The sequence below is a fragment of the Natator depressus genome, chromosome 13, assembly GCF_965152275.1.
Source record: "Natator depressus isolate rNatDep1 chromosome 13, rNatDep2.hap1, whole genome shotgun sequence".
Lineage (NCBI taxonomy): Eukaryota > Metazoa > Chordata > Testudines > Cheloniidae > Natator > Natator depressus.
In genome coordinates, this window is record NC_134246.1 from 15,831,550 (window position 1) to 15,935,239 (window position 103,690).

Here is a 103,690-nt window from a genome sequence, read left to right on the forward strand (position 1 = left end):
GTATATATATGTTCCATTCTATGCATCCGATGAAGTGAGCTGTAGCTCACGAAAGCTTATGCTCTAATAAATTTGTTAGTCTCTAAGGTGCCACAAGTACTCTTGTTCTTTTTACCATCAATATGAAATTTATCCTTGCCAAACTCAGTGACTCAGTCTTTCAGGATGATTTTTAAAGTTTTCAGCATCTTTTCATAACTTTATTTATTCACATATGGAGGCTGAAGTGAAATTTGAGATGCATTTACACACAAACCCCTATATACCGTTAAGTAACCTCTGTACGCCAGAAAGAGTTTATTGGAGTATGTTTAGCTATGTAAATTTAAAGCACATTCAGAAATCAACCCAAGAGGGATAGATTGCGCACATTGAAAAAATGACACTGGTACTTTCATTAAAATTTAGTTACTTGTTAGTATATATTTTCATTTTTGCACAAAATGTAAAAACTAAAATGCTCTATAAAAACAGAGAGCTCTCTGGAGTGGCAGACTTGGGGATTTCTGAGCAAGGAAACTGCTTGATGCTGTTTGTTTCTATTGTGTTCAGAGAACAAGGACTTTTATACACTTTTGTAAATAAAACAAGATTACACTGAGGATATATCTGACTTATCATTTCTCATCCAAATGGAAACATCCCTGCCAGGTCCCGAATTCTGGTGAACTGTTTTGACCAAAGGAGCAATACCTGTTTAGCTGCTTCCGATCACTCCTGAGCAAAAAAATAAATAAATAAATCTGTTTCTCTGTAAATTGATAAATGTTTTAATCACACGGTAATACTTTAGCTTTTAACTTTCTCAGATAAATTGTATGTTGCTTGAGAAACGGCTACCTCCTGTTGCACTATATATAGTTTATATATGTTTAGGTGTGCCCTCCAGAAGAGGCTCCCCCCACACAAAAAAATTTGCACACACAAAAACTCACTCAGTCCCCTGAGCACCTGAAATTTGGATATTCTGGGCCACACTTGTTTTAGGGACCATCTTACACTTCTTCATTGACAAGATATTTTAATAATTGCATAGTAGAGTGAATGTATGCATTTAAGTAGTTAGGCCCAGATCCTAAAAACACTTATTATACATGTGCTTAAGTTTAACCATGTGAGTAGTTCCAGGGGACAAAAGTTAAGCAAGTGCACAAGTGTTTATAGCATCAGGATCTCACTGCCGTAAATGAACTGAGAAACTGAACAATTCCACCATACAAACAAAACTATATCCTGTGCACTGAATGCTTATTGTTTTGGGAAGTGTGTTTGGAAATGTAGTCAACATAAACTGAAATATAGACATTATAGGTTCTAAACTGACCTACAGATGTAAATAATTAAACAATTAACATAACTGAAAAAGACCACAAATGCAGCCTATATAGCTAGACACCGCAAAAATCCATTGCAAAACTCATTATTAATATCACCAAAAACCAAGGTAGAGCATTAAAATAAGTGAAGAAGGAAGCAAAAATGGCACTGTCATAAGTATAGGATCCCTGAAGTCAATTTGAATGGTTATAGTGGTACACATATACTGGCAGAGAAATGTCATGCAGCTACAGAACAGTCTGAGCCAGACGCAAAATAAACTAAAACACTGTAAGAGGAAAAATGAAAACAGGACTTTTCATCCTGATTAGCCCAGCTTTGTATAAAGCAGGCTTAGGTCAAGCACTTTATTCATTCTGAAGGTGCACCTGTGAAGTGGCAGATTTCAAAGGGGGCGGAGGGGAAGGCCTGCCGATGCCTTCGGAGCTGAGAGCCCTGTCAGCAACAGCATTCAATAAATCTCAAAGTGCAGCAGGGGGAAAATGCATGGGTTTTGAGGAAGGAATTAACAAATTTGTAACACAGCTTTTTGTGTATGAGACCCCTTCTCTTTGTGAGGGACACATGAATCTCAACCACTTGTGGAGCTGATCCAATGACAGGCTTCAACAATCTCTTAACCTTTCCAAACAGGTAAAGTATCCAAAACTTCCCTGTCATAAACCTCAATAAATTACCTTCTTGAAAGCAAGGCACCCCCTACTGGGCTAATCCATAAATCAGCAATTTAGAGGAAACCTTTATTGTGTTCTCTTCAATGAGAACCAAAGCACTGAGGGTTGGCTGCTTTGTCAGGGAAGAAGGTCAGAAAACAAACATACAAGAAGCCATGCTGAAAACAACATTCTGGCCTCAATTTTTCAGAAAAGTTTGGCACACAATAGCACGCACAAAATGTGCACTCAATTGATTGAGCCAGTTGTGGTAATCGCATATGCAAATTTGTTGTGTAATTGTGAAAACTTGGGCCAGTGGGGCACATTTTCAATGGATTCCCCCAAAACACCCACAATATTTGTGGATATGTCTAGTTGCACACAGAAATCCTACATTTGCTTTATGTAGTGTGTGCCATGCACCCACAGTGATATCTCCATCACTCCATTCTGCAGGAGTATTTTTGTCGGCCTGTTGAAAATGTGACCCTCTGAATCGTTAGTAGGAGTACAGAAATTCAGAGTTTAGAGAGGCATCCTGGATGAGATTTTCAAAAGGGCTGCGCTTAGCGTGGCCTTAGCTTTGTTCCCTCTGATATCAATAGTCAAATCCACTCTGATCTCAGGTGGAGCAGAGTTAGGCCCAATAAGGAGCAATGGGTAAAATCTCACCCTCTTTTTTATTTGTGTCTAAGATTTTCCAGGCTTGGGGAAGTTGTTAATAGTTGATTTATGATTTAAGTGGCCCGATTGTTTTGGTGTTGTACAAACATGGATTAAAAACAGTCCCTACCCCTCCCCCCAGAGCTGATAATCACAAGACACAACAGATAAATGGGACAAAAACAGGTGGGACTGAGGGGAAAAAAGAAAAAGGTAACAATTAATAAGAGCATTTTTCCTATAGACTAGCTGGGCACACATTGCTGCTTTGCCACCTGCCTAATCGATAGGTATTACCCTGTAGGCATCGCATCGGAAGTGAGATCTGGAGGAGGAGAAGGGAGCAGATTAATGAATTTTGGGGGTAAAGTGGAAGTTTGTGGGTGATGCGAGCAGCACTTGCACACATATGCAGTGAGGTATACAGGTTCAGGGTGCCCATATGCCACCAATATTTAGGAATGTGGGCCCGGTTCCATCAATGTTTGCGCTTACCGCGCTTTGGGGGTCCCTGTGCTTCAGGAAGACGCAGAGTCCAGGGCAGCCTGGGGGGTTAGTGAGCGACCCGGCCCCAGCACGCCCGCTCTGCCCCACCAGCTCCCCATGTTGCTCGGGGAAGAGGGTGGAAGCTGGAAAGAGGTGGGGCGGGCGATTGGGGGAAGAGGTGGAATGGGGGCAGGGAGGGGGCAGAGCAGGGGCGGACTGGGTTGCTCGCTGCTGTCAGTGCCAGGCCTCCCGCTAACCCCCCAGGCCATCCTGGACCCCGCGTCCCCCTGAAGCACAGGGATCCCCAAAGTGCGGGGCCCAGGGCTGTTGCCCCAGTCCGTCCTATGGACAGGACGGCTCTGGGTCCAGGGAAGTCTGAGGGATTAGTGGAGGGCCTGGCGCTGGCAGCAGCAAGCGACCCGGCCCCAGCCTGCCCCTGCTCCGCCCCCTCCCCACCGCCATTCCACCCCTTCTCCCAGTCCCCTGCCCCTGCCTCTTTCTAGCTTCCACCACCTCCCCCAAGCGATGCCGGGATCTAGTGGGACACAGCAGGGTGGGCTGGGGCCGGGTCACTCACTGCTACCAGCGCCAGGCCCCCTGCTAACCTCCCAGGCCACCCTGGACCCCGCATCCCCTGAAGCACAGGGCGGTTGCCCTGTTCCATCCTATGGACAGGATGGCTCTGCTTGGACCCGTTTTGGGCTCCACCAAAAATTATACAAACCTGGCGCCCATGCTTGCACAAGGCCATTGCAACATCAGTACAGAGGTATGTTGTCAGCCTCTTCCTATTACTGACACCTTCAGAGAGGAAAAAAAAGGAAAATAAAAAACTGTCACGCAAACAAAAATTCCTGGAGCTCTAGAATAGCACATCCAGTGACACAGCAATAGCTTCTCCAGAACTGCTGTGTGTAAATACAAAGGTATGAGTTGCTTGTGAACAAAAAGCATCTTCCTCTGATGCCGTATCACGTCCACCACTCCTGTAGAACCGGTCTGTATCAATGGAACCATTACTACGGTTGGAGTGAATCTAGTGATTCTAGAACTAGGAGGCACAACTTTTGGGTTCTAGTCCCAATATCAACCCTCCTGTGTTGTGTGACACTGTCCTCTTCATAGCTTAGCCCTCTGGCTAAGTCATATTAAAGTTCTCCCCCCTTCCAGGGCATCACAAGTCCTTTGAGACAAACTGTCGCAGACAGGCCACTCCCCCAGTGGCCAGTAGGGAACCTGGGCTCACACTGTATACCAGGTTCCAGTCCCAGGACCCCTCAACCCAGAAGCTCTTGGCTTTTTCTCTCCCTGCCCCTTCCCTGGGCAGCTTCCTGCTCTTCCTCCTTGTATCAGGGAGTGCAACTGCAGGTTTTCCTCCCTTATTACAGCCTACCAACTTCCTCTCTTTATAGACCCTGCCCAGCTCCTCCCCCGGCTGGACTTCATCTGCAATTAGGCCCTACCACTCCCTAGGTACAGCCTAAGGTTAATTGGCCTAATTTGCCCATTCAGGTCTTGTGTGGGGCTGACACCCCCTTACAGGTAATATTTTTCTTCCCAGGGATGTTGTGATGCTGCTTCAGTCAATGTTTACATTTTGAGATCCTGGAGTGAAAAGTGCAAAGCATTATTATTCCCATCAACGCCCACCTGTTGCAAAAGATTCCCACGAATAGCATAAATATTTCTCATGCAATATGATTGATCTCTAAAAGTCTGGGACACAGAGGCTGCAGCAACAGAAGCTAGGGAAAAGAGGTAAAAGGAGGGGGCTTGTGATAAGAGACAAGAGGAGACACAATAAGGAAGGGCAGAGTTTTGAAGGGCCTGCAAGGTGAAGATGTGAAGTTTGAACTTGATGTGATGAAGCAAGGGGTGTAGGGATTCAAAGAGGAGGTGATGGGATCAGAGTGACCAGGAAGAAAGTCCATCCTAGTAGCTATACTGTATGGACTGGAGGGGGCTATGTTGGAGAGGAGGAGCTTGTCACAATAAACAGGGCAGGAGATGGTATGGGCTTGGTGAGCTTTGACTGTATGACCAGAAAGAAAATGTCAAAAGTTTAGAAATATTATGAAGGAAGAAGTGCCAAGCTTTGGATATAGCCTGGATCTGCAGAGAAAGGGAGTCGAAAATGAGCCCTAGGTTTAAGGCCTGAGTGACAAGGAGAATGGTGGTGTGATCAACAGTGACAGAGAAAAGCAGAGAGAAGGTGAGGAGCTCAGTTCTAAGAGTCAGTGACGCGGGGCAGCAGGGCAGAGAGGCCCGCATACGTGCTTGAATTGGGCCTGATTATTATTACATCTTTGGTCACCCACAGATTCAGTAACAGAATTGTAGTCTAGATCAGATGGCTCCAAAAATATATTTGAAACCTATAATACACAGCGTACATCTTTGGGAGTGCTTCCTGTACATTCATCTTACACCTGAAAAACTACCCATGATGCCATCATATGTTACCTTAAGTATGTTTGTGTTTGTATGAGAAAAAAATTAAATCCATTATTGTCCTTTAAAAAGTTAAAACCCTTATCTGCCTTACAGAGAACGAACCATTCCTTAGCTGGTGGGGGCAAATACTTTTATCACAAGATCTGGGCTTCTGTTCAGTATTCATGGGCAGGTGAATTCCCCTTTGTGTAAGAGAATTAATTTCCTAGTTAAAGATGGGAGATGAGCCAATTTAAATTTGGAAATAATCTTTCTTCCCAAGAAGAGAGTCAGTCTCCTAGCAACGGCAGGAACACCTTGTGAATAAAACAACAGTGATTTGTACAGAAGGGCTTCATGCCAGGGGCAGGGAGAGCCACAAGAATGTTCAATTGTCAGTTTCTTCCTTCGGTGATCCATTATGAATGATTCTGTCAGCAAAATCTGTTGCAGATACACACCTCAGGGCCGCACTGAAATAAGGAAGGAAGGGATCTATCTCTAAGTACCTACATGGCCTCTATCACCACAGTATCTGAGCACCTCCCATGCAGTTATAGACAGTCAGTAACAACTCTCCCTTCCTTCCTTCCTAGCCTGTAGGAAAAATAGTTTGATTAGTTTGGGGGGCAGAGGGGTTGTGGGGAAGGGAGTATGTATTTTTATAAGTGTATTGTGTTTGTGAATTTATCAAGGGAAAAATAAGTTGAAGAAATTAGTTTTGTATTTTGTTCCAAGGACATACTTGTCTCTTGCAGGAGTGAGTGCCATAGACTAGGTCCAACTCCTTAGCAAATTCTGTCCCCAGAACTCATAATGAGCCTCCCCTATACTACCTAATAGTTTCATTGTTCCAGAGGAAGGCAGCCACCATGGGAGTAATGGTCATGCAAGGAGATGTGATCTCTCTACTACAGTAGATCCCACAAAAGGCTCTGCATCGCACATGTTGGTTTGGAGACTTTGAGCAGGATTCCTTACTTAGTGGGGAGTGTATGGGATCTGAGACTGGGAAGGCCAAAACCAAACTCATAAATTTAAAAAATAAATAAATGCAAGCCCCTTTAAGAAGGCCTCCAAACCAACATGGCTGCAGAGCTCCCAGTGCCCTTATTGTTCTAGGAAGCTGGCAGATTTTCTCCCTTTCCCTTAGACAGCAGGTCAGGGAAGAAGCAGCTTAATGAAGTTCATGAAGCCCTTAACTCACAGCCTTGAACCAGAGCAACCAAACATAGGGCTTGTATACATGGTGCACTATTCTGTGCATTTGTGCACTCACTGGCCTGCATGGACCCTGCTGGCGCACACTAAAAGTTCCCTAATGCACATTAATGTTGTAGTCTCATGTAGCATACTACATGACTAATACGTTACATTACACACTAGGGAATTTTTAGTACACACCAGCAGGTCCACATGTATCTGTTACTGTACAAAAACTAGTGTGCACTAGAATTTACTCCCCTGTAGTGCAGACTACACATTATGTAGACAAGCCCTTAAAGTCAGAAAACAAAAGTCTATAGGCCCTAGGCTAGTGTCCTAGTGCTTGAGCAGGCCTGCAACCTGTAGCCATCAGCGTGACTTCTGGTCCATCCCACGCCCATCACACACACACCCTTTCCTTGCTCAACTTCCTTTTCCTGTTTATATAGCCCTGGCCCAAGGACAGGGCAGGATGCTTCTGGACTGTGCCCAGACTGTCTTGGCTGTAAACTCTAGATTGATTCTTAAAGGGGCGGAACACCCCACCACAGGGAGCAAGTTTAGAGATCAGAACACTAGGGTGAATACCAAATGTTACAGGTGAGAATGGAAGAGATATTCCAGAGAAAACTCCTAGGACATCCTGCACTACTGACAGCAAGCACCACAGATGGAATGAATTTTGTTTAGAAAGAAAATAATTTCTTTCTATGCTTTAGGGAAAACATATGTGCTTTCTCTCTTTGTTGACAGAGATAAAGAATCAAAGGGGTAGATCTAGTGTATTAATTGAACACATGCGCATACAAAAGGAAAGTGCAACTGGATGCATAATTTGCACATGTTGTTACAGCATCACAGTTGCTTTTATTGCAATTATTCACTCAGCTCTAAGGCTGACCATATCCGTAACAGCCAATAGGCATAGTACCAGGGGTCATTTATACGAATTCACTTTTCTGACCATAAACCTATTTAAGTATATGGGAACTGCAGAGATAATTCTGCAAAGTCTCATAGGATGCACAGTGTGTCTAATCTACCTAACTAATTTAAGAAATTATAATGCACCCACCATCGCAGTATCTTGAATCCACAAGCTACCCAAGGAACCTACCTTGGTGAGATTTTCAAAAGCACTCAGTGCTGGCCTATCTGCTCCCATTGAATTCTGTTCCTACTGAAGTCCAAGTTTTACTACTGACTCCAAAGAGAGCAGAGTAAAACCTATGATGAGAGTTCATAAAATCCTACCTTAAAAGTATAACAGCTCTTCTTTTACACAACCCATAATGTTGGAATTTTATTAAACTACTTCACCAAGAGAAAGTGGTTAATTTCAAGTGTAGCTTTCCTTTCCAGCACTTACAGAGTCTGTATTTTGTGAAAGGGAAGGGGGAAAGATATTCCTTGACTTGGATTAATCTGTAAGATTGTGAAATGAAAGCATTAGGACGGACGTCACAATTTGTAATGTGGCTGACAAAATCCAACTTCGCTAGTTTGGACACCTACAGAGGATGAATGAAGGGGACCTGGTGAAGGGAAGATGGCAGGAGAGGGTAGTAGGAAAGGGACCCCAAAGAAAGCATAGGAAGCAATGGATGTATTGCATCAAAAAAGATGGTAAGCAGATAGACGTTAGTACTGCCTCAGACAGATGAAGATGGTGGATGCTTGCATGATGACCCAACCCCAGAGATGCAGGGTGGGGAAGGAGAAGGAGGAGTAGGAGAGGAAAGGAGTGTGCAGTAGTCTCACTTTGAGAGATATGACTGAGATATTTAAAATTGGACTGGACAGAGGATAGAGAACTGGAGAATTCTCTGTATGGAGCAATCTTGGGCCCCAGGGCAAGGCTTGGATGATCTGATAGGTCCTTTCCATATCTTGCTTTTGTGATTCTATAGATTTAGCTATGGCTTGTGTCTAGACTTAATTAGGTACTTTAATTTTAAGCAAGCTTGTTAAGACATAAAAATAGCCTCACTGTTGGCTTGAAACCTTATATTGAAATAGCCAGCATTTAGAGAAATGCAAATACTTATAATCTAAAACACTAAAAAGGGAATAGGCTAAATTTACACCATTTGCCCTTTCTTATTAAATTCATAGGACAGATATAGACTTTGACACTGAGTTATTTTTCTGTTCTTCACTGCAATCTTTGGCATGAGAATGAAATATTAGAATTGCAAATGCTTTACAATAAAAATAGAGAGAACCAAGAGGTCAGAGCAGCACCATGACATGGACAGATTTCAGTGGGTTTTAACAATCAGCTGAACCAAATCACATGAAAAACACTGTAAAGAAAATTAATCCACCGGATGATAAAGGATCTTGAAAATGATGCAAACAAAATCCATTCTTCTTCCTGACTTCAGGACTGGAATGTAAGGCACTCCCTTCTGTTGCTGTACAGACAAGAAGAGCACACAAATGTGCGACTAGATTTACTGACTGTATAATAAAAGGATATAATACAGCTGTACTAGAAGTCACCAACAACTTATCTCTGTTTCCAACAGAGTCACAGCAATATCCCATCATCTGACCCCAGCATGCAGTATGTGAATCATATTACATGTTCAAGTTCTAAGAGCTGTTCCAGAATAACACTTATAATCAGGCTTTTCTGGGGTCCCATCACTCTAGTATCTGACCACCACACAGGCACTGATGAATGTATCTTTACAACATAATAGATAGAGGAGATAAGTGAACTGCCCCAGGTTACATGGGAAGTCTGTGCCACAGCTTAAGAGAACCCAGATCTCTTTTGTCTCAGTCTATTTCCTTAACCGCAAAACTATCCTTCCTTTATGCAACTCTGCTTTACTTATAGCAGGAAGCTATGGAAATCTCTTCCCACACTTTAGGAGAGATGTGGACAAGTTGGAGAGAGCCCAGAGGAGAGCAACAAAAATGATAAAAGGTTTAGGAAACTTGATCTATGAGAAACAGTTAACAAATCTGGGCATGTTTAGACTTGAGAAAAGAAGACTGAAGGGGGAACTGATAACAGTCTTCAAATATTTTAAGGGCTGTTATAAAGAGGATAGTGATCAATTGTTCTCCATATCCACAGATGGTAGGACAAGAAGTAAGAGTTTAATCTGCAGCAAGGGAGATTTAGGTTACATAGTAGGAAAAGTTCCTAACTATAAGGGTAGATAAACTCTTTAATAGGCTTCCAAGGGAGGTTATGGAATTCCCATAATTGGAGGTTTTTAAGAACAGGTTGGACAAACACCTGTCAGGGATGGTCTAGATTTATTGGCCATGCCTCAGTGCAGGGGGCTGGACTTGATGACTTCTTGAGGTCACTTCTTGCCCATTTTTATGAGACTATGATATTTATTTCCCACCACAAAGTTTTCAAAGCTATAGCCTGAGGTAAACAGTGTGGCCTGATATATTTAATTAATGCTAATGAAAAACACAGAAGGTTTATACCACAAACCACAGAGTATATATAACTTTTCTGCGGTTTACATTAGCACCCGATAAATATGTTCCAAATTCTACCAGCCTTACTCATATTGGGCAGTACTTTGCTCTGATGGTCATCCCGGGACTGCTCAACTGGACGGATCATCCCCACCTGGTGGGAAATGGAGGAGGAAACTTATGCGGACACATCATCCCACTGAAAGGTGAGGAAAGAAGCTAAGGGGGATGAGCCTGGCCAACACAAGAAAGGCCCTAAATCCGGCCTTGCTATTTATCTCTGTCCACAGCTTCAAGGCTTTTGCGTGGCTTCCCTTCCTCTAAAGGCCTCATTAACCATGGGAGATTAGCCATGTTCATGCCTCTGCTGAGTTTGTCATAGTTACTGCACCCAAAATATATCTAACAGGCCTTATATAGGCAAAACTCCCATTGTGTCAGGGGGGAGTTATGATTGCGGGATTGTGTCCTCCAAACTCAATTTTGCTTGAAAGCCCACACAGCCGTGGAACAGAGAGGATGAATCTGCATTCTCCATTTTTGCTTTTCACAAAGCCATCACTCTGTACCTGACCTACCAATCCTTATCCTCAAAGGAAATCTGCACAACACTTTCAAAAGATGAACGTGGGAGCTTAAATTCATAATTTTGCTAGACACTAAAAATCATGGACTGACTAGAGACACTGGATTTATGGCTTATTACAACAATCTATAACCCACTAACAATGCCCCCAGCTGCCTTCCTCCCTCTTCTTTCCCCCCCCATGACTGGAGGGATGTGAATGAGCCACTTCATCTTGAATGGGCCCTTGAAATATGTGTTAACTACTTATGCTAAACAATCTGTTTCACCTTGTATTTAGCTGTGACACTCAGTATATTTACCAGATGTGAAGAGCTCTATGTAAGCTTGAAAGCTTGTCTCTCTCACCAACCGAAGTTGGTCCCAGAATAAAGATATTACCTCACCCACCTTGCCTCTCTAATATCCTGGAACTAGCGAGGCTACAACAAGCTGCATATAATACAATCTTGACAGGTAAATTTTCTGTCCTGCAATTTACTGACTAGGATTTGTGAATGAAAGGATGATGGTACTGGATTATCCCCCTATTAGTCTCTTCTCATTCAGAGGGAGCATTTCTCAGATGATCTTAGATAAATGTGACCTGCTTAGGTTAAACCATTTGCCTTCTTCCACAGCAAACAGCTGCCACATTTCATTAGCATTGAGTGATCACAGAGGAGCAAAAGACAGATGCTTTCAGTTTCACAGGGTGTAATCTTTGATTTAGATATTGCCATTAATATGTTTCGATGCAAAATTTAAAAATAATATAAGCCCAAGGTTCGGTCCTTGATTCGGTTACAGGTAATTTATTTAATTTGGTCAAAGAACCTTGAGTGCCACAATGAGTTTTTGGAGGGGGTGTGTGGGGGGGGGGTGAGAAAACCTGGATTAGTGCTGGAAATGACCCACCTTGATTATCATGCGCATTATAAAGAGAGGTTTCAAAGAGGGATGGGCTATTACCAGCAGGAGAGTGAGTTTGTATGTGTGTCTGTGTGTGTGGGGGGGGGGGGGGGGGAAGAGTGAGAAAACCTTGATTTGTGCTGGAAATGGCCTTCCTTGATGATCACTTGATGATCACTTTAGATAAGCTGTTAGCAGCAGGACAGTGGGGTGGGAGGAAGTTTTGTTTCATGGTCTCTGTGTGTATATAATGTCTTCTGCAGTTTCCACGATATGCTATGCATCCGATGAAGTGAGCTGTAGCTCACGAAAGCTCATGCTCAAATAAACTGGTTAGTCTCTAAGGTGCCACAAGTACTCCTTTTCTTTTTTCTTTTTACGAATACAGACTAACACGGCTGTTACTCTGAAACAATGAGTGATGAAATTCAGAATTTTATTATATGATAAAACTAAAGCAAGCATGCATAAAAGAATTACAGCATAACAATTTAATGCTACATTTATACTCATATTTCTAAAATGAAATAACACCAAGGGGTAGTCAGTTCCTCGATGAAAAAATGGGTGTAGGGTCCTTCCTTTAAGCTGTGGATGATGGTGTATGGAGTGCCTCATAATTTGGGAGCAACCCTATTTATAGTAAATTATAATAAGCTAATTAACAATAAATCCCCCTTTGTATCATATTTATTCATCCATTACAATATTTACTCTTCCATACTCCAAAATCCAAATATTTTCTACTTCCTTACTGGCTATTAATATCAAGCATCATTCTAATTATCATTTGCATCAATGCAAATCCTTCAGTTACCAATATTCCAAAACATCCAACAATTCCCCAACAACACTGGTTAAAAACATTTAAAACAAAAGCATGTTTACTCCATGACCACAGGATATGCCTTGAGTCACTTCTATTAATAACTCTTATTCACTTATGCTAACAGCTTAACTTTAGCTAATATGCAGCCTAAACTTTAGGCCTAAAGTCCTGCTCCCTACTTGCATTTCAACACACTTCAATTAGCATACACAAACATTATCTTCATAGTCTACAGTGGAAAGGAATTCCTGGCCTGAGTGTATACCTATTGCAGCATCAGGCAACTGCTAACCTCATTATAGGTCTGAGCCGATGTTCCTTCAAATCAATGAGAATATTTCCACTGACTTCAGTGGGCAGTGCCTGCAAGTCAAGCACTCCCAGAAACCTTATTGACTTCAATGGTCTTGCAGAACTGGGCATTATAAGAGTATTATCAGGACCCATGTTAGCTATAAATGCATATATGATATGCTAGCTATAAATGCTGTTAAAGCTGAATTAGAATAGTCATAGCTTTGTAATAACTACGCTTTTATAAATGAATACCCATCTGTTATCAATACGAATTTTAATTGAATCGTCTAAAGATTTATTTCAGAGTAGCAGCCGTGCCACAAGTACTCCTTTTCTTTTTAAAGATTTATTGACACCTCACAGAACACTCTGGAACACTTTCCATTTAGAACTAACTCCTTTTTGATATCATGTAGTACTGCATTCTTACTCACAAAGGACATTTGTATGAAACAGAATCTTTACTCTGTGTTAACACTACAAGTGTTCCAGTGGCACAGCTGAAGCAGAGCAGCTACTTCACTGGAGAATAGACACTTGCTACAGCAACAGCAAGGTTTTTTCCACTTCTGTAGTAAATCCACCCCATCAGAAGGTGGTAGGAATGGAGGAATAGTTTCATAGTTTCATAGATACTAAGGTCAGAAGGGACCTTATGATCATCTAGTCCGACCTCCTGCACAACGCAGGCCACAGAATTTCACCCATCCACTGCTGCGGAAAACCTCTCACCTATGTCTGAGCTATTGAAGTCCTCAAATCGTGGTTTAAAGACTTCAAGGAGCAGAGAATCCTCCAGCAAGTGACCCGAGCCCCATGTTACAGAGGAAGGCGAAAAACCTCCAGGGCCTCTTCCAATCTGCCCTTTAGGAAAATTCCTTCCTGACCCCAACTAGGGCGATGAGCTAAACCCTGAGCATATGGGCAAGATTCACCAGCCAGCTACTACAGAATAATAATTCTTCTGTTGACCTAGCAGTGTCTATTCCAGGGCACAGATTGTTTTAACTATGACTCTCAGGGATGTGAATTTTTCACACCCCCTAAAGCAATCTACGATAGACCTAAGTTGTAGTTGTAGATCAGGGCTACTATAGAGTTCATGGGCTCCTGTCGCTTGTTCCCCTCCCCTCCCCCCCGTCACAATTCCACCCAGGCATAAGATGAGACATGTTAAATTTCATAGGGATCTGTTTCTCATGGAGGAGGAGTTCTGAAAATCAGGAAGCTAGTTTCAAGCTTAACTACGGAATGACATCCACTGTTCCATAATATTTTTACACAGACCTACTGGCACAGTACACATCTCCTCACAGTTGTTCAAAGTCCTTAGAAACATTTTACAGTCTGTGAGACAGGCAATTATATCATTTTTTCAAATGGAGAAACTATATCAAGCATATGTCAAGTGACTTGCCCATGCCAAGTTCACCTCTTTAACCTCTAGAGCAGTCTGCACAGGTTATCTGAACCCAGCTGGTAACTTTATGAAAGCATTGTTGCATCCCTGCTACTCTACATGCTCTCAGATTTCTCAGTTCTGTTTAAAAGCTATTGAAACAGTTAGTCTCAGAGACATTTATAAACCAGATGTCACCAGTGAAGTTCTAGCTGAGTTTGTAATGACTCAACTTTTTGTAAAATACAGAGTAATAAGTGAACCTATCATCTTTAGTGATAGAATAATTCAGTTTCAGGAACAAAAAGCTGAGTCACCTAAAACAAGATTTAAGCATATGTGCAGTTTGAGCAGTTTCATGATAGTCTATTGTTGGAAGTAGCATATATAGGTGACATCTTTTTCATTTCTGTAGTCAGTGACATCTGGAATCCAGTTACAACTGTTTTGCTTCAGTGTAACTGCAATGGAGTTCTGATTTATACCCGGGTAAGCAAGAAGTGAGTCAGGCTCTACCTCCAGTGTAATGTGAATGTTTAATCACAGCATTAATAGTGTATCCAAAGCTTGGAAAGGTAGCCATCCATTAACCTAACGGTCTGAACAGATGTAAAGATTTTAAAAATATTGTCAAAGGATTGTCATTAAATTTGTATTTAATAAATAATAATAATGTACTAAAATAATGACCAACTTTCCTCTTAATGACATTTTGGACAGTTGAAAATGAAATCAATATTGCTGTCCTTTCCCTGTTGCTTCATTGCATATGCAGAGTGGCTTGTTATTCTAGCGTTTCCATGGAGTGCTGGACTGAGCACACTGCTTTATTGCAGTTTCTTGAGAATTCTGCGCTGATGTATTGTTATCAAGTTGCTCGTGATTTCTAGACTGAGCACCCTGGTTTGCTTCTGTAGAGTTTTTCCTCAGTACCTGTCTGAGCACAGAGGTCTGTTATTTTTAGGTTGCATGTCAATGTTGGGGGAATCAAAAACTACCTTGTTACTGTAGGATTGCTCATGAATTTTGGGCTGTGATACTGGTTTGTAGGGTTACTTACATACATTGGGCTGTTGCTAGTTTTGTGTTTTGCTTCTGTTGTGTTTGGTGGGGCAGGTTCAGTGATATCCATTTTTGAGGGTTTTTTAATTTAAAAAACAAATATGGCATGACGGCTACAATAAATATTTCAGTTCCAGGTGTACAAAAGCGAGGAACACAAAAAGAAAATCTTCTTGCATTTCCAAAAGGATAGAAAACTGTCTTAACCAGGGCTGAAAATCCTGAACTCTCAGTAGCTCGTTAGATAAATATTTCCTTATGCTTTCCATTTATGAGAAGCAGATTATCACTCAAGTAGGAAAACTGTAATTTTTAAGAAACTGTTCCTGTAATGCTTTAAAAAACTACAATGCCAATTCTGGATTATTTTAACACACAAATTAGTGCTGACCTAACACAATTAAAGCTGAAAACAATCCTTGCATGTGTTAAAAATCTGCTGGTAGTGTTGCTCAGCAGAATTAAGGCCTAAAATTTCTAAAGGTAAAATTGTGCTAGTAATTCCAATAAACTCTCCTTTATAGGATTTTCTAACTTGACTACAAAATTTCCTGAGAGATTAAGTTTACCACACAAAGTCTCAGGTTAGGTATCTAAAACAAACGTAGTGCTTTTTAAAATTGGTGGTTTTCATTGTATTTTCTTGGACTGTTGCATTTAATGTCAAACTGCAGCATTGCATTTTAAGTTCTCTCAACACATTTTTTTCAAAAATGTGACCAGAACTATTTTTTACAAGGAACCAGATTAATCTAATCCCTTGTTGAGCTCTGCTAAATTGTAATCCCTATAAAAGAATGGTTTATTAACCTATAGTGCCACCTAGCAAAAACAAACATCCATTTTTAAAGGGGGCAGCCTACAATGGTATACTAAATAAAAAGAGAGAATGAAAATATTGCAAGCATGTATTCTAAGCACCCGGTGCAAGATTTATTTTTAAAATCAGCTTTGATGAGACATTACATTGATGAGTGGAATAATAAAGTTCTCAGAGAGATTCTGAAATTCTAGCATTCACGTTTTGAAAGCGCTAGGCCAAATTCTCCACTGACTTGTATGCAGCATAACATCATTAAATTCAATGAAATTGTATTGTATGGATAAAACCAAGGCAGAATTTATCCCATTATTGTAATTTTATGATATAAACCCCCAAACCAAGGAAATTCTTAATTGATTAAACCTACACTATCAAGGCACAATAGCATTAGTACCTTACCTGAAGACAATAGAAAGATTCCTTTGACTTGCCATGGCAATAAAATACCTAATAAACTTGTTTTGTCTTTGCAACATAGGAATTTTGCTTCTAGGCCCATGTGTGATTTGGGAAGCTCAGCATTCCATGGATTTTCATGTGGTGAATATTCCGACATAATAGTGAAGAGGATGCAAGTCAAACTTCATAGTGGATGCTGTTATAATAACCTTTTTCTACATGCAATCGCCTGGATAATTCACATAAATCCTGTTCCTGTATGGAGAATTTGCAAGAGCACCTTAAATAACTGCAGTTGAAAAATTTGACCTTTGCAGTATATTTTCTTCTATTTTTTGTAAGTTATAGTCCCATAAGTCCTTGTCTAGTTTACTTGGCAATATTGCTTAGTTCCCTCACTCTTTACCTATAACAAAGGTCTGGCTTTGCTTATGTCAAATTCTTCTTAGATTACTGGAAAATATTGTAAAGTTCAAACAGACACATGAAACTTGAGAGAGTGCCATTCACTTTTTGGAGACTGAAAATGTATTTGTGTTATCCTAAGCATTCACTTAGGCCATAATTCAGAAAACCAGTTAAGTATGGCTGTAATTTTAAGCATATGAGTTGTTTCATTGAATTCAGCTGGGACTACTAGGGCTTGAAGTTGCACGTCTTTAAGTGTTTTGTTAAATCAGCTCTTGGTTGGCAGTCTAGAAAATATCAGCATTCTAATAGTCAATAAAATGCTTCAAAAAAGCTCAGACTGTTCTTGGTATAAAATTTGGATTGTACACTCATCAGAGCAAGGAACTGTATCTTTTTTGTGTGTCTAAAAAGTGCCTACATTTTCAGATCATCTTCAGCAGTTGCTTCTTTAATCACTGCTGCCTGACTGAAGCTGGAGTCACACCTCACACTTAAGAGGATGAAATATCATCCAAGAGCAGAATACAGAATTCAGATAATCCCATGAAAAACTGGAGGTCAGTGGGCTGATATGATAGATTGATTGGCCTTTCAGAAGATATGGAGTATGTTCCCCCCATTAAGGGAAAAAGCTACATGGAGTAGGCTACAACATCTTGAAGACTTGAAGCCTTCCTATAATGAGAGATCACTTGCTAATCTACATACTTATTTGTTTTTAATTTTTGTATTGTGGAATAAAGGATTCTTTTGATTCAAGATTCTTCAGTTAAAGCTACACAAAATCAAGGGGAATTCAGGGGCCCTTGAATGAGTCTTTGGGAGCAAAGATTCCCACTTTTCATGATGTATCTTACAATATTTCCCATTTGGCCGATTTGATGCATTAAGTTTTTGGATAGTTCCAATATTTTTTGGTTGGCTCTTACGCATCTGAAGCCTTGCTTTTTCACGTGGAGCCCTTCAGGCCTTGGCACACAAGTAGAATATTGTTTGCTATAAAACAGGATGAATGTTTACATTTTGTTTCCTATTTGCTGATTTGATGCAAAGACTCTGGTTACAGAGATCTCCTGTATCAAATTGGGTAGGCTTTATTTGGTTGATTTTGCCTTGTATTTCTTTCAGTTTATGTATAATTTCTGCTAGCAATGGCAGATTGAAGTAAAAATGTAATAAAACGCTTTATAATGGTGATCCTTATTCCCATGCACTGGAATTAATATACCACCAGATTTAGGATCAGAGAGGAATTTTCCACAAAAGAATAGCAGTGAGAACCTTGTGAGTAGTGGATTTTCATTGCCTTTGGATAACTGAAGAGCAATTGTTTGCTCACATCAAGTAGGCATCCAGACACACGATCAATTGCTTGGTATGCAGAGGGACCTTGGGTACTGATGAAGCTCTATCCTCCTCTTCTACATTTGTGTTTGGATTAGGTTTTCCTTCTTGCTACTACAGTGACTAATAATTTTAGGTTTCTCTGTTTTCAGATTCCCAACAATTGACACCCCAGGGAGGCCTGATTTTCAGGAATCCATCCAGCCTCTGAAAAATTAAACCCCATTAATATATCTCATGACGGGAACCTAAAACTCACTAATCCAGTTGAAAATCTTGGCCTTAGATGTTTTCATTGTACTTTAAATTGAAAGAGGTTTAGCCCTGTATTTATACATTCATTACACCGTTTCCTTCACAACAGAGTATATAGATTTGTAGTGCTAGGACCTATGGCATCTTATAATAAAGTAGATAGGGTATGGGTATACTACAATTTGTGCTATTAAATTATGCCTTTTCAACTATAATATTGGTAATACTCCTTTTCTTTCCCTTTGTGCAGTGGAAAGATTAGTCACCACAGATAGGCTTTTTTCTCCCCAGAATGAAAAAGAAATCCATACCTTAATTAAAATCTTTAAAAGATAATTTCTATGTGCAAGGGAAGAGGGTTCATCCTGCTTCCCTATTAGAGTTGGTTATTTCTTTCTCCCTGTCAGACAGGAATAGCTATTCAGACGCAAATATCTGTCCATGCAATTAAAGTTTTTCAGCACTCTGGGGAACATACAACCTACTGTTACAGCTAACAGATCATTGAGATTTTCAATGTTAATAAATTTGAGGCTCTAGGACTTGGAAAAGGTGTTTTATGTCTTATCTTCTCTATACCCTACACTATCAATTTCTGAAAGCGCTGCCCAGCCTTCACTACGGTCTTTTCCTTACATCTTCTACCAAGCTCTTTGTTGTGCACCCTTTCTGAACTAGAGCTTTTGGTCTTTTCAATGCTTACCCTTCATAACACTCCATTCATCTTCCCTGCCCAGAGAAACAAGACCAGTGCTGCCCAAGGGAGTTTCAAGGTATACCCCCAGCTGCAAATTCATATAGAGGCAACAACATCCATCATCAGATGTATGAATGAAATCTGAATACAGTAAAGAACTCCATATAAATTAAACTGACCAAAACCCCCAATATGTAGCACTTTTATAGTGCTTAATATTTTTAGATCAGTGTACAAACTATTTTATATTTTTACACTTCCTTTACACAAATTTTCAAAACTACTACTATTTAATTATATTATTAAATTTAATTGCAAATTTGTTTATTTTTTTAAAGCTGCTTCTAGAGCAGTCTACAAAGGTTCTTGTATAGTTGGTACTATAGAAATGTCATGAGACCTGGAGTTTAGCTTTATACTTGGCTGCATTCCAGGAACAGTCGCTGAACAAGGAAGTGATCCTCTGTGATTTTGTTACTGTGAGTGTGGTAGCTCTACTGTCCTTGTCCTGGTGCAATGATAATTTGTCTTTCATAACACTCAACACTTACATCACACTTTTCACTCTCAGACAGCACTAGAAAGAGCAGCAGCTGTGAAGCAATATTATAGACATGAAAAGTAAAAATAAAATAAAAAATTAAGTGACTTGTCAAAAGTGGCCTTCATATAACCACAGAAATGTAGTGCTAGAAGGGACATCAAGACATCATCTAGTACATCCCCCCTACACTGAGGCAGGATTAAGTATACTTAGACCATCCCCGACAGCTGTTTTGGCTAACCTTGTTCTTAAAAATCTCCAAGGACATGGATTCCACAGTCTCCCTAGGTAACCTGTTCCAGTGCTTAACTAGCCTTATAGAAAGTTTCTCTCAATATCCAACATAAATCCTCCTTGTTGCAAACTAAGCCTATTACTTCTTATCCTATTCTAAGTGGACACTGAGATCAACTGATCACCATCCTCTTCACAACTATCTTTTACATGTTTGAAGACTTATGTTCCCCCTCAGCCTTCTCTGCTCTAGGCTAACCATGCCCAGTTCTTTCAAACTTTCTTCAGATGTAATGGTTTCTAAACATCTTATTGTTGTTGTGCTCCTCTGGACTCTCTCCAATGTGTCCATTGTTCTTAGAAGTTTGGCACCCCAAACTGGACACTATACTCTCGCTGAGCCTTCACCACTAAAGAGCACAGCAGAACAGTTATGTCCCATGTTTTACATACGACATTCCTTTTGATACATCCCAGAATGACAACTGATTTTTTTGAAACAGCATCACACTGTTGACTCATTTAATTTGTGATCCACTATGAACCCAGATCTTTTTCTGCTGCCTAGCCAGTTATTTCCCCTTTTGTACAAGTACATTTGATTTTTCCTTCTTAAGTGTAGTACTTTCAACTTGTCTTTATTGAATTTCATTTTCTTGTTTCAGACCAATTCTCCAGTTTATCAAGATCATTTTGAATTCTAGTTCTGTTCTCTGAAGTGCTTGCAACCCTTTCAGCTTGGTATCATCCCACTGGTCTAACACTGATGCATCAACCCTGAATGTTATCAATGGTGGAAGTGCTAGTGCAATTTTTACCGCTGCACCCTTAAAGCTTTCTCCATCGTTAGTATCAAGGGAGCTGAAATGGTGCTAGCCTAGCAATAGGTAAATTGGTAAAGATTTTCAAAGGAGGTGCAACAAGTGAGTCACTGTCAGGACCAGAATTGCTACTCGGTAGTTCCCACATCCACGTTCAATTCATTGCACCAAACATCCACAATTCAAACACAAAAAAACCCTAGTGTATTATTTCTTTTATACAAACATGTAGAATCATTAACATTGAAATTTGTTAACAATTTCAAACATATACAGATTTTTTAGAAGTGAACATGGAAAGCACTTAATACATAACTTTGTGGTATCTTCTCCCCATTTTGTACATGCACCATAGTACTTACTCAACAGAGTAGGTGTGACACTAGACCATTTAGCAGTAGAAATTTATTGTAATATCTATTCTAATATTTAGAATGTTAGTACTGGGGAAATGATGGATCGATTTTGCTAGCCCAAGCCATAAGCCCCCCCCTGATATCCTTAGCCAATATCGAGCCAAGTCCTTTGTCAGGCAACTCCTGTAAAACTCGCACAGCTTTCTGGGAGTCATTTCCTAGTTTGCAAACAACATACACTGGGAAAGCTGTTTTGCCATTAGTTCTTTGCTTTTCTTCACATATTCTCTTTTCTAAAAATTTCAAACATTCTTCATTTTTTCCCTCTAATTTACTTAAAGGAATATGGACAGAGTGTACAAGACAACAGATGTCCACTTCTACCTGTGGACGAACATCTACCAGTATATGAGGGACTTGCTCATCTAGTAACTTTTTGTACTCCTCTACAGATATCCTTTCTTCACCGGGCAGTAGGCATAAAGTTCTACACTTGTCTGTTGCTGATGAACCACAAAATGCTTCATAATCCTGTAGGCTGGTCATAGTTGGCTTGTCACCACAAGTGGCACAGTCTGGTTTCTTGGGTCTTAACTTGATGTTGCGAAATCTGCCTTCAAGGGCATCGAACATCAGCATGAACTGGTTGAAGGTAGAACCTATTCCTGAAGCTATCTTCAGCACCTCCAAGGCCTGGATGCACCCCATGATGCCTGGCACAATGCCCAGGACTCCCCCATCTGCACAGTTGGTCACGGTCTCTGGTGGAGGAGGCTTTGGGAAGAGACAGCGGTAGCAGGGTCCCCCTTGGTAGTTGTACACAACCAGCTGCCCCTCCAGCCGGAGGGCACTGGCTGATACAAGCGGCTTCCCAGCGAGGACACAAGCATCACTGACCAGGTACCTGGTGGGGACGTTGTCTGAGCAGTCGGCCACCACGTCGTACTGCCGGACCAGCTCCAGGGCAGTGCTGGGGCTCAGGGCTAGGTGGTAGGGCACATACTGCACCGTGGAGTTCAGCTGCCGCAGGGTGGCCGCTGCAGATAGGGCCTTAGGCAGCCCCTCCCTAGCCTCCCCGTGCAGGACCTGCCGGTGCAGGTTGCTCATCTCCACCACATCGTGATCCAGCAGCCCCAAGCGGCCGATGCCGGCGGCCGCCAAATACTGGGCCAGGGGGCAGCCCAGCCCGCCGCAGCCAACCACCAGCACGGCGCAGCGGGACAGGCGCAGCTGCCCTCGCACGCCCAGCTCGGGAAGCACCAACTGCCGGCTGTAGCGCAGGATCTCCGCCGGGCTGAGCGCGGCCCGAGCCCCCAAGGGGGGCAGCTCCGGCCCCGCCGCCGGCTCCTCAGCGGCCTCTCTCACCAGGACGCCGGCCAGCTGCCCCTGCAGGGCGCGCAGCTCCTGCTCCTTCCGGTCTATCTCGGCCCGCAGCCGGGCCGCCTCGCTGAGCGCCATGACCGGAGAGAAGGCCCAAGCAACCCGCGCCTAACCCGGCCCGCAAAGCGCCACGAGGTGAGGGACACTTCCGCTTCCGGCCCAACGCCTTAACCGGTCCGGCGACCGCGGGGCTGCTGAGCCCCACCCGTTCCGCACACGTCGGTGCCACGCGCCGGGCTCGCTGGGCCTTGGCTGCCTCCTTCCCCGAGCGTAGTAACCGCTCCCCTAGTTCCGGGTGCTTTCTGGCCCCGCCATGGCCGCGGCCGGCCTGACCCGAGCTCGGGATAAGTACTCGGTGCTGCTGCCCACGTACAACGAGCGCGAGAACCTGCCGCTCATCGTCTGGCTGCTGGTGCGGAGCTTCCACGAGAGGTACCCGGGGCCCGGCTTCCCCCGCCCACCCGTGCCTGACTCCGCGCCCCCTCCCGGGGCCTGCCGGGCCGCGCCGCCGCCCCCCCTCCCCAGCACGGTGCTGCGTGCTCGCCGCGCAGCCCCGCGGACCCGGAGCCTCTGTGCGGGGATCCCTGCGGGGGCTGAACGTGCGCTGGCAGAGCGCGGCCGCCGGCGGGGACGGGCCCGGCCAGCCGAGTTGCGGAGCCCGGCTTGGCCGCGGGTCGGCTGCCGTGGTAGCTCGCCAGGCTCCGGCCGTCGGGACAGCTGCTGCCGTGTGAGCGCTCCGCATTAGTAACCTCTCCAGCGTCACAGCAGCGGAGGCCAGGTTTTAGCGTGGCTGTTCGGGTTGTGGTAGCGCCTAAGCCAGGCCCCCATTGTGTCAGGGGTCACACCTGTAGAACAACGGCGGTGCCTGCCCCAGGAAGCTTACAATTAAGTGTTCTTCACTTCTCCTGGGCCCGCTTTTTGGAGCTCTTTGGCTTTTCGCACAGTTACACGCACACACACACAAACACATTTTTGAAAATCTGAGCATAAATATTCATATAACTAGCTGGTCTCTGTCCATAAGAATTTATAAAGTACTAGCAATAGCCTAGAGGGATGATAAAGTCATTCCTGGTGTGAAAACGTCTGCATTCTTTCTGTTAGCAGTGGAAAGTGCATCTAACAGTGAAGAGTTCCTTTTTTCCCCACTGATTATTTAGGGAAACAAAATTACTGTAAACAGAGTACAAATCTGGCATTTGTAATCAGCCCTGCACTGCTATGAGGAAAAATTACTAGATCAAGGGATCAGTGATCCTTTTAATATCCAGAGTCTCACAGGCTTGGGACTATAAATGAGTCTTGTAGTAAGATGATGAACAGGCTGGTACTGTTTCAATTTGCTGTGAAGCAACTGTATCTTAAGATGCAAGTAAAACAGGAGTACATTAAAATATGTCTCTAAAAGCTGCAACTTTTTGTATTTTTGCTGCTAGTGGACCAATCTGCATTTTTTTCCCTCTGTTTCAAGCCTTTTGAAACAACATAGCTGCTGAAATTGGCTTCCCACGTATTCATTTCAAAATAATTGTCATTTCAGTGGAAGCAACTTTGAAATTATAGTCATAGATGATGGAAGCCCAGATGGGACATGGGAAGTTGCTGAACAGTTGGAAAAGATATATGGTTCAGATAAAATTGTGAGTGGTATGGTTTTTTTTTCTTTGCTTTTCTTTTTTGTTGGATAGAGAAGTATTTAAAGTGGTTAGAATGGGGGTTAGAGTTGGGGCTTCTGGGTGCAAGACCTGGCTTTCTTTACATCCCTGGGCAATCTGTTTTAATTTTTGTGACCCAGTTTACCCTACAATAAAATCATAGACTCATAGAAGTGTTTTACTAAAAGAGCTCTTAAGAGGCCATGATGATAAATGATGAGGATAGTAATAATAGTAGCCTCACAGGGAATATTGTGAAGCCCCATGAATTAATGTTTACAAAATGTTTTCAGTACTTTGTGCACATGCACCCGGTCAAAGAAATTATGATGATTGTACTTTGCCTGGGCATATTTAAAAGGGAAGATAAGGAGTAGATAAAGCTGAATTTTACTTTCTTTGGCTGCGGGTGTGAGTAACTAGGCAGATGTATGTTAGTCTATTCTTCATAATTTACTTCTAAGTAAATATACTAATTAATATGAAGAACCTTCTAACAGGATTGTTAAGGGTTTCTGTTCTCTGTACTACTCCAGAACAATAGCTTGGAATAAAGTGAAGTATATATGATGGGGTAAATATCACTTTAATTCATTCAGACTTTGAGTATTTACAGATGCTTCCTTTCAGTGATAAAAGCACATAACCATAATATGGTCTGAGAACTAAAATTTCAATTTCATAGTGTTCTGAGCAACAAAAAATGTAATATGTTTTATCTCCCTCTTTCCCCCACCTCCTGGGTCCATTAATTGACAGTTGTAAAGTTTCATTTTCTGGGACTGAAGTTTAAGATTGTGTTTGTGAATTAAAATAATATTTTTAAAGATTGTGTAAGGATAAGTGTGTATATGGAGTTTGGAGTTTTTTGTTGTATTTTCTATTGCTACTTTGTATAAAACAGTTATACCGAATGCAGATCACTACAGTACTTGTCTCTAAGGCCCCCGATCTTGCAGTTGGATCACATGAGCTGACCCTTGATATTGCGTGGAGTCCCATATAATTCAGTGGAACTCCATGCAGGCATAGACATCTGCTTACCCTGATCTAATGCCACGAAAATAAGAGAGCATCAGTAAAAATCAATTATGATTTCTTTGTAGTCCAGTTTTCTTTGCTTCCTGAAATTAATTGTAGGTAGTGAGCAAAATCAGTTCTGACTGATGCACAAAGGTCTATATTTAAAAAATTTGATGGTGCTTCCTGTTTACTCGGTAGTAACTGTATCCTGGTCTGAGGAAACTCCATTACTGAAGGTCAAGAAGTTTACTTTTGATTTTCTAAAATTTTCTGAGAAACAGAGGAATTGAGATTCCTACACAGAGTCGTACAAAGATTTTTGGGAAAAAGAAAAGAGGATAAAATAACCACTCTACAGAAGTTCTAATGGCAACTGACTTTTACAGGAGGTCTATCCTTGTTCTCCTTTGGTTTTCACACTAATGTTTATAATCTCACAGGCACTTATAATGGATCAAAAGAAGCCAAGATTTTCAAATCAAGGAGTCTAAAGTTAGCCCATAGTCCATATTTGGTTCACCCTATTCAGTGAGCACCCACCAACTCTTATTAATGTCAGTGGGAATTTTGAGGGGCTCAGCATTCTTGAAAATCAGACGGGAATCTAAATATGGACTTGAATGTCTAATGTTAGACTCTTTTTTAAAACAAAAAACCTTGGCCTAGGAACCTAGACCTATGAGGTGCTGAGCTCCCTCTGATGACTTACTGATGATTTTCAGTAAGGTAACCGACTATTAAGCTGAATTACACTTGTGTGTAAAAGTGTATATTCAGTACTGACTATTTTAAGTCACTCCAAGAGTTTGCTCAGATATTACCTCTTAATGTTTGTCGCCCCACAGAATTGGTGGGGGGGAAATTGTGTGTTCAGCTTTGTAAGAGGGTATTTCAAAAAGTGGGTATTGTGGGAGGAGAGGCTTAAGAAAACAGCCAGAATGTTACATAGAAGTTCTTCAGTAAAATTTAAAATAGATTGGCTTTTAATCTAGTTTATATATCCAGTTAATATGTTTCTGTTGAACCTGTCTTTCCTTAGGTGAATTTGATTCTGTGTAGTATCTAGATATTTAAAGGAAAAGAATCACTCTTTCAATATTGGTTCAGCATCTTGAGCTATGTAATGGTGGGATGTCACTGAAAGTGTGAGAAACTGTAGTCTCAGCTAATAGAACTTTATTAATTTATGACCTAATTTCCCCAAATATCTTGCAGCTTCTAAGGCCCAGAGCAAAAAAGCTGGGATTGGGTAAGTACTCATTAAGCTTCTGGTTTAGAGTAAAACTTCCTGCAATCTGTTTTGTTTGGTTTTTAGTTTTAACATTCCATAGGAGGAGTCATAGTGAAACCCTCAGACAGAAATAAACGTTTTCATCAAGTAATTATAAGCAAACAAATGTGCAGTGATTAAAAAACCACACACGTTATATTATAGTGAACTTACAGCAAGTTCCCCACAACCTCAAACCTTCAAATTGTGGTCTTGGCCAGTCTACATAGTAGCAGGAAAACAGTTACTATGCTTGTCCTCCTTCCCCTGCTTCACCTACTTGTTACGCGGTCAGGTCCTAAATTTAAACAAGTTGCCACTTGTAGATGGGCAGACTGCTGTGCCCACATGGTACCCCATTGACTCAGTGAAGTCACTAGGGTTCTGCGCAAGTGTAACAGTCTACTCATGTGCAGCAAATTGCAGAACTGGGATCTTAATTTGTTAAGGTCTTCAGAGCAGGAACTCTTTCCTACTGTGTGTTTGTACAGTGCTCATTGTGGCTTGAATCAATTTATTGGGACATGCTGGTACTACTGTAATTCAAATCATACATTTCCCTGAATGGTCCAGTCATGCAAGGGAGCACTATCCTCCCCTATTAAGTTCAGTGTGAATTTGAAGTCTTTTAGGCACATTACAAGAGTTCCTTATCACATACCAGGATGTAGTCCTAATTTTGAGGCCAATCCTGAACCACTGTAATCAATTCTAAGATTGCTGTGAATTTAAATGATCAAGATTGGATCTTCTGTAGCTCCACCATTGCCTCATTACTACTACTCAAGGAATATGCAGACCATGTCTGTTTTTCACTGTTTTTTTTTAAAAGGCAAAAATTAAGCGTTTGATAATTTTCTTACTCAAATGAAAACATACTGGGGGAAGGTTAGTCATGCCAGATTTCTTCACCTCCAGTAATTGAAATGGAAAAAGCAATGGAACACAACTTACCTACTTGACTTAATGAAAATCAGTATTTGTCTCTTACTGAATCTCTTGACACCTCCCTCTCCCACAAGCTGGTGAAGTATTTCCAGTGCCCTGTTTATTGAATATTGTGCAGTTAATCTACTTGTCCCACAGGAAATGTTTAACTATGGCATGTGCCAATACCCAAAAGGAGAACAAAGTTCTAAATCTTGATACTGAATTGTCTGTATTTAAATTCACCTTTTATATCAGATTGCATTTCTCATTTAGATATGAGCCCTTAAAAAGCCTAAGTATCTTTTATTTTCTGCCTAATATTTATCTTTACCTTGGTTGTAATCCTCTGTTCCGTGTTTCAAAGAACAAAATCCTATATTTATTTATATTTATTAAAATTGGCTTGGTTCTGGGTTTTTAATGCACCCTGTCTTTCCTGTAATAAATATATTTACCAATTATATACACTGCATGGATCAGCTACATTCCTGGCTTGTAATTTTGCAAACATCATGAGAAGGAAACAAGAGATGAGCTGTTCATTAACTAGAAGTAGAATTCCCTGTGTAAATGCTTGATATGGGCACCAAGGTCCACGTCTGGATGCATGCTTTTTAAAAACTGACATCTACCTTTTGGAAAATTTCTAGGAGGACGGCAAAGTTAATCTGAGGTAATGAAGAGCGGGTGCCAGATTTTGATTTCAGTTATGCCATTGTAGCTTTATTAGAAAAAATGTGGACTTAAAACAGCATCACTGAGATCAGAAAGTGGCCTGCTTGAGGAAAAACTTGGATACCTTAGCTTGTTCTGTCTCTTATTGATATAGATGAACTGATTCACATAATGTGGTTAAAACAAAAAAAATGTAAATTGAGGAAGGAAAGATTTTAAGCTTAGGCATCAGATGGAGCATTTTCGTAAATGTTGACTGACTGAACAAAGTAGAAGTTAATAAGAAGTATGTTTAAGGTCAATGGTAAAATTTTCAAAAGCATGTGAGTTAGTTAGGTGAGTAAGTCTATTTTCAAGTAGTTTAGGCACTGTGGAAAATCTTACCTGTATTGGCTATCCATTTACCAAGTCATGTTTTTCTGGTTATTTCTACTACAGTGAAGTTTGTCCTGCAAAGTTTTAGGCTTTTGGAATCTAGTACTGAAATTATTGGAGAAACGGCAATCTTCAAACATTAAGATGATTTTTATATCCTATTTTTTAAAACAAAAAACCTCAGGGGTATTTACTTAATCCACATTTGTAATATAATTTTGAGACTTTGTAGAAAGATTGAATTTGGTTAGAGGCCTGTGTGCATGTTAAGATAGTGATGAAATTATTTCTATGATGTCTTTATCAGGCACTGCTTATATTCATGGAATGCAGCATGCCACAGGGAATTTCATTATTATTATGGATGCGGACCTCTCCCACCATGTAAGTTTTTATATCTTGTGTGGTCTTTTTTTTGTAAGTGTTTTTAATTAATTGTTACTGACTGTTTTTTCTTTTTCTTCTTTTCCCACCCATCTGCCTGTTTTCAGCCAAAATTCATTCCAGAGTTCATCAGGTGGGTACCATTTTTAATATTTGGAGTATAACTTTTAAGCTGTTGAAGTTACATGTTAGTATTTGAATACCTTCCATTACTGTATGGCTACCTCCATTTGAATACCTTCCATTACTGTATGGCTATTGCATCAGAAAAACTGTTTCAAGGCTTAGCACCAACTGCAACAAGAAATGTAGTCAGGGCAAGGATTTGGGTGGCTCTGATAAGATCCAAATATTTCTAAAGTACCAGTACCACCGACATAAACTCCAGCAAAATTCCCATAGACTTCAATGGAAGTTTTATTTGCTTAAGGACTACAAGAACATGTCTTTAAAGGAAGAAAGAATGTGTTACTAAGCACTTATTTTTCTTTTTAACTGGTTTTACTTTGAAAAGTAACTTAGTAAAAATGGTATCTTCTTACTCTACAGTTCTGCTTCAAGTGTGCAGTTAGCATTAAAGATGCTGAGTTGAATGACTAAATAAAGTTTTTTACTCCTGTTGTCCTTGCAGGGGCTAGGATAGTGGAGAGAGAGAGAGCTGGATTCTAGTCCTGCTAGTGCATCATCAGTAGATGTGTTTAATAAGTTACACCTTTGCAAACTAGTTAAAGGCGATGGGGTTGCACAGGTGTAATTGAGGTGGAATTTAGTTTACAAGTGATGATGCACAAGAAGGAGAGATCCTAGCTTAATTTTTGCAGGGCTTCCAGTTCAAAGAAAAAATATCTTTTGTACTTGCACACTGAGGATATTTGATACTAAGTCACTGATAAACAATAACCATGAAACTCCGCAATGGAATTATTAATTTTCAGAGTAGAACCAGACTTTAAATTTTGTGAGATAGCTAGATAGAACAGTTACAACTATTATTTATCATTTTGAGAGTAGAGGTATATGTGAAGTTAAAAGATCAGTCAAAAAAATTTAAAGACTAAAACTAGATTTTATTTTACAAGAACAGTCCCTGAACAAAAGTTTTGTTTTCCACAATGAGTCAGTGATCTGTTAAAAGTTGCAGTACCCAGTTACAAAATAGAGTTAACTCTCACTAATTATGGAAGATTTTTTTTCCTTAACATTAAAAGTTGTATCAAAAATAATCGAGAGCAAGTACCTTCAAAGTTAAGGGTGTCACTCTGTTTATAATTTTCCTCTTTCTGGGATGTAATGCAGAAGATCTCAAACAAAGGATTCTATATAATATTCTGAAGAGCTATATACAGTGAGGGACGCAGGATGATGTCAGACTTATCTTTTAATTTCCTTGTTACTGTCGGTTTGTGGTGGTGGTGGTTAAATATTTTAATATGTTGTTTTTTTTAAATCTCCATTTTACATTGGAGTCTAATTTTTCTTTTTCCTTTTTAAAATAAGTAGGTCTAGATAAATTATTCATGAAGCAGTCTTTGAAGTTCTATGAGATGTTCTGAAATAGTCCTGCTTTTTAAGAATGTAAAGAGAGTAGTTTAAAAAGGTATATAAATGTAACCAACATAATTATCGCCTTCATGCCAATTTCTATCCTACCTTGTTTGAAGGTCTATACAATATAAATTTGCTTTAAACTAATACAGTGACTTTTCATGTTTGAAATAAATTGTATTTCCTGAAGAAAGCAAAAAGAAGGTAACTTTGACATTGTGTCTGGAACTCGGTATAAAGGAAATGGAGGTGTGCACGGCTGGGATTTGAAAAGAAAAATAATCAGGTTAGTATTTTTACCTATATATTTGCGGATAAGAAAATTACTGCTCAAATTTTTTTCAAGAATTTCAAAGAAAAGCACACTCAACCGATAAATCATCATGCCTTTCATCTCTGGGACTCCCCCTTCCTGGGAGTTCAAATTGCAGTTCTGCGTGAACTGGATTACATCTCAAATGACTAGGAAAGAATGTCCAGTGGTTAAGGCATTATAACATCAGACTTGGGAAACCCAGCCTTAATTCCTTGCTCCACCAGAGACTTGCCCAGGATCATACACACAAAAGTTACTTAGCCTCTCTATTCCCGATTCGTAAAATTAGGATAATAGTACTTCCCTACATCCCAAAGATGTTGAGAATAAAGATTGTGAGGCACTAAGATAAAACAGTGATCAGGGGACATATAAGTAGTTTAAACAGAACAGTACTTCTCATCACAAAATCCTATTTAATAATAGAATAGAAACTTATATGCTTTGACATTTTCTGGATAAGAGAACATCAAGAAAGAACTTAATCATGTGATCTTTTTGGGGAAATTGGACTACTTAGGTCAGAGTTGGAACACTACTGTGGGTAAATCTTCACTGTATCAATTTGGAACAGTTTTTGGCCTTGCCACCTATAGAACACTAGCTTCTACTGCTACATTTCTTCAAAGTTCATAGGTGTGTACCTTTATATTGAAAGGCTGTGCTGGCCTTTCCCCCAGACAGTAAACCACTTTCTCTGTTTTTGGTTATAATATTGTCTTTCATTTATTAAGCGTTATCTAACATAAGCTTTCATGTTAAAATTTATTACCAGTCTATATAAACCATTCCTTAGATCTTGCCAGAAAGTCTAATACAGTTCTAACCATAGACAGTTGGAAATCTTCTTTTTCCTAAAGAGAAGACAAAATAAAAATGCTATAAGTCACATATGAACATGAGATCAGCTTCTGAATTCTGTGGTGGACTTGTAATCACTGAGGGCTGAATCAGCAGGGGTAGATTTCTTCTCCCCCCCCCCCCACCCACCCATATAAAATCTTGCTCTTCTCGAATGTGTCTGAGGTCTGTTCACTCTAAACAAGTCTGAATCAGTTGGCCCTCAAAAGAATTGGGAGCAGAAGCCCTGGTGTCATTTTGAAAAGGAGTTGGCACCACACCTATTATGTTTAGGGTTTTTTTTATTTTAATAGCTAGAATAACTACTCATCTTTTTATGAGAGACAAAGGTGGGGAGGTAATATCTCTTATTGGACCAACTTCTGTTGATGAGAGTGACAAGTTTTTGAGCTTACACAGAGCTCTGTGTAAGCTTCAGCTGATGTGGGTGCTTTTTCCTCTTGGATTTAAGTCAGACCCCACAGGAACTGATGAAGATAGAACAATCATTCTTAGATTGGAAACTGTGGTAGAGTTTAGAGCGATATAATATTGCAGCCCGGTTAAATCTGAAGAGAAGAGCTGCATTCTTTGAGAGGGACTACTTGTTTGCTAGCTAATTGGATAAGGTAAAAACTAAATGGGAACCCCAAACCAAGAGTTGGATACCTCAGAATAAATGGAAATGCTTTTTTTGTACACTTCAAACAATTCACATCAGTCTCTTAACTTATTAATAAGTTTCTGATAATTAAAAACAATCAGAAATGGCAGGATGAGTTATCCTCATCTTCCTGCCAACCAAACCAAACTGACTAGAGCAAAAGCCTGGAGGAAGTGGAATGTACTGATTCCATTCATATATTGGCTATATATAATTATTGTCTAGTTTCCAAAGTGTGCTTGGAGCTACAGAGTTATATGTGAAGTCATGCCCCCTTACAGTTGTGAGACTTTAGGAATGACTTGCCCACAGTCACAGAGGAAATCTTCCTGAGCCAGGAACTGAACACAGATCTTCTACATCTAAGTTCAGTGTCCTGTCTGCTAGGCCATCATTCTCCTCCCCTTACAGGCGAACATTATCCAAGCAGAAGACTAATCTGTCTAAAACTATATTGCAATATAATTTTAATTGCAGTTTGCTTTACAGAGCAGTATAATGTGTGGTTGTATATGATAATTCTACTATAAACATGTAAAAGGATAGTAAATCTCGCTTTTAAAAACAGTGTTTTGTTTTTTAAAGAACATTGTTATCTGTATATTCACTTCCAGTTGAAAAGCAAAATGTGTATTTACTGATGTAAATGTTTTTTACTTCAAATTCCACATTTATTAATCCAGTCTAGTGCAGTGAAAACCTATTTAGCTATATAACTTTCCATATAAACCAATAAAATCTTGCCTTTTTTATGTTAAAATGGTAAATTCTTTTATGGAAACCCTGCTTGTGCTTTCTAAACTTTTGTTTTGAGTGGTTATTGACATGCATATCTTCTTTGACAGTCGTGGTGCCAACTTTGTCACTCAGGTTTTGTTAAGACCAGGTGCATCAGATTTAACAGGAAGTTTCAGGTACATGGCTCATTTGGTTTTTTTTTTTTTTTTTTTATAACTATGAGGTTGTATTAAAATTTTCTCAATTGTTATCCAAGAATATGTAGTGGGAACTATGACATCTATTCGAGTAAAGAAAGATGGATTGGAGTTATAAAACTTTGTAGTGACTATTTTTAAACAGTATTTATGTGGGTAGACTGCTAGTACAATGCCTGTACATGTTATCTTTGTATCTGAAATCCAAAGTTTTGCCACAGGTTTCGATTTCATTTCAATTTACAGGTTATACAGAAAGGAGGTCTTGCAGAAACTAATGGAAAAATGTGTTTCTAAAGGATATGTCTTCCAGATGGAGATGATTGTTCGAGCTAGACAGTTAGGATACACTATTGGAGAGGTACAGTAAAAGCATAGAAAATCACATTTCAATTTTATACTGTAAATGTGGGTATGGGCTATTAGAAGCAAAGAAACTGCCGAGCAAGAACTCCTAGGAAGTGTCATTGCAGCTATGGGCTGGGATTTTCAAATGAGGCTAAGGGGGTTATGATCGCAACTTTACTTCTCCAACATAATTAAATCCCACACTTGCAATCATAGCTGATTTTTTTTTTTTTTTTTTTTTTGCCACCTTTGACTCACTCTTCAGACCTTCCCCTCCTTCTTCCACTTGTCTCTCTGTGCAGGATCTTGCATATTTCTTCTAAGAGAAAATTGACAAAATATAATATGACCTTCTCTGTCCCCTTGGTTTGCTTTTCCTTCTCCTCCTGTAACTCTCTTTCCTCCTTTTCTCCTGTCAGATGCAGAAGTTTCTCATCTGCTCTCTTCCGCTAACCTCTCCACTTGTCCCAGGGTCCCCAACCCATCCCAACTCTTGATCTCCCTTGCACCTACTCTTAGCTTCCATTGTCCGCTTGCTAAATTTTCAAACCTCTTTGTAGTTTCTCACAATTGGAAGGAGCTCTCTGAAAACATCCGCAAAGTTACTTCATAATCCTCCTTTAAAATCTCCTTAAAACTCTCTTTTGCAAGGATGCCTAAAAAATACTTGACAACAGTTAGGCTGCTGGTACACTGATATAACTGCTGATTATGCTGACCAACAATGTCTTATTGTTTGCTTGTACTTCCCTCTTCTGTCTGTCTGCCTCCTGTCTTATACTTAGATTAGGGCAGTGACAGTCTTATGTTCTGAGTTTGTATAGTGCCTAACACAATTGGGTCCTGGTCCATGGTTGAGGCTCCTAGGTGCTATGGTAATGCAAAAATTAATGATGATAAATCCTCAAGCTCTAGGCACTCATGACACATTTTAAAATGTATAAATGTAGTTTAAATCATATATATTAGAACCATACAAATATTTGTTGTTTCTGACAGATTCTTCCTGGAAATGCTTATCTAGATACAGATCTTTAAGGCCCTGATTTTCAGAAAAATCAGGCACATAAATGTGCATGCAGATTGGGTAATTGCAGATGCTAGGATCTAAATTAGGCACGTTTGTGTGTATGTGTATGCTCACACCATTTCAAAATCTGCATGTGAAGATTAGGATTTCAGTTCTGTGCATACTTTAAAATTCAATAGTAGTCAAAGTTTAATATGACATAACTTGGCCATGAAAAGAAAAAGATAGTTGAGCTCTACCAACTCAAAAGAGAACAGTTGTGTGGTGTGTAGCAGAGTTGGCATATGCCGTACCTGGATGGTCTCCTATGCGTCTGTTTTATTTTGCTGCTCTTTTGTACTAGGTGTGAAATTCACTTCAGTGCACAGGATGCACACTCTGGTGGTATCAGGGTTACAGCCTTTGCACTATGTAAATCATCACCATTTAAAAATATGACATACTCTTGAACAAGAAGGTGTAGTCCAGCAACAGTTTAAGAGGTAAATTCTAATTCTGTAGAGGAAATTGTGCCCTAAGATACCATGATTTTGTAGTCACAAGCCATCCAACATGTTCTCTTTTCACTGTTCATAGAATGCCATGCCACTTTAAGCATCCTGCACTGACTTCCTCTCCAGCATGGAGTTACTGATATTTTTTTCCTTCCTATCCCAGCTAAATATAACTGTTGAGGTGCTTGTCAATGTTGTCAAAGGGATCCTAGTGAGAAAGCTAGGGGAGTTTGTTGGATGTCTTAGTTTATGTTCTTCTTTGGCTAGCTGTTCTTGTTGTGAGAAGTAGAACTGTATCTACCAGATGATTGCCTTGGCCTCTCTTTTGGCATAGGCAGCTGTGCCTGGAGATGAGACATACTCAGTTCTGGCACAATAACAAGGGTGTGGTGTGTATTTATATTACACATGCCAGCTGATTTCTGATTGAAACTGCCAGTTGAGTGCAGATCCAAATTTTTTATTTTATATGCTTCTGCAGAGATAATTTTGTTGAATTTGGGCCCTGGAGTATTCTTATTTTACACATGCTTTTCTATTCGAATATTAAGAGTTCTTATAGAATTTTAGGACAGGAAGGAACCTTAATAGGTCATCTAGTCCAGTCGCCTGAACTGAGGCAGGACTAAGTATTATTTAGACCATCCCTGACTGGTGTTTGTTTAACCTGTTCTTAAAAATCTCCAATGATGGAGATTCCACAACCTCTCTAGGTAATTTGTTCCAGTGCTTAACTACCCTGACAGTTAGGAAGTTTTTCCTAATGTCTAACCTATGTCTCCCTTGTTGCAATCTAGGCCCATTGCTTCTTGTCCTGTCCTCTGTGGATAAGGAGAATAATTTATCACCATCCTCCTTACAACATACTTTTACGTACCTTGAAGTCTATGTCCCCTTTCAGTCTTCTCTTTTACAGACTAAACAAACCCTATTTTTTCAGTCTTTCCTCATAGGTCATGTTTTCTAGACCTTTAATCATTTTTGTTGCTCTCCTCTGGATTTTCTCCTGTTTGTCCATATCTTTCCCAAAGTGTGGTTCCCAGAACTGGACACAGGACTCCAGCTGAGGACTTACCTGTGCTGAATAGAGTGGAAGAATTACTTCTTGTGTCTTGTTTACAACACTCCTGATAGTACATCCTAGAATGATGTTTGCTTTTTTTGAAACAGTATTTATTACATTTTGACTCTCATTTAGTTTGTGATCTACCATAACCCCCAGATTATTTTTTGCCATACTTCTTCCTAGGCAGTCGTTTCCCATTGAGTATTCCTTCCTAAGTGTAGTACTTTGCATATGTGCTTACTGAATTTCATCCTGTTTATTTCAGACCATGTCTCCAATTTGTCAAGATCATTTTGAATAGTAAACGTGTCCTCCAAAGCGCTTGTAACCCCTTCCAGCTTGGTATCATCCGCAAACTTTTAAAGTGTACTCTATACCATTGTCCAAATTATTTATGAAGATATTGAATAGAACCACACCCAGGACAGATCCCTATGAGACCTTACTCAATATGCCCTTCCAACTTGACTGTCAATCATTGATAACTACTCTCGCTGTTTTCCAACCAGTTGTGCAACCACTTTGATAGCTTCCTCTATGCTATATTTCCCTAGTGTGCTTATGAGAAGGTCATGTGAATCAGTATCAAAAGCCTTACTAAAGTCAAGATGTATATCATATACTGCTTCCCCCATCCACAAGGGTTCTTACCCTGTCAAAGAAGGATGTTAGGTTGGTTTGGTGATTTGTTCTTGTTATCTTCTAGCTGCTTACAGACTGATTTATTTGTTCCATTATCTTTATGGATACCAAAGTTAAGCTGGCTTGTCTATAATTCCCTCGGTTGTGTTTATTCCCCTTTTTATATTTGCTCTTTTCCAGTTCTCTGGGATCTCCCGCATCCTCCATGAGTTCTCAAAGAAAATGGCTCAGAATCTCTTCAGCTAGTTCCTTAAGTATTCTAGGATGTATTTCGTTAGACCCTGCTGACTTAAAGACATCTAACTTGTCTAAATAATTCTTAACTTGTCCTTTCTCTACTTTAGCTTCAGATCTTATCCCAGTTGCGCAGATGTTCACTATGTTAGTCATCCCATTGCTGCTAATCTTTATGGAGAAAACTGAAACAAAAAAGCATTTAACACTTCTGCCATTGCTCCATTTTTTTCTGTTATTGGGGTTCCCTCCTCATTGAATGATGGGCCTGCTTAGTCCTTGGTCTTCCTCTTTCTCTAATGTATTTATATCATTCTGGCAAAATAATGGACAGAAGTACTTGGGTGAAGCAATATGTTTATAACCTTTCATGAACGGCAAGTGAATTTGGACAATGTTTGTATAACTGAAGGAACTAAAAATTATGTATTTTAAGCAACTTTTTTTCTAAGAATAATATAACAGCTTGTTGAAGATCCATAGACCCAAGTGGATGTTGCATACCAAATGTGCATTGATTACAAGTACTGTATACAGCTCTGTTATGTCAGTGAAGTTGAGCAGAAGGCCACTTCATGATCCCCCCTCTTTCCAATGATGAGGAATTGATGTTGGAGCATCAAGCAAGTACTTGTTTAATTCTGCCACTTCCAATTGTGGCAATCTCTGCCTAAACCACCTCAATGGACATTTGCCTCACTGACCCAGAGGAGATTTAGACAAGGAGGTTGGTTGGGACTTCACAGGATGTTGTGAGCCCTTGGGTGTCCAGTTCACCGATCCTGTCTTTGAGAACAGTTTGTTCAGAAAACTCAGTGGCTAATGATAGAGTAATATCTTTAGACTTGTCCCTAGGTGTGATCCACAATACACTCTAGTATCTCAACCGTGAGACACACTTAAGACTGATGGTAGAACAGTGATGATAAAGAAAGCAGCATGATCCCAGATATTTGCCCCATTTCCCTTACAAGTGTGTTCTCACAACTGTAGGTAAAGTGCTGGGCATTCCTCTAAGCCTTTCTCTCTGTTTCTGTGGCAGCTCTTAATGTAGTTATCCAGGAGGGAAGCTCACTTAATCAGGGCTGTGAGCTCAGGCAGCAGCTCGCAAACCTAAGCTGCTCTTTTCTTCTCCTTTTACTCCTGAGGCACTAAACAATGAGAGCACAGGCAGCCCAGATGTGTATGAGACTGTTAATGGACATCAATCCTATGCAACATGTAGCCTTCTGGTGACGGATCAGAAAGGGATTAAAAAAAACAAACGACAAATCCACACTAAACGGGGAAAAAATGGAAGACAAAAAAACAGCACAGTGAGACCAGACACAACTATACCTGGCACAGCATTCAGGGACATCAGAAGATGGCATTCATCCACAAATCAATTGCTAGGAGAGGCTTCAACAACAAAAGTTAGGAACCACCAATGCAGATTCTACCCATCTTTGGAGACTTCAGGTGTTGTTGCTAAGTCTCTGTCAACCTGAGTCTTCTATTCTGGTCTCTGTGTGGAAAAGCACAGTAGCTTTGCTAACACAACCAGCACACTACATATTTAAATCTGTAATAGTTTCACTTTTTAAATGATGATGTGCTGTGTTCTGAACATACTGATTGTGTTAAATGTAACAAAATGCATAATAGATTTAAAGCTGTGTTTTCTTTATATTAATGAAGTTAAATTCCTAAAATAATTAGAATAAATTGTTCTTGTGGTTTTTGTTTTTTAAACAGGTTCCTATATCATTTGTGGACCGTGTCTATGGTGAATCTAAACTGGGAGGCAATGAAATAGTGTCTTTCTTAAAAGGACTGTTAACTTTGTTTGCAACTACATGATAAGAGCTTACCCTAAGTTAATTCTTATTTAAAATGCAACATTCTCATGAGTTAAATTTAATTTTTAAAATATATTCAATTGTGCAAGCTTGCTGCTTTGCCTAGTGACCAGGAAACCCATCGCCTATTTGTGATTAAGTGAACCAACCATAATAAAGCAAATAAACTGTATCACAGAATATTATTTTCAAATTAAATGAACTAGTGTATTTATGAACAATGTATAATAATGAAAACCCATGCAGTACTGTTTTTCGTACGAATAAGAAGTGTTAATAAATTAGACCACACTTCAGTTCTGTGCTATACATTTTTGTTGAAAAGTGTCATGATACCTCTTCCTATTACGTGCATGAAAATTATAAAGTGTGCAAATTAGCAAGAGCCTGCTGTATACAGAAAGATGCAGTTTTTCTAAATTGTATTCTGACAAAATATTTTTTTCTTTATTCCAGACTAATACTGAAAATTTCAGTCAGACATACTGTGTTAAGAATAATACACAAATAAATCCAAATGATCTTTTGCATAAAGCTTGGTTGCATGCTTACATTATTAATTTATCATCTTATTCATGTTGAAGTTAAAGATGGCTTTAAAAGAAGAGGAAAGTAACGACAGAAAAAACAGGATTTATCTTATCTTTGCCTTGTGGTTTGTAGATAATTGGGGTTTTATACATACTTGTACCAATAGCTGTCCCTCTTTTTTCCCAACAAAAGTCTACATAGAATGTCAGAAAGACCATTTTTACAAAACTTACAGGGGAGCTGGAGAAAAGTAAGACTATGTAAAATGACACAATGTTGAGTTGCTTAGGAATTTCCTAATACAAATGCTTACAGGGACTTGTTTTTTGTAAACATGCTATTAGACAGGAGTGATAGAAACAGAAGCCTCTTTAAAACAGAAATATGAAGATATACAAATGTGGACTACTCTAGTTTTTTGTGATTATAGATAATTTTTTCTTTAACGATCTGATACTCTTTGAACTTTTATTTTTTAAAAAGAGAGACCCATCCCACCCGAACCCATGGTGACACAGGCCCCAATTCACTTATCTCTGAAATCAATAAAGACCCCTCCTGTTGACTTCATGTGGGAAGGCTCTAACCAATAGTTCTCCATGCAGAAGTTGTATTTTTTCTAGAACCTGTTTAATGAATTTGTTGAACCTGTTGAATGAGAGCATAGTTCTATATTTTTTCGATGTTTCACTGATGACTTTTAGGTGGTGGAAACTTCAAAATCCTATTTTGTGGAGTGCAATCAAACATTCGTGGGGGAGGAGGAAAGCAGAGGATACTGCTGTTCTAAGAATGTTAAATATAATTAAGACAAGTATGTCTCAGCCTCTGAAAAGAATTGGCTGTAAAGTACAAATACCAAATTATATGTAAAATAGAGTACTATCTAGTTGTGAATTGTAATAGAGTGTATAATTGGTACCAATAAAAAATACGTTCATTAGAAAAATTAGAGTGGGGGGAGACAAAGCAGCCAAAGAATGCAATAAAACTTCATTAAATATAATTATTTTTATTTAATTGTTTGCATTCTTTTATCTTGGTAGATATAAACATCTGATCTATGGTTCTAGTTAACAAAATGGAACACCAGAAGGAATGTTAGATTAATTCACACTTGGGATATTTACAATATAAATAATTTCTAAGCAGCATTTTATCACTGGAAGTCTACCATATATTGGTGTCATAGCCTCCTTAAAGTTGTATATATTCCAAAATTTTACTTAGTTTAAAAGTTTTGTAAGAGTTCAGAGGAAATAATATTAATAATCAGTTATTTAAAAAAAAAACAAACCATTTGTGGTCACAACTTTTTTAATTTAATTGCAGTTGGATTTGACTTAGCCATCCACCTTGTAATATCTTGTCTGTATATCACATTTCTAACAAATTATATCCATATTTATATACTTTCATTTGGTGCACTCTAAGGCCCTGATCCTGCAAAGGTGGGCAAGCCTAATGAAGTCTGAAATGAATAGGATCCACCTATGGACATCTTATTTGCAGGATCAGGGCCCAAAACATAAAATGTTTGTAACTACTTTTATATTAAATTATAGGTCTTTTTACCTTACACTCCAAAATATTACAGTTGTTTCCATGTCACCGTAAAGCTTTAAAATGAGCTAAAACGTATAATGGGGGTACAGTGAGATCACATTTTTTCTCTAGGTAGTTTTATAGCCCACTGGTGATGAAGGTATACATTAGGTCCTGAAGGTCACTATTGTCAGTTATTTGTGATCCAACTGCAACACAGTGTGGCCTAGATTTTAAATTTGTGTTTAATTGGATTTTTTAAAAATGTGTGCACCTGACTTGTGCATACAGTTACTGCAGTTTGCTTGTGAAAGGTAGGTGTCTAACTGGTCATGTCTTTGTCCAGTTTACTTGATTATCAGTGCAAGTGTGGTAATTGTGTGTGCAAATTAGGCTCACAGGTGCCTGCACGTTTTTGTTTGCAGAGATGTGAAAATTTGGAACAAAATCTCTAATACTGGTGCATAAAAGCAACATTTATCTATATAGAGAACTTTTCTTACTTTGCATATTAAGTGTAAATTAACTTTTCTTACTCTTTTTACAAAGGGTGGTATTGAATAGCATGAACCAGTAGAAAACCTCAAAGGAAAAATTATAATACTTGCCCCATGCTATCAGTGTGTGGGTGGGCAGATAATGACCTTTTTGAAATGACAATAGAACTTCACCAATGTGAAATTCACCTCTTGGTAAAGGGATGTGCACCAGGGTCCTGCACCCCTGAAGTTCCATGCTATCCCTCAGTGAGGGTGTGGGGGCCCTCTGCACCATCCCTGTGCTAGAGAGGTTGCTTCTTTGCTGAATGTGAACAGGCCCCTCTAAAATGGAGTGTTGGGAGGGACAAGTAGATCCATATTTACATGGATCTAGTGGCCAGGAACCCTGGATCAAGGGGTAGTGGTCCCATTTAAGTCATGGGCTGAAATAGTGGCTGCAATTATGCATCCTGTTTTCAAATTGGGAAATGAATTCCTTCCACTCCCAACCACAATGGAGTACCCTGTATGAAGCCTGTTTACTCATTCTTTGTGTATTGAGTGAATGTCACCCACTGTTGACCAGAAGACCCAATGCAGATTAGTGAGATTTGCGAACAGACAACTTTTTATTTAAGTAATAAAATCCTTTCAATGCCCTGCTACTAAATTTTTGAGAAGTGAGGAGAGAACACCAGTTTGTGTGAGAGAGCCCCCTTCTGCTATCTCTTAGAGGCAACATGCAAAGCAACGAAAAAATTTCTTCATGTCTTATAACAAAGGCCTGAACACTGTTAAAAATAAATATTTTACACTGCTTTTACATTAGCAATATTGATTTTTGTCTAGTATAAAAGTCACTCTGATAACTCAAAACTTGTCAAATGACAGAATCAAGAGAGTGAAAGTGGAGCAATTGAAGGGAAAAAGTCACTATTCAAAACAGTGGTGTGGTGGTTGTGTGTGTTAACGCATTTATATAAAACTTCTGTGAATAACAATTTGGAAAGAGAGAATTTTTGTTAATGTTTGGACACTACTGCTCCTCTAAAAGAGCGACAGCTCAGAGTTGTTGTAGCGATCCAGTATGTTCTCCATAAAAAACAGGAATGACCATTGTTGATATTTCTAAGATTCTAAAAAAAACAAGTGGGGGTGGGGGGTGGGAGGGGAATTAGGTAGCAGAAGCTCATTTTGTTGAAAAAAAAAAAAAAATTAGGTCCCTTTTAACCTCGTCTTAAAAGCCTGCACTTCTGAAGAAGCAGCTCATGTTTGTTCTTGGAGTCTCTCTGGAAGTGGATACATGTGCTAGAGTTGCCAGGCATCTAGTTTTTGACCGGAACACCTGGTTGAAAAGGGACCATGGCAGCGGTGCCGACCAGGCCGTTAAAAGTCCAATCAGCAGCACAGCAGGGGGTTGAGGCTAAAGCAGACTCCCTGCCTGCCCTAGCTCCACGCAGTTCCCTGCAGCCCCTAGATGCATGGACGGCTAGGGAGGCTCTGCATGCTGCTCTGACCCTGGGGGATGGCTCTGCAACTCCTATTGGCTAGGAACTGTGACGTGTGGGGGCAACACCTCCCTGACTGCCCATGCATCTAGGGCAGTGGTTCTCAAACTTTTGTACTGATGACCCCTTTCACACAGCAAGCCTCTGACTGCGACTCCACCCCCATAAATTAAAAACACATTTAAAAATATTTAACGCTATTATAAATGCTAGAGGTAAAGTAGCGTTTGGGGGTGGAGGCTGACAGGCTGTGGACCCCCCCCCCACACGTAATAACCTTGTGACCCTCTGAGGGGTCATGATCCCCAGTTTGAGAACCCCTGATCTAGGGGCTGCAGGGACCTGGTGGCCACTTCCCAGGAGCCGCGGTAAGCACCGCCAGGACCCTGAACCCTTTTCTGCACCCCAACCTCCTGCCCCAGCCCGGAGTCCCCTCCGGCACCCAAACTCCCTCACGGAGCCCACATGACCCCAACCCCCTGCCAAGGCCTGGAGCCCCCTCCTGCACTCCAAACCCCTCATCCCCAGCCCCACCCCAGAGTCCACACCCCCAGGTGGAGACCACACTCCAAACCCCTTGGCCCCAGCACAAAGCCTCCCCTGCACCCAAAATCCTTGGCCACACCCCAGAGCCTGTACCCCCAGTTGGAGTCCTCACCCCTCCACGCCCCAGCCCAGAGCCCTCTCCTGCACCCTGAACCCCTCATTTCTGGTCCCACCCAGAGCCTACACCCCCAGCCCGGAGCCCATACTCTCCCCACATCCCAACTTCCTGCCCCAGCCTGGAGCCCTCTCCCGCACCCCAGACATCTCATCCCTAGCCCCGCCCCAGAGCCTGCACCCCCAGCCAGAGCCCTCATCCCCCTCCCACACCTCAACCCGCTGCCCCAGCCTGGTGAAAGTAAGTGAGGGTGCGGGAGAGCGAGTGACGGAGGAAGAGGGGATGGAGTGAGTGAGGGCAGGCCTCAGAACGGGCGGAGCCTCAGAGAAGGGGTGGGGCAAGGGTGTTTGACCCTAATACATGGGCTCAACAGAACTGTCTACTGTGAATGTATGCCCAAATCCACGTCCTAGAACTGGCCTAAGAGAGTCTTTGGGAGAACAGCTGCTCACCTTCTCTCTTCCTCTTGGACTGTGGAGCATTTTTTCTCCAATCAGGCTTCTCCAGCTTAGGAACTAGAGTAGCCTCCACAATTTTAGTATACCCCCTGTTCATGGGACTGAGAGACTTGTACAACAATGGATCCTCTGCTCCTGACCCTCCTTAGTTCCCAAACACTGTATTGTGCAGCATAGAAAGCCCCCATGAATGCAAGATCTGCAACCAACCCCAAATTCACCATTTTGTGCAGTGAAATGATACCGGTTGCACTGCTGGGGGATAGGAATAGAAGTGCCACTGATGTGCATGCTAAAGCCAATACGTCAATAATAAATAGTGCAGTGTTGTCATCAGCTGATCAGAACTTTAATAGACATGCTTTTTAAAAAAAAGCTAATATTTTTCAACTTTAGTGCCATTAATAGTCTTCATTAAGGGCCACTAACAATGTTACAAATTTATTCTGTTTTTGAGGTAGACGGACCAAAATGATAAAGATGTAATTTCTTCTATAATGGGGAAAATGCTCCCCCCACCCCTCCCAAACTTTACATAAGTCATACACTTGAATGGTTTGTCTTTTAACTTTTTAAAAATAAATAATTCTCTTTTGGGTAGAAACCAGTCATTGAAAATTTCAGACAAAAAGGAGATTTTTTTTTTAAAAACTGCATACATATATAGGGCTTATAATGTGAACTGCTTTACAGTCATGCATTGACTCCTGCAAAGGCTATGATTTTCAGCGGGGTTTATGTTGAAAATCCTGAGAGGGAAGATGGGTAAAATTTACTAAAACCTACTGGAAGTGTTGATATCAATGCCTGTTTTATCATAATTTCATACATTTTAGCTTTTCTGGGGAGGGTTATTACATTGCCTATATTTATATACAACAAAGTCATGAACATTATGTTAGAGTAGACGCACTGCGCTGCTCTCAGGAATCCATGTGCCCTGTGAGGATAGCAGGCCATGTTAAGTCCTGGTGTAAATTCATTGAAGTCAGGGATGTTACAGTAGGAATGAATTTGGCTCAGCATGCTTAATGGTAAGAAGGAAAGGAAGTGCCTTGTACTTTGTATCAGTGACGCTCCCCTCCCCCAAACAGCTGATTGGCTAGCTCCAGTAGGAGGCAGGAGGCAGTCAGTCCTTGTGGACTGGGAGCTGATAGATATAATGCAGGGCCTCTAGATCTGTGCAACTGCAGAATGGAGACGTGTTGACTGTGGGTAGGGGAAATAAATGGATTCTCCTTAGGGCTTTCACAGAAGGCTGTCCTGCAAATCCACTGAACCACTTAAGCATGTGCTTAACTTCAAGCATGTGAGTAGTTCTAATGAAATTACAGAAATACTTGTGCCTGAAGTTAACCCACATGCTTAAGTATGTTGCTGGATTGGGGCTGGGTGCTCAGCACCTTGCTACATTGAGCCCAGTACGACCCTAGCACTGGGGTATTTAGCTCAAATAAGCAAAGTTACATATTTGTGGTAGAATATTTAGCGGCTTGGGGGCTGTCCACTTCCTGAAATTCAAATTCCCTAAATTTTGGTATGAAAATTAGATCTGTTCTTTGAGCAGTTCTTCCACTAGGCCTCATGCCTCTTCCGCTGTCCTAAAACAAATCACTTCACTCCATTACACAACTCCATGATTTGTTTTTTAATCAATGTAACTAAGCTGATGCTTCCTCAAATTTCTAATTCTTTATGTACTGGAAAGTTGTTTGTACATGATTCCAAAAAATAATAGCTTACCAATTATGGTTACATATATAAATAAAGCTTATTGAATTATATAAAATCACAGTACCAAAATTATGGAATAACTATCCAGAACAATTTTTTTCTTGGAATATTTATTGGAATATTTTCTTGGAATAGCATTTGAAAGGAACATAGAAGCAGGTGAAAGTTTGGACCTAAAAACATTAGTTGTATTCATTTTGCAGATGTGGAAAATCCTGTGGATTACAAGGCCCTGGTTTTTTTTTTAATAGGTTGGGCACATAATTACACACACAAATTGGCTAAGGTCATTTGCACATACAGCTACCTGATTTGCATGCCTGACTGCATGGGAAATTAGACATACAATTATGTCTTAAAATCAGACCCTAAATCTAAATTATTTTTAAGAAAGTACTATACAAATCTTACTACTTCTAGGCTCTGCAAAAATAAAATGGTCTTTGCTCCCTCTGCTGTCCCTCCAAGTCCTTAAGCTATGCTGACATTGCTGATGCCATTTTAACGGTAAAGGTTTTTTTTTAAAGTCTTGTTAACTTTACTCCAATTCAAAACACAAAAGGTAACAATCTGTTTAACAAAAAATAAAATTTCTTATTTCAATTCTTCAAATTCTTATGAAAATTAGAATTATTTAATGCCTTACTGCAGCAAAAAGATTCCATGGGAGCTTCCCTTTTAGTGGACAGTGTACACAGCTGTGATTAATTTCCTTTCTATTTTGGTTTCCTTTGCATAAGTCTCAAATGCCAAATGTTGACCTTTGTGCATTATACTCTTGCACCTACAATATAACCACATATTAGTAAAAATAGGTGTTTCAGAATAGCTTTAATCTGTGTCTAAAACACACAAACTTCAGACCATATCTAGTTGCCAACATACAGACATTGGCTCGTCCAATGAAGTACCTAGAAAATTCAATGCAAGATTGTACAAATTTTTAAATAACAATACAAAATTAGTCATGCCTGGTCAATAATAGAGTGAAATACTGGTCTGATTGAACTCAATGGCAAAACTCCACCTCCATTTTGTGAATAGCACCTAGTTCCCCTTGTGACTCCAGGTTGAAAAATTGAAGCATGTTGTTTTGGTTAATTTCAATGTTTCCAAAAATCTTTTGTGCTTTTTTTTTTCCTGATCAAAGCAATTTGCAAGAAAGGATCCAGATGATAGGTGAAAGAGAAAATCCATTTATGAAAAAAATGATAAATTATGAAATCACTGAAGTTAGGATTTAAATTATACTTTTTAAATTCAAGTTTCTCACTAAGTAAATGTGGTGTTTATGAAAGGTGCTGGATTGACAACAGGGGAAACTTCAGCAGCATACACAGAAGTGATTTATCTCAGTTAATGGCTGTACAAGCTTCCCTACTGGAACGCCTTATCTCCAGGTCAGAGATACCTATCTCTAGGAGGACACTTAGATTTCTATGCCCATTTAATCCATGGTCCCTGTTTTGAGACTATGAGTTGTGATGTCCACAAGGAAATGGATGAATACTGAGGCCACCAAACAGCCATTAGGGGATTTTACTACCATCTTAAGATGAAGTGATCTAGAAATGACTCATTATTCCATTACCAGTCCCATTATTCATCCAATCTCCCAATGACAAAAGGTAAAATTATCAAAAGCACCTAATCAGAGGCTCATTCACCTGCACATCTACTAATGTGATATATGCCATCATGTGCCAGCAATGCCCCTCTGCCATGTACATTGGCCAAACCAGACAGTTTGTACTCAAAAGAATAAATGGACACAAATCAGAAGTCAAGAATTATAACATTCAAAAACCAGTCGGAGAACACTTCAACCTCCCTGGACACTCAATTACAGACCTAAAAGTTGCAATTATTCAACAACAAAACTTCAAAAACAGACTCCAACGAGAAACTGCAGAACTGGAATTAATTTGCAAACTGGACACCATTAAATTAGGCTTGAATAAAGACTGGGAGTGGATGAGTCATTACACAAACGAAAAACTATTTCCCCATGCTAATTTTCCCCCTACTGTTACTCACACCTTCTTGTCAACTGTTTGGAATGGGCCAGCCTGATTGTCACTACAAAAGTTTTTTTTCTCCTGCTGATAATAGCCCACCTCAATCGATAGGCTAGTTAGAGTTGGTATGGCAACCCCCATTTTTTCATGTTCTCTTTATATATATATCTTCCTATAGTATTTTCCACTGCATGCATCTGATGAAGTTGGCTTTAGCCCACGAAAGCTTATGGTCAGATAAATTTGTTAGTCTCTAAGGTGCCATAAGTACTCCTTGTTCTTTTTGCAAAAGCACCTAAGTGATTTATGTCCCATTTTCAAAAGTGATATAGGCATGTAGGAGCCCAAGTCTTCCTGAATTTTACCTCAAGTTCTATAGTGTCAAGCTTGTTTGACCTGGCACATGACATATTAGTTCCTCATCTAGGAATAATTATTTTCCATTGGTTTAAAGGCCATAAAAGTACTGAAGTTTGCCGTTTTGGACTTTCAGGTATATCTTTTATGAGGGCTGAGACCTGACCTCTCTTTTTGTCAGTCTACATGAGGCTACACCTAAAAACCACTGAGAGATGAAAACTGGTGCAGAATGCAGCAGCTCACTTACTGAGTGGAGCAACATATTGGAAGTATATGACATTTGTGGTCACTGGTCTGCACTGAATGCTCCTTGGTCTGTGGGTGGAGTTTAAGGTGTTGATTATGACCTGTAAAAGCCCTAAATGGGCTGGGACCAACCCACCTAAGGAATTACCTTTCTTCCTAGGCCATACTGCCACAATTGTGGTCAGCAGAGGCACTTGAGCTGGATCCACCTCGTTATAAAAGAGAGGGGGCTGTTGGCAGGGCATTCTCTTTGTGGGTGCTGAGACTCTGGAATTTGCTTCCCTTGGTCTAAAATAGCCCAAGTTTGATGACTTGCTGGGCACACTGGAAAGCCAACTACTTGTTTAGGTTTTTGGAGATGTCTGAATATGCTTCCTAGATGATGAAGGAGGGTCGGTGGCTGGCTGGCTGAGTTCCTGTGGAACTGATGATTAATGCTGCAAAGATTTAATGTAATTGTATGTATTGTGTAATTAATTATTTTGGGGTGCCTAGACCTTTAGATATGCAACCTTATTATTTTAAATCTAAATAAATAAACATAAATATATGGCACCGATGTTGTTAAAGTGGTGCAACTTTGTATAAGGACACTTATACTGGTTTAACTTGCCCCAGACCAACGTTTGACTAAATCAGTACAACAACATACCTTCAGTTACACCTATGTATCTTTTGTGTTTAGGCAAGCCATGACTAAATATCCCGTTCCCTCTCAGTTGCTCAACTTTAAGTCTCTTATTTCTTGTGATGCCATAATTTCACTAATTCTCCATGTGCCACAGACTTTCATAGTAGAAAAAAATCTGTATTTCGGATGTAAAGAGCAGACAGGATTTTTTTTTTTAATAAATTTTCCTGCAGTTTTATACACATCACAAAGAAGCAAAATATAGGCACAACATTCCCCCCCACTTTGCAGGTCACTTTTAACACCAGTATACACCCTGACACCAAGGCGTGCAACCTTAGTGTCCTCATTGACTCCTCTTTCCTTGTGCTCTTATGTCTTGCAACTGTTTGACCCAGTGTTATACTATTGAAGCCTATAGTCAAAACTCTCACTGAATTAAATAGGAGCAAGAGCAGGCCCTGGATATTGCTGTTGCTTCCTAGACAGCATTGCTAAAATCCATCATTTGTCTATATTCCTACTGCCAAAACTTTAGCCCAAGAACTGGTCATCTCTCCCATTCATGCCTGCATTATTCTATGCAAAATGCAGCTGCTAAATTTATATTCTTCTCCTGTTGTTTAGATTCTGTGTTCCCTGCCTTCACAAATCTCTGCATGGGTTTCCCATCTGGTGCATGGACTGTGAGCTTCCTCTTGCTTTGCTGCTCTGTTCTGCCCATATCTAACTAAGTTTCCTCTCATACCTAATCCCCTTTCCTAAACTCTTCCCAAGTTTTTCTCTACACTGATCCCTTTGGCCCCAGTTCTGGTTTATGAGCCAGCCGCACAAAGGGACTGGAAAGCAGTCTCCAACCAGGAATTCCATAGCACAGGTGTTGTGGGCAGGAAGGATGTGCTCAGAGCACTCTGCACTCCAGCTATTCGGGGCTGGCAGAGAGGCCTCTAGATGCCTGTGGGAAGCCACCAAAACTTAGAGCAGGCTCAGAGGCTGCTCTGATGCTGCTAGCTGAGCACAGAACCCCGGTGACGCAAAAGTGGCTTGAATCCCCCATCACTCCCTCTCCTAAGTGAACAGCTCAGAACTGAGACACCTGCTTCCTTCACACGCCCACATTTTCATGTCACCTTCTATGTGCAGGTTTGTCAAATCTTACCTCTTCTTCAAACTGCTCACCTCTTGTTCTATAATGCCTGGCTTCTCTAAGGATTGCATCTCTCTCCCTGTGTGCTTTTCTACAACAAATATTAATGCCTTCAGACTGTAAACTGACCAAGGAATTTCTTTTTCTTTTTTATTATATATTTTATTTGCTGTAAAAGCTGTGTCCATTGACAGTGCTACATAAATAATAATACTGATTTCTAAGAGACTTTCTGAGTATTAGAATTTACAGTACTATCCTCCTTTTGTGCAGTCACAGTGTCAATATTTTTACAGTCTGTTTTTTCAAGTGGTAGGAATACTACTCAAAATTCCTGGAAAAATAAATTTTAGTATTTGGACTTGACCACTGACTTAAACTGACAAATATAAAAACAGAAATTTCTATGCTACACATCATAAACTCATTCCATAGCTCCTCAGTATAGTGGTAAATAGTTAAGCAATCACTTTACTGATATACTCCTCCTTGCCTTCCACAGCTTCTAAGTACTTACAAATACACTTTAGGACTATCTTGCCACCACAAATCTAAATTAATTCTTGGTGACTTCTATTTTACTTATCTGTAACTACTATTCATTTTCCTCAGTTAAGTCTGCACAATGTAAAGCATCTCAGTTATTTATGAGTTTCAGCTCAAAACAATTAGCTGCAATAGTGCGGAGGGTACTTTTTTCTTCCATCGGTGTGCTTCCCTCCTTGACACTAACCTGTCAGTGTTCTTTCCTCTCTGGATCATCTTAGTTTGTCCTGTTTTTAATTTCAGCAAAAAGGTTGTGACTAGCAATACTCTATTAAATGTGTTGCAAATGGCAAGCCACTACTCAGATCATAATTGACTGTAAAAAGAAAAACCAAAATTCTGACCAGATAGAGCCAAGTTTAGGAAATAATAGCATCTGTTATACTGCAATATTAATAAGCAATAGCTAAAAAGAGATAGAGTGGGAAAAAATCAAATCTAGCAAATTTAAAGGTCATAAGGCTTGTTTGGGGGTGTTTTTGTTTTCACATAGAGCCATCAAATTGATTTAATTGAATGTGGGGTACATATTACTATATTTCACTCTGTGGTACAGTCAATTTAGCAGTATCTCAGGAAAGGGTGTCTTTCTCCATGGGCTCTGTAGGGATGCAAACGTTGTAGAATGTTTCTTTTAACTGGTTAGCTTAAGAATATGGTACCTATTTATCTATGCTTCGCAAATGCTTTCCAGCATTTTTTTCCTATATTGCACTATACAATGAAAATATCTACCCTCATAAAGCAAATGAAAGTTATATAAGAACTTAAAATAGTTTTTTGCTTTGCTTAAAGATGCACTATTATTGTCAGGTTTTCTAGAAGGCACATAAAGAACAATTAGATATCGCCTTTCTAGAAGTTCCTCTTACAGTAAATAGCACTGGCTAATTTGTTTTTTGTTTGTAGGGTTCAATAAGTTTTGTGTATTTCAGTGACACTGTAAATAAAGGATTGTTTTCATAGCTTACTGTTTCTTATGCCACTAAAGTGAATTTACTGTGAAAATGCATATAGTAATTTGGAATCAAAGAATAAATTCTAAAATCTGAGGAACAAGTAAAAGTCTTAAGCGAGAAAAAAATTGAAAATTCTACAAAATATCACAAAATTCTACCAAAAAAAGGGTGGGTGTGTTTCAGATTAGAGACATTTGAAAATATGGGATTTAACTTTTGTGAAGTTTAAGTAATTTATTACAAGTTTTCCTTGCTCTTAAACTGCAAGCCATGGTTTGAAAAACTTGTTAGACTTTTGTTTGTTCAGTACTAGTAACCTAACTGTTATACACCTCATCCTTAATCAACAAGTTTTGAAACACTGAGAACTGAATGAATTGAGCTACATTGTATCCATAAAATATCCCAGTATTTTGGTGTAATAAAAGTTCCCAGCCCATCTCATTTAAAGATACTTTGTGCACTGTTATTGAATTAGACCTCGATCCTGCAAAGGGACCTTGCATATCCTTAGTTTACTTTAAGTTTATGCACCATGAGTAGCCCAACTGGGGCCTTAGTTTGTGAGATTACACTTGTTTTAATTCAGAAACTATGGTTTTGAAATATAACCTAAAAATTGTTAAGACAAAATTTATTTACTTTTGTGTGTGTAAAAGCTGCTAAGTAATAAATGATATATAATATTACTCTAGTTTCAGAGAACCCTTTCTTTTCTGTATGTTAGATCAAAACCTGCCAAACCTCAATTAGTTCTGGAAAGTGGTGGCAAAAAAAGAGAGTAATATTTAAAGTGTCTCTCTCTTTTAGAATGAAAGATATTGCAATATACGTAGGTAATAAGACATTTACAATTTCCTTAATTTAATTTTAAATCTTCCTAATTCCAGTTGTCCCAGTTTGAACCAGTCTTATGATTTACCCTTAAGTCTTAGGATGAGTCAACCCTGAGCTTTTTCCATGAGGGACAATTTTAAGTAGGGAGGTTTATATCCAAATATAAAGTATGACCTACTCCGAGAAGTCCAAACTGTGTAAAAGGAAGTTCTGTCAAGGCAAATGAATAGTATACAAGAAGGTGTTGTTGCTATTTTCGAAAGCCAGATAAAATATGGGTAACTGCTGCAGTGCAATAAAAGAAACATCAAAACCACCCAACTCTCTCAAAAGATTTTAGCTACTCATCTTTCTCTATTCTGTACCGTTTAAAGCCAAAGGGTGTGGTCACTACTGCTCTGTGCACAGTGTGATCACTATTGCGCTGTCCATGGTGTGAGGTGTGAATGCTATGGATGTGTATGGTCACTCTTGCACTGTCCATGGTGTGATTGCTACTTCTGTACGTGGTCACCACAGCTCACTTGTGATAACTATTGCTCGGTGTATGCTGTACGTTATTGTCCTATGCATGCTGTACAACCTGGTCTCTATTGCTGCTGCTCAGTGCAATGCTTGCTTCAGAACACTATGATCTGCCAGAGACGCAAACAGGAGGCCCATCTCCCTATACCCAACAGCCATCTCTGGCCTCCCCTGCTTCTGTCTTTGTGGGGCCAACCCCTGTGCCTGATGCTCCCACTCCTGGAGTGTCCCTGGTGCAAGGTGTGCACATCATCACTAGGGCACGAGGTGGTGTGCTCACTATTATGAGGTCACGTGATGTTGTCACTTCTGTGTCACGTGGGCGTATGCTCACTATGCTTGTACCCCCGCTCCAGACACAGCGCCTAGGCCCCTCTCCTCCCCTCCGGGCAGGATGTAGTTCCGGCTGGGGGGTGGCGGAAGGATAAGCAGGCGGCGCCAAACCCCGCTGAGGCCCCAGCCGCAGGGCGCGGCGCCTCCTAGCGGGCCCGGGGTAGATCCCGCCGCCGGCTCCCCCTCTCGCGAGAGCCCCCCCCATCGGCAGGGTTATGTAACCTGCTTCCCCTCCCCCTTCCCTTAAAGGACCCGCACCCCGAAGTGGGATGGGGTCTAGGCGAACAGGACCCCATCGGGGCTCAGGCCCCCTCCCCCCCGGGGCGCGGCCCCCTCCCCTCCCGCTGGACAATGAGTCCCGTATGCTAATGAGAGTCTCGCGTCACTTCCGCTCTTTCTCGGCCGCCATCTTGGCCAGGGCAGGTTCTGGGCAGGAGGGACCCGGCTGTATTGTCTGCAGGGCGCCCAGGGAGCCCCCCCCCGGCCCGGAGCCTGACACCCCCCCCTCCGGGGACCGAGCGCAGTGGAGCCGCCACCGCCCCCTCCCCCCGGGACCTGCTCACCATAGGGCACCCCCACACACACTCACCCCCCCGCCATCCAGCCCCCTTTGTCTCCCCCGCGCCGCCGCCGGCTCCGCTCCGCCCGCCCGCCCAGGGACCCGGGCGGCGCCAGGGAGGCAGCTCCGCGCACCCCCACCCCCAGCCAGAGGTGCCGGGGGAGCGCCCGCCCTCCTCCGCTGAGGAGAGCCCAGGCAGGTAGGTGAGTCCGCGGGTCCGAGCTGGGAGCGGGCAGCCCCCACCCCCCGATTTGTGCAGCTGCCTTCCACCCGTAAGCATCGGGGCAGAGCCCCGTGCAGCCCTCTTTTCAGCCGCTGGGCAGGAGCCCCATGCCGGCTCCGCACAGTGCAGTGTCCACCGCGATGCCCGCTGCAGGGGGGGCTGCGGAGTTTGCGGGCAGCTCCCACTCCTCTCCGCAGCTGCACACATGTGGAAAAGACTTGCGTGCACTGAAGAGGCCAGTTCTTCCTCGGTGCTCTGGCCCGCTCTCCCGCCTGCAAGGACCGCTACCGGCTTCCCCTCTCCCTTCCCGGGGCCCGTACGGCAGGCAGATGCAGCCCCAGCCTCCTCCCTCAGTCCCTCCTCACCCCCGGCGGCGGAGGCTGCACATGGATGTGCCTCGAGGGTGGCTTTCATTGCATGGTCTGCGCTGGCGGCGGTGGATGGGAGGTGAAGCGGCTGAGATGGATCAGTGAATGTATGGATCCATCACCTCTAGCATCTCAGAGCTGTCTTTAACATGCCGCCTGCCCGGTGAAGGTCCCTAATGGCAGAGTTGGCGCTGGAGAGTGGCCGGAAAGCAGTGCTGGCTGCGGTGCAATGAATGGAGACCAGAGCAGTCTCCCCCCACTAGCCGGGGTGTCTGTCTGCTGGAAAAGGCGCGATTCATGACTGGTTCCCTGAGCAGAACAGTGGCTGCAGGCTGGAGTAACATTCACCCAGCCACTCATCCTCCCCTTGGTCTCTCCATCCCGGGTCATAGCTACTGTAACCCATTTCTCAGACAAAGGCAGGAGAAATTAAGCCCTAAAATGTTGCATTCTGCCTCTGCCGTTTGAAGGTTGCACCCTCCTCACCCACTCCATCATGTTGCTTTTCGTTCTTGTTTGCAGTCTAAGTGGATTTTTTTAAAAGCACCAACGTAAATGTGACTCCTTTTTTTGTATGCGTTGGGGCTGGATTAAAGCTATATTGTTGCATCTGGTTTATGGCCATGGAAGAAAAATACCAGCTCCCACCCAAAATGCACCGCAGCCAATTCGGTGGAAAGGAGAGATGAGTGTTCAAGTCAGTAGGGGGCGCATTCTCTGCACTGGGTAAGGTTGCTGCAGAGAGGGGGAAGGGCCCCAGATGCATAGAGAGGAGCTGCCACACAGCGCCTTCTACAGACATGGGAAAATGGGTCTATCACTAAGTGCTCACTTGCTCTTATGAGCTGACAGCAGCATAGTAAAGGATTTAGTGAATAGAGCAGTGATTTAGAGAAGAATCTGATCACTTCAATATGTTTTTTGGAACTACAGTGACCAAACTGTGTTCTTGGCATCAAATTCTCAGTGCCATTCCCGATACTACTCCTATGTACTTTCATTCAGTTCGTAGGGGTTGATCAACTCTGTGCCACTATAATCATCTGAGATCACTTTTGAAGTTGACAGAATACTTGTATTCAGAGATCACACTGATTAAATGGAAAAATGAGAGAACTAGAGCACTTGGATGACTTCTGTCTCTTTTGCACGGCTGTACATGGACCTCCATGGAGAATGTAGTAATTGTATGAAAACTTGATTGTGGCTTGTGGTGCCATCTGCTTTATAAACTTGCATGGCTTTTTCACACATTCTGAATGCATGGCAGTAGTGATGTAGAAACTTCAATGTTATGGTGCATTACTAAAGCATTGAGTGCTTTATCTGTAGACTGAGTTAAGCTGTGCTTTGCTTGGACAACTGGGATTCCTCCATAATTTTGACTCATGATTTTGGTTTTAATGAAAATATTTGACAGGCTTAAGAGCTTTGGTATCTTTTAGAAAAATAGGACAGAACTTTCCTTAGTTTATGCCATGATGTTTCCACTAACTTTGTTCATATTTGAACATTGATGAGGCGGGAGGACGTGTTTAGATGAAGAAGTATTGTCACTACTTGTGCAGCACAATATGGCCTACTTAAATACATTCAGATTGAATTGCCTGGCTCCCTGGTAGCAGCAGTGCCATTCAAGTAACCTGGGTTTCAGCTGGACCATCTGGAAAAACTGAACTTTCACTTGGGGAGAATGGTAACTGTAGCAGCTATAAAGATTTACAAACGCTTCATATCACAGTTACCATCCCTCTGGATGTGGAAAATGAACCATCCCCTTAAAACCAGTTGCTTTTAAAACAAAACAAATTAATCAATTAATGCCTTGTACTGTTTGTAATATATATTTACAGATGTTGGGTAGCGATTTAGTATCAACCAAATCCAACCAATATCTTCCTTACAATATGTAGTGAAGTTGGAGTATTATACAGAAATGAAAAGAAACATATTCTGTTGCTACTAAAAATTGCCACTTGAGGCTGATTCATTGTAACATGGTTGTTAAATCTTTGCTGAAGATGCTTCCAGTTTACACAAAGATAAGCCTTAGAATGGAGATGTCTTTTTGACATACAGTTGATAACATGTCCCAACATAGAAATATTTAAGCAGAATATTAAGCTTGTTTATACTTGTGAATTTATTACGCTTTATAGAGGTTTTAACTTCTCTTTGCTAAAAGTGATTTTGACCTGTCCACGGTAGTTTTTATTTATTTTATATTTGGCTTTTCAGCACTTAACAGTGATTGGCATATTTAACCTGTTCAAAGTTTGCAGTCAGCTTTAAGAAGCTAATGCAATCTTGCTTTTATGTCTGAAACAGTTAACTGTTTAGTACCCAGTGTTTCAAATACTGGCTTATATTTATAACTCCAAGTCCTGGTGACATGAGAATGAACTATAGAAAACAACTTCATTTTTTCCCCCCATAATGCTTAAATTTGCCTTTAACGCCTAAATGTGTATTGGGTAAAGCTACTAGAGTTTAAAAAAACATTAATGTAAGAGCATTAGTTTTAAATGTTGGGAGGTAAATAGTGTTTTTGAATGTGTGTGAGAAAATATGAAAGGTGGCTTGTATTTGCTCTAAGAAAAAGGGCATGTAGGTTAAGAACAGAATGTGGTGTATTCAATATGTTTGGGGCTGAGAGCCCTATTTTAGAAGAACTTCTAGATTGCTTTTGAAACGCATGCTCTGCAGCATTAAACTGAGAAGCTTTTCATTGTATGCAGGATTGAAGGTACCAATTGTCAGAAGATGCCAACTCTCATATATTATTTTGCATTAACTTACAATGGTGCCTTAAAAGAGCATTTTAATTGAGTGTAGAAGTAATTCAGTGATATTATACTGTACTAGACTCTCCACTTCATTAACTGACTCCTAAATTAGAAGGGGAATGCCAACTAGATTTCTAAATAAGTGCATATACAAGCCCTCTCTGTGCAAGGTAAGTTGTGCTTCCAACATACACCAGCATGAATAAGGGATGGCTATTTCCCCAGCTTTGGTATATGAGAATAACTGCAACCTTTGAAAATGACTATTAAAAATGTTATAAAGCAGCACTTCTGACATGCATGGCTGTATCTCAGTGACATGTGCATTGGCAGAATTAAGACAACGTCTACACAGTCTAAACCGTAAATTTTATGACTTTTTTTTAATGGGGAAGGTGACATCTAGCTTTTAGTGTAAAGGAAAAAAACTGGAATAAATATTTGGGTAGGAGAAAAGACACGAGAACTAAAGACTCTAATTTACTTATTTTGGAGAAGCTCTAAATGAACAAGCTGTAGCAGTCAGATTAGCAATTTATAAAATAGAAAATTATCTTCACTTTAATATTTGTGCACAAAGGTTGAGAGAGAGAAAAAAAAATCAAGATTAGACTACGATCATCCTCATCAGGATCTGAAGTCTTTAGGACGTATATTTTAAAGCAAATCCCCAAAAGAGAAATGTAGTGAATAGCTATTTGATTTAAATTGTTCACCTATTATGTGCTCTACCCAGATATGTCCTTTGGTAGTCACTGGCCCCTTAGGATACTTGTACCCTGTTTTTTAGCTCAGTCCAGTTGGCGTTTCAGTTGTGTTGAGCCCTCTTAATGCTCGTTAAGATGGAGGCTGATATGTTTGAAGGCATGTTAGTTGGCCTTTCAGCTTTCAAACATATTAGCCTACATCTTAACAAGCATTAGGGCTTTTCAATCATATTAAACTAAGGACTGGTACGGTACAACCCCTAGCGTGGACACAGTTATACTGGTATGTGTATTTATGTTGGTATAACTTTTTCCTGTTCAGGAAAGGTTATAAGCTATATGAATATAAGCATGTTTTATACAGGTATATAGCCATGTCTGTACTACAGTGGCGTAGCCACAGTGCCATAGGTATACTGCTGTGACCCAGCGGATGTAGGCTACAGTAACAGAAGGGATTTTTCTGCTCCTTTAGGAACTCCACCTTCCTGAGTGACGGTAGCTAGGTTGACAGAAGCATTCTTCTGCTGACCTGTGTGTGTCAGACTGGCATAACTATGTCTGTCAGGGGAGTGGATGGCCATAGCTGTGTTGACCTAAGTTTTATGAGTGGACAAGGCCTAAGGCATGGTCCACACTTACATTATATCAGCACAGCTATATTGGTCAGGGGTGTGAGAGAACCATGACCTCGATCAACATAGTTATGCTTACAAAATCCCCAGCATGGACACAGGTGTGTCAGTGGAAGAGTGCTTCTGTTGATATACCTGATGTTGTCTGGGGAGATGGTGTTCCTACACTAACAGAAAAACTCCTGTCAGTGTATACTGTGTCTGCACTAGGGGACTATACCAACACAGGCTCTGCAGCGTAGACATAACCTAACTGTGCACACTAGCATGGAGGGTTGTACCACTTTAACTATACCAGTAAAGGTAAAGTAGTACAATTTTTGTGTTTAGACAAAGTCTAACTTGACTGGACTAACACGATATAAAAAACACACCCTTTTGGGGGAAATGGAATTGTTCACTCGGACTTTCAAGAGAATCTTTAGCTTGACATAAAATATCTAAAGATGTACTTGAGATCAGATTAAGGAAACTAGTTTGTTTTATTTACCTGCCCAAAGGCCATATGTTTTAAGAAAAAAATGTATGCTTTTGACACCTTCATTGCAGTTGAGATTGGAAGCCCAAATGTGAGGCCCACATTTGGAGGGCATCACTTTAATCTCACGTACATTGGTATTTTTTGAATGTGTGTGACATTTTTTGGTTTTAAATAAGAGTGGAACAAATGCCATATTCGTCTGCAGTGAGTCACTGTCAGTTAAACCATTTATATCCTTAGTTTTAAAAAACTTGGCATTTAAAAATGGTTTGGAAGAAAACTGATTTTGGCTGTTGGGTTCTAAACTTGTGTAATTGTGTCCCAGTGCGCACAACAGACTTACACGTTCTTGATTGAACAGGTCAGCTGGCAAAATATGTATTTTTAAGTAAAATACTACTAAGGTAATGTTTAAAACTTCAGTAATTTAAAAAAAAATCTAAAAAACCCCAACCTGCTCAGCCATTGAAAGTTAACACTCTGGGTGGTTTCAGAGTAGCAGCCGTGTTAGTCTGTATTCGCAAAAAGAAAAGGAGTACTTGTGGCGCCTTGGAGACTAACAAATTTATTTGAGCATAAGCTGTAGCTCACGAAAGCTTATGCTCAAATAAATTTGTTAGTCTCTAAGGTGCCACAAGTACTCTGGGTGGATGGTTTTGCCTCATTCAGCCAGTCGTTTTAACATATGGGGGGCATGCTTTTAGCCAGGGCCTTTCAGTTCTCTCAGCTGTTCTCCTGTCCTTCAGTCCCCTGACTTTCAGCTGTTCTCTTGCCTTTACCCAATTTTACCTGTTCTGTTTAAGCTGCCTGATTCCTGACATGATTCCAGAACTAGCAGTTCTTTGCTGATGCAGTGGAGCCAAATAACATTTTTTGGTATTGATGTGGATCAGTGGCAGTGAGAGACAAAAAGTTCCTTAAAACAAGTCTCTTGGTTACTTAGAAAAGAGTTTAAAATACTTTTCTCTAAATTTCTAAAAACTGTGTTGTATGGTTTTTGATTCCCACTGCTCCAACTATGAAGTCTTTTGAATATCAAAGGCCCATGAGCCAGCCCAAAGACAGCAGCTGAGGTGGATTAGTGCTGGAATCTAGTAAGGGAGTTGGAGTGCTTGGGAATTGTGTAGGCAAAAAAGGGAAAGAAGGTAGGAATATGTGGAGAGAGAAGTCTGTATATAAGGTCTTGTCCAACCCCACAGACTAGTTACATTTTTGTTTGGGATACATATGGGGATTGTGGAGGGAGAAAAAGCTGAATTGGTTGTTACTTATTTAACTAGTTAAAATGTAAAAATAGTCTGTTAGTTAAGATCTAGCCAATTGGCTAGTGTTTTATCAATTTAATATATAATACATCCACTATCTGAGGAGTACATCACACATTGGCTGGGGAATTGACTAGATCAGGGATTCTCAAACTTCATTGCATTGTGACCCTCTTCTGACAACAAAAATTACTACATGACCCCAGGATGGGAGGACTGAAGCTTGAGTCGGCCGGAGCAAAACCAAAACCTGCCCCGGGCGGAGGGGCCAAAGTCAAAATCCAAGGTCTTCAGCCTCAGGCCCGGGGCCTGTAACCTGAGCCCCGCCACGCAGGGCTGAAGCGCTCTGGCTTTGGCCCCAGGCGGTGGAGCTTTGACTTTGGGCCTGAGCCTCAGCAAATCTAATGCCAGCTCTTGTGACCCCATTAAAATGGAGTCACGTCCAGTTTGAGAACTGCTGGAGTAGATTGTAACATGTTCCGGAGTGCATGTCAGTATATGCACACTTTTGCAGTGCTTTGCTACTCATCATTCACCAGCACACCCCAGCAATGTGTATTACTGGTTTTGGCACATCAAATCACCTGTATGCAGTTTACATGTTTTGTTTCTGTGTTTTAAATTTAGAAAGACTTAATAAATGTCTCTTGGTAAGAATCTAAAGAGCTTACAAAGTGTCAGAATGCTTCTTGGAATGCTCCAAACAGCAAGTGCGAGCACTTCAGGATTCCACATGATTGGGGCCCTACCAAATTCACAGCTATGAAAAATGCGTCACGGACCATGAAATCTGGTCTTCTGTGTGCTTTTACCCTATACTATACAGATTTCATGGGGGAGACCAACGTTTCTCAAATTCAGGGTTCTGACCCAAAAGGGAGTTGCAGGGGGGTGACAGAGTTATTTTAGGAGGATCATGGTATTGCCACCCTTACTTCTGCCCTGACTTCAGAGCTGGGCATTGATTGATTGGGGATTGATCCTGCTTTGAGCAGGGGATTGGACTAGATGACCTCCTGAGGTCCCTTCCAACCTTGATATTCTATGAGTGCAGCGGCTGTTGGCCAGGCGCCCAGCTCTGAAGGTAATGCCCCTCCAGCAGCAGCGCAGAAGTAAGCGCGGCAATACCATACCATACCACTCTTACTTCTGTGCTGCTGCCTTCAGAGCTGGGAAGCTGGACAGTGGTGATTGCTGACTGAGGGCCCAGCTCTGCAGGCAGCAGCACAGAAGTAAGGGTGGCAATACCATACTATGCCATCCTTACTTCTCTGCGCTGCTCTGTCTTCAGAGCTGGGCTTCTGTCCAGCAGCTGCTGCTCTCCAGCTGCCCCGCTTCGAAGGCAGCGCCACCACGAGCAGCAGCACAGAAGTAATGGTACTGCAACTCCCCCTACAATAACCTTGCAACCCCCCAAAAATCCTCTTTGGGTCAGGATCCCTACAATTACAAAACTGTGAAATTTCAGATTTAGATATCTGAAATAATGAAATTTATGGTTTTTAAAAAAAATCCTATGACCATGAAATTGACCAAAATAGACCATGAATTTGGTAGAGCCCTACACATGATTAAGCTTCCAGCAAAAAATTTTGCTTTGGAATTTTTCATATTTAGTTTCATCCCAGAGGAGAATTATTTTTGAAATTTGAGGAATATTCATTTAGCCTTTGTTTCCACTCATTGAACTGTATATCATGGTATAAGAAAATCATGACCTCTTTTGAGGCTTTATTACATTTAACACAAAAGTCTTTAAGAAATAGCTATGGACAAGTGAGAATGGCGTACTGAGCATGTGCAGTACATATTGATTTCACTGCAGCTATTGGTGTGTGTGTGTGTGTGTGTGTATATATATATATATATAAAAAAACATATCCTTGGCTATTTCAAATGCTCATTTAAAGGAGGTATTAAAGGGGCTACTGTGTATGATGACCTGCCTTCTCGGCCATTGGTGCCTCCAGTTTTAGACTTCCTGTACACTTAATTATATTGTGCCATACAGACTGGACAACTTTTGATATTAGTTTCTAGGGCACATCAGAAAGGTCGATTCCTGCTTTGTGTATTTACATGTTTGCGTGGTCAAATAAATGAGCAACCTTTTTTAAAATCACAAACCTAAATTATTGTGACATTTTAGTTCAGGTTCTAAACTAGGGGTGCGCAAATTTTTTGGCCCGAGGGCCACATTGGGGTTCCAAAACTGTATGGGGGACCGGGTAGGGAAGGCTGTGCCTTCCCAAACAGCCTGGGCCCCGCCCCCTCCCACTTTCCGCCCCCTGACTGCCCCCCTCAGAACCCCCAACCCATCCAACCCCCCCTGCTCCTTGTCCCCTAACTGCCCCCCCCCCCCGGGACCCCACCTCCTATCCAAACCCCCTTGCTCCCTGTCCCCTGACTGCCCCGACCCTTATCCACACCCCTGCCCCCTGACAGGCCCCCTGGGACCATGCTTATCCAACCCCCCTTGTTCCCCGTCCTCTGAAAACCCCCCCCCCCCCGAACCTCCGCCCCATCCAACCGCTCCCTGTCCCTTATCCAACCCCCTGGCCCCGCCCCAGCCCCCTTACCATGCAGCTCAGAGCAGCATGTCTGGCAGTCACGCTGCCTGGCTGGAGCTAGATGCGCTGCCCTGCATGAGCGCACAGCCCCACCGCCCAGAGCACTGCCTGTGTGGCTGCGGGGGAGGGGCGTGGGGCTAGCCTCCCGGGCCAGGGGCTCGGGCCGGGCAGGCCGGTCCCACTGGCCGGATGTGGCCTGCGGGCCGTAGTTTGCCCACCTCTGTTCTAAACGCAAGTCAGGAAATGCAAAGTTACAGTTCCCAAATAAATGAAAATTTGGCCATGTTGCACAGTAAATTAAAACAAGAACATTATTAACATTACATATGCTTACTAGAAGTTGGTAAGGAAATAGATAATTCCTGTTCAAACTGTGCAGTTAGTATACACATCCACTAGGTGGAGCTTCTGGTACCAGTGGAAAATTCCAGAAATCAAGAAAGAATGAAAAGTGTGAGTTAGAACAGGGGTTCTCAACCTATTTCTTTCTGAGGCCCCCCCAACATGCTGTAAAAATTCCATGGCCCATCTGTGCCACAACAGCTGTTTTTCTGCATATAAAAGCCAGGGCCAGCATTAGGGGGTAGCGGGCAGGGCAATTGCCCGGGGCCCTGTGAGGCTAAGTTGCTCAGGCTTTGGCTTCAGCCCCAGGCAGTGGGGCTTCGGCTTTCTGCCCTGGGTCCTAGCAAGTCTAATGCCAGCCCTGCTTGGTGGACCCCCTGAAACGAGCACGTGGCCCCCCAGTGGGCCCTGGACCCCTGATCGAGAACCACTGAGTTAGAATATCCCTGTCTGATGGGCAGGGGATGAGAGAGAGATTTTTAACCTAAAAAGGGGAATGAAGAGGAAGAAATCTCAGCTGTACGGTTGATACTTCTGTCATTAGAACCTTGGCTGCCTTTCATTAGAGTTCTTTATGTATGATGGGAAGCTGGAGACCCTTATGCAAGAGCAGCCAACATGAAGCTGGACTGTAAGCCCAAAGAGATAAGAGACAGTGAACTTCTCGAGCATTGGCTCATTATTGCTGTTCCTGTGGTCTTAGGCAGGGAAATGTAGTATGCATAAGAATTTCCTGCACAGGGATTTTTATAGGTGTGCTGTAAAACCATGCTGTAGATGAACTCTCCATCACTTCTCCTGCCCCCCAGCCCCCCGGGGAATATATACTTGGTTATATAAACAGTTAAAATGGGAAACTGAACAACTTCACATTGGTCAGGGAAGCAGTGCTAACAGTCATTTTGTTTAGAGAGCCAGACAACCTGAATTTTTGTGATTAGCTAATTTAAAATATCCAGTTTCTGATACAGCATTTCTTAAATAGTATATTCTGAATATTTAAAAAAAAATTTTTTTTTAGGAGTTGGACTTTCCAGTAGTGGAGAAACTGATTTAGTTGGGTGGGAGGAGGTGGGATTTGACTGTACATAATGAAGTAAACTGTACAAAGTAAACAAACTGAACAAATAAAGAAATAATTGTTTCTTACTTTAAGTTATAGTGATATTTGGTATTGAAACTAGCACATATAAAATTTTCAGAAGGTATGTGATGTCTTTTTCAAGTTTTCATTCTATAAAAGCAGCTAGCATAGTCTCAGTCCAACTGTGGACACAGCCTATGAGCACATATATGTCTACACTGCATTTGGATTGTGTGGTTAGACATACCATGCTAGCTTTTTCTAGTTTGCACAGGTGCCAATAGCAGTGAAGCAGTGGCAGCATGGGATTCAGTGAGGCCTACCTGCCCAAGTACAAGTCTGGGTATGCACTTGGGTGTCTAGCCCACACTGAAGTCTGTGCTGCCTATTCACTGCTATTGGTGTTAGGGCTAGCTAGATTAAAGGTAGGTCAGGTATGTCTGAATGTGCTGCAATTACAACTTTGATTGCAACATAGATATACATGTAGTTAGGACCATCAGACTAATCTCAGGGCTTCACTATGGTGTTAACTCGAGGTATAACTCCAGTCACCCTTAACCTGACTCCCCTCCACACGCACAGATCTTTAGTTTGAGTTAAGTTGTGCTTTACTTGAGCTTGCTGGCTCATCAGGGTTGATACTCAAGTGCTGCTGCTGTTTGAGCTAGTAATGCAGTGAGGATGCAGCTATAGGCTACAGCTGGAGTTAGTATAATTCATTATCTGCTAATCCCCTCATTCTGCAAATCTGTTTGCTCTGTGTAGTTTGAGTGCAGTGTGGTTCATAGTGTGTCCACTCTTGAGCTAGGTTAGCTTGAGTAGAGTAACTCGTTAACTGTAGCAGTGAAAGCAAGCCCTTGTTTAAGGATCGATCTACCATGAGTGAACTCCTACCAGCTGACAAGCTGAGTACAGTATCTGTTGTTTGTGACAGAGTGGGGGTGAAATAGGTGCTTTTGTTGTCCATAAAGAAATTACCACGAGTGTAGTGTGTTTTATATTGAAAACCAATCTCCTTCATAGGTTTATAGCTGTTACTGGAAAAGTGAAACATCAGTGGTGATTCTCTAGAAGTGGTGTGCACCAGTAAATCCCATTGGTTTCACAGGGAGCTGTGGGTGCTCAGCACCTCTGAAAGTCGGCTGGAGCTGTTTTACTACCATGTGAGGAGTAGTCTGACAGAGGGAAAATGAAGTATTTAATGTAAACAAATGGTGGCTGTGTCAGGATTCAAACCATTTATTCCTCTCAGTGCAGGAACAAAGCTATCCAGAAGCCACACTTACCTTTTCAGGGAGGTTTCTATGTCAGCTTTTCTTTCTCTGCCACTTCTCTCTCTGGCTTTTGTCACTGTTTTTTTTTTTCCTCTGTGATGTCCCTGACCCTGCTGTGTTTTTTCCTTATTTTATCTTGGCTTTCTCTCCCATCTCTCTCTATTCTGTCTCCCAGGCTCTTGGTGCTGTTTCTGCCTGCTGGTCAAATCCGCTTGGCTCAACTGCTATGGAATGTTCAGGTGCCAGTGTTCCAGCCCCCTCCTGGTAAACAGGCATCTCCCATCATTCACCTTGTGGTGTGCAGAGCACAATAGGATACATGGCTGAATAGTTCATAGGCACAAGGAGGTTGCATTTCTCTTACTGGGGGAGCCATAATTTAATATTTTCAGAATAGTATGTTCAAAAATCTCAACTATAATGTTGTATTAACAGTCTTTTATTCATTCTACTTTCATGGCTGGCTTCTCAGAGCATGCTACTGCACATAATTAACTTAGGGGGTCTTTGGAAATAGACCTTATTTAAAATGTACATTGACTAGTGAAGCCAGAGGAAAAAAGTGGAGTCTCATAGGAAACTAACATGTTTTACTTCTTTGAACTAAGAAGCATACAACTGCAGCCAGTTCTGATACATGCTGTTGTGTTGTACTTTTTATATCTCAACCAATAATTCCCTTTAACTCGTAATAAAGTGTCAGTAAAATGAGACTCTGCTATTGGAGAAAACTTTTCACGATTTTTAAAATTCAGAAAAATGCCAAAGGCTTGATGATCATGATTTGTACCATGTAGAGTAACTAGTTTCAGTCTTTGGGGGTTGACTTGTTTGACCCTGGTACAGAATGAAGTGCCTTGCTTTGCTCAGTGATCACATCTTCAGGTTGATGTAGTAATTGTAACTGATGTGCTCCAAACAGGCCTCAGCCAGGCAGGTAGTTTATATAATTGGTCTTCAGGTGGAAGAGAGGAATATGAAGTGATCGGGACTTGACAGAAATGCAAAGGACTGACTATTCATTCTGTCCAGTCCTCTGTCAGAAAAGTAATCCAGTATGGCAGGGAAATAAATTTATTGTTTATAGTAAAAATATTTTTCAAATAAAATAACTCAGTTCCCCCAATCTTAGTCAATAGCCCAGTTTACTAGTATGTAATGTAAATCTCTTCTTTAGAATGTAAATTCTGAGGTTTTTAAAACAATAGTTAAATTTTAAGTCTTTGCTTTAAACTTATGTATTTAATACATTATATTGTGTCATATCAGCCCATTAAAGTTTTATTTCCATAATAAACTTAGTCCACAAATTTCCAGAAACTTAATCCAGTTCCTGTAGTGGTGCCAATACTTTATTAGGGTGTGGATGTTGTCAGAAAGTTTTGAAATCCATGAGATTATCACTTGAATCAAACAACTCATGGGGAAAATCTGGTAAACTTTTTCTCCTCTGTCTGAAAAGCTCTAATAAGTTAATGGTCAACTAAAAGATATTTTGGAAGCTTTGATGGATTTGTTCACTCCTGGTTCCCTACACTGAAGTTACCTGTCTTGTTCTGCTTCAAAACCTGCCTAAAATAGAAGTACATTGATTCTTTTATTAACATGAATGAGTGAGATGAATTAAAGTGCAGCAAATGGATTATAGAACATAGTCTAATACATTCCAACACCCAGGATAATCTGCTTCACATCTTAGTACCAGCAGATACGAACCTGAATGAGACTGCTCATCTGAATCTGCCCTACTGAATATATTTCCTCATGGTTGTGGTTGACAGCCGTATTACCCTGGGCTATATGATCTCCTAAAACCCTAGATTGCAAGATGGGTCTGTATTTGGATGGAAACCCTCCAAGGAGAAAACAGGTACAGTTGGTGACTCAGTAGGTGGCACTTCACCTCTTCATCAGGAATGAATCATGGCTGTAGAGGCACTGTCATGCTGAAGGTGCTGTATTTCAGATGAGATGTAAAACTGGAAGCCATAACTGCTTGTGAGATCGAAAGATGGCATGTGAATAGCAGTGTTAGTTCTGGTATCCTGGTGGAATTCCAGTTTGGGTAATTGAGTTCTGAATATCAAAATATTCTACTATAGTGTCAACTAGAGGAATTTTTTGCTTAAAATTTAAAACCTGCTAAAATGTTTTGAAACTTTGCTAATGAAGGAAGGCTGCTGGGTTAAACTCTAGCAGTACCTCTATTTCAGTCGTGATACCTGTATGTATGATTCATAATGGGCATTAGTCCTTCATGATGAAACATAATTTATAAATGTAAGACTTACCCGTATTACATTCTTATCTCTTGTCTTTAACACTTTGTTTTGTACAGCAGGATATGAGCCTTCTCCTATGTCCGGGCTTTGGCCTCACACAGTAGGTGTAATATAATCGCTGAGGTGGGCGTTCTGCAAGGAGAATTATTTTTGGAGGCTTTTGCATGAAACTTGCCCAATGAGTCTGAGACACCCAAGCACCATTAATTTTGGAGGTAAATGCCTCATAATATGTACTGAATAGAAATGGGAAGAGTTTGAAGTATGGGCAAAAAAATTGAGGGAATGGGCTGAATGTGTAGAAATCGGCAATTTTACACTTAAAGGAACACCAACTTGAAATCTAGATACATTTAAAAAAAGTAAATTTTCAGGTACCACACCTGTGTTTGAGTCACCCTGACTGTTTTCTTGGTTTTACAGTTAATTTACTGGCTCTTTACAAAATGTTTTCTCTTCTTCTTGTGTATAAAAACACACACGGAAGGGGAAGCTGATTATACAGGTAAATGGTGAAACTGATTGTCAAAGTACTGTCATGCACAAAGTAAAAAAACTGGAAGAAATATATTCATCTCAATTGTATAGTAAACTTAGCTGTCACTTGTAATGCGTAGATAAAATAATCCTGAGAAAAATGTGATTGAGTGTCCCTTTAAGTGAAGTTATTCCTTAGTTTTACAAGGTATATGTTACTTTTAAATGACAACTTCATTGTTTAGAACTCATTGGAAGCTTGTAAATGAAATGTTTAAAAACATTTTCAATCATTTCTACATAAATTATTCTGAAAAGTATGCTGAGTAGCTGGGCTCTGTATAATGGGAGGAACGTAGGGGGAAGAGAGAAGGTCACTTATTTAAAAGGGAAAAAAAAATTACTTTCCAAACGGATAGAAGGAAAAAAGTAACTCTACCAACCTTTACAGCAGCCTTATTCAGTTTCATGTGATATTTAGATTAGTCTAAGGTTTCTTCATAATATCTGTTGGAATAAAATCAAAGTACTGATGAAATGCTAAAGATAAAGTACACTGAAAATTGTATTGAATAAATAAAGTTTGGATTAGTAAACAACAATAATGTAGTGCTGGTTTACAACCAATGGAGAAATTAAATCTGTTTTAAAGATTTGCAATTTGAGAATTGCACCAATGCTTGTCCTGTATGCTGATTGAATACTGGTTGTGCTAAGTATTTTTTGAGAAATAACTACCTAATAGAGAAACTACTAAAAGGAGAGGTGCAAAGTGAAATGTAGCACAATCAGTTAATAGAAAAATGCACATAATTTGGTAAACAGAGATTACCTCTCTCCACGTCTTGATTTGAGTGAAGTTGGAAGTTGTTATAGATGTTAACAAGGGCTTGTCTACACTGTGACGCTGTCCACAAAACTTTTGTCTTTTACGGGTACTTTAAAAAGCCCCCCCAAGAAAGACAAAAGTTTTACTGACGCAAGTGGCAGTGTGAATGTGGCGCTCCTGCCGACAAAGGTAATGCCACTCCTGGGGCTGGAAGTATTTTGTTGGCAAAAGTGCAAAGTTGGCAAAATACCGACAGAGCATTTACACTGTGTCGACACAGTCTTGTTGTTAAAAGCTGCGTAGTGTAGACAAGTCCCAACAAACCAGTTTTTATGTAGATCAGACTTTGTCGGGGTGGGCAAACTTTTTGGTCCGAGGGCCACATCGTGGTTGCAAAACGGTATGGAGGGCCGGGTAGGGAAGGCTGTGCCTCCGCAAACAGCCTGGCCCCCGCCCCCTGTCCACCTCCTGACTGCCCCCCTCAGAACCCTCAACCCTTCCAACTGTCCCCTGACTGCCCCCCGGGACCTCCTGCCCCTTATCCAACCCCATTCCCCCCCCCCGCCCCCCCCCACTTGCCACTCAGAGTGGCAGAACAGGCTTATTTGAAAGCCTGGGAGCTGGGCGGGTGCAAGCCGTGCTGCCGCATAGCTGCAGGGGAGGGGGAACAGCGTGGGAGTGGCCGGGGGCTAGCCTCCCTGGCCGGGAGCTCGGACTGGGCAGGACGGTCCCACGGGCTGTAGTTTGCCTACCTCTGCTTTATGTAGATCATCAAGACAGACATCCTACAAACACAGTAGACTCTATATAGATAATGTATTGGCTAGTCCATTTCAATTATGCTTGACTTGGTATGCTAAACCTTTGTCACTAGCATTTTTGATTAACCCCCACCGACTCTGGATTAGTATGTGTTTGCTGTTGTGGAGATGACAGGAAAAGACTACATAATGTGAAATACCTAATATGTGAGAGAGTGGTAGGCTTTTTTCAAATTCACTATAAAAATCTGGAGGTCTTTCCCCTTTAACGTAGATCAGCTGGGGTATATAACCTTTTGAATGTTTGCATTGCAATGGTATAGTCTGCATTGCACTTTGCAGACACAGCAAAAGCTCCTGCCCTGAGTAGTTTACAACTGATTTAACTAAATACAATTCATCTAGAAGGATAAGTGAAAATGGACTTCAAGTAGAGGGAATATACTTTTGCACAGGAAAAGGGAGGTGTTCCAAGATTAGGGTCTGTTATGAAATAATAGACTGTCAAGTTTTCTCTGTAGGAGTGGTTGTGGAACAAGATGGAACATTGCATGAAACCAATAGTGTCCATGGGCTGCACCTCCATATTAAAGGTGAGGGTCATAGAGACTATATTTTAAACTGCTTGAGTTGCACTTAGTTTTGGGCCTTAACTTTGGGCATCCAATGTTGAACCTAATAATTCACCTATTTTACCTGCTAGAATGTCTTCACTGAGTATTTAGGCCACAGCTGGATTATGGAGCTGAAGAGTTGCAACTAGAAAAGCAAAACTGAGACTTTTTTCAAAATGTGTAAAGATTTAGAGCAAGGTCTTTTTAGTATAGCTGTAGTAGTATAAATTCTCTCTGTGGTCTCTCTTGCTGTTCTGACCTTTTAAAATGCAGGTGTTAAAATATTTGCGAATATGTTAGATGTGAAGCTGGGAGACAAGCTTCCAAATAAAAATCCATCTGTTCAAAAAGTTTGGTTATAGTGGTGCCTCTTATTGTCAAAAACAGCTTGATGTCATGGTGCATCCCAGGGAAATGTCAGATTTGTTCTTCCTGTGTAACACAATAACTTGCTTATAAAAACATGTTTTCTTAGGTAAATAGGATGGGACTTATTCCAACTCCGACTAAGTTGTCTTTACATTAATAGGGTGTACAAGATTGGCTGTTTGAGTGCAGGTGCATACAGATTACGCTTTGCATTATTCCCAAAAAGCACAGTGGCAGAGACGACTATTAGGGCATACAAGTATTTGCAAACTTGCCCATCTCTTGTGTGTAGACAGATCTGACACTTTCTTTTGCAGTTCATCACACTAATCCAAGTCACTGAAGTGCTCAAAAGTTTCCATACTTTTGTACAAGAGTAAAATAGTCACAGCATAGAGAGGAAGGATCACCCAAATATGTTCATGGAAAGAGTCAAAATTATATACATATAATTTGTAGTGTCACCCAGAAGCATAGTTATTGGTTTTCATGTTGCAGCCTCAATTTTGGGGAGGGAAAATAGCATTTTAGGGAAGTTGTCCTTATAAAAATTAGTGTGAAGTTACCAGTGTACACTTTAAAAAATTATCTAAGAGGCTCAGTATTTTTAAATGGTGAGTCTAAGAAGTGTTGCAGTGTCTCATAAAATATCCATTTAATTGGTAGAAATAAATAGCAGTGCACAGTAGATAAGCAAGAAATTGCTTCCCTCTTGTTTAAAATCACATTTTTTAAGTCTCATGTGATTTTCCTTTCTATCCAGTATTATAAAAATGACTTGCAACGTTAATAAAATCCCAACTCTGCACTTGTGAGCTGGCAAAGGAATTGAGCTTGAGGAGAATCTGGCCCTCTGGAGTGCTCAGTTCGATACTCAATCAGTTTAAATCCTCTGCTGTTTCAAAATATAGAGCCCTTTGATAAAGGGATGGTATCATGTGTAAGTTGGATGTTTATTTGCTCTCATCTTTACAGCTTTGGATGTTGCTGTGTTTATTCTTGCAGGACTGGTGGGCTTCTGTGCTACCTAGGGGATACTGACAACAGTAAACACTTTTCAGGAGGGCTCATGTTAACGTGTCATCCATGGAACAATACTCCTTCTCAACTGATAGTAAATAGTAACACAGCAGTGATAGTTTGGAAAGACAGGAAGTCAGAAATGAATTAAATTCCATCTCATTATCTACCAGTTTTCTGTCTTCACAGTAATTGACTTAGGGCCGAAGATTTAGGTTCAGATTTTCAAAGCCACTGGCTAGGCATCCAAATTGTCTAGGCAGCTTTGAAAACCTCAGCCGTAATGTCCAAATCAGTGATTGCCTTTAATTTTTATTTGTGCTTTAACATTTGAGATTAAGTCGTAAGTAGGTGAGAAACCCTAGTATTGCTGCTATTACGTTGCATTTTGTGTTTTTCCTTAAATATGGCATCATACTAGTTTTAACTTGTACAGAACATTTTATTATAGCATTAGCTATTTCCAGATAAACTAGCTGAGGCCTGGGTGGGCAAACTTTTGGCCTGAGGGCCACATCGGGGAATAGAAATTGTATGGTGGGCCATGAACGCTCACAAAATTGGGGTTGGGGTGCAGGAGGGGGTGAGGGTGCGGGCTCTGGGGTGGGGCTGGGGATGAGAGGTTTGGGGTGCGGGCTCTGGGGTGGGGCTGGGGATGAGAGGTTTGGGGTGCAGGAGGGTGCTCCAGGCTGGGATCAAGGGGTTTGGAGAGTGGGAGGGGGATCAGTGTTGGGAAGTGGGGAGAGGCTCAGGGGTGCAGACTCTGAGCAGCGCTTACCTCAAGCAGCTCCCGGAAGCAGTGGCATGTCCCTTCTCCGGCCCCTACATGTGGAGTGGCCCCCCACCCTTGGTGCAGGGCCATGCAGCTGCTTCCGGGAGCTGTGTGGTGCGGACCCCAACCCGGTGCCAAGCCACATGGTGCGGCTCCTGACCTGGCACCCTGGCTGGATCGCCGAAGTGGGGCAAGCCCCAGACCCCGCTCCCCAGTGGGAGCTTGCGGGCTGGCTTAAAACGGCTTGCAGGCTGTAGTTTGCCCACCCCTGAGCTAAGTTAGAGGGCTTGAATTTTTTTTGAGTTGTAGGGGTAGGGTAAGGAAAGTTGCTTGCTGTGACAACTGACTTGAAAAATACTTGTTTCTTTAATTAATTGGCAATATTCTGCCCGAACAGTACTTTTCTCTGACACCTTGCCAACCCCCACTCTGAAGGCTTTCCCTGCGCAACAAATGCACAGCTCTGGGAACCATCTGCCAGGAAAACTCAGTACCACTATGAATTAATAAATGTACTCAAGCTACATTTATTTTCATGCATTTGCTTTACATTCTGTTGCTTCCCTTTGCTCTCTTTTTATTTCTTTCTCATTCTTCCTTCCTAATTTTGGTTTCTGGTGTCAGAACAGCACTTCCTTGTTATCTTCCTTTTCTTGATTAATTCTGTTTTCCAGTCAGTCTAGTCTGTGCTCCATTGGCAGCTGTGTAGTGAAATTTAGAATTATGGTGCACAGAAATCACAAAGGGATTGAGACAGCCAAAGAGAGCTACACAAGAAAGGAGTGAAAACTTATCAGTGATTTTGACTTTACATATTTATTTATTTATTTATTTATTTTAAAAGGCATGTTTGGTTCCGTACTGGGCAAATACTTCAGTGTCCATTTTAAAAAGCACTGGGGTATCTAACGCTTCGGTATTTCAAAATTTGAGATTTTTAAATAGAAGTAAAATATTCTTAGATTCAATTTTTGTATAGTGCTTTAAAGGACTTTTTTTTTTTTTTTTTTTTTTTTTTTTTTTTTTTTTGGGAAAAGTGCTCTTTCGCGAAGTAGCTCCTTGCAAATTAAGTTCTGGATGTGCAGATAACTTGCTGGAATGTCTAGGTTCATACATGTAGAAGCTTATCTGGCAATTCCAAATATGCTGGTAATTGTAGTCTTCCAAGTGACATAAACTGACCTCTTATTAATGAGGAGATGGTAAAATTTTGGATTAGTAATGCTTTGACGAAGTGATAGTTTCACCATGAGGAAAAGCTTGGGTTATCTTGGTTCCTTTGTGCAGGAATGGTTTCTTGTAAAATTATCCCTTTGTGATTGTTTATAGGTCTTACCACAACATTTCTGAAAAGATCGTGGAATTATGGACACTAATAATTTACTGTGTTTATTGGTATAGAACAGTACTCATATAAAATGTCTCCTCCTTTAAGGGCAATGAAGCCCTGGATCATCAAACCACTATTAAGTTAATCTTCTGAATAACTTTCAAAAATGTCAGTCTCTCATTCTTCTGTTTTTCAGGTACACCTGACTGGGTGAAGTTCTCAGGTCAGAGAAAATATTGTCCTCTTTTAAAAAGTGACAAAATTTGCTCAGTGTCAGAAGTGTAGTATTCTCTGAATAGTCACTTTTCAACCTCAAGGGGCAATTTTTCTTATGAAATAGAGAAACTCTGTTCAGTTTGATTATATTCAGAGTCTATAAAATGACTGTACAGGAGTAACAGAGATGATGGACTCAGAGATTCTTCTCTGTAAAAGGCCTGGTTATTGTAGACTAGCTGGAAAGTGGGGCTTTTCTCATTCTGGAGTAGAAACTAGTTCATTCTGGGATTAAATTAAGAGGGAAGCTTCTTAGCAAGAGGGTATGTGGTGAAGCTTCCTCTTTCCTCTTCTCCTTTGTGTGAGAAAGAAGCACCTGTGGCAACTTGGAGTACATTCCCTGGACACATGCATTCCTGTGGGTTCTTACCTTTCTGGTTGTGAATATTGGTTATTTTTAGTGCCTTGTGACACTCTTTTATTTATTTATCTATAGATATATAGATAGAAATAAAATGTCAGGGTGTAATATATGTATATATAAAAGAAAGTGTCATGAGGCTCTAAAAATATCCCCTCTCTCTCTCAGAATTTTGGGAATTTTGTTACTTTGTTTTATTCGGGGGGGGGTGTGCTGACACCCAAGAGGGTTGGGAGGCCCCGGGGGCTGTTGCAGAGTGAACCTGACCCACACTCACTCCACAGCAGCAGCAGTTCTTTGGGGCTGGTCCCTGCTCTGGGTATTGCAGCCTGACGCATGCATCGCAGCTGTGCTCAGGTTTGGGCCAGCTGTCCCTCTGTCACCAGGTTGCAATGCCAATCACTTAAATTTTGTCTGACTACCCCTTGTCATGACAGAGAGGCAGGCAGCTGGACCAAACCTGAGTAATGCTGTGACCCTGTGCTCCACGTTGCCACACCTTGAGTGGGGAGCCGAACAAAGCCCCAGGGGAAAGAAGCATCAGGAGCTACTGCTGATGGATGAGTTTTTCATTTTTAGTTTTGTATGTTTTGTTTTGTTCTGAATTTGTGGAAAATGGGGCTCTAGGTATGAAGCAAGGGACTTTTACCTTCCAAGGAAAACCATTAGCGTTTTCTAATACTGTGTAAAACATTGACTTTTCAGTCCTTGTCTATACTGAGTGTTAACACATAGTGTTAGTTAACATTTTCTAATACATAGTATTTTTCCTAGTAGTCTTGCAAAAACCCTCTGTTTTTCCATTGCTTTGAAGTGATTGTCTGGGTTGCTAACTGTCACATGGTACCTGGTTTGCTAAGGGGATTGGATTACATAGCTACCTTAGTTTGGAGGTGTGAAATTCACAGTTTTATACCATACAGTGAAGGTGATTATTCTTGTTAAAGGCTAACATATGGTTTAAAAGTTACCAGGCAAAGAAAAGTAAATTAACTTAATAGAGGAGGTTGTGCAATCTGCAACAGTTTAGATTGTTTTAAAATGGCCACTACATGTCTGCAGCTGCCTCTTCATCTGGAATTTAAAGAGCCAGGAAGAGGAGCTGAAGGTCACTTGGGGTCTGTTTGCAGAAGAGTGAGTAGATCTAAATACTAGAATACTTAAATGAGGAATTTGAGCTGCCAGTATCATGAAGAGTACAGGACTGGTTTAAAATTCCTCTTATGAGTAAACTCAGTTTGCCTACTAAGAGCTCTTTTTTTATCTTTTTTGCTCTTGTCATGTGTCCGTAGAAAGTGGAGTAACTTTGTGGTCTTCTGCATCTAGGGTATTCATACTGTTAATTCCTCTGGCAATGAAGCAAAACTCTTCCACAATTTTTATAATTCTGTTTTTGTTCAGAGCCCTGGTGTACACACCTCCCTGTGATCCACAAAGTAATTAAAGATGTTATGCAATATTTTTCACACCATTTTAATAATTTTTCTGATATAGTTTGGTTGACAAGCTTATAAAACTGTAAGAGCAGAGAGCTAGGAATTGTACCCCAAATGCTGCATTGTGTGAAATTTATGTTTAAGGTCACTTTGCAGTGAAGCAAAAGTAATCCTCCATTGAGGTCTGTTCAGAGTTACAACAGGTCTGGTCTAAAACCCTTTGAAGGCACTGGAAAGGCTCCCATTGAGGACAACAGGCTTTGTATTAGCCCCAATATCAGTTGACCTTATTGCAACCATTAGCTAAGTACTCAGGAGTTTGGGTGCCACCTTCAAAAGGAGAAGTAACTAATTTATAGCTAAACAATTCACCCCATGTCACAGGCTGGCCCAGTTCCCCTTGCTGGACAGACACCAGATTGTTGTGAATAGACTGAGCCACTGGATCACATGTGCTTCTAAGCCCCCAGAATCGCTATTCTTAGCTCTAGGTCTCTTATGGGACACTTCCAGGTTCAGACCCTGTCTCTGCCACCCTTCCTTGGGATGTGGGGCTCCCCAGCCTGGCTGCTATAAATTCCAAAACCAGCAACTCCAGTTGCTTATACATGCTCTCTGAGTTCCATTTCATTGTAGGCATGCTCAGCTTCTTGATTAACTCCTTCAGGGACAATGTGTCAGGTAAGTAAGGAATATAGGCTTATCAAAGGAATTTATTAGCCATAATCGCTCTTAAAGTACTAGAGAGTTAGTGATCGTTGCAAAATCCCAACTAGCCCTGAGATACTCCTTCCCCTCCCCCCAATAAAAATATGATGTAACCCTTTCTGAGTCAAGTCAGGTCTGCCTAGCCTGAAAGACTGATCATTCTGCATCCTCTTCTCTCTCGAGCCTGGTCTTCCAGCATGTTGTGGTGAATGACCCTCTTGCTCAGGGAGAGCCCTCTCACTGCAGTAGCCACTGCCCTTTTTTGCCTGTGTGCTCCAGCTGGGAAATTCCAGCCTTCCTCCAGGGTATGTCTACCCTTAAACTGCTACAGAAGCACAGTTGCAGCATTCCAGCCACACTGCTGTAGCGCTTCAATGTAGATACTACCTGCACCGAAGGGAGGGGTTTTGCTGTCTGCATAGGCAGTTCACCTCCCCGAGAGGTGGTAGTTAGGTCGACAAAAGAATTATTCCATAAGCTGTAGACGCTGTAGGTTAGATCAGCATAGCTACATCGTAGTGTTGTGGATTTTTCACACCCCTGAGAGAGAGAGAGCTATGCTGATGTTAGCTCCCAGTGTAGACCAGCCCTCAGTCAGGCTTCAGTGTAGAGTCCATTGTCATATATGACAGGTTTCAGAGTAGCAGCCGTGTTAGTCTGTATTCGCAAAAAGAAAAGGAGAGGACTTGTGGCACCTTAGAGACTAACAAATTTATTTGAGCATAAGAGTGCATCCGATGAAGTGAGCTGTAGCTCATGAAAGCTTATGCTCAGATAAATTTGTTAGTCTCTAAGGTGCCACAAGTACTCACTGTCATATAGTCTTTCAACTACTAGTGCAAAACCATGAAAGTTGATGGCCCTAGATTGCCCTGTGATGGCTTGTCAGCCATTGTCCCTAATACAAAATGGATGTTCTAATCCAAAATGAAGGGTACATTATTAAATGAAGGTTGGAATAGCAAATGGAGTTCACAGTTTGGTAGACACATCCAATTCTGTCACAGCTTGTTGTTTGACCATGGAAGAGTAACTTGAAAGTTATACTAGCAAAACTCTATAGTAGACCTGTGACCGGTGTATAGGGTTGCCAGCTGTCCAGGATTGGCCTGGAGTCTCCCAGAATCAGCATCGATCTCCCGATGACTGTTGAAAGCAATTTGGGAGATTTTAATAGGATATTTTAAGAAAATGACATTATGTCATGTTGGAAAAAAATAATCCCCCGGAATAGCTTCAGTCAAAGTTGGCAACCCTACGTGTTTATGAAACACAATCCAGATCAATATGTGTTTGTCACCAAACCACTTAGTTTCATTAATATTCAGGATTTTGTAGAGATAGGGTTCTCAGGATCTTTTTGGGGGTAATACAGGTTTTACAAAGAGATATAAATAAAGGTACTACCAGAAGGAAAGTAAAATCATACTTCTGTTTAAGCATCCTTTTTTTTTTTTTTTTTTTTTTCCCAGTCTGGAGTGTTCTGCACAGCCTTTAAATGTGGATTTTAGTGTAACCTGGTTCCTTCAAGGAAAACTTAGGGAAACTGGAATTCATCAGCATGGATTTCTCAATGTGCTTGTCGGTGGGACAGAAATCTAGAACAGGCAGAGAAAAAAGAAATGGAGGAGCTGGCACAAATTGCAAGTTAAATCATGAATATAAACTTAAATAGGTTGGCCTATGGGCAGATCTAACTGTTGTGGTTGATGACTAGGGATGATAGAAATGTTTAGGGAATCTTTCAGTAGAATTGTTTCAGCAGATTTTTACCGGCTCTCCTGCACCCCACACATTTTGTGTGTGTGCATAAGGGGTACATGGTATTTCAATACAAAGGGGATCACTGAATTAAATATTTACTTACCACATTGTAAATTATTGTGCATGAATAACTAGGATCAGTGTGAAAATATGCAGGAGACTGGCAGAATCTATTCTGTATCCTGCTTGCCAGTAAAACAGGGTAAAATGAACAAGCAGTGTGGTCCATCAAATGTGGACTAGAGGTTCTGTTCTCAGCTGTTCTGTGACCTTGGGTAAATCACTTCACCTCTCTCTACTTAATTTCCCCATCTTAAAAATGGGAGGAGTAATGTTACTTATCTTTGTAAATCACTTTGAGTTCTACAGATGAGGAGTTCTCTATACAAGCATATTTTTATTATTATTATTATTATTATTATTTATTATTTATTTATTAATCAGATAAATATTTTTCTTCTTAATGAGTAGGGATTGGCAATCCAATGAATGTGTAAAGTCTACGCTACTTCTATCCCGTCAGCACTCCTCCTTATTTGTCTTCTCAGTCCTGCTCTGCCTTTGCTGACGAGGAAAACAGCAAAGGCAATCTCTCTCATTTTTGGCTTTTCAGTGCAGTTTTTTAATGTTCTTTTTTCCTCCAGTTCTTCTAACTTCTAAAATGATAAGCGGGGAGAAGGAGGGTGTTGCCCAAGTGCAACAGCTACTGTGGCACAATATGAGCCTTCATTGTGGGTATCTTCTGCTCTTACTGGGATAACAGCCCAGAATGTCAAGATACAGTGCTGACTTCTGTTGGCAGATCAAAGTACCAGGCTGCTTCACCATTACCAGTCAATGCGGCCTATAGTAGAGCTTCCTGGTAGGAGTCATTAGATCTAGGCTCTATAAGGGCAGTAGAGGACAGTTTCCACCACCCACATGCCAGGTGCAGACAATTTCCAAGATCTTTCCTTTCCAGGAGCTTTAGGTTGGGCAAGGAGTATCCAGGTCCTGGAATAATTTCATGCTTAAACAGCTATTTGGTAAGATTCATTCTGAACCCTCACCATTTATGCCTTCTCATCTCAAAGCTCTGCAAGAAGAGTGTGGAGTAATGTAGTCACTGAAGCTGCTTGAGTACATTTTCTCTGCCATCATGGGCCTTAACAGTATGAGGTTCCTTGTGGCTCTCAACTAATGTTGGTGATTCAGTGCTCACAAGTTACGCCAACATACAGCGACCACTGTAATTTAATCACTGTTGCGTGTCCACACTGTGCTCCTTGTGTTGGTGGAGCGCATCCACAACAGCAGCTCTTGCATCGACCCAGAGAGCAGTGTACTGTGGGTAGCTATCCCACTGTGCACCTGGCTGCAGGGTGTTTTGGGAAGGGTTTGCAATGCCTCATGGGGGCAGGTACAGCATCATGTGATGGTTTCTCAATCCCATCATTCCATGGGTACTAGATTGGCAGCGGCTTTTCAATTGAAGGGGGAGTGAGTGGGGGGAAGGGTGTGTTGGGAGAGTGTCTGTGTGTGTGTGTTGGGGTTGGAGGTATGTGTATGTGAGAGACACTGTGTGGGGGACGGGGGACAGTGAGTGTGTTGGCACACTGTCTCTTTAAGTTCAAACACCAACTGGAAGCAACCAATCGTGTGGCAGAAGCTGGTGCACAGACAACTGGTGTCCCCGTCTCACCCAGCTCAGGGTAGACCGGTACAGCAGCAGGGGGAGGTGGACAGTCTGCCTTCCTCCTTGGCTCTGAACAGAAGTCTCTTCCCCCCCCACCCCCAAGCAGCAGCCTGCCCTGCCTGCCTGTCGCTGCCTAGTGCTGGGGAGAGCAGGATTCTGCATTAATGTTTTGATTCCGTGATTCCCTCCAAGTTCTCCCACAGTCTCCTCTCCCCACTGACCAAGGAGATCCACCCCCTCCCCTGTAGTCCAGGCAGGAGTGTGTTTGCTGCTGGGAATTGGCATGCTCAGCTGGGCAGTAGCTGTGTGAGTTCTCCATGCTGAGCAGTTTCAGAACTTCCTGGGGCTTTGAAAGGGGAGGGGTGCATGCCCATATAGCTTGATGCAGGGCAGTGGAGTTCAAAACAGTGAGCAGGGAGGTCACAGTGGGCATTGTGGGATACCTCCTGAAAGCCAGTTACTACGATGAAACTGTGTCTGCATTGATGCTTTGTCGATCTAACTTTGCCGCAAAAAGCTCTGTACCTCTCGTCAAGATGGTTTTATTTTGTTGGCAAAGCAGGACAGTTTTGTCAGCGGGAGGAGCATTGTACTGTGTACACCTTCATTGTTTTGTTGACAAAAGCTGCCTTTTGCTATCAAAACTTTGTAGTGTAGACCAGGCCTTCGTGTCCTTTCATTTAGACTAGAGCCAGGAGATTTTTCAATCTGCAGTGGCTTTCCATTTTTAAGGAGGATTTTTTTTTAAGGATCAGGTGGATTCAGCTTTCTAAGGCAATTCGCTGAGCAAAACAGGCTTTCTGGCAGAAGAGTTTCTACAAGCTTTTCCAAGAGGGGAACGTTTTCCTGGCAAATATGACTATTACAAATTTTGGTTTTTCAGGTACTAGAGGTGGACTTCTCTGTTCTGGGCACATTTGGTCTTCCTTGTAAAAGGAAGTCAGTTCAGATCTGAGACCTGATGAGATTTCTGTATTCTTGGAGATGGGTGGTAGAATTCTGAGAGAACAGGTTTTTTTATATCCACTGGATTTCACTAGTAACCTTGACAGAAAGAGGGTTCAAGTGGTATGAAGATCTCTTAATTGTTCCTCCCACCCATAACTAGTACCAGTTTTCTTTACTTCATGCTCTTGGAGCAGGATATACTTTCTGTTAATTGGCATTCGCAGACTAATTTAGTATAGCTGATCTCCTTAGAAATGAAGCAGTTAACAATGCTTGGCATTCAAATGATTGTAATTAAGCTTCAAAATAAATGCCCTATTAACAAATAAAACTTACTCCTTTTTGACGTTTGTCTCGCTGCCTTACAGCAGACTCTACAGCAGTTGTTTTATGGTGTGAAAAAAAATTCTTTGCAGTCAGGACTAGATGCTCTTTAAATGAAATCTTAGATTCTAGAGAATATAACAAAATTTGCAGAAAATTTAATGCCCTCCAGTGTCTGCTGTCCTTACACATGTAACTCAGATAGTCATTGATTTTGTTAGAATCACGGTGTAAAGTTACTACTAAGATTTCATCTGTCTGGATCCAAATTCATTGTCAGTTTTGGTCAGTCAAATTCTACCCATGTCCTACTATGTTACTTCGTTTAGTCTTTGGTGTGTATGATGCAGACTGTGCAGACATCTAACTGTATGAAGAAGTTGCTGTAAAGTAGATATGTGCACCATATCTAGTGACTCTGTCAAGAACAGTATTGCTTTATTTCTTTTGATTCTTTTTATGGGAAAAAGCTGTTGGAGCCATGTGTAATTTCTTGATCAAATTCGGAGACTGCTCTTTCATCGTTTTTTGCCTTAATACAAGTGCAGTTAATGAGAACTCGGGGGTACAGAGAGAGAACAATTTCTTCAGTTTAAGCAAAGGATAACTTTGCTTTGCAAATATACATGCATTATAAGAACAATAACCTGTTCTCACTGTTGTATGAAATAGTATTGTAAGTCTGGTCTTCATTTTTTTTATTGCAGAATATTAGTATTGCAAATCATGTTTTCTGACTTCTTTGGCAGAGTGTGGGAGGGAAAGGGACTTCGGACTTTGTAGAACTCATTTTTTTTAGTGCATTCCTGTTCTGAAGGTACAGCTTCTCTTCTCTGTCCCATCCAATTTGAACTCCTCAAAAATGTTAGTGGTGATCTCTCTAGCCACATTTAATTTTTGAAAAATAAATGAAATGCCTCCTTGCATTCCAGCTAATGGTATTTCTTTAGAATCACAAATCTAAGGTCCATTACGAGCCAGGTTATGTAAAAAGGCTTTGCCTATAGGTGTTTCCTAGCAACTCTACCAAGAGAATGCATTGCAAATCAGAGTTTCCATTTCTTTTTAGGAATGTTAGGGTCACTTAATTCACTCAACCAAAGACTAAAAATAAGGGGGGAAATGAAGGTAATTGGGAAATTAGAAATGAGACACGACCCTACTAACCATTGGCTTTAGTCAACCAACTACTTAATTGGTTTTCAACCTGTAGTCTGTGGACCTCTGGGAGTCCACAGACGGTCTAAGATTTCCAAAGGGGTCCGCAAATGAAAAAAGATTGAAAACCACTGGTCTAGTTGAAATTCTTGCGTAATGGCAATTTTTCCAAGTGGAAAAAATAAGCTATCAGTCTTAGTCGTCTTTGAAAACAGTTACAGTAGAACTTTGCTAATTCTCACACTTTACAGTTCTTAAATGAGTGTCACTTCATTTCTTGGCCCTATTGGTATAAATTACAAGTCTACAATTTGAATAGCTCTTGGAAAATATTTATTTTTTAATATATCTGGCTCAAAGCTGAGCCATATTAGGAATTTTGCTTCAATGATGATATAAAAAATATAGTTATTGTCACATTACGTATCTTAAACACCTAGGACTTTTAGTTATGACTTCTGTTTCATCTGTGGAAGTAATTACATGTAATGCTACTTTTAATATTAAATATATTGCATGAGTTCTCAAATATATATACTATTACTATGTTTCATTCACAGAGCTCTACCTAGAGGGCAAATACCTATTTCCACTATGAAACATTACTTACCATTCTTTTTATGGGTTTATATCTTGGCCTAAGTTGCATAATCTTACAGCACCCAAAAATGTGCTAAGCATTTCACAATACAAATAAGAGGACACAGTCTCTGACCAAAAGAGTTTTAAAAACTGGGACACGATGCTACAAAAAGAGGGCAACCTGTACGTTGGGAGGTGGGTGGGGGGTGGCAGAGATGGGAGACTATCAAAATATTATGTGGCTATTCAGAAAAGCCTAATGCACAGCATAATGGTTCAAGATACTCTTATATTTTTAAAAATAGCTGAATGTTATGGTTACCTTTCTTGTGTGCGTCTTTGTAGAAGTGGGTCTTAAGGAGGGATCTGAAAGAGGAAAGGGCCTTGTGGACCAACTTGGAATTTACTTTAACAAGTAATAAATGAATCAAGGGTTTGAATGCAGACTTCTGTACAATAACTAGTTAGTTTGAATCAGTCTTGTAAAATAGTAATGAAAATTTACCAGCTGAGGCACAAAATTATTTTCCACACCTTTACCATGATTAAAAAAAATTGCAAAAGGGTGAATAGGATTCACTAAGGCTGACTTCAGTTATTTGAGCAATTAATTTTTGAATGGTCAGATTCCCTCTTAGTAACAGATACACTCCACTGAAAAAGATTTGTTACTTTAAATTACAAGTAAATTCATTGCTCGTGAAAGATGCTGGATTCACAACAGTGGGCAACTGAAATCCCCTGTTCAGAACAGGTACAGTACAGGCAATAATTCAGGATTCTCTCCGGGCTCTCACTCTCCTCTGCCCCTCCTCCCCCGGAGTGTCACAGCACAGTAGTGAAGGACTAGGAAACATGGTCCACTCAGTCCTTGGCTTCTAATCAAAGATGCCAGTAGCAATGCAGTTATTTTGGTCTGCATCTTGTTCTATGAGGAATGGACTAGGATAATCTAACTGGGTAATTATAATGGGAAAGGTTTTGATTTTAATGGGAGGCAATATTGCCTAGTTATTATAGGTTGGTTAGGGCACCCGTCTTCCATTCCCAACTTGGTAACTAAATTGTTGAAACCATCGATATGTCACTTAACCTCTTGGTCTCTATTTTCCTCAGTTGTAAAATAGATATACTTCAGGATGCTGTCACTAAATGTTCGTAAAGTGTTTTGAGATCTTAAAATTAAAGTGCTATGTAAGGGTGAAGTTTTAGTGTTGTTTTTTAAAAATAAATGTACCTTCTGAAAAGTAGCTGTGCATACATAAGTACTTTAGTGAAATTGTTTTAGTACTTTAGTCTCATTCAAATTTAAATCTTCTAAAGCTACATCAATAATCTTAACTTGTATAGCATTCAGTTGATCCACTTGAATTTACACAGTATCTATGTCAAACAAGTCATGATGTTTGTGGTAGTATTATTACTAGGGTTTTCTTTAAACGTGTTACTTAGAGGAAATTAAATACAAAAGTCTATTGAAATATCTTTGAATTTCCTTGTTTGTGGTTTGAAAATAGACCATTAGTATTATGTTTTCATTCTGTCCTTGTCATTCCATTGTTGCTAATACTCTTTACAAGTGAGTTAACTCTGTCATCCCTGAAACACTTTAAACACAGTAGAAATATTTATAGACAGGCAAACATCTTTACACTAAAAGAAAAGGAGGACTTGTGGCACCTTAGAGACTAACAAATTTATTTGAGCATAAGTTTTTGTGAGCTACAGCTCACTTCATCGGATGCATTCAGTGGAAAATACAGTGGGGAGATTTATATACACAGAGAACATGAAACAATGGGTGTTACCTGATCACTCTCCTTACAGTGTGTATGGTAAGGTGAGCTATTACCAGCAGGAGAGCAGGGGGGAGGGGGGGAGGAAGACCTTATGTTGTGATAATCAAGGTGGGCCATTTCCAGCAGTTGACGGGGGGAGGAAATAAGCATGGGGAAATAGTTTTACTTTGTGTAATGACCCATCCACTCCCAGTCTTTATTCAAGCCTAAGTTAATTGTATTGAGTTTGCAAATTAATTCCAATTCAGCATTCTCTCGTTGAAGTCTATTTTTGAAGTTTTTTTGTTGAATTGCCACTTTTAGGTTTGTAATCGAGTGACCAAAGAGATTAAAGTGTTCTCCGACTGGTTTTTGAATGTTATAATTCTTGATGTCTGATTTGTGTCCATTTATTTTTACGTAGAGACTGTCCAGTTTGGCCAATGTACATGGCAGAGGGGCATTGCTGGCACATGAAGGCATATATCACATTGGTAGATGTGCAGGTGAACGAGTCTCTGATAGTGTGGCTGATGTGATTAGGCCTTATGATGGTGTCCCCTGAATAGATATGTGGACACAGTTTGCAACGGGCTTTGTTGCAAGAATAGGTTCTTCAGACGTTCTTGTCAACTGCTGGAAATGGCCCACCTTGATTATCACTACAAATGTTTTTTTCCCCCCTGCTCTCCTGCTGGTAATAACTCACCTTACCTGATCACTCTCCTTACAGTGTGTATGGTAACACCCATTGTTTCATGTTCTCTGTGTATATAAATCTCCCCACTGTATTTTCCACTGAATGCATCCAATGAAGTGAGCTGTAGCTCACGAAAGCTTATGCTCAAATAAATTTGGTAGTCTCTAAGGTGCCACAAGTCCTCTTTTTCTTTTTGCGGATACAAACTAACACGGCTGCTACTCTGAAACCTATCTTTACACTAAATGTCCTTGCTTTTTTACCTTTTAATATAGTGGGTTATTTATATTAGTTTTTGAATGAAAATGTTTCCACTTCCCATGGTTTAGACACTTTTTTGAAATTTTACCATAGAGTTTTCTGCAAATTGGGTCTGGTTCCCGCATAATCTGTAAATTGTATTAATAGGAAACTTACATAGTGTGACAATCCACAGCTTTTTCTTGGGAGCCATTTTTGAATTAATTAAGAATGAGGCAGTTATTGGCTAGCAGCACTTGCTGCCAGTAATGTTTGCTGCTTGTGAAATTGATTTCAGTGACCTGCACTAGCACTTATATATTTGGAAACCTTGTCTAGTCTAGGTTTATTTTCTGAAAAACTTCACACCGTTGCTAATGCCAAATTCAGCTCCACCAGCAGTGTTGTTAACAATGGGAGCCCTAGTGTAGGCAAGGTGCTGGAGGCTGTCTGGACTTTGATTTAACAGCTGGTGCACCAGTGTAAATACCAGGACATTTTTCTGAAAAGGCCAATATGTAGACAGTCAAAAGAAGCAAACTTTGGAAGGAGTGTGTGGTGAGGGTTTGGGGGGAAGAGGGTTGTCAGATACCTAACTATAGTTCTGTAATCACAGTCCACACACATTTGTGGTTTACGAAAATGTCATTGTCAGTCTTGTTATAACTTAATAGAAATTGGTACTGATCTTATGATAGAATTAAAAGAGAACCTATTTCTTAAATAGTATTTTTGTAGGCGTCTTATTAATAAGGCTGCGATTTAGTCACGGAATCCATAACTTCGAAAGATCTCCGTGACCTCAGCCAGCACTGGTGGGGAGCTGCAGGGTCCCTGCCACCTGTGGAGGCAGGCAGCTGCCCGGCCTCTGTGGGTGGCAGTGGGGAGCCCCGCAGCTTCCCGATGCTGCTCCCTTGCCGCGCCCCCCCAACCCCCCCCCGGGGGCAGCAGGGAGGACCTGGCAACAGGGGGAATCCCCACTGGTCCCCTGCGGGCGGCAGTGGGAACCCATGCAGTTTGGAACCGCCAGCTGAGGGGGACCCTGGAGCTCCCAGCCCTCCTTCCTGCACACCCCCAGCTGCCCAGGCTACCCATTTTGTCACTGGTATTTTTAGTAAATGTTAGGGACAGGTCACGGACTTCTGTGAATTTTTTACTAAAAATATGTGTGACAAAAACTTAGCCTTACTTAGGAATCATCTCAAATTCCAGAGATGACACTTAAGTAAAGATGAGCAAGAGTTAAAACTATATCTACAGATGTATCAAAAGCCAAGTGACATGGTTAAAAATGACACTACTTTTTTTTAGTGGAGCTGGGATAGATTTTGGCCCTATGATGGGGTTATTAGTTTACAAGAGCAGAAATGTGTGTCATTCAAACAAAATAATATTTTATTGAATTGTTTTCCACTTAATCACACAGCGTATCTAGATAATAGCTACCAACAGTGAAACCTGCTAGCCCTCTAAAGTATTCCAGTCACAACAAACATTACTGTTACAGTTCACTGAAACAAGCTCTTCGCCTCTGATAATTCCTTAGTTCTTAAAAAAAAAAAAAAAAATGAAATTCTCTTTTCTTGAAAAAAAAGAAAAGGGTGGGGGTACACTTCCTTTAATCTCTAGTACCCAGAAAAGGTATCTATAATGTCTGAAGAAAAGAGACATTTTTCAGATTTCTACCACTTGTACGACTACCATCCTCCAGTGCAAATGCCCCATTGTTGTACTTCAGGATATGACTTAATGGTTGTGCAATCCTTTGCTGTTACAGTGATAGCAACAGCACATAAACTGAGGATTCCAGTATCCACAAACCTGCTGAGGCTGTGGATCTAACTGTTGCCTTGTGGGTTGGATGAGCTCTTAATTCTGGTTGTTAGGGAATTCAGGAATCTCTGTAGCTTCAAAAGTACCAAATTTAGCCTTTCCTTTTTACAGTTGATCTGAAAATTAGTTCATAAACTTTCCCAGCCAGTAACAGACAATGGAGTTAGAATTAATTTACAAATAGTTTCTCCCTTATTTACCTGTGACAACCTCAGTGTAGGGCGCTCTGTCTCCCCCTCAGTGTTTGATTGCCTCAAACTGCATTACTCTAGGTGGTTGGTGACCTCAGCAATTGTTGAAAGAGAAACATAGAACCCTGAAATGGACTCTAAGTAAAGTCTTCAGTGCACATTTTAATGGTAAAGAAGTCTGCTGACTACAGTCTTTACTGATATCTTTAATTGCTTGTCAACCACTCAAATCAAATCAAACTCAGATATATGGAAAATGGAGTAGCACTGAACCCAATGTGCTCAATATTCTGCACCAGAAACTTCTCTGTGAGAACAGAGGTTCTTTCCCTGACTCCGTATCACAATGTGGTGGTGATGTGATAGGGTTATTTTAAAAATTTTAAGTGTATCTAAGAGCGCAGTGTGGGCTACCCAAAATCTTGAGCGAAATGTCGTTGAACATGTAACCAGTTCACTTTCCTGCTGTTGGATATATAGCTAAGAAACCTGCTATAGGTTGATTTAAAAGAAGTCTCTCAAAAAAACAAAATTCTTTGGAGCCCTGATTTCTCAACTTCCAGATGAGCTAGTATCCATATGCACAAAAGAGTGGACTGAATTTGTAAGAGCTTTGACACAGTAGGTAAATTTTACACTAAATGGAAATTATTTTTTAAAGTTGTCCCCAGGTGCTGCTTGGTTCGATTTTTTTCTTTTCAGCAGTCATTGCATCAACTCTTCTGTTGAGTGTTCACTTTAAAGTTTGACAACATCTAGTTTTCACAGCCCACCTCATTTTAAGAACAAACCGGAGAGAAAATGTACTAGTTTTTCTTAAGAAATGGTGACAGCTCTTTATGTTCCATGATGTGGGTGAAGTAAGAATATATTACTGAGAATTAAAAATGCAGCTCTTCATGAGACCAAACATATTTTGACTTAAACTTCTTTTCCCCTTATTACTTTCTTTTTCAATAGAAACTATGTTCCAACTTCCTGTCAACAACCTTGGCAGTTTAAGAAAAGCCCGGAAAACTGTGAAAAAAATACTTAGTGATATTGGTTTGGAATACTGTAAAGAACATATAGAAGTAAGTATGACATCTGACTTAGCTTTCTGGTTTGAGTTGAGGCACTTGGATTCAATTTTCTGCTGAAATATTTATTATAGAGATTTCATAAAAACATTGTATTAGCTACCACCACATCAGATTTTTTTCGGGGTCCCTATACGTTTCTGATAGACCTTTAAGGACCTTCAGTTTTACCCCTTCACTTTACCTCAGGGGTTGTGACCTCCAGATGAGAATGAGTTCTGTGGGGTTCTGTTACAGAATTACTGCCATCTAGAAGAGTCATTCTTAAATGGTTACTAGGAGTTGCTGCTGAAGCAAGTCGCACACTTTTAAGCCTCATCTAAACTGGGATGTAAAGGTGTAGTGTTAGCTAATGTGCTTGGGCTTTAACTGTCTGGTTTGGCATGTGTTGAAGGCAGTGGGCTTTGTCTGTGCTAGACTTTTAAAATGTGTTAGCAGGTGCTAGCTGTTGTAGTAAAATGACACCTTTAAATCCTAGTCTAGACAAGGCCTTAGAGCCTGCTGTCCCAGGGGCCAAGAGATGAACTGAGATTTTTACAGGTATTTCAGTGCAGAACAATGGGTTACCATGTTAAGGACTGCCTTCTATAATGGCTTAAGTTGATATTTAAGACATATTCTGCTATTAATCTTACTGACAAACTTTAAGATATTGCTTATCAAAAACCTTTTTCCTGAAATGAATACCCTGTATGATCACCTTTCCACTCATCTGCTCTATGGCTCTTCAGCACCCTATAGGTAGTAGCCTTCTGCGTTTTGTTCTAGTTTTAAACTAGCTCCTCCTCTTCATGTTGTTGTTCCAGATAAAATGAGTGTTCATCCCTTTTTGTTTGGGGTCAATTACTTTGAATAAGTGTGGGTTGAATAATGGGCTTCCGGGTAAAATTTCCAAAGGAGTTTGAATCCAAATTTCAAAAGTGATTTAGGCCTGAGTCCCATTGGCTTTCAGTCACACTTTGGGATTAAGAGTACCTTAGGTGCTTTCAAAACTTGGGACTTAAGGTGCTTTTAAGAACTTCACCTAAGTCCCTATGCCAAAGTTTTTAAAAATAGAACCGGTTGTCCATCTTTAAACACACATCTGATTTTAAAAAAATACTCAACATTGATCTCAGTGGGAGCTGTCAGGTGCTGAACACTTTTGAAAATCTTGAAAGTCGGACTTGGACTGACTTCAGGATTTTATTTTTGAAAATCTTGGCCCTCGGTTATTTAGTGTCTTTGAGCCTGTACTTTTCAGAATTGCTTATTTGGAACCGCTAATTCTTTGGGAACCCACCTTTTTTGGTCAAGGGAAACTTTATTTGAAATAAATGTACAAGATGCATTTTTACAGTTTTCATGAGGGGAAATTTTCCCTTGGTTAATGATCTCTTGTACTACTTGTGGGTAGTTCTTGGTGGACACAGGGCTGTGTGGGTGTCTTCATGAGTTAATTAATGGGGAGCAATCGGTTTTTGTTTTTGATGTTTCTCTGTCTTCCCATCCACCCTTTTCCAGGATTTTAAGCAGTTTGAACCTAATGACTTTTATTTGAAAAACACTACATGGGAAGATGTAGGATTGTGGGATCCATCGCTTACAAAAAATCAGGTTAGTAATGGTTCCACAGAATCTCACCTCAGATCCTGAAGGCAGTAACTTTCAAATGGTGTTTTGCACAATTATACCAATTTCTTTTGTTGTATTTTACCAGTTTTAATGGTGGCTTTTATAATCTACTTAAAGGATTATTAGAAGGGTGCTTTTGTTGTACAAGTAATAATCCTAGTCTTGATTGGGTTAAACATGCTGAGGGCCAGTTATTTGAATGAGGAACTTCACTGTTGAGAAATTTTAAGCACCTGTTCTATTCTTTAGTTTAAGAAGAAGAAAAAAAAGTTGCCATCCTTGTTTTCCAGCTCAGCACAAACTCACCATCCCTCTAGTTAAAAGTATAACTATTTGTACAGACTGTTTCTACAAGATTTGCTTCACCTCTCCCTAATTCAGTTCCACCATCTGTTTTCATGATGAATTCAGAAAAATATTAAGTAGAATAAATCCAACTGCTGCTTTCTCCAGTCATAGCTTTCAGCTGTCTGCTACATCTCTGAGGACTTGGTGATAACCCATCTGTGTCAGAGCCTGTTCAGTTTAGGCACACAGTTAAATACAGCAGAATGGAGCGGCAGTGTTGTTGGATATCTTATTTATTCTTTTCTAGATGTTTCTGAATTGACTGTAAAGCTAAGGAGGTTTGAACTGAGCTAGGAGAAATGGAGGAAAAGAAATGTAACTGTGATAGTGACTTCTGTCTTATTCTACTGACTAAAGAAATTTAACAGAAGCCCTTCACTTTGGTTCTATGATAGCCTCTACTTTTAGTATAATATTTAATAAAATAAGCAGTGAAACAATGACAGGTGAACATTTCACTTATGAAATCAGGTGGTATAAGTATCAGGTATTGCTCACCTCTGGAAACAGGATGCTTATATTTGATGGATCACTGGTCTGGTATTTGTAAAACCAAACTTCCTTTATTGCTATGCGCCTGATGTGCATCAGTATGTTCTTCCTGCTTCTAATAAATTCAACAAAAAGATTTGTCACATCAAAGCAGACAACTCTTAATTCTGTGGCCTGTTTCCAGCAATGGCCAATATGTGAGGCTTCAGAAGGTGGCCAGAAATACACATAGCTCACTACTCACTTGTACAGAGGGGGAGAGTAATTCATTCCTTAACTTCAGGGGATGCACTTGCACCTTGAAGCTTCACTTGCATAGCTTCACTTGTATAGCTATGAATGTTGTTCATAGTTAATTCAATTGGTCATGTTTTATATTTAATGTTAAATTATTTTGAAATGCCAGGCTGACTTCAAAGATAGACACGAATCACGTACAGTTTAATTTCAGTTTGAAGTGTAACATTTGACACTGCATCAGAAACCCTTTCAAAGCTGCTACAATTTAGAGGGAGCAAGGGGTCTATGAAAAGCACTATGAAAGAGCTAGGTGGTATTATATAAAAGAGTAGAATTTTTCAAAAGCCTTTTTTCTTTTTTTTTTTTTTCCCCCTGATCCATGGTGAGTTTTGAAAAATTTACAGTTTAGCTTTGGTCAGTAGAAAAAGTTGGTTGCTTGTAGCTCTACTTCTCAAGTATCGCCGATAGGATGATTATATTATCTAAATTAAACATTACAGTTAAATAATGCCTTTTGGGATCTGATTTATGTTTCATGAAGAGTATTCCTTCTGCTTCATTCCAAATTCGCAAAATAACTTCTGCATCATAGTTTGCATGTTCATCCCCCACTGCCTATGTTACATTGTTTCAGTTGTGCCCTGATTAATGTTGCTTTAATCTGTGTGGAAGCAACAGGACTGAGGAGCTAAACTGCTCAGTTCTGCTCCATTCTCAAAAGTGAGTAAGATACTATAATACAAAAGGAGGCACTAGGCTTGTATGGCTATGACACTAGAAGTGGCAGTTAAAAATATCTATTTCAAAATACTGCACCAATTTAGAAAGCTTTTAAGGACAGTATTAAAAGAAAATTGTTAATTGTTGCTAATGACTGGATTAAAGCACATTGAAATATCTAAAAATATCATTTTGTGAAATACTTTGATCTGAAGTGACCTTTTTTGGCCTGAAAGCCTCATTCTGTGAGCTTGCCAACGAATAGTACATTACCGTTTTTAACAGCCAAGCTCACATCTTCTGGCAAAAGATGTTGGTAAAGTCTCTGTTCCATGCAACCTGACAGGCAGCATTGTTTCCATTCCCTTACTAAAAAAGAGCGATTTCTTTATGAATTAACCATAAACATGACACACTGGGCTATGCTTTCAAAGTGACCTCTAAATTGGCACTTTTCATTTTACATCTGCAGTCTGGTAATTAAACTTCTAATTACCTGATTTATAGGCCAAAAAATGTGAATGCCAAATTAATGGCAGATTTGAAGCTGGTCTAACCCATTGTAATGGTCTCTGAGATGAGCTGAAATTCCACATTGTCCATGTTGCTAGTGCAAAATGTCTTGTTAAAAAAAATGTGTTTTTTGATATCTAGTTTTTGTTTTGTTCTTTGTTTTAAGGACTATCGGACGAAACCCTTTTGCTGCAGTGCATGTCCATTTTCGTCGAAGTTCTTTTCAGCCTATAAAAGTCACTTCCGGAATGTTCATAGTGAAGATTTTGAAAATAGGATTCTTCTTAATTGTCCCTACTGTACTTTCAATGCGGACAAAAAGACTTTGGAAACGCACATTAAAATATTTCATGCTCCAAATGCCAATACACCGAGTGGAGGCATCAGCACTTTTAAAGATAAAAACAAACATGATAGCCTTAAACCTAAGCAGGCTGACAGTGTAGAACAAGCTGTTTATTATTGTAAGAAGTGCACTTACCGAGATCCTCTATATGAAATAGTTAGAAAGCACATTTACAGGGAACATTTTCAGCATGTTGCTGCACCTTATGTAGCAAAGGCAGGTGAAAAGTCACTCAACGGTGCAGTTCCCTTAAGTTCCAGTACCCGAGAGGAGGGTAGTATTCACTGCAAACGATGCCTTTTTATGCCGAAGTCGTATGAAGCTTTAGTACAGCATGTTATTGAAGACCATGAACGTATAGGATATCAGGTTACAGCAATGATAGGGCACACTAATGTAGTGGTTCCAAGATCCAAACCTTTGATGCTAATAGCTCCAAAACCACAGGATAAAAAGCCTATGGGACTGCCTCAAAGGATGGGTCCCCTTTCCCCTGGGAATGTCCGATCTCTTCCATCACAGCAGATGATGAATCGACTTACTATACCAAAGCCTACATTAAATTCCGCAGGAGTGAATATGATGTCAAATGTTCACCTACAACAGAACAATTATGGAGTCAAATCAGTACCACCAAGTTATGTTGGACAGCCGGGGGGAAGGCTAAACTTAAGTGGTAATGCACCAGTTTCTATTCCACAACAGTCTCAAACAATGAAACAGTTTTCACCTAGTGGAAATGGAAGGCCTTATACCCTTGGAGGGGAGCAGAGATCTCAGACTCCAGCAAGGTACTCTCTTCAGTCTGCCAATTCATCTTCTCTTTCATCAGCCCAGTTGAAACAAACGTCATTATCTCAGTCTCAGGCAGCATCAAGAGTATTAGGTCAGTCTGGCTCAAAGCCTCCTGTGGCTGCTACAGGTCCTTCTGCTGTCAATACTTCATCGACACAAAAATGGAAAATTTGTACAATCTGTAATGAGCTGTTTCCTGAAAACGTGTACAGTGTTCACTTTGAAAAGGAGCACAAGGCTGAAAAGGTGCCTGCAGTAGCTAACTATATAATGAAAATACACAATTTCACTAGCAAATGTTTATACTGTAATCGCTATTTACCCACTGATACGTTGCTTAATCATATGTTAATCCATGGACTGTCTTGTCCATACTGCCGTTCAACTTTCAATGATGTTGAAAAGATGGCTGCTCATATGCGAATGGTTCATGTTGATGAAGAAATGGGACCTAAAACTGATTCCACTTTAACCTTTGATTTGACATTGCAGCAGGGTAGTCACACTAATATACATCTACTTGTAACCACCTACAATCTGAGAGATGCCCCTGCTGAATCTGTAGCTTATCATGCTCAGAATACTCCTCCCGTTCCTCCAAAACCACAGCCGAAAATCCAGGAGAAGGCAGATATACCTGTGAAAAGTTCTCCTCAAGCAGCAGTCCCCTACAAAAAAGATGTGGGTAAAACACTCTGCCCTCTCTGCTTTTCAATCCTAAAAGGACCTATATCTGATGCACTCGCACATCACTTAAGGGAGAGGCATCAAGTTATTCAAACAGTTCATCCAGTTGAGAAAAAGCTAACATATAAATGCATTCATTGTCTTGGTGTGTATACCAGTAATATGACTGCCTCAACTATAACGCTACACCTTGTTCATTGCAGAGGGGTTGGGAAGACCCAAAACGGCCAAGACAAAGCTAATGCGCCATCTCGACTAAATCAGTCTCCAGCTGTAGCACCTGTGAAACGTACTTATGAACACATGGAATTCTCTCTGATGAAGAAAAGAAAAATGGATGATGATGACTCGCCATCTGCCTTTGAAGAGAAGCCTGAAGAACCTGTAGTTTTAGCTTTAGACCCTAAAGGTCATGAAGATGATTCTTATGAAGCCAGAAAAACATTTCTTACGAAATATTTCAATAAGCAACCGTATCCCAGTAGGAGAGAAATTGAAAAGTTGGCTGCCAGTTTATGGCTATGGAAATCAGATATTGCTTCACATTTTAGCAACAAAAGAAAGAAATGTGTTAGAGATTGTGAAAAGTACAAGCCTGGTGTGCTACTTGGTTTTAACATGAAAGAATTAAACAAAGTTAAACACGAAATGGATTTTGATGCTGAATGGCTGTTTGAAAATCATGATGAAAAGAATTCCAGAGTCAATGCTAGTAAAACTGTTGATAAAAAAATAAACCTAGAAAAAGATGAGGAAAGTTCTTCAGACAGTTACGAAAATATAGAAGAGGAATCTAATGAAAGCAATAGTCCATTTGGTCAACCAATTTCAGATGTTGGTCGTAAAACTTCTATTGATAGCATAATAGAGAATCCTGAAGACAGCATATCCAAGGAGACAGCTGATGAAAATCCCTTACAGTCTCCAGAGAAATCAGACCAAAAACAGGAGGAAGGCTCAAAATATGAAGAGATTCACTCTGCCAAGGAACCAATTAAACTGGTAGGTGATGCCTCAGATAGTGAAGGTGATCAAGAAGATCAAGATGATGCTGCTGAATGGAAAGATGGAGCTTCGCAGTCTGAAAGTGGACCTGGCTCTCAGCAAGTTTCTGACTTTGAAGACAATACATCAGAGGTGAAACCAGAAGTTTGGACAGATGAATCATCCCAGAGTGAAGATGCTGGTAGTAGTAAACCAGCTGCAGAAATAAAAGGGGTTGCATCTGAAAGTGATGAGGAGCAATCAAAATGGAAGAATAGTTCCTATGGAAAAGTAGAAGAGTTTTGGTCTAAGGACCAGTCACAATGGAAAAATGCATCAGAAATTGAGGAGAGTTTGTCAAATCAGCAGATGGAATGGCAGAATAGCACAATTGACAGCGAAGATGGAGATCAGTTTGACAATGTGACTGATGGTGTAGCAGAACCAATGCATAGCAGCTTAACTGGTGTAGAGTTGAGTAGCCAGCAAGCATAAGCTGCTCAATTCAGAAGCATGAGTAAATATGCTTCAATCTACAACTGTCTAAATACTTTCATTTCAATATGACTGCTGAGCTTAATTCTAACTGGTACTGCCTTTTGAGTGCTAGGTCATCTGGCTAGTGGTTGATGTGGCCACTATTATTCCAGTGGTTATTCCTAAGTATGCTGTTGGCTAAATTTGCTTGAGAATACCTACTGTGATGAGCACAGTAACTTAATGTGAAAACAGATAAGCTGGTGGCTCCAGAATGCACACAAAGAAAAGCAGAGGTTTTCTTTATCTGCATTTTCAACATTTATTTCACTCTTCGATATGTTCAGTTGTATGTCTTTTTAAACATTACCCTTTTTCACATGGTAGTATAGGGCCAACATGAGCTACCAGTTCAATGTGTATAGTAGACTATGGGGAAATTGATTTTTTTTCATGTATCATTCTGAATAGTTGAAATGTATATTTGTACAGTCTTTTAGACCTATTCAAGTGAAGCTTATGAAATTGTTCTTGTGTACCCATCATAGATTTGTTTCTCTTTTTTAGTGTTGCCCTGCTGTGTAATAAATGCTGTATCTAGTTTACCTAGCAAAAGCTTGAAACTGCTATAGTATGAATTTTGACAAACTTAGTTTTTGCACATAACCTTGTACAATCTCAAAACTGAGGCCAGCAACATAAAAAATTATATCTGGACTCTATTGTATTATAGAATTTTCTTGTTCTGAATATCCTTGACATTACAACTGATGACAAATGTATTTCAGAGCCATTTTCTGAAATCTTTTAAGCTAAAAAAGAAAAAATCACATGCAAGAAACAAGTTTGCAGCTACTAATTTTGACACCTTTTAGATCTGTATAAAAGTGTATTGTGTTGAAGCAGCATACAGAAATAAAAATGCTGCATTTTGGATATTTAGTTTTATCTTTAGTTAACACCAACAAGGTGTTGTATTCATTTATACCATCTAATATATGACACACTGTTGTAGTATGTATAATTTTGTGATCTTTATTTCCCTTTGTATTCTTCATTTAAGCATCTAAATAAATTGCTGTATTGTGCTTAATGTAAACATTTGCTTTATTACTAGTGCCATATCGCTGTTTGGTAAATTGTGCTTCATTACATTGACCCCTGTAGAAAGAAGCTCTGGGGATTTGCTATGGCAAGTTTGTGTGGTGCTGTTTCAGATCTACTGATTGCTTATGGGAAAATTTAAAACATTTTCTATTTAAGATCAACTTAACCAGTAAGTTAATAGCTTTCACCTTCCTCCTTTACTTATTACTAGGAACAGGAGCATATAAATAGACTTGCATTGCTTCACTAGTTCCATAAGCTTCAGGATCTAAAGGCACCACCATAGTCATGTTTTTTCATTTCTTGTTCTTAGTAATCAATTAAGTTAAAGTTCAAGCATACTGGAAGAATCTTTTCTACCTAGAATCTTTCAAGCTTTTTATATATTTGGAAGTGTGGGTAGTGGGGAAGGTACTGACTACTTAAAACACAGATTTTTCTGTTATATGGAATACTCCCTTGGAAAAATGCAATTGTTTAGTTTTTCAGAAACCGAATAAATCCCATATACAAATGGCACAGTTTAGTAGTTAATGTTAGTCATTTTGATTGGTGGGGGTCAAACCAGTCTTCCAGTAGTATGGCAAGAACATACTGTAACAAAGATTTGCCTCTTGTCCTCAGAATGCATTCATGTAATCTTTCCTTGAAAAATCCAGATGTGCTTAGAGCAAGACTTTTGCATATCAGAGCAAATGAAAGCTTGATTTGCTGAAAGTATATATCCTAAAATATTGTGGTTTTGAATTTCTTGTACCTTTTCAGAGTTTTATATGTTAACCCAGAAAGGGTATGATCAGGATATATTGGCAGACTTTACAACCAGTGATAGATAGCAGATGAAAGTTAGTTAGGATATGATATGATGTGCCTAGGAAACAAAAGTCATCACTGTTTTACTAATAGGTTAAGCTATCTACAGTTTTTCTGTGTGGAAGCTTTTCACAGTAGTGTAACTAAAGGAAATATTTTTAAATCCCCATTATGAAATGGATCTGAAGTTTGAAAGCATCTTGGGCAGAAATTTGAGTATATCTACATAATAAACAGGTAGGTCTAGAAAAGGACTGGTGTAACAAATAAGTGAGCCATGCAAGCCTACGCTGAAATTATTAATATGGTCTATGTATTTAAAATGTATTATACCCCTTCCCCAATTTTTGGTCACACTGACTTCTTAGGGGATGTCTACACTACAATAAAACATCTGTGGCTAACATAGGGTCAGCTGACCCAGGCTTGCAGAACTATACCATTACAGTGTAGATGGTTGGGCTGAAGTCTGGCTCTGGGACCTGGTGCCTAGGTGTCTGCACTGCAGTTTTGTAGCCCTACAGCCTAAGCACCACAACCCTGAGTCAGCTGTATTTTTATTGCTATGTAGACATCCTCTTAGCTTCACAGAGTGAGCTTTCACATGGATGATTGGTCGATCAATAGAAGCGGAAGTGATGACTGTTTCAAAGCAAAGACTTTTGATTGGATAATGGGTGGTGCAGGTTTTCTCATTTTCTCTTTCCCTTCCAAGGTACCACTATGCACAAGAGGCTGCAGTTAAGTTTGTTCCCATTGGCTCCAGCAGGAACAAACAGGCAGGATAGATATTTTTAAAGATGATTAGTGGACTGGATATTTTGTTTATTTTTAAACAGGTTGACAGTACCTCTTTTGAGTTTCATATTCTCTTCAGTTGGTTTCAGACAGGTTCCATGATACGTATCTTCTGAACGTATTCACCACACTTAGGGCTTGTCTACACTGCCCGCCGGATCAGCGGGCAGCGATCGATCCAGCAGGGGTCAATTTATCGCGTCTCGTATAGATGCGATAAATCGACCGCTGAGGGCTCTCCTGTCAACTTAAGTACTCCACCAGAACGAGGAGTGAAAGCAGAGCCGACGGGAGAGCGTCAGCTGTTGACTTAGCGCTGTAAGTAGATCTAAGTATGTCGACTTCAGCTATGCTATTCATGTAGCTGAAGTTGCGTGTCTTAGATTGACGCCGCGCGGTAGTGTAGACCAGCCCTGAGTGATGCAGTCGGTTTAACTGATTCATCTTTAATGTGTGAGTCTAAGCTGATGTCCATTTAAATAAGAATTTATAGGTAGCAGGCTTGAAGATCTGAGGCAGCCTCCTCATCTGAGTTGCCATTTCTAGTCATCCAAGGGTGACTATAAATATGAAATATTTAGAATGGCTCCATTTGCAGCTCTGTAGTATAGCTAACTGTTTGTAGTGATAAGATAAAACCCCTTTATTCAAAACTGTATGACTTGACTTATCAAAAGGTATAGTAATGATTTGTTAGCTTTAGCAGAGAGCGGGACATTGATACTTACCTCTTAATGATTGTCATTCCAATGCTCTGTAAAAAATTGTATTTGTTTGACCGGTCAGAGAGGAGGGGGAAACCTAAAGGCAACTCTTAAGACATTAGGAGACAGTTGAAGCTGATCTCAAGATTTTTGTTCTTTACAAGGTTTTACTCATCTTTGAGAAATCTAAAGGCAGGGGGAATGGACCAATAAAATTATTAGAGAGCAATGTTCAAAATGGACGTAAGTTAATTCTACTGGAGCTAGCAAATTATATTTAAAAAAAATAAAAAATGCTGTCACAGTGTGGCAGAATGTTACTTACTAACATTACAGCTTTGCTTGCAGAGCAGCCATGTTGAGAGGCTGATACTTGAAAGTGAACTCTGCCGACTGGGATCCCAGGAAGGAAAGGGGACGAGAGAGCTCCGTGACTATCTTAGTACCACCTCAGTCTGTCCATGAATCTGCCCAAGCTTTATCCCCACCAGAGGGGTTTGGAAAGATCACTAAGACACTTCTCCAAAGGGTCAACCTAACGATTTCTAGTTTTGATTCTTAAACAGGTTACGTTTATTTTTCCCCTAAAACAACTCACTGTTTAGATGCAATTTTAAGAAGTGTCTGCGCTGATGTAGTATGTTAATGAGTGCAAACAGAAGATGTCTGATACAAGGCTGAATAACTTGGAATCTAGTAAGAGCAGGTACAACGCCTAAGTTTACTTTTGACCAGTACTTGTCCTATTTGTGGTTGAATAATTAGTAATGAAATAGAAACCAGTGATTTTGGGGCCACTAGCAATTTGTATGGCCCCTTAATATTCCACTTCTGCTTGTGTTCATGTATGTGTGTAATATCTCTCATTTTTTTTGAAGATCTCTACATGGGGCACTGATCTACATTGAGCCCACATTAAAAATGTATTGAAGAGGGGCTATAAAAGTTAGTTTTTAACTCCCTCTCCCTGGAGTGGGGTTTGTTGACCGGAACTGAACCATTCTTTTCCAGCAGAGAAGTGTGGGCTACACTTAAGTGTCTTCCATTAATGGCACATTTGCCAGTCTTCATACATTTTTTTCCTTTGAGTGTTGTGCATTAAACTTTTTAAGTATCTCTCTAGTTTCACAAGTGCAAACTGAACACTTTTTTTATATGCTGTTTCAGAAATGTATGAACTTCTTTAACAGGCTATTAATACCACTGAAAGCTTAGACAAGATTTAATGCTCACATTCATTGTGATTCTTGGCTTTTCACTTAATCATAGACCAGTGAGGTTATAGGTGCATATTTGGAGATTTAAGATTTCATTTGCGCTAAATTAACTTTGAGAGGAATTGCTATAGTATGCATAATAGCTTCCTAGCAATGTGATGTACCATAACACCCACCCATTCACCCCAGTATTTGCTTGTTCATGCTGGAAACTGTACTGACTTGCTGATGGTGTATATAGTGGGGTAGCATGGCTAAAGCAAAACTCACTTGCAACTGCAGAAAGTTGAACTTTGGGCATGGAAGTATTCTAGAGCCCCACTCTTGTTCAAAGTGCAGCATATACCAGAGGTCATAGGAAAGTTATTTTAAATATTTTACCTACTATTTATTTGTAACATCCAAATCTTCTAACAGATTAGAGAGAAATCTCTCGTTTATTTAGTGTACACTTGATAGCTTAAACAGACTAAAGTGCTAACTGGACAGGATGAACGGTGACTGTTTTCCCAGTTCATACAGGTCTTGCATACAGCAGCTGGGCAGGTTGTGTTTTTTTTAAACAAAAAAACAGTAGGAGAGTGATTATTTTCTTTTTAAAGAGAGTGGCAAACTTAAGGCACATGCAGTACTTGAAACTACTAAATGATGTTTGGTAAATTGAATGTTTCCCTTTAAAGTAGAAGGACCAAATCTTAGTCCCATTATATTAGTGGAAAGCTTGCCCTTGATTGGAGAGTAGGAGACAAGGATTTGTCCTGATGAAAATAGGACTAGAGCAGCCTTAATATTAAGCTGTTACTTGACAGGGGGCACTACATAAGGATGCAGTCACTACAGGGGTGGGTAGGTGAGAAATAATTACTTATCTTCAGATTTTGGGCTTGTCTTTTAGTGCAGAATAAACTAGCGTGTGAACTTAAAGTACAATAACTATTCTCTACTAACTCCCTGTGTGTGGGACACTTATTGCCCACTAAGAGGGCCTTTGTGCAATTTGGCTTAATCCACAAATCACAGGCCCTTATGGTGCGTGACAGGACATTTCCTGAAAGAGGTCTTTATGACCTGCCAACATAATCTTACTAACAAGTGTGTGCTAAAATGAAAAGGGAAAACTATGTGAAAAAACTTGAACTTCTACTGTCTTCTCTCTACAAAAGATGTTACCTATGATGGCCTATAAAATAGGCTAAACTCTAGTGATCCGGTATCTTATTTCAAGTCAGGCTTTTGCTATTACAGCAGTAAATACAGCTATGATTGGCATTTGGAACACAATTTTGTATATTGTGGATGTTGGGACTTAACTCATACAATTAGTGTGTAACTATAATACTCTAATTGTGAATTAAATTGTTTGACCCTTTAACTCATCTTTGAAACAGAGCATAGGTATCTGAATATCTTCTTGTAGCAAGCATCTAAAAAAATTACTCGTTATCAGATTTAATAGGCAATATGTTTAAGGTAATGTGAATTTTTTCATACCCTAACTAGACCAGTGTTTCAACATTTAGGTATGTCAAAGGCTACAATAGGCATTTTATAATGCTAATATTTCAAAGAACTATTAGACCAAACTTAATCAAAGCTGATATCTCAATTTTAAAAAAGTGACAGTAGAGAGACAGGCTTTTGGGTGTATTGAACATTGCTTTTGACAAGCTTTTATCCAAACGTCAGTCTTGTTACTTAGGGCTCTTGATTAATCGTGCTTAATCGCACTGTTAGGCAATAGAATATCAATTCAAATTTATTAAATGTTTTTCTACATGTTCAAATATAAATTTCAATTACAACACAGAATACCAAAGTGTACAGTGTTCACTTTATCTTATTATTTTGATTACAAATACTTGCACTGTAAAAATGTTAAAAAATGGTATTTTTCAGTTCACCTCGTGCAAGTACTGTAGTGCAATCTTTTTCTGTTACATACTGCACTCAAAAACAAAACAGTGTAAAGCTTTAGTGCCTCCAAGTCCACTCAATCCTACTTCTTGTTCACCCAGTTGCTAACAAACAAGTTTGTTTACATTTGCAGGAGATAATGTTGCCCGCTTCTTATTTACAGTGTCACCTGAAAGTGAGAACAGGCATTTGCATGGCACTTTTATAGCCGGCACTGCAAGGTATTTACGTGCCAGATCTCCGAAACATCTGTATGCTCCTTCATGCTTTGGCCACCATTCCAGAGGACATGCTTCTATGCTAATGAAACTCGGTAAAAAAATAATGTGTTAATTAAATTTGTTAAACATTCCAATGCAGAAACTACAGAACCTGAACCACCAAAAAAGAAAATCAACCTTCTGCTGGTGGCATCTGACTCATGATGAAAATGAACGTGCTTCGATCCGTTATCGAGCAGAACCATCAGCAAATTCTCACTTTCAGGTGACATTGTAAAGAAGCAGCAGGCACCATTATCTCCTGTAAATGTAAACAAACTTGTTTATCTGAGCAATGGGTTGAACAAGAAGTAGCACTGAGTGGACTTGTAGGCTCTAAAGTTTTACATTGTTTTATTTTCTGTACATAATTCTACATTTGTAAGTTCAACTTTCATGATAGAGATTACACTACAGTACTTGTATTAGGTGAATTGAAAAATACTATCTAGTTTTTTACAGTACAAATATTTGTAAGAAAGAAATATAAAGTGAGCACTGTACACTTT

General features: G+C 40.4%; 3 protein-coding genes across 9 annotated transcripts; 2 read left to right on the forward strand and 1 right to left on the reverse strand.

Moving 5' to 3' along the window:
* Nucleotides 1-19,903: 19,903 nt before the first annotated feature.
* On the reverse strand, nucleotides 19,904-22,733 carry MOCS3 (molybdenum cofactor synthesis 3). The gene has a single exon (XM_074969984.1). The coding sequence runs from the start codon at nucleotides 22,639-22,641 to the stop codon at nucleotides 21,265-21,267; it is 1,377 nt and encodes a 458-aa protein (XP_074826085.1). The 5' UTR covers nucleotides 22,642-22,733; the 3' UTR covers nucleotides 19,904-21,264.
* On the forward strand, nucleotides 22,734-40,332 carry DPM1 (dolichyl-phosphate mannosyltransferase subunit 1, catalytic). Of its 5 annotated transcripts, none has more exons than XM_074969986.1 (9): nucleotides 22,734-22,995; nucleotides 24,104-24,203; nucleotides 26,457-26,490; nucleotides 28,799-28,875; nucleotides 28,983-29,008; nucleotides 30,611-30,706; nucleotides 33,086-33,154; nucleotides 33,422-33,536; nucleotides 38,727-40,332. In XM_074969986.1, the coding sequence occupies exons 1-9, from the start codon at nucleotides 22,877-22,879 to the stop codon at nucleotides 38,829-38,831; spliced, it is 741 nt and encodes a 246-aa protein (XP_074826087.1). In that variant the 5' UTR covers nucleotides 22,734-22,876; the 3' UTR covers nucleotides 38,832-40,332. The 5 variants fall into 5 exon arrangements, with proteins under 5 accessions (XP_074826087.1, XP_074826086.1, XP_074826088.1 ...); XM_074969985.1 differs by lacking the exon at nucleotides 38,727-40,332 and adding an exon at nucleotides 38,138-38,703; XM_074969987.1 differs by lacking the exon at nucleotides 38,727-40,332 and adding an exon at nucleotides 38,138-38,706 and having other exon boundaries at nucleotides 22,849-22,975.
* Nucleotides 40,333-53,977: 13,645 nt separating this feature from the next.
* ADNP (activity dependent neuroprotector homeobox) lies at nucleotides 53,978-97,428 on the forward strand. Of its 3 annotated transcripts, XM_074969992.1 has the most exons (5): nucleotides 53,978-54,106; nucleotides 67,984-68,142; nucleotides 89,034-89,146; nucleotides 90,656-90,748; nucleotides 93,246-97,428. In XM_074969992.1, exons 2-5 carry the CDS (start codon nucleotides 68,106-68,108, stop codon nucleotides 96,384-96,386), a joined length of 3,384 nt encoding a protein of 1,127 aa, XP_074826093.1. In that variant the 5' UTR covers nucleotides 53,978-54,106; nucleotides 67,984-68,105; the 3' UTR covers nucleotides 96,387-97,428. The 3 variants fall into 3 exon arrangements, with proteins under 3 accessions (XP_074826093.1, XP_074826094.1, XP_074826092.1); XM_074969993.1 differs by lacking the exon at nucleotides 67,984-68,142 and having other exon boundaries at nucleotides 53,988-54,106; XM_074969991.1 differs by lacking the exons at nucleotides 53,978-54,106; nucleotides 67,984-68,142 and adding an exon at nucleotides 70,571-70,587.
* Nucleotides 97,429-103,690: the final 6,262 nt, after the last annotated feature.

What these genes read in the sequence shown, in the direction of transcription:
- DPM1 (XM_074969985.1), top strand. Translation starts at nt 22,877, where the DNA reads ATGGCCGCGGCCGGCCTGACCCGAGCTCGGGATAAGTACTCGGTGCTG. An exon ending in AGCAAAAAAGCTGGGATTGG is followed by an intron (nt 26,491 to 28,798) that starts GTAAGTACTCAT and finishes TGTCTTTATCAG; the next exon opens with GCACTGCTTATATTCATGGA. An exon ending in GATTTAACAGGAAGTTTCAG is followed by an intron (nt 33,155 to 33,421) that starts GTACATGGCTCA and finishes TTCAATTTACAG; the next exon opens with GTTATACAGAAAGGAGGTCT.
- ADNP (XM_074969992.1), top strand. Translation starts at nt 68,106, where the DNA reads ATGAGTCTGAGACACCCAAGCACCATTAATTTTGGAG. An exon ending in AAGCACCATTAATTTTGGAG is followed by an intron (nt 68,143 to 89,033) that starts GTAAATGCCTCA and finishes CTTTTTCAATAG; the next exon opens with AAACTATGTTCCAACTTCCT. An exon ending in ACTGTAAAGAACATATAGAA is followed by an intron (nt 89,147 to 90,655) that starts GTAAGTATGACA and finishes ACCCTTTTCCAG; the next exon opens with GATTTTAAGCAGTTTGAACC.
- MOCS3 (XM_074969984.1), bottom strand. Translation starts at nt 22,641, where the DNA reads ATGGCGCTCAGCGAGGCGGCCCGGCTGCGGGCCGAGATAGACCGGAAG.